The 119,434-nt window shown below is 33.1% G+C and overlaps 7 protein-coding genes across 8 annotated transcripts; 3 read left to right on the top strand and 4 right to left on the bottom strand.

The window, feature by feature from the left end:
* Positions 1 to 22,112: 22,112 nt before the first annotated feature.
* Positions 22,113 to 25,351, bottom strand: LOC135792334 (FAST kinase domain-containing protein 5, mitochondrial-like). The gene is given in 6 exon segments (XM_065302955.1): positions 22,113 to 22,311; positions 22,385 to 22,611; positions 22,679 to 23,392; positions 24,322 to 24,372; positions 24,375 to 25,032; positions 25,144 to 25,351. Coding segments are annotated over 6 exon segments (1,911 nt in total). The 5' UTR covers positions 25,324 to 25,351; the 3' UTR covers positions 22,113 to 22,230.
* A 723-nt stretch (positions 25,352 to 26,074) lies between these two features.
* On the bottom strand, positions 26,075 to 29,969 carry LOC135792316 (nicastrin-like). Of its 2 annotated transcripts, none has more exons than XM_065302933.1 (7): positions 29,798 to 29,969; positions 29,596 to 29,694; positions 28,986 to 29,469; positions 28,646 to 28,926; positions 26,969 to 27,874; positions 26,707 to 26,911; positions 26,075 to 26,175 (listed from the first exon to the last, which is right to left on the bottom strand). In XM_065302933.1, the coding sequence occupies exons 1-7, from the start codon at positions 29,844 to 29,846 to the stop codon at positions 26,169 to 26,171; spliced, it is 2,031 nt and encodes a 676-aa protein (XP_065159005.1). In that variant the 5' UTR covers positions 29,847 to 29,969; the 3' UTR covers positions 26,075 to 26,168. The 2 variants fall into 2 exon arrangements, with proteins under 2 accessions (XP_065159005.1, XP_065159004.1); XM_065302932.1 differs by lacking the exon at positions 26,075 to 26,175 and adding an exon at positions 26,435 to 26,636.
* Positions 29,970 to 30,656: 687 nt separating this feature from the next.
* On the top strand, positions 30,657 to 62,827 carry LOC135792172 (midnolin homolog). The gene is made up of 3 exons (XM_065302786.1): positions 30,657 to 31,427; positions 61,282 to 61,719; positions 62,703 to 62,827. Exons 1-3 carry the CDS (start codon positions 31,376 to 31,378, stop codon positions 62,825 to 62,827), a joined length of 615 nt encoding a protein of 204 aa, XP_065158858.1. The 5' UTR covers positions 30,657 to 31,375.
* A 7,320-nt stretch (positions 62,828 to 70,147) lies between these two features.
* Positions 70,148 to 71,252, bottom strand: LOC135791797 (mitochondrial fission process protein 1-like). The gene is made up of 3 exons (XM_065302340.1): positions 71,031 to 71,252; positions 70,763 to 70,890; positions 70,148 to 70,543 (listed from the first exon to the last, which is right to left on the bottom strand). Exons 1-3 carry the CDS (start codon positions 71,089 to 71,091, stop codon positions 70,250 to 70,252), a joined length of 483 nt encoding a protein of 160 aa, XP_065158412.1. The 5' UTR covers positions 71,092 to 71,252; the 3' UTR covers positions 70,148 to 70,249.
* Positions 71,253 to 72,524: 1,272 nt separating this feature from the next.
* LOC135791821 (uncharacterized) lies at positions 72,525 to 74,651 on the bottom strand. The gene is made up of 3 exons (XM_065302368.1): positions 74,364 to 74,651; positions 74,110 to 74,289; positions 72,525 to 73,175 (listed from the first exon to the last, which is right to left on the bottom strand). Exons 1-3 carry the CDS (start codon positions 74,649 to 74,651, stop codon positions 73,068 to 73,070), a joined length of 576 nt encoding a protein of 191 aa, XP_065158440.1. The 3' UTR covers positions 72,525 to 73,067.
* A 5,963-nt stretch (positions 74,652 to 80,614) lies between these two features.
* Positions 80,615 to 83,235, top strand: angel (protein). Its single transcript, XM_065303894.1, has 8 exons — positions 80,615 to 81,325; positions 81,394 to 81,639; positions 81,688 to 81,905; positions 81,964 to 82,019; positions 82,073 to 82,387; positions 82,446 to 82,606; positions 82,665 to 82,920; positions 82,979 to 83,235. Exons 1-8 carry the CDS (start codon positions 81,196 to 81,198, stop codon positions 83,136 to 83,138), a joined length of 1,542 nt encoding a protein of 513 aa, XP_065159966.1. The 5' UTR covers positions 80,615 to 81,195; the 3' UTR covers positions 83,139 to 83,235.
* Positions 83,236 to 84,183: 948 nt separating this feature from the next.
* LOC135792440 (achaete-scute complex protein T3-like) lies at positions 84,184 to 85,673 on the top strand. The gene is made up of 3 exons (XM_065303072.1): positions 84,184 to 84,657; positions 84,822 to 84,918; positions 85,037 to 85,673. The coding sequence occupies exons 1-3, from the start codon at positions 84,314 to 84,316 to the stop codon at positions 85,118 to 85,120; spliced, it is 525 nt and encodes a 174-aa protein (XP_065159144.1). The 5' UTR covers positions 84,184 to 84,313; the 3' UTR covers positions 85,121 to 85,673.
* The last annotated feature ends 33,761 nt before the right edge of the window (positions 85,674 to 119,434 follow it).

The raw sequence follows: 119,434 nt of genomic DNA, 5'->3' as shown, positions 1-119,434 counted from the left end.
GCGTGTAATTTCCCAAAACGCCGTCGGACATCAGCCGCACAAGCGTACGAGCGCACATAATGCAACACTATGCATACAAATTGAGAACGACCGCGATCGAAATATGAGATAATAAAGATATTAAGGGCGTTTTCAGTGTGGAGGTTTTTTTTTTCTTTGTGTTATAGGGGATGTGTTTTTGGATGGTGGCGTTTTGGAGTAGTGACCGTTGTATGGGATGAGGTAGGTTTTATGCTTTTTATATGATAACTTGAGTTTTCTTGTTAAATTTTAAATATCCTGCAATTCCTTAGAAGTTTCAATGGTGCTTTGAGGTAGCCCTTTGTCAATTTGTAGATGAAGAGTGTTTCTATAAAATAAGTACTTTATCCTATCCATAAACCTTCAGGAAGTGCCCTAAAACTTCTTTCAAAAATTGATATTTTTATCAATTTTCTAAATTTGTCGTGGAAAACATCCTGTATCTGCTGTAAAATTAATGCAATTTATAATTTCTTTTAAACAGAATATGGATAAAGGGTGCCTCTAAGGAATGTGTGCTATATCTACCCTTTGGACCCTTTGAAAGTGCCCTAAAAATCTTTTCAAAAGTGTATATTTTTTAAGATTTCTAAAAGTTGTCGCGGAAAACACCCCGTATTTCCTGTAAAACTAACACAATATAGAGTTTTCCTACGTCAATTTATCGATATAGAGTGCCTTTATAAAATAAGTACCTAATGCACCCTCAAAATCCCTGGGAAGTACCCTAAAAATTCCTTCAAAAGTTGCTATTATTTGAAAATTTCTAAAAGTTGCCGTGGAAAACACACTGTATCTCCTGTAACACTATTACAATTTAGGGGTTTCCAACGTCAATTTATAGCTGAACAGTACCTCTACAAAATGATTATCAAATTCACCCTCTAAACCCTTGGAAAGTGCCCTAAAAATCCCTTCAAAAGTTGCCATTTTTTGAAAATTTCTAAAAGTTGCCGTGGAAAACACCACGTATCTCCTGTAAAACTTATGCAATTTGGGTTTTTTTTTTTTATCAATATAAAGACAAAGAATATCTCTACAGAATTCGTACTATATACACCCTTTAAACCCTTAGTAAATGCCTCAAACTGCCCTCTTAAAGATGCAGTTTTTTCAATATTTTTTTATTGTTTGATCGAAAAACAGGGTTGAATACTTATATTTTTAAATTATTTTTTGTTTAAAAACAGGGCCAAACTCTTTTTTATAAATTATTTTCTGTCAAAAGTCAGGGTTGAATTAATATAATAAAATAATTTTTGCTCGAAGAACAGGGTCGGACTTTTTTGGTTAAAAAACTTTCGGTCGAAGAACAGGGTCGAACTTTTTGGTTAAATTTTTTTGGCTCAAAATCAAAATAAAACTTTAAATACTTATAACTTTTGAACTAAACGGACTAAATAAAAAATGCTTTCATATTCTTTATGCTTGGAAAATTCCTACTATAAAACCATATTTAAAATTTATTAAAATAATAGATTTCCATAAACGTGAATAACTCATTAATTAGAAAAGTTACAAAAAAATTTTATTAGGATAAACAATGCGCAATTTAATCTTCCTTCCTAATCTGCAATCAAATTTTAAAAAATTCAAAATTTTATTATTTACGTACGTGTGAATTTGCATGTGTGTGAGTCTGCACAATTTCGGGTCGAAACCAATGGTAAATTCAAGTTATGTTATCCGGATCCCAGAATGTCGAGAAGGCTGAAAAGATTTGCGCGATTTTTGATAGAATTTAAAAACAATTTCTTTCTCTCTCTCTTCTGTCTCTTTTTATTTTTACATTCTCTTTCTCTCTCTATCTGTCTCTCTCTGTGTGCACGACAATTTCGGGTCGAAAATGAATAATAAAATTGGTGTGTACTATTCGGATCGCAGGAAGTTGAGGAGGCAGAAAACTTTCGCGGGATTTTTGAGCGACTTCGACATAATTTGAAATCGATTTAAAGAATTTCGATGGATTTAAAAATAATTCCACAACAAAATGATTAAAAATGGGCTAAAATGCTTATGTTTAGAAGCAATTTTAGGGAATTTCTAGGTACTTTAGAAGATGGAATTATATTCAAATTTATAAATCAACTTTTCCTTTATTAATTAGCGTAAGTAATAATCCAATTTATGCAGAAACAATAGAGATACAGAGTGTTTTGTAACGCATGTTTTAAGATGTTGAAAAAATGCTGCATTTTGAAGGCACTTTTTAGGCATTTCTAAGTCATTTGGGAAGCTGAAAAGTATACCAAATGATAAAGCAACTCTTCTTCCTTAAATTACTTAAAATAAATCTTAAATTGAGCAAGAAACAGCGGAGATACGGAGTGTTTTCCAATATTCGTTTGGTAACTTTTTAAAAATAGTTGATGTTTAAAGTCATTTTTAGGGCATTTCTAAGCCCTTTAGGAAGCAGGCAAATATACCACACGATTAAGCAACTCTTCTTCTTCAAATAATCTAAAACAGATCCAAAATTGAACTAGAAACAACCGAGATACAGAGTGTATTCCAACCTCTGTTCTGCGAATTCATAAATATAGTAGATATTTATAGACATTTCTAGAGCATTTCTATATCCTTTAGAAAGCAAAAAATAATAGAACCCGTAAAGAAACTCCTTCTCTTTAAAACAATAAAAAATCCAATAAGATAGACATAAGAATCTTTGAGATACAGCGTATTTTGTATTAGGTACTTTGAAATTTCCCAAATAAGGCAACATTTGAAGGTCGCTTTAAAGGCATTTCTATGCACTTAAAAGAACAGAAAATATCTAATTACGATTAAGCATATCCTTATCTATTATTTACCAAAAAGAACAACAAAATCGAGCTATAAATTATTAAGATACAGGGTAATTTCCATACCAGTAAATTGTTAACTTCATAGTTAGAGTTGAAAAACATGAATTTATAACTTCAAACCTAAAAAAACACTATAAAAATGTTAAATCCAAGAATAAAAATCTTCCCTATTCACTACTCCCTATCATTCTTCCCTAAAAAAATCCCAACCCCACCCCCACACTGATCGGATGCATAAATAAAAACGAAATCAATTGAAACACACATAAATTTGTAAAATTGTGCAAATGAGCAGAAGTAATCGTATGCGAACCCTTCACAAACATAGCGGCGGGTTGTTTGTCGCTTTTTTGGCACCATCACCACCACCACCACACCAACCACCCCCGCCCGAATGCAAATTCATTTTGCGCGCCGCTCGTGCCATTATTCCAACACGCCGCAGCAGCGACAAACCTAGCGGCATGTCGTTCCGAATGTCGAATGTCGAAACATCATCACCCAGCAGAGGGAATTCACCCCTTGACGCCGCCATCCAACTTTACAGCGATTTTGCAACTCGGAATGCAAAACGCGAATCAAAATGGGAATACGAATGCAAATTTAATGTCATTACGCGATGGCACACGTGCGACACATCCACCCCGGCCGCCATTTTGTCAGCGCCATCATTGACTCGTAAAATTTCAGCCAAAAAACGCGATTGCAGTGTATAAACAGTTGAAATGTGCGAAAATATGAAGAGGACAGCTTGAATTAATGACGCGCACACGGTAAACAACGATTATTCCGGCGTTAGTGTCGCCTGCACGCGGACACAAAATGGCCGCGCAGTGGAATACTGTATGACTGCAACACGCACTGCAGATATGCATTTGTTTCATTTCATTATGGAGCTGCATGTGTCATGTCACTGTGCACTCAAATAAATAATGCTGAAATAATAACTTTACACAAACATTCGTATCAGGAGAATACAGATGGACGTAAACTAGGTTATGTTGTAATAATGTGTTATTGTTTGGTATGTCAGAGGTGTCGTGTTTGTAATTATTGTAATTGGCTTGATTGTTAATCAAGGCAGGCTTGGGAGAGCGCTGATAATCATGGCACCGGGGGTGGTTATCTAGCGACACAGATTGAGACGTCTAAATTAGACATTAATGGCGATTAATTAGACAACAACACAAAATTATATCGTGAAGTGAAATATTTAGTTTGAAAGCTGATAACTTGGAAAGTATTCAAGATATTTTATTGATTTTTGCTGGGTGTTGTAGAGTAACTATTTGAGTATGATTTATTAATTAATTTAAGGTAATATACAAGGTGGAACATGAATTATTTGAATTTTTATTAAGTAAGACATAAAATATGAAATATGAAGTTTAATAATTAATAACATAAAAACTAACAAAGTTATGACAATTTTCTTGATAATATATTATAAACAAACTAATTGGCTATCTTTTCCCAAAAAATGATAAATTTATACCAAGTGGTTCAAGAATAAATGGCATTTTATTAAAGTAAAACACAAAATTTTTACTAAAACGTATTAACAAAATTTGAATATACTTTAAACATAAATAACAGAGACACTAATTAACATATCTACACAATTTTTACAACATATTATAGAACAACTATATACATAATTATTACCACTAATTTTGTCCATATATACAAGGTGAAACCATAATTATTTGCATTTTTATTAAATAAAACACAAAATATGCAATATTAAGTTTAATAATTAATAACTTAAAAACCAGTAGAGATACAACAATTTTCTTAACAACAAATTATGTACAAATTAATTGACTATATTTGTTTAAAAAATTATAAATTTATACCAAATGGTTCAAGAATAAATCAAATTTTATTAAAATAAAACATAAAAGTTTTACCAAAAACATAACAAAATTTTTATAAACTTTAAACATAAATAACTTAAAAACTAATTAACTTATCAATACAATTTTTTCACCAAAACACTCCAAATTTATTCCTTAATCACTCCTAAAACTTTCATAAACTTCCCCAAACCCAATCATTAATTACAATCAAATTAATCCCAACCCAACTTTTCCTGTATTCCTCTTGTTTTTTTCTACTGAAAAAAAAACGAAGATAATCCACGAAACGTAAAAAAGAGGCGAGTGGCTGAGCGTGCAGACGACAGGCCACTTAATCGGATATCAGGGATAAATACGCAAGGATAAATTCCGGCATTCAGTCCACTCGTCGAGAGTTCCGAGTTCGAAACGCGGGGGCGTACTCAGCGCCGCCGCCACTGACACCCTCGAGTTGCTATTATATTCGCTTATTACGCGCCCAACATTCGCCGCGCTTCGATCGTTCGATTAATGAAAATCTATTTATGATCGTGAGCCGTTCAAATCCATTCAAAGTGACATGCAAATTTATTAACGGGGATTAGATGCGGAAATAAAAAATTAATCAACTTTGAACCGCAATCAATTGATAACGGCAGATGGTATATTCATTCCGGTTGAATTATCGCATGAAGGGTTTAATAATTTCAATGTTTGATAAATTTGAGTTTAATATGTTTATTATTTTGGGATTTATTGATAAATTTGTGAAATAAATCAAAATGGGAGAGGGAAAAGGTAAGGTTAAGTTTAATTATTTATAACTTTTGTTGTAATAGAGATAATTAGGAATTCTTTTCACCAGGTGATAGATTTATTATCTGGGAATAGGCGTATATAAAATTTTGAAAATATACAAAGGGAAACCTAAATAAAATAAAATTTTCTAAAACATTTCAAAAATCAATAATTGATCAATCACAAAATTATTAACAAACTTTAAACAACGATTATTTAAAAACTGTTAGAGATAAATTAATTTTGTTTGGAGGATAACAAAAAACAATTATTTGTTATTATATATTCAAAATTTCGTTTAAAAATATTAATTATTATAAATGTTACAAGCATTTTACTAAAAAATAACCAAATTTGCTGTCAAAATCAAAACATCAACTATAATTGTTAATAACTATGGTTCTATAACACATAAACAAAAAATTCAAAAAAACAAATAGATAGATAATTTAATTCTAAACAATCCCTGAAATTTTCACAAATATCCACCGAGTGATACGCGAATAAACCTCAATTTTCAAACACAACTCTCCCAATTCAATCCCAATCATTTCCACTCGATAAATCCACGTGAAATAAATCAAAATCCACCTCGAAAAACATATCTCCACTCATCCTCTCATATTCCTCTCAGTATATTCTTACACTCTTTGTGTTGCCACATTCGGCAGCTCGTAAATATTCACTCGGCTGGTGTTTCGAGCATCAAAAGGAAAGCCTCGAATCATCTTCATAAAAACTCGAGCGTATACACTAGTCAGGCATTAGCATATGAATGGGGTGGCATCAAATCCGGGAACGCACCGTGCCGAAATCATCCCCCTGGATGACGCCGACGTTCGCCGAGCCTTTTTATTGCTGCTCGACATTGAAAGGGTGTCAAATCCGGTTTGCGCGCCGCACGCACGGATTATTTGTTTAATCCAAAATATCCGCTCGATCAAAGACGGCGGGGTGAGGGGGCTTCAGGCCACCACCACTTAATACCACATGCTAAGGGGTGTGCGGGTTGGGTTTGAGTTATGGGTGACGTGAGTGAAGGTTGGAGAGTTGCATCATGTGAACAAGGGCGGAAATTGTTTATTTTGGGTGTTTGAGTTGTATTTTTGGTTGTAACTTTTGAAATACTCAGTATATTTTAATAAAATTGGTAGGGTGTATTTTTAAAGAGTTGTTCTTTAATATTATTAAAGAAAATTTTGTTTATTGTTATTAGTTTTTGAGTTATACGTGTTTAAACATTTGAGTAAGAAAATTTGTTTTTTTGTGGAAATTGCTTTTTAACTATTGAAACACTCAGTATATCAAAACCAAATCGATAGCATAGATAAATAAATAAAATTTTGCACATGCTACAACAAACAAAACTTATTTATCACCAATAGTTTTTAAGTTATAATTGTTTAAACATTGATTATATTTTTTCATAATGCAATATGCATAATTTTAGAAATTTGTTTATAACTTTTGAATCACTCGGTGTATCTCAATGAAAATAACAACATATATAAACAAATAAATTCCACAAATAATGCTTCAAACAAAAATTAATTATCACTAATAGTTTTCAAGTTATCAGTGTTTAAACATTCTTTCACGTTTTTAATAACAAAAATTGAAATTGTTAACAAATTACCTTATAACTTTTAAACTAATCAATATATCTTCACAAAATTAATACCATAAATAAACAATTAAATTCCCTACATAATACTTTCAAAAAAATATTATTATCCCTAAAACTTTCTGAGATATCAACAATTAAACTCAATATTTTTCTTAAATTAATTTTTGCATAATCCTGCTTTAATTTTTACGCATAAAACTTCCCATATTGACATAAGGCATAAACCAGGGTGCAAAACGTGTTGACCAAAAATTATACCGTAACATGACACCACACTCAAGCCTACTGGATGTGGTTCTACAAGCAGCGGGTCTTTTAGGCCGCTGGGGTGGTTGAAGGTAGCCGAACCGCTTATTACCATCCCTTGTTGGCCTCCAGTCAACCCCTTGTTCGCGCCCCTTCTTTTATTCATGACACCGCACGTCGCACCACACATATTCCATTCAGATAGGTGAATAGTGAATGGAAAAAAGTAGAGCACTAGAATGAGAGAATAGAAAATAGACTTTGGAGATTATGGTGATAACGATCCAGTCGTACAAAATATGATATTTAAAATATTATAATAGGAGTAGTAGTGGAAGGTAGAAGTTAGTAGGTTTGATTTTAAGGGTTGAATGCAGTTAGAATGCAGTTGGGAATAGATTAAAGTGAAGATTAGTTGGCAGGGATTTAAATTGATTTAAATATTTTTATTTTATGCAGAAGAAAACGTGAGGTGAGAATTAAGAAGGTTTAAAGGGGTTGAAATGGAGGAATGACACGTAGTTAACTAGGGTGTTATTGTGAAAAGTTGGAAAGTATATACAAAGTGTTTAAATATTAAATTTTAGTTGTTTTTAAGTTAAAATACATTTTTTCTGTAAAAAAAATTACCTGAGGTTCAAGGGTGAATAATTTAAAATAGGGATGGTTTACAATAACATGCGTTACTGCATTCGATAGCACAACTATTCAGGAATATATTCTGAAAATTTCATTTAATTATACTTAATAATTTATAAGTTATTTAAAAATAGTGAAACAATATTTTCAAGCCAACAAAACTCAATTCACTGAATAATTCATTTAAAAAGTCAAGTTTAAGTGTGAATAACTATGGAACTAGATGGAATTTAGCAGTTTTCTTTTCTGAATTTTATAAAACAATTATTCAACTATTTATTCTGATATTTTTATATAAATATTCAAACCCAATTAAAACTTACAATGAAAATTGTAAAATAATACCCGAATGGCAATTAACTTCTTGTGTACTGACAAGTTTATTAATGAAATATCAATTTTAAACAAGAATATCTATGAAACGAAAAAAAGTAATTGAATTTTGGTTTCGCCACTTTATAGGTCAACTATTTAGGAATAAATTTGAATGTTTTGGTTAAAATATACCAAGTGATTCAATAATTACAACAAAATAACTAAAAGAAAGCAAAATATAACAAAAAATAAATAAAAACTTGTTTTAAAAGCTACAATTTTTTAAAAAATAAAGAAATAAATAATTAAACACTATTCCGTAGTAAAACACCAGCCTGCAACAAACCGGAAGTTAATGTATACATGAAAATACCCCGTTAAAACAATAAAAAAGCAAAAGAAACAGTAAAAAACCAGCGTGGAAAAGATGCAAATTGTGGTAAAATTAAATATTACTGCATTCAAGATTTAAACACGTTCGCAGCGCGCAACTTTCCGGGATTCATCTTCGCAGACTTTCCGGAGTTTAATACGCGTAAGATTTAAAAGCCGGATTTAAAATATTTATGCAATTAGGGTTTACTGGCTTAGTATCTTTTAAGAAGAGATAAAACACTCGTAAAAAATTAATTTCGTTAACACAGAATAGTAATAAACCAAAAACTTAAAATATTTAAAAAAAATAGTTGAATTAATTATTTCTATGCATTATAGTTCAAATTTGACTTGACTAGCACTAATACTTCTTAAGTTATACGCAAATAAATATTTTGTATAATAAACTATGAATTTTTTTACAAATTATCGAATAACTTTTGATACACTCGGTATATATGACTCAAAATCATAATATAAATAAACAAATAAATTCTTCATACACTTCTTCAAACAAAATTTAATTATCGTAATTACTTTTTAAGTTACTGGCAATTAAATAACATTTTAAGTTTTTGATAACTGAAATTGAAATTGTTAACAAATTTCCTCATAACTTTTAAACCAATCAATATATCTTCACCAAATTATCAAAATTTATAGACAAATAAATTCCCTACATAATGCTTTAAAGAAAATGTTGTTATCACGTATACTTCCTGAGTTATCAATGAAAAACTAAAACCAAAATATAAATTATTATTATTTTGTTTTAATTAATTAATATTTCCCTCATATGTACATGAGAACAATTCACTTAACTACACAACTTCCACCCCCTACCCCTAAATATACCCTATACACCAAAAGGGTTGTATAGTTGTATGGTTGTACTCGTATCTTTGTAGTTGGCTTGACGCTGTTGATACTGCCTGCGCCGGCGGCGATAGCGACAAGCTGACACGCATCCGAGGCCCAAAAAGGGCTCGCAGGGGTTAGGAATGGAGAGGCTTGAGGGTTGCGAAGGGTGTGCGTGCCGCGGTCGAGAGCGATTTAATTGATGTTTGTAATTTATGCGACGGCGCCGCAGGGCTATCGATCATCTCAGCCGCCTCCGATGCTTCCGATGCGGCGGGATGCTGCCAGCCGGCGGGTAAATGCGACACTAAATTGATACACAAACAAAGACACATTCACGTAGAAGATATTCAGGATCACATGAACACATCAAAGGGATGCAAATTAAAAGAGAGCTTTTTAGGTTTACTAATGTTATTGTGGAGAAAATTGAAATTTTTTAGTTTTTTTTTATTGTATCTCCGGAAACACTTTGTATATTTTGATGAAAATTTCAAGATATATTCTGGGATTCCTAGGAATACCTAGTGTATTTTCTGTTGAAAAAACTGGTTTAACTTAAGTCTATTATTAATTATAACGAATTTAATTTGCTTCTGTTAGTATTGATAAAAAAAGCATTTTTTTACATTTTGCTTTATATTTTCCGTAATACTCAGTATATCTTGATGAAAATCTCAAAATATATTCTTGAATACCTAGTATATCAGTTTCTCTTATAAAAACTTTTTTTACTTAAGTTAATTATTAATTATAACAAATTTAATTTGCTTTTGTTATTACGGATCAAAAAACGCATTTTTTACATTTTGCTTTATATTTTCGGAACCACTCAGTATATTTTGATGAAAACTTCAAAATATATTCTTAAATACCTTATTTATCAGTTTCCGTTAAAAAACTGGATTAACTTAAGTCATTTTTAAATTATAACAAATTTAAATTACTTCTGTTATTACTCATCCCAAAAGCATTTTTACATTTTGGCTTATAATTTCCGAAACACTCAGTATATTTTACCAAAAATCTCCAAATATATTCTCAAATACCCAATCTACAACTTCCTTTTCCAAAACCCACCCTACCTCTTCCCAATTTTCTATAAATCAATCCCAAAGTTAAACATCCCATACCTAACCTCAATTCATATCCCCATGTATTATACCAGTGGATGCGCCTGGCAAAACCAACACTTTTTACACGTTTCCTTCCCTGACGATACTCTTTGTTATATTTTTTGTAACCCACGCTAATGTCTTAAGGATTTCCAGACTAATACCAAACTCGCAACTCTATTCTCTCCCCGGGCAACAAAAAGAAGAGTAAAGAAGGACATTAGTCCTTTCTTTAACACGCTTAAACGTATTTGTGCACGCTAGTGATACACAGTGTCGATGTATATGTGTCAGTGTTTGTGTGGGTGTTTGCTTGCGCTTCGGCGGATTTAACGTTTAACTCTCGTTCAAACATTGTTCACTTCAGGGTTTCAGTTCGGGTTCGAGATCAAGTTGAGACTGAACACAGAGAGACATTGCAGTGCATTCAGCATTCGGCGGGCAGGATTCAGGACATTGTTTGTGCACAGATCTTCTATTCCTTTGGTTGCTTTTTTTTATTTGCGGATATTTTCTGCTTTTTTAGTATCTTTTTCTGTAAAAATTTAAGATTTTTGTGTTTTTATGTTTTTTGAATTTTGAAAGCGTGTAGAAATTGTTATAGTTGAGATAGAGACAAAATTTAAAGTTTTTTAGATTTATAATATCATCCTCTATCAGAAAATATATATTTATGGTTATATTTGACCTTTATTTGACCTTTAAAATGCGTTAGAAACAAAAAAATCAGAATTTTAAACAAAATTTTTGTTGTTTTCTTCAATTTCACCCTGTATATGTATTTTAAAATTATTTAAATATATCCTTGTCCATTGTACATATTATTATCTATATTCTGTAGTTTAAATAACAAAAATATCTCAATTAGTCTTTGAGTTATCAGAATTTTTGTAAAAATTTCCAAAAAAAATCAATTTTTGACCAAAAAATTTAAACCCAAATAACTCAAAAACTATTAAAGATAATTTAATCATTTAAGCACGTCCCAATTTCCAATTAAATTATCTATCAAACCATGTATCACTTATTATCCTTCCACCTTTACATCCTAAGTTATTATCTTAAAAACTAAAATTTTTAATAAAACCAAGCATTTCTTTATGAATATATTAATTCCTGTAAATATTCCTATGGAAAATCTTGTGACATGACAGTCTAAATGCGCATTACGTGTATTAATTTGTATCCGTCGGGAGGCGGCGTTGTTCCGGTCGCGAATTCGAGATTACATAAATCAATTTCCAGCCGTCGCCGACGCTGCCGCCGCCGTCGCACCGCGACAACAATGCCACGGAACGCAAAGGGATAACGACAAAACAACCAACCAGCCAGGACTAACCAACACTAACCGATTTAGCACAACAGTCGGACACAAAGTCCGCGTCAGTTAAATTCAGCTAATTCCGGGGAATTAATGAATGCAAAATTAGTCAAAATGGTAAATTAAGTGAAATATTTTATGTTTTATGCTGTAACTTCTAAACTATTCGAGATAATTGAACTAAATTAGCAGAATATGTTTATAATTAAGTATATTAAGTATATTTTCATATTTTAAAAGAAAATGTTAAGAATTGTTTATAATTTTTTAGTTAGAAAAGTTTGAAGTTGAAGTTATGTGAAAAATGGTTTATTTTGTGTTTTTGTTTGTAATTCGCGAAACACTCGGTATAATTTACTGGTATTTTGAAAATATATTCTTAGATACATGCTTTATATGAATTTATTATGAAATATTATAAATATTGTTTATTTTTGTGGTTATTTGGCCTTAAACTTGACTTTATCTTCTAAAGTTTTACTAAAAACTTGAAAAAAGTTAAAAATTTATATTTTTATGCATAACTTCTCAAATAATCAAAATATTTAAACCAAATTCTCAGAGTATATTACTAATAAACTAAACTTTCATATTCTGATAGAAAATATCAATTATTGTTATTAACTTTTGAGTTAAATGACTTTGAAATTGATGTTATGTGAAAAATGTTTTATTTTGTATTTTTCTTTGTAATTCGCGAAACACTTGGTATAATTTAGTGAAAATCACAAAATATATTCTTAAATACATGCTTTGTACGAATAAAGCATAAAATATAAATAATACTGTTTATTTTTGTTGTAATCCACCTTGAAACTTGACTTTCTTTGCAAAAACTTTACTAAAAACTTAAAACAAGAAAAATATTATATTTTTATGCGTAACTTCTAAAATACTTAAAATATTTAAACCAATTTCTCAGAATATACTAATAATAAACTAAGCTTTCATATTCTGAAAGAAAATATCAATTATTGTTATTAACTTTTGAGTTATAAAGCCTCAAAGTCAAAGTAACACATAAAAATATATTTTTACATTTTTGGTCATAATTTCTGTATCACTCAGTATATTTTACTGAAAATTCGCGAAATATATTCTTAAATACATACTTTATACAACCCCATCATAAAATATTATTAATATAATTTATTTTTGTTGTTATTCGCATTTAAACCAAAACATGAAATTTTTACCCCTTTCCCCAAATAAATCATTAGAAATTCTGTTTCATCATCATGATCATCATCGCACATACCCTTAGCAGGCCTCAGTATCCCATATCCTAAAACATCCACCCCCTTGGTAATTGTTTTGCGGTCGAAATGTTCCCCGCTAAGCTGTTGTGATGAGATATCGCGGCGCTTATGTTTGCGGTCGAAGCTGTTCCTCTAATAACACACCGCACGCTGTCGGAGCCGCCGAGGACACGCAAACGGGCGAGCTGGCTTTACTCCTGCCGCCGCCACCGCCGCTGCAGCCGCCTCCCAGCTCGGAAAGTATTAAGCGCGAATGTCGGAGCGGAGCGTGTGCGCGGGATTAGGTAAATTAATCCTTTCCGGCGGCCGGCGCGCGTTTAATATACGCCATATTGTACGCGTATATTCGCCCAGAGGGTGAGTGGAAATGCTGAAATGCTGAAATTCGCAAAAGATGAGATGGGGCGCAAAGCGTATTAGGAAATCCCGACGTAGAATTTAAATCATTTGAGTTAAGCTCATAAATTTATCGAAAAATCGAAGGTTTTTATCAAATTTTTGTAATTTTTCGAATTTTAAAGTAGTAGCAATTAAAAATTTAGATTTTTATAAACTGCAGGTGAAAGTATATTAAATTGTCTTTATATATATGGTTAAAATGTTTAAAAATGTTAATTTGTTTTTGAGTTATTAAAGTTTAAAGTTGACGTTATTTTAAAAAAGTAAAAAAATGCTTTTTTTAATGTTTTGCTTTGTAATTTCGACTACACTCGGTATATTAACACAAAATTCTCAGAAAATATACTTAATAAGTTTGTTTATAATATTCTGCAAAGAAAATATAAATATTTAACTTGTATTAAAAGTTATAAACGTTTAAAATTGACTTAACTTAAGATAAAAAAAAAACCGAATGTTTTTTTTTTTGTGTTTTGCTCTATAACTACTGAAACACTTTGTATAATAACCTGGAATTTTCAGAAAATGTACAGTATTAGTCTATCTTTAATATAAAAAAAAGAAAACATAAATATCTTAATTCAAATTTGACTTATAAACAATTAAAATAGTCTTTGTCATAAAATACTTACTAAATTTTTATTTTCTTATATTATCTCTTGTAATTTCTGTAATACCATGTATATTTTTACGAAATTCTCAAAATATATAAACAATAACATTCTTTATCACCTCCAATCAACAGAACTTAATTATCTTAATTACATTCCATTTTATTCAACTTTAAAGTTGTGTTAAATATTTCCCATTTAAATAACATTGATTTCCGGTCGCCATTACTAAATTTTTCCATTTTCAACCCTTTATTCTAAATATTTACGCAATCAAAAGCAGTTATTACACAAATAATATGTTTTTCCTAAAACAAATACCATATTTCCCACACAAAACCCACAAACAAACAAAAACAGCAAAAAAATAAATAAAAACAAAAACTTTCAAAGCTTTGATAAACAGAAAATCGCATAAAAGATTAACGCGTTAAGCCGGCAGGCACGCAGTTGTGCGGTCATGCGATAATCGCAATCATCTCGTGCGCTTGTGAACATTTCCCAAACGACTTCAAAACACAAAACACAAAACGCAAAACGCAAACCAAAACAGAAAAAATAATAATGAATAAAAACTAACATCAAACATGGCGTAAAATCAAAACGCATCGAACGAGAACATGAAATCGATGCGCATGTACGTGTATAACCTCAAAGCAGTGGAAAAAATCGTAAAAAGTTAAAACTGCAAACATGTTGTGTGCGAATTATTGCAGTTTGTTGTTTTGTTGTGTTTTTTTTGCGCGTTGATTTTTTGTTTTTGCTGGTTACGCTTCGGACAAATCGCGTCGTTTGTCTCTCGGGGGTGCGCAGAATGTACGCGTCAATCATACCACTACACATGGATGGGAAAAAATGCAACAGAGGCGGAATTTCCAAAGACAATGCGATATTGATGAATGCAATATTTCATTCGGCTGTAAAACTGTCATTTTGTGTTCAATTTTTTTCGAAAAATAAAAAAAATGAGAAAATAGTCAACTTTGAATGGAAATTTTGAGTACTTCTGGTTTAATTTCTAAAGTTATTAATATCACATCAAAAAGTATGATTATTAAACTACTAAATGGTGAAAAGTAGATAAGTCTATCTTAATTAGTTTTCTTGTAATTTAAAAAAGAAAAATATATATTTTTCTAAAAAAACACAAATTAATGAAAAACAACTTTTTTAAATTCAAATTTTGAGAACTTCTAGTATGATATATGAACTTATTAATATCACAAATAAAAGTATAATAATTGAACTATCAAATAGTGAAAACTGAGCAGGTTTATCATTATTAGTTTTCTTGTAATTTAAAAAAGAAAAATATATGTTTTCACAAAAAAACACAAATTAACGGAAAAACAACTCCTTTTCATGTTAAATTTTGAGAACTTCTGGCATTAATTATGCAGTTACTAATACTACATCTAGAAATATATTTAATAAACTATCAAATAACAAAAACTAGACATATCTATCATAATTAGTTTTCTTGCAATTTAAAAAAGAAAAAAGGTAAATATTTAACTTAAAAAATACAAATTTCAGAAAAACAACTTTTTCAAAGTCAAATTTTAAATACTTCCGGTTTAAAATATAAACTTTTTTATATCACACCTTAAAATATATTTAATAACCTATCAAACAGTGAAAACTAGAGGTCCCTATCATAATTACTTTTCCCACAAATTAAAAACGAAATTTATTTAACAAAAAAATCCAAAAATTTCCAAAAAATCTATAAACAAATCCTTAAATAAAAACAAAAACCAAAATCCAAATTGATTTTATATCAGTGCGTCACAAATAAATCTGCATATAGAGTAGACACAAATCACGTACACACAAGCTTGGAGGGATGTTTCATCCCTATTAATGAAAGCCGTGGATCGCGCGCAATCAAATGAAAAAGCGATCCGCGTTTTTGCATTCGATTAATGAATAAACAACACAACACACAACACACCAACACAAACGCATACATCTCTCGCATGAAAACTCAAAAGCAGCAAAATCAAACGCAAAAAGTGATTTTCCAGGGGATGAGTTTCCACCCACCCTTTCCATTCCATCCCTAACTCCTCAGGCGTAAAACTTTCATGTTCACAAACAAACCACATACAACATTAATAACTGCTAAATCTCAATTTGCTCAATTCAATCAAAACTAAAACCGGAAAACGGAAACCGGAAAAATAATAACTTAATAAACAATTTGCATGAAAATAAAAAATCACAGATAAAATTTGATTTTAAAAATGCATAAATAAAACTACACCGGAAAACCGGAAGTGTATGTATAGTGTGGATGCAAATACGATATTAAAATGGCGCCGGAGCAAATAGAATCGTATTTATTTATTAATTAAATTTCCGCATCGGTTTTATTGGTTTTTCGTGCGTTGGCGTTAAAACTCGCACAAATGGCGTATTTTGTTAGTTTTTCGGCCGCCCCCGACCACCCCCAGTAATCACTGGTGTTTGATTTCAATTAAAATTTAATTAATTCTAACCGGAAAATGATTCGGATTCATCTCTGAAACATATTTATACAAAGTGTTCTCAAAAAGTAAAATTTATGCAAAAAATTGAAAATTTCCAAGAAAAAAATTGAAATACTTCACAAAAACACCCTGTATATTTATATTATTGTTTATATCAATATGTAAGTTATTTATAAATTTATTTATACAAAGTGTTGCTAAGAAAATTATTATTTTACAAAAAAATATAAAAAAATCAAAGAAAAATTGAAATATTTCTCATAAACAACCTGTATAATCATATTATTGTATTTGTCAATATGCAACTCATCTCTAAAACATATTTATACAAAGTGTTTCCACAAAAATATTTTTTTTATAAAAAAAATCAAAAACAAGCCTCAATTATTTCTAAAAAATAATAAAAAATTTGTACAAACACCCTGTATATCTATATCATTGTTTGTGTCAATATGCGTGGGGTAAATAGTAAATACACGACATGTTTTGAATTGCGTGCAGGTTGCGAGGAATATTGGGGGTGGTTTTCGCCGCCGCCGCCGCCGCCGCCGCCGGGGGTGGGAATACGAGATAAATCGTATCGCCGTGAATTGCCATACGCTCGTCGCTCGGGGATTGTGCGGCCGCAAATTGGAATCATAAACGCGCGCGCACAATGGCTGGTCACCGCACCACGAAACCGCCGCCCCCGCCTCCTGCGTGTATATGTATGTGTGGGTGGGTGTGTGCAGGTGACTGCGGCCGAAGCGCTGATTTCCGACGCCATTGATTATTCCGCTGCAGCGGATCGAAATTTATCGCGAATTGTTTGCGTCGCTGAGATTGCGCGTGGATTGTTTGATGTTGAATGGGGAATTATTTCGTTTCGGGGGGTGGTGGAATTATTTGGTTTTGCGGGGATCATAGGGTGGGGATTATAGTTGTATTGTGAGGAAATTGTTTCTGTTTTGGGTAATTAGGTATGGAATTATGTTAATTTTAGTGAGGGGATGAGTTTTTTTCAAAGTGGAAAATTGTTTAAAATCATGAATAATTGGTGTAATAATAATGTTAGAGGGAAAATTTAAAGTGTATTTAAAGAGAATTTAATTATCTATTATAATCTGAATAGATATTTGTTTTATTTTTAATAGTTTTTGTGTAAATTAATAAAAAGTAACAAAATTCATTTTTCAAAATTATTGCCAAATGATTTATTTTTGCAAAAATTTTTCTTTTTAAATTATGAGAAAACTAATTAAGATAGAAATGTCTAGTTTTCACTAAACGATACATAATTAAATATATTTAAAGATTTTATACAGGGTAGGCCTAAAATTATACAGGGTGTACTAAAAATCAATTTAGGTTTTAAACAATTGAAAAACTAAAACAAATTTTAAAATGAAATAAAAAATCAACCAAACATCCTAAAACCCCAAATAAATTCTATACCACTAAATTAATACTCTATCGAACTCCAAAAACAAAACATAATTATCTCTTCTACTTCCGAGATAATTACAAAAAAAACAAACACTAATGAATAAAATTAATTTTAAAAATTCAAAAACTTAGACAAACTTTAAAATTAAATAAAAATCACCCAAACTTCATAAACACCCCAAATAAACTCCATTCTACCCCCAAACTAATACTCTATCAAACCCCGAAAACAAAACATAATTATCTCTTCTACTTCCCGAGATAATTACAAAATACTGACACTGGTGAATAAATTAAGCAAACACTCAACATGAAAGTTATCCAAACAAGTTTTATATTAAAGCGAGCGTGCTTGCCGGAATATCACATAAATCGCATAAATCCCAAACCGCCGGCGGGCATGCGGCGAAAATTCGACAATTTCGCATTACTCCGCCGAGGAAAACCACGCGAGCGCAGAAAGCGCCGCCGGCTATTGCGCACGACTCCGAAAACGATTGAAACTTTCAAATTGTTGCCCACAAACAAATTCAACGAACGTACCGAACGAACGGAAAGTGTATTGGTATGTGGCATTGCGCAGCAATGTAGAACACGAAATCGTCGCGATGTGCCAAAGTCGCCGAGGGGAGACGAGCAAACGCAAATGTGTTTTGTCTCCAGACAGACGGAAAAAGAAAAAAATGATAAAAATCATTGCAAAATAAAAAAAAAATAGAAAATTTGTGATTTTTATGTTGGAAAATTATATAAATGTTTATTTTTAGTGATTTTTTGATGATTTTATGAAGTTTTTCGGGGTTATTTTTGTATTTTTGTTGACTTCCGGTTTGAAAAATATTTTCTTTTGTGAATTGTGGGAAAACTAATGAACATAAAAATGTCTAGTTTTAACTATTTGATAGATTATTAAATAAACTTTCAAATGATGTATAAAACTTCCTAATTTTATAGTCGGGAGCGGCTAGAAACAGCCTCTCAAAATATTCTTGTAAAAAATACGGAAAATGCTGATAAACTTAAAAAATATGATAATTTTGTGTAAAAATAATCTCAAAATATCATAAATATAAATAAAACATAAGAAAAATGCAAGAAAACTCTGTTTTTCTAAAGAAAAAAATTATTTCCGGTTTTCGAAAAATTTCTTTTTCAAATTATGTGAAAACTTATGATGATAAAAATGTCTAGTTTTCACTATTCGATAGATTATTAAATTATCTTTCAAATGATATATAAAACTTCCTATTATAACAGTCGGGGGTGGCTAAAAACCGCCTCTCAAAATATTTTTGTAAATATACGAAAAACAAGTTACTTTTGCGTAAAATATGTCTCAAAATTTTAAAATAAAAGTAAAAAACCTAAAAACTCAATAAATGTTAAAAAAACTTCCTCACAGATAAAAAAATAAAAGTAAAGATAATTAAACGCAGAAAAGTCTTAATAACTCTGCGGTTTAAAAGAAAAAGCGTCCGCTTACATAATTAGTCGACGATCTCGACCATCCGCAAGTTGCCCCCGGGCGGCGCGCGTAATTATACACCTGTAAAACGCCCGCCGCCGCCGTTCGCTCATTTCGCGCCGGCAAAAAGCGCATTCTTAAGCGTTGGCATTAATTTGCGAGCGGCGCCGCGCCACCGAATGTTAATTTTAATAGCGCAGGCCGGTCTTGCGGAGGTTGTGGTGTAGCTGCGGTGCCGGGGGCGGTCGGTGTTGCTTTGATTTGCGCACCGCTTGCCGCCGCCGGCGTAAAAACGCGGATGGAAATTGCGAAATTACGCAAATCGCGCTAATTACCGCCGCGCGGCAATTACTCTAGCGGCGGCTCTGGGGGCGGTGGCGGCGGACAAAGGCCGCTCTAATTAGTAGAACCACCACCGGTGCGTTGGCATAGCGACGGAGTCAATCGGTCAGGTGTAGAAACGAGTTTACAAAAGATCAATTCAAATAAATTTTGTTTTGATCAAAAATGAAATGGTTTGGTTTTTTGAGGATAACTCGAGAAGTATTTGAGATAATTAAATTTTGTTTTTAGAAATGAATAAACAATTAAATTATCTATCCAAAAACAGTTTTGTTGAGATTGTTTTCATATTTAGTTAATAAGTTATTTATGTTTAAAGTGCATATACGTTTTTTTTAAGAAAATTAAGTGCGCCATTTTAGTTTTTATCAATTTATGCAAGAACTAATAACAATAGAACACAAATCTTTTTAGATTATTAGAGATAATTAAATTCTTTATCAAATGAAAGTTAAACCAGATATTTATCACAACTAGTTCAGGTTTTATAAGAGTTTAAAGCTGCATATTATATTTTACAATAAAATTTTCGAAAAACTTTAGATTTTTGTTTATATCTCGAGAATTATTTATGATAAATTAATTTTCTTTCAGAAATAAATAAACAATTAAATTGTCCAGCAAAACTAGTTTAGTTGATATTGTTAACATGTTTAGTTAATATATTATTGATGTCCAAAGACGCGACTACGTTTTTAACAAAAAATGGTTGTTTGTAAAGTAGGTTTATCGAGATGTTTACGTGATAACGTCTTATTGGTGATATAAGTTTTGTTTGTTGCAATTGTTGTAACACTTCACTTGCACTTCACATTTTGTTTTACATTTAGGCTCCCCGCAACTACAAACTTTTACGATAAAACATAATTCAACGAAAAACTTAACCGCACGAGAAAATCTCCATTCGTTTTATGCCGCTAGTAGAGAGAGACGGAAGATCGGTCAAACTACTCGAACGCTATGACTGGCACGGGAATGACTGGCAGCGCTCGAGATGAGACGGGAGATCGGTCCGTCTCTGTTATAACGAGAGGGTATACCTGCGATCGACCTCGCTCGTGACACAGTTTCTGAACAGGTCACCAGTAAAACGATTTTAAAGACGTTATCACGTCAAAAGCATCTTTTTAGTTTTTATCAATTTAGCAACAAACCAATAACAATATAACAATTATTATTCAACAACATGATAGATAATTAAATTCTTTATCAACAAAAGTTTCATAAAAACTTTTTCCACAATTAGTTCTGTTTAATAAGACTTTAAAGTTGAGTATTACATTTCACCAAACAATGTAAGAACTTTCCAAACTTCACCAACTTCAAAGTCTTATAAATAATAAACCAAAAACTTTTAAACTGCACTCTAAACTCCAAATAACCCACAATTTAATCATCTATCCATATTTTCAAACAAAATTATTCTATCATTATTACTCAGCGAGTTATATGATAAAAACTGAGATAAAACAAGTAAACATCAATTATCAACAAAAACATGATTTTCCATGAAAAAGAAACATGTTTAGCAATAATTAACAACTTCCTCTATATATACCAATAGAATATTAAAAAATTATTCAGTTATATCATAAACAGTCAAATGTTGCAAGTAACAGCAACAATATTAACATTAATAATCATAAAATGTGTTTTTTCAACGCATTCCTATAAAACATGTCCAGCAGACTTCATAGACTCCTTCACCAAACACATATTATCAGCCCAAAACGTCCAAGACCTCCTAAAATCATCAGAAAACGCGCAAAACAACATGACAACACTCCTAACAACATGGAATCAAGACGCAAGTGAAGAATTCCAACCAATCTATAAAAACCTCACGAATTTGTACAAAATCTTCACAGAAAAGTACACAAATGAGAATAGTTCATCAATGTGTAAATTAATACATCAAAGAAGGAAGGATTACATCAATGAAGTCATGGATAACATACAGAATCTAATGACACAAGATTATTCGATAGAAATTGGAGAAATGTTCAAGAAAATGAACAAAGAAAACATAGACACAATCAAACAGAGTATAAAAGCATGCAAAGCAAGAGATAACTGCTCGAATGAAGAAGTTATCACACAAGCAAGAGAACCACTGTTGAATACACGAGTTATGTACTGCTCAGAGTTAAGAAACAAACTTTATGAACAATCTAACATCGCAACAGATGCAAATTATATTCAATCAACACTCGAGATAATTATCAGAGAATATAATGAAGGTCTATGTGAAAAGTAACAGAAAATACCTTGTTATCATCATGAATATTGTTGTATTTTGTTTTCTATGTATCTATGCTTGTCTTCTTTTGTCAGAGGTGAGAATTCATTCCATATAACCTAAAAATACATGATTTAAAGTAAAATTCAACAAGAAAATATGATTTTTTTGGATAAATTAATAAAAACTTACAAAGAAAGGTTTGTAGCCTAGTATTTTAAGATGGCGTAGCTTCATGTGTGCTAAACCAACCGGATGTGACGACCCACGAACTGTTGCGTTCCATCCAAGGATAACTATAGCGAAATAATCCTTGTTTTCATCCTTTGGTGCAGGTATAAGCTCACCAAACTCATAATTATCAAAACCCTGAGGTTTTATAAATTTTTTACTAAGTTTATCACGAGAAATAACCACATCTTAAACAAATTTTAATTAAAAAATAACCTATAAATTAAAAAAAATCATTTTTAGGTTAATTTTTACCTGCCCTGAGATATTGTGGTAGTAAATGTTCAATAAACATATTCTCCTGTCCTCCTACAATGTTTTCCAGTACTCCATGCACGTCCAGAATCAATTTATCCATCGCTGTCACCCTTTTAGTCTGTTCTTTGACCGGTGTGAACGTCGTCAGCCATTTTGCGCACTTAATTTGTTTGATTTTACTTAATCTAGGTCCATTATATTCAGGAACTTCAAGGTATGTGTTCATATTGAGCACGAATAACTCCCTGGGGAACATTTTTGCTGATTTACCATAAACTTCTTCGATTAATTCAGGATCTAACACTTGTTTCAATAAGTCAATGGAATACATGTTCTTTATGCTGAGGAAACTCAGCGCTGCACCCAGGCATTTCCTGTATCTGATTATTTCTGTATTGCGGCGTTCTTCGTGCAGTTCAGCCATGCATGCCTTGAATATACAGGGTGTTGTTTGTGGGTCGTAGTCGAGCATTGTTAGTGATAATAGAAGGCGTTCGATGTCTTTGAGTCGGACCATTTCAACGTTGGAGATGTTTGAGGCTATTCTTTGTGCTGCAATGCTTAAAGATGGTTTGTGGAGGATTTGGAGGGTTGTGCCTAGGAGGGCGGCGTGCAGGACGCAGAGGGTTGAGAGGTTGGGGAGTTTAGGGGTGATATGTTCCATGAAGTCCAGCATTTGGTCGGCTAAAGATGGATGGGAAGTGTATCTCACTGTCTGAAATTTTAAAATAAAGAATTTTATTATTTTTATGTTTTTGTTAATAATTAATGAATTAAAATAGGTTGAGATGTGAAATAAGTTGTAGATTATACTGTGGTTAATGTAGTTTAATAATTTGTTTGAAATTTGTTGATATCTTGATTGGTTTTAGAGATATTTATGTTTTTCTGAGAGAAAATAATTTGTTTTTTAACCTCAAAGTAGAATAATTTTTACGTGAACTTTAAACTCTTGCAAAAACTAAATTAATGGAGATATTTTAATGAACTAAACGTATTTCGGTCAATAATTAACTAAAGTATGAGATGCAAGCATCATATTGTTCCTTTTAAATGTTTGTCATTCTTAATTTTCGATATTTTTACAAAATGCACAAAACGTTACTTTTGAGATTTTCTGCAATAATTACTAAATGGTCAAAGTTAATATGATAAATTATATTGAAAACTCTGCGGAATTAATTATACTTTAATAATCTGCAAAGAAATTGTTAATATTTCTATTAGTTCACGAGATATTTAACTTTTTGTAACATGAAAACATGTGTCATGGCCGATACATAAAATAAACGTAATGTAAACTTAAAACTCTTGTAAAACTAAAATAATAGAGATATTTTAATAAACTAATCGTATTTTGATCAATAATTAACTAAACTATACCATACATCAATGATATTTATGACTTTAAACGATTATCAATCTTAAATTGCAAATTATTAACAAAAACGCACAAAAAACGTAATTTTGTACATTTTTCTCAATATCTTTTAAACTATTATACCTAGCATAACAAAATAAAAAGCAGATTATGCGTTAATTAATACTCTTCCATAATCAATTTAAAAATTTCAAATATTTCAAATAATTCGGGAGATATGGCAAATTTTATAAAACTTTCCATAAAACTCAACCAAAACTAACCTTCAAAATCCCACACAAAGTCATCTCGTGTATATCCTCGGCGTTTTCGCCTTCCGCAGCATCTCAGCTAGAATCTGCGGAATTTTCACCTTAGTCTGAGTCTTAAAATACCCCAGAGCAACAATAGCCAACTCATCAACAGTCATCTCCTCCACTTTCAAATATAAAGCATGTTCATACTCAAAATGCATCAATCTCCTCCTGGAAACATTCATCAGAAAGAACACCTGCACCAGTTGATCTTTAGTCAACCTATGCTCAGGTTTCTTGGACATTTTATCAATGGCATTGAAGGTGAAGTCACCAACTCTGCCCAAACCCAACTTGTACCACTTTTCAGCCACTGTTATTAACATGTCAGGCTTCCAAATTCCTATTCTTCTACCGGATATATCATCCAGACAACTCCAAACATCATGATAATTGTGAGCATTTATAGAATCAACTGTTGGATAGTCATTTAATACATCTAGAAGAGTTAGGAGTTCATTATCTGTAAGTTTCTCAGCATGATCCATTAAACCATCAACTAATGCATCGAATCTTGTATCTGATATAGTTATATTGTGTTGTATGCAGAATGGAAGCACTTTTTTGAATGTTGAGACTATTTCAGAGGCTGTAGACTTTCGAAAGTGATGATTTAATGTGTTATTAAACCATTCAGTGGTCATGTCTTCATTTTGTTCATTTTTTTCAGGAAACACCTAAAGCACCACAAAATTAATAAGAGTATAAAGTATATGTGTTTTATGTTATTAAATATGTTTTATTGTTGTTAATGATGTATTTTAATAGTTATTTAGGTTTATTCTTACTTTTTGTGTGTCGAATAATGGTGCAATGATTCCATAGCAGTAAGTATTCTCCCTGTCCACGAATAATTTCGCATTTTGTGTTGGGGATGTTAATAGGGTTCTCTGGAGTGTAATCACACATTTTGAATATGTAAAATTGCAGAGTTTGTTGAGTTTTCTTAAATTTAGCGCTCGCAACATTTCTAACCTCTAAGCATGTGATTGTAGAATGGGGAGATACAAAAACTTTAATTAAAGTTTATTAAATTAATGAAAATTGTAGGTGGATATGTTATTTTCATAGAAGTCTTTAATATTTATTGAGATAATTAATATTTTGTGTAGATAGGACATAGAATTATTGTAGAAAACTATAAAAATCGTTGAAAATGGTAATTATGCATCATATTTTAACTTTTAAACAATATGAACTTAAAACGCGTGTAAAATGCAAAATAATTGCAATAAATGAATGTAATAAACTGTATTAGATAGGAAAATCAACAGAGTATAAGATTGTATACGATTAACAGCTACAATTGGCTTAATTTTTGTTTAATCTTAGAAATAAACCAAAAACATAATTTTTTGTTTGTTTTACTGAATATTTATAAAAGAATCAAGTTTCATACTTAAAGTAAACACGTTCCTGCACAAATTTTAGTGTACTTTCATTATCTGAAAAGAAAAACTTAATATTCATATTAGTTTAGTAGATATTTACAATTTTAAGTCAGAAAATGTATAATTCACATTAATATAAAATATAACCTAAAAAAGTTAAAATTTATCAAAATATCGAAATAAGAAAAACATAAACAAATGCTAATATTTGTATTGAAATTAATTAAAATGAACTAAGAAGTTAATTCTTCACTGAAATCAACAAACAAAATGGCTCTATTATTAATATTTACAACGTTATTTAGTAAAAATTAAAAACAAATAGCTATTGTCGTTTTGTTGGTGTTTTATTGAATATTTACTAAAATAATTAAGCTGGAAACTTAAACTAAACTCTATTCTATACTATAATTAACGTATTTTCATAATCTGGAAAGAAAAATGAAATATTTCAATTAATTTACGAGATATTAACAATTTTATACCAAAAAATGAGTAATTTTCTATCAATACAAGATATAACTTAAAAACAGTTAAAACTAATCAAAAATCTAAATAAAAACTAAACTAATAAAGATAAACTAATCAAATAAATAACTACAAGTAAAATAATCAAATCTCTAACCAAATCTAACCCCAAAATACCCACAACTCAAACCTATACATCGCAATTAAATAAAAACCTCAATTTTAGTTAGAAATAAGTTATGTATTTTAAACTTGGAAATATAAATATGTATACTAATACATGAACAAACGCATTACAAGTCAAACCAATAATAATTAAATGTAAAAGGAATCAATTAAGTCTTTAGTAGAAAATTTGGACACTGTCTGTCAATATCACAAGAGAACCCAAGGTTTTAGCCATTTAGCAGTTTGCTGGTGGTCTACAACATTAAACAACCATCATAATCAAACAACCCAATAACTCTCCCTACAAAACCAATCAAAACTCACGTGGTAGTAGTAATATTCTCAAACAAAACATCCTTCTTCCTATTGATACACAGAGTAATCGCCATCGACGCCAGAAACACAACTAAACCAACGACCAGAGTCATGATTTCATGCGCACGGGCTGGTTTCAGGAATAATCTCACATTGAACTCCCTCCAGACACTTTCAGTCCATGAGGAATATTCACCAGAAGTCCAATCATATCCTAAACAATAAAAACATCAAAAATTAAACAAAAATTTAATAAAAACAAATAAATTACCATCGATTAAAAACGCCGGACTCTCCGCATCAGTCAAATTCATCGAAATCCTATAACACTGTGTCTCATTCCTCTGTAAAACACTCTGCGACATGTTGAAATGATAATAAACATGTGAAGACATGTTCAGAGGACAAGCACCTTTTCCAATCGTATCACCCATGAAGAATGCAAATGTCAATGCTAATAAATTCGTCATAATGTTGGAACTGACAGTGACACCAACATATAAACTCAAAGGTACTGGTTGGAAGCTGCCTTTTCGCAGAGCTCTGTGTATACTGCAGTTTGCCGACTCAAGATAACAATGCAACAATTCATTGATGTAATATTTGTTATAACGTTCCGTCCCCTTATATTCTCTCTTAGTGACTGCTTCGTAGAGTGTTTTAGCTATGCCATCAACCACTCCACCGATAAATACCTGTATACTGTCTTTTGGGAGTGTATCTACATCGTCTCCATTGGTTATGTTTTGATAAACAAATTTTATATTGTTTGAGTTGTCGTAGATGCTGTTGTAGTATGCATTTGTGAAGTTGGTTGCATAGTCTGTAAGCACAAGACTCTTGGGTGCGTTTTTTTCTCTTATGAATGATTGGATGGATGTGGGTGGGATGGTGTCTGTGTGTATTTCAATGTTTAGTAGGTTCTTTTTTAATATGTTGAGGAATTCACTTTGTTCGGGTTCGTTTAGAAGGTGTAGGTGGAGTTTTGGTGTGTTGGTGATTTGGGAGATTTCGAAGACGGTGTCGATGTCTTCGAAGCGGATGGGGTTGGAGTGTTCGGTGGTTGATGTGTATTCAGAACGGGGGAATTCGCCTTTCTTCATGTCGTAGACTATGCGTTGGGAGCCTATGTAGTCGAAGCTTTCGCCGTTGAAGAGGATGAAGACAACGTTTCGATCTAAAATTAAGAAAATTTAAGTTTTTATAAAATGGTTGATATGAGGTGGTTGTAATTGAGATAGAATGTTGATATTTGGTGGGTTTGTGTGTGGATTAATGTAATTTTATATTGTGAAAAGAGTTTGGGTTTATGTTGAATATTTTAGGAGATATTTGAGTTTAAGTGATGAGTTGCGCGGTAAAATGACGAAAATTAGAGAAAAAAAGTTTAAAAGTGTTGTAAAATCTAAAATAATTGAGATATTGATATGAAATAAACGTCATTTTATAGATAATTAACCAAAGTATTGAATGAGTATGAGTCCAAGTCTTGTTTTTGCTCGTATTATTGTTAATTTTAAGTTTTTAACAAAAAAATCAATTTTTTTTTCAAAAATAACTAAATTTTTGATATTTATGTTAATAAATATTAAACTAAATCAATCAACAATATAAAACAAAGTGTTAATAATGTGTTAACTAATGTGCTTTCATATTTCGAAAACAAATTGTCATTATCTTAATTATTTCCTGAGTTATTCAAATTTTTGTAAAGACATGTCATACTTTTACACATAACCAACAAAACCGAACTTTAAACTCTTGTAAAAACTAAACTAATCACTCAAATTCAATAAAATAAAGTGCAAAACATAAATAATTTCATAATCTACCAAAATATCCAAACAAAACAATTCTATCTAATTTTTTCCGTGAATTATCCTCAAAAAACCAACAAAAATCATAAAAACCGCAATAAAACAAATTCTATCAAATATTTTCAACTTACCATAATCTTCATAGGTGGGTAACATCCTCTTGAGCAGTTCAGCAACTCCTAGTAACGTTACCATCCCCGTGACAGCGCTCTGCGCACCAGGTTCCAAATTATAAAACAACGAAGTGGCGTCAATGCGACTAACGACCAAAATCTGCTTGATATTACTCTTCAAAACAACAGCAGGCGATAGAGTTGAATTCCCAATTGGAAACAACGATGCCCACACGTTCTGATCACCCAAAGCATCACAAAACTTCATCGGATTCATGTTTACAACGGATTGCGATCGTCTAAACACAAAAAAAACAAAATTTTACAAAAAAATCAATAAAATTATATTTTTACTCGCCTTAAACATGTAGGTGTGTCATAGGCAGCAAACATGAAGCTCTGAAGTTCAATACTGCATAGAGAACGACTTGTATGCTCATCAAAACTGAAATTATTAAACTTTCCGAAGCAATCGCGGACTTTTTTCACTTCTTTCTCTTTATCCAAGTAAAAAACCGGGAATTTGAAGTCTTCAGCCAGGAGACTGTTACCAAAGAAGTTCCATTTGGTGTCACAAGTGCCTTGGATGTTACTACCTTCATTCGGACACTTTAAATCAGGACTGTAGTGATTTACAGGCAATTTTTGTTCATTTTCAATGTTATACACTAGTAAACCACTGATATGGTCCAGCAGCTGTAGTTTACTATTGAGTTCTCTAGTGAATAACTCAATTGGGATGACTGGGATGTAGTCTAAACCATTTTTGACATCCAAAACAAAGTTTAAATCACTTGGCGAGTCAACAAAGTGGATCACACCAGTTGAACCATCTCGTTTGGCTGAAAAATTCAAATATTTATATTAAATATTGTTTATGGTGATAAATAAATATATTTTCTAGATTTTTGCTGTGGAAATTATCAATTTATGTCTTTTGTTGCTCTGTTATCAGTGATTTAACTTACATGAGCAGCCAATTTGGTGTGTGCCATTCAATCGACGAAAACAAGCGGATATTCCGTCGACTTCATCGTACATCTTGTCTTTGGTACGTTGGGAGTGTACTATCAGTAAAAAATCGTAGATAATATTAGTGAAACATTGTTTTATATCGTTTTTTAGGTGTTTTATCAACTTAACCAACAAATTGTCTAGAAAATTACTCACCAGACGCGCACAAAGCAAAAATCAGGATATATTTAAACATTGGCGACATCGTGAAATGTTTAGGTATTGATTTATGTAGAAACAAAGTTGTTAATTAACGCGGAAACATTGTTTATGGCGAAATTATTTATTATCTGACAACTTCAACAATGCAAGATGAAAGATGACAGATGTGTACGTATGGTTGCCATACATTCACAACTAAAAATTAAAATTAAATTAAAAACAAATTCAAACGTAAAGTAATAAAAATAATTCATAAAAGTGTTTAGAATATTAATTTATATTGTTAGTATTTAGAATTATTTGTTATTTATTATGTAAAACAAAAATAATGTATAAAACAGGTAAATAGTAAATATGCATTCCACTAGAGGGCGCTAGCAGTACTATTTTGATTATTATTTACAAATGTGCCGTACTTTTTCAAAAAATAATTAAACTAAAATATAAACAAATTAAAGCATTAAACAATAAAAATTTAACTTACAAATGTTTAAATTAATAACTAATATTGTTTGTACATTAAATTTCTAATTATTTATTGCAAAAAACAAAAATAAAATTTGAATATTTCATTATTTAAAGCGCATTCCGCTAGGGGGCGCCACAAGTACCACTTTGACATTAATTCGTACCAAGATGATTGACAGTTTTAACAATTCAATTTTTCAACCTTGTTCAACGTTTAATCAACAAAAAACGCAAAATAAGGTAAATATAACCTTATTAACCATAACATAAACAATATATCTAACATATCCAACCAATTTAACCACTTGAAAAGACGTATATACTTCATAATCACGAAATAAACGCAAAAATGCCGGAAAACGAAGGCGTGTGCTCGCATACATCTAAATGGTGTGGGGGGCAAGGTTCGACGCACGGCGCCGGCTCGCGCGCGTCGCGACGTTACGTAATCGCAAAGTAGAAGTCACCGGGGCCGAATGTGTCTCTCGGTCTCAGGCGTCCGTCGAACGCGCAGCGCACACACTTAACCGGTGCATCCACCCGCCGACGCACACGCTACAAGAACATTTCCTCTTCTCTAAACTCAAAAAACAATTGATAACACGCAGTGCGCAGCAAATGAGTTAATCCAGTGAATAAAAAAACATGCGGAAAATGTGCGTGGCTAAAATCAATCGGCGGTGAACACGAATGCTAATTGCTCCGATGTTAAATTTAAATGAATGTGCAAAAGTAATGATTGCGTAATGCGCGCATGAGTAAAATTTGATTTTTGTGGATTTTTTTGGTGGAAATCTGCGGGAGAACTGTAATTTTCGGCCGGTGTGGTGGCAAGTATTGGAAAATCAATTCCGGGCCCTGAAGGCGGGTGGAGGCGGCGCGCCGGCGGTGTGCACGTGTGAGTGGCGAGTGTGTGCGGAAGCTGAGCCGGCGAAAACGCGCAAAACGTCGATAAAATTTAATTTGCGGTGAATTTTTTTGGAGGATTTGGAGTTGATTGTTGTTAGATACATTGATGGTTAAAGGTCGTGTGGTGGTCGTTGCGGGGTGATTTGAGGGTTTTGAGGGTTTTTCCGAAGAGAGGCGTGCGCAGCGGACCGGAAGATGGGCAAGAAGGCCCGCAAGACGAGATGGCGTGCACTGGCTATTGATACCGGTGAGTTTTTTGACGTTTTTATTAATTGTGGAGGATTGGTGAGGTGTAGGATATTTTTTTAAAAGGGAGTTTGAAGATGATGAAATTGTCTATGTTTTGGTGTAAGGATGGTTGGTTTAAGTGTGATGGTTTAGGAGTTATGAAGGATTTTATATGAAGGTTGATAAATTTGTCATTTTTTACTAATTTGTTGATAATTAGTAGGGTAATTAGTTTATGGTGTTGAAATTTTGTGGAAATATTCTTGATTAGTTGGTTTATTGATATCAGTTTAGAAAATTTAATTATTGTTAATAGTTTTTGAGTTATTAATGATTAAAGTTAACATTTAAAAAAAATCGATATAAAAATATAGAAAACTGCAAAAGTGTGACTAAATTTGTTGTAACTTTTAATTGGTTACAGTTTTTAAACTTTTATAAAAACAATTTAATAGTTGCTAATATTATCTATCTTTTCAAGCAAGATTGTTGTTTTATCACTGATAGTTTTTGAGTTATCAGTGATTAAAATTTAAGTTTTAAGAAATTGATATTTTTTACAAATTTGTTGATAAAAACTAAACTAAATTATTTATAACCTCAAAAACTTAAAAATATATTGAGGATTAGTGGTGTTAGAGATATCTGTTTAAAAAATTGAATAATACCTAGTAGTTTTTAAGTTATCAATGTTTAAAGTTGACTTTAAATTAATTTGAATACAAAAAAATAAAAAATGCAAATATTCAATTTTTTTTGCAATAACTTTTGAAACACTCAGTATAATTTAATCAAATTTTCGTAGAACATAACCAAATAGTACTGCTATAATATACCAAAGAAACAATTACAATATATTAATTAGTTTTCTATTTATTTAACCTCAAAATAAATTTTTAAAACTAAAATAATTAATTTTTACAAAAACAATCATAATTAATAAACTTTAAAACATACAATATTTTACTAAATACAATATAAAAGTATAATAAATTCTCTTTCCAATGATGTTTTATTCTATTTTCTACGACTTTCATAACTCAAGTTATACGACTTGATAACAGACACATTTTATCTATTCCCATATTTCTAAAAATATCAAAAATTCATTTGTTTTATACATTTATCCTCTAAACATTGATCCTCTGTTTCGCTGCTCGGCTGTTCGACTGTGGTGCGTTATGTCGTTTACATTACTCGTACGCTTACGTCGTTTACGAATACTGCAATTATGTAATCAAGCAAACCATGCGATCCATGCTCGAACCTCTCGACGAGCGCAAAAAGCACGTGCTTGAACAACTCACGAGTTATTATTAAATATTCTATATAAATTTCGCACTTTACGCTCCGTTCTTCTCACCGTATTATTTTACTAGACTTTTATCTCTAAAGATTTAAAAATAAAAAATTCGTTTGGATAAAAGTAACTTTTTGCATTGAAATGCAATTTTGCATTGAGTTTTATTGTGTTTTATTGTGCAACGAGGATAATTACTTGACGTGTGTCAGGTTAACGAGCGTAGTAAAGGTGGTATTTGTGTGGTTATGCACGTGGTTTGTTGGCTAGCTGAAGTTGAGGTTGTAATTGTAGTTTTAGTGCTTACTACGAGCGAAATAAACTAAAGTGAGGTAAAGTGAAGTGGATTTTGTGACTGTGCATAAATTCGCTAATGTTGGTTTTTAGTATTTTGTTGATAACTTTTGTATAGAAGGAGTTGGGACTTTGAAATTTTGAATATAGGTAGATGGGTATATTGTTTATAGTACTTGAGAATAACAATATTTTATTTTTGTTAGTTTAATAGATATTTGGTATTAAAGATATAAATTTTTGTTTTTTAAAACAGTTTTATTTTTTATATTTTTGTTTATAACTTTTAAATTAACAATAGTTGAATATTAAAAATTAGTACAGGGATAAATAATTAGTTAATAAATAAATTTTGAAAATTGCAATATTTTTGCTTAATTGGTTTAAAAGATATTTGATTTTTAAATTGTTAAAATGAAACAAAAAATAATACATTTTTTGCTATTTTTGTTTATAACTTTGGAAATAAATTATTTAGAATATTAAAATTTAGTACGCAAGTAAACAGATGGTATATAAACAAATCTCTAAAATTTCAACCTAATTGTTTAATTAATTTAATAGTTATTTGATCTCAAATTTGTCAAATAAATTTAAAACTGAAATTATACAATTCTAACAATTTATGTTAATAACTTTTAAATAAAACATTCTAGAACGTTCAAATTTCATACAGTTATAAACAAATAACCTCCCAACATACCCCAAAAATTACAAAACCGTAATCTATTTAGTATAAAAGTTATAGGCTCGTAAAATGACATCGACATGAATAATTACTATCAACACATTTTTATACCTCTATACAATAAAAAAATGATAAATTTCGATAAAAAAAACTTAAATAACGCAATAAATTTCAATAACATCACATTTGACATTATTTGACGCAATTAATTTCCAAATACTTTTATGCCATTTGACACTTTTGACATGACTCCTGACACTTAATATCATGCACATCGCGTGATTTTAATTTTGTTTCATATTTCGTTTTTTATTATTCATGTTTTTCATCGGTAAAACAAAATAAAAACTAATAAAAAATTTACTACTGCACATAAACATTATCATCATGCATACTCGTATAGTACGAGTAACTTTTGACGTTGATAAACTTGGCTTAAGTTAAGACACTTAACATTAAAGTGCTTTAAAAGTGTGACTTCCGTTACGTCTCTACTTTTCGTCTTACGTTATATTTAAATTCATATTCTGACTTCTCTTGACACTTGAAAAATGTTCCGCATCATTTTTTTCTATTCCTGTTTCCCTGTTTGATTTTTTTCTTTCTTATTTCTTGTTTCAAGACGGGTTAAGTGTGGATGAAGAGTTGTGTAAGCTAAGAATAGCGCCGGCTGAGATTTTCAGCAATGCGTGGCTGAAAATAGTCGCGGTGGTAAATTGTTCGTGGATGAGATGTGCTGGCCTGCGGCTCGACGCCTCAACGAGCCGATTATGCCAATTGATTGCGTTTTATGTTTATGCGCGCGGAGATGAAATGCGGTGATTATGAAACGATGCACAACGCAAGCACCAAACAACTAAATCAGTGCGTACAAGTAGTAAAATATCTTGTTGAAACATTTGGTTTTCATTAGGAAATTGTATAAATTTAAGGATTTATTTGTGTTTATTGTTAATTTTGAGTTATTAAGGTAAATAAAAGAGTTGGATTGGTGTTAAATGATGATAAATTTAGTTTAATATTTTTTGGTCATTTTGATGGCTTATAACTTTTTATTTAAACAAATTATAGTTTTGAAACTCTAGGGATTTGTTTATAATGTATTTATTTATAAGGGTACATAATTTGATGGTTCTAGAGTGTTTCATTTAAAAGTTATTAACAAAAATAGAACAAATTGCATTTTTTACTTTTTTAATTTATGATCAACTTCAAGAACAATTTACTTTTAAAATAATAGTGGTACATGTTTGTAATTTTTAGAAAATGTTTATAATGTACATAGTTATTTTCGTACCAAATTTCAATAATTTAACTTTATTTGTCTAAAAGTTATAAACAAAAAAACCGAAAATTTCATTTCTACCACTCTAAAAAAATTTCTCAACTTTAATTGTTAATAACTTTTAATATAAATAATCAACAAAACCACAAATTTGCACAATCATTTATAAAATATTCATCTATACCTATACCAAATTTAAACATTCTAAGTCTATCCATTCAAAAGTTATAAACAAAAAACATAAATTTCTCCATAAAACAATTTTTAACACAACCAATATGAAAAACTCAATAATTTCTAATTTCTTGACAAATATACATCCTTAAAACCACCTAGAAACAAACCAGTACAAGATAAAAGTGTAAAACTAATATATAAATAACCTTAATTCAATTAGCTCGTATTTAACACACGTATAATATAAACCTGCTCTACTCTACTCTTACTCTACTAAAATACTCGTAAGTTACCTTAACTCAACTCAACACAAATAAAATCTAAAATCAGTTCTTGGCATTTCTACACCACGTCCGACATAATTCACAATCAAGTGTCAACTCGTCGCCGGTAGTAAACTCGCTTCTACCCACACACCATACACCATATATTTATTTACTTATTTATCACGGTTTAATATTTAATTATCACTCATACACCCTGAAATACCGAATACTGAAAGTTCAGTATAGTTTGACGACTAATAAAACCCAATGATAATTGACACCTTTATACACGAGTATTTAAATATAACAAACAAACAGGTATAAGTAGTATAAGTAGACTTATTTCACGTGTAAATTTATATTTGAAATTTAAATTTCGAATTTTATTATTTCCGGTTTTGTTTATTTAGTTTTAATTTCTACCTGTCACTAACCTGTGTGCAGGTAGCTAACTTTTTTTAATGCGTGTAGTAAAGTTGTTTTTCTAGAAATGTTTAGAGGGTTTTTAGAATGCTCGTAACAGTTGTAATTAAATGCGAGTTGAGTGCGCGGAGTAAAAATTTATTTTGCTAGGATTATTGAATACTGTTATAGGACTAGTTTTTTTATGATTTTAGTATTGTAGGAGATAGTGCAAGTGGTGCAAGTACAGGTACAAGTAGTCGTTATGATGATATACTTGTACCAGTATGTTTATATTTATTGTGAATTCTAGAAATACTTGTAGTAGAAAATGTTGAATGTTTGAGGAGTGCCAAAAAATTTTTGTTAGTAACATGCTTGTAACTTTTGAAGTAAACATGCTATTGTAATAAATTTCAATAGTTTTATAAATAATTAAATTGTTTATTAGGTGGTGAAAGATTTATGTTGGTGGAGATGATGGTTTAAAATTTATTTATGTTTAAAGAGCAAAGTTTAGAATAAAAGTTTTTTTGAGAAAATTTTTTATTTTTTTAAATTTATTGGGTCATTTGATAAGAGAAGTTGTTCAAATTTGGTGAGTTTATAGCTAGATGAATTGTTTATAAGATGATGAAAGATTGATGTTTGTATCTTTGTTAATTTAAAAGTTATTAACTTTTGAAAAAGTTAGATTTTGACTTGTGTGTGGTTTGAAGACAACATTTGCAAAAATGTAGATAACAAGCAAACTAAACAAAGCAAAATGATAAAATTTGGAATTATAATAAATGAATAAATTATTTATAAAACACAATTTATTTAAAGTCCATATCTTTGTTACTTTAAAAGTTATTAACATTCAAAGTATAATTTTAAAAATTAAAATGTTTTTTTTGAAAAATGTAACAAAATTGTTTATAACAAATAAAATAGATAAGATGTCGCTTGGAAAATTTGTGAACAAATAATATAATAAATTATCTATAGGATGCAGAAAGATTAAAGTATTATTAGTAATAGTTTAAAAGTTATTAACTTTTTAGTTTCAATTTTCATTTCAACTTTTAATTTTCTGAAATTCACGTCTAAAATTCTTAAATTTTCTCTTTAAACCACACTTTATTCCCTTTTTTCTTATTTGTATACTCATCTAAACTCTAAACTAAACTAAAACATCTTAATGTCTTGAAATTTCCAAAAATATCCTAGCTGCTATCCTCTTCACTTCAATTCTTCACTTCTATTTTAGTCTATATGAAGTTTAATGGACACTTTCAAACTTTACTTACTTACAGTTCAGTTAGTTAGTTTAGTATTTAGTCGTGAGTTTATTCAATGAAATCTGAATTTGAACCTGAATGTAGGTGTTGGTGTTTTATTGCGCGTTTTCATTCATGAAATTCATCTGCGGGAACAATGGAGTTATTTTGGTTTCATTTAGTGGGAGGCGTCTCAGGTCCCGCTTGATTTATTATTGTGTGGATTTTTATCGTGGCTTGAGTAAACTTATATAGGTATACGAATAGAGTAGTGTGGTTATTTTTAGGTTAAATGTTGAATTTAAGAATGAAATTGAAGTAATTTAGTATTTCATTCATTTTTTTATATGTTTTTTGTTGGTAAATTAGTGAATATCGTGTTAATTATTATGAGTATAAAATTGAAACTTTGGTTATTTAAAAGTGGATTACATTATCTGTCATTTACTAAAAGAAAAGTTTTATTTTCTTTGATGGTTTAAAAGTTATGGAAGATTTAGATAAAATTTTACTTTTTTAAACTGCAGAAGAAATTTTTACTTTTTAAAACGTGGATAACTTTTGAACTATTATCAATAATAACATCAATCTTTTTGCATCTTATAGAGAATTTAATATATTATTTGTTCACAAATTTTCAAAATGATATCTTATCAATTTTACTAGTTATAAACAATTTATTAATTCCGTTAAGAAATTTGCTGAAAACTAGTAAAATCGTTGAAAGCTGTGTTTAAATTATGTGACTTAAGTCATTTGTGGCTTATTATTAATGATTTTAGTAGTGATTTTAAATTATTTTATGATTTTAAAGATTTTTAGATAATAAAAGTTGGTTTTCTATGAATTAATACAAATTAAACTTGATTCTACTTAAAATATGATTGATTTATGCGTTTAAATTATGACTTAAGTCATTTCTAGTCTTCTAAACCATGAAACCATAAAATTTAATGGTTTTTTAAATTCTAAGAAGCTAAAATTTAATTGTCTAACAAATTTTCAAAAAAATTATCTTAAATTATTAAAATTTCTCTTAAAATCACTGTGTTTAAATTGTGTGACTTAAGTCATTTGTGGCTTATTTGTGACTTACTAGTTTCTATGGTGTGTTTATTTGCGGAGTGAGAAGCACGCTCGAAATGCCCGACAGGACGACAGATGACATCGACAAGACCAGACGATAGACGTTAGACGATAGACGAGTTCTGAGCACTCGTAGACGACTCTGAAGCATCTCTCAAGCATCCCGCGAGCATCTCGAAATGATCTCGATTCTCTAATTTAAACTACCGCCGTGTGTAATTAACGATCGCCGAAATAGTCGATACCAGAGAACGCAAACCACACATACCCGCATTCCGAGACACAGCGCGAGACACAATCATTAGGATCATATACAACCCTACTAATATTATAAATGCTAAAGTCCTGATGTTTGTTATACTTTCACGCAATAACTACTTAACCGATCATCATGAAAATTTGTACACATATTCTAAGTGATCCCCGAATGGTTATAGGCTACTTTTTATTTATTAAAAAAATAATTTTTTAAATAAAATAATGAAATAGTTTAGCCAATAATACCTCTGCATCTGGCTATTTGACTACTTTAACGCCATCTAGCATTCCAGCAATGAAGCTCAAACCTAAGTACTATAGTACTGTGGGGATCTTTACCCAAAGCTTATTTCTGTATTTCAAAACTTTATAACTTTCTTCATCTTTATTGTATACCGTAATTCTTCATCCAAAATTCCCAAATTTCCTAATATCTTTTATTACCTTGAAAAACCTAATCCCCGAGTCGGACGGTTTGGCACGACTCGGATTCCCAGAATCCAATGGTCAGCTTTCCCTCTCTTCAATGTCATACACTTTCTTCTACCAATCCAATCTATTACTTTCTTCCTACTTCCAAATTTCTTGTCACCACCCATCAACCTGAAGGGTTGCTGGTGGGTGACAAGGGTTTAGGAAGGACAGTTCTTGACATTACTTCAAACACTACAGTTCTTAACTATTCTTCTCTACAATACTTCTTAACTATACTTCTTCAAGACTTCTTAATAAACATTGTTCGTGATAATAAACATCGTGTCTTTTAACACACATCAATTATAACATTTGCACACACTCACCGATCCCACAGTACCATCACACTGTATTATCACACTGTATTACCGACAGCTACGTCAACATCAAATCCAATTGACTACACTATGGAGACTGTACACTATACTTCCATAGACTATACTTTCAGCCATTCTACTTCATTGTTACTTCTTCTGTGACTACAGACGCGTACGGAAGCAACTTCATTATTTTAGATATTCGCGTGCGAAGCCAAGGGTTAAAGCTAGTTAGTAATAATAACCTATAGTATAGTATAACATATGCAACCAAATATACACCATATATACCTACCAATAGAACATCAGTGTTTATTCAAGTAATTCTAGTGATTTGTTTAGTAACTGTTACTTGTAGCTACAACTGAAACTAAGTTAAGTGGGTTTACGTTTTAAGGTACCCGTAATAAATAAGTGTCTAGAGATGCTAGGTGCATGTATGCTAATTGATAATGACGAGAAGAGTCAATATTTATGTGGTGGTTAACATCAGAGTGTTTCGTATGCGGAGAATCTAGAAAAGTCGCATGACTTGCAACAACATTACGAGTTTATCTACGTTTACTTTAGGTCTACTCATTTTCATAATTATAATATAAATTAAAATTAATTTTAGTTCAGTTTAATTTTATGAGATTAATTTAATTGAACAAAGAGAGCAAGAGAAGAATAGATGCAGGAAAATTACTTGGGAAATTAAAGTTTAGTTGAGATTATAAACGTGTATAATGAAGTTAAAACTAATTTCACACTTGCAAAACTTTGTATTATGCTAAATCAGCACTGAAATTGGATTAAATTATCATGGAAAAGAGAGAATTAGTCGCAAAATGTAATATTTTACGTCTTTAGGCATAAAAATGTCACTTTACTGCCTAGGAATTTAGGAAAAATGTTAATAATACCAATTTAAGTCTTGATATTTTATATTTTTAAAGATATTTTTGATATTTAGGTCTTTTTTGTGTTTATTTGTGTTTACTTACTCAGTATTAACACTTTACTGCCTAGGCATTCAAGAAAAATGAGTTTAATATCGTAAATATTCAAAGTAACAACATTTTCTTGAATTTATTTTTTAAATTTATGTTTGCTTTGCTTGTTTTTGAAGATTTTATGATGATAACTCAACAGCTTCTCCTTGAATTATACATTTTAGTCATTTACGCCAAAGACTCTTGACGATTTTTCTCAATTCACACTCTCCCTTCGTATGTCAATGTCAAATATCTCTACTTCACTCTGTTTCCCCATCCTCATATCTTTCTATTTCATTTCTATTCCTATTCCCCTCTTTTATTACGATCGTAGATCGTAAGTCGAAAACCTAAAACGCAAACACTCAAATTGCTCCCTCTGGTCCCCTCTTGCTGCTACTACATAGTAACACTCGCACCCTCACCCTATTGCTACCACTACCAATCTTGACAAGTTTGTAAAGAAGGGGAAGGGATCGCGAGCACCGCGAGCTCCGTCAGCATTCAGTGGATTCACATAAAGATAGAAAGAGATAGATATAAAGATGGAAAGTGGAAAATTCCATTCTAGAATGCCACACTGCCTCAGCTCTATAGCTATTGCAAGATAAAAGTTTATCTACCCTAGTTGGATCGATTTCCCCAATTCATTCAATACTCACAGTCACTCACAATACTCACAATTGTAGGGAATACGTAAAGTGTCACTTTTAGACACTCAAAGAAATGAGAAAAAATAACGTTTTATATTTTAAAAAATAACTGATTAAGTGTCCAAAAGTATATTATTTTATAATTTAGTGTGTAAAGAAGATATTTTATACACTTATGCAAAAAAACAACCTTTTTGCATATTTTTAGACACTTTAAATGCTAAAAACTACATTTTTACACACCCAGAACAAAAAGGCAATATTCTGAAGCAATAAAAGTGTATTTTTGATGATAATAATTAAAATTTTAAAGTTCAAGTGTGTACAATTTCATTTTTAAACACTAGTGCACAAAAACACCACTTTATAAACTTATATCCAACTAAAACTTTTCGTTTTATTTCAATAACATAAAAATTAACTTGTACTTTATTTCTAAGCACTCTAAATGCGTAAAACTTCAATTTTACACACTTAATACACAATTTCCACATTATTTCCCTCTAATACAACGCATATCCAACAAAAACAAAATACTTTGAAACACTTGACAACATAAACCTTTTAGATAACATTCCAGCTAACTTTACACCCCTTAAGGGTTAAAATACTAAAATATTCACTGAGGGTGAGCATAAGGAGGGTGAAAAGATCCCTTTGAAGATAACAGAATTAAGTAATGATTTTATGTCACTATGCAAATGCAAATTATGTTAAGCTTCTGTGACATACTGTATACTTACTTACATTATGATAAATATAATGATAAATATATGATAAATATAATGTAACAGTATCACTAAACTGTTTATATATTAAAGTGTGAAGACTTGAAGAGATAAAGATACGAGTAGAGGGACACAAAACGACGTTATCAGTAGTTATCAGACACATTCGTTTGCTTGCCTAAACTAAACAGTTTTTATTCGTATCAGTAACCGTAAACGGTGAGAAGTTTACGAATATGTTGCTAGAGAACTTGATATTGATAGTAATACCTACGCTGTGATTGCTGCCAAGTTGACTTAAGTCTTATCAAGGTAGATAAAATAAAATAAAATAAAATGAAATATATCACGTAGGTATACTACTTTTGCTTCTCAGTTCTCACTTTGTCTTTAGTTTAAGTTATGTTACCTAAGTCACTTTAATATGACTTAAGTAAAGTGACTTAAGTAAAATTAAATTACTTTGATTAATAATCAATATTTATTATATTTAAAAATTGATATTTAATGTTACTTAAGTCATTTTACTTAAGTCACATGACTTAAATTATATTAAAGTGACTTAAGTACAAAAATTAGAATATTTTTAATTTTTACGCACCCAAAACACTAAATTAACATTAAGAACCATTAAAATTATATTTTGAAACAATTATATTCCAAAATTTTAACTTTTAAGTGTGTAAAACTATGCTTTTAAACACTAATGCATAAAATTACAATTTTATAAACTTGTTACCAACTAAAACTTATTTTTTCTTCTAAAAATAACATAAAAATAAACTTTTACTTAAGTCACTTTAATATGACTTAAATCATGTTGCAATAGATGAATGTTTCGTTTACGATGAGATTAATGCCATACTAATAAGTTAAAAATAGTAAGTAATAAATTTGTTTAGAGCTTTTCAAAAGCTGCGAATGTATGATGCTCAACGTAGCAACGCAAGTGTGGAAACAGACAAATGTGATGAGTTAATTTTAATTCCGTAACATGTGGCGAACAAAGCTCGTCGGCAACAAAAGCTAAAAATGACCTAGACACTCACAGTCATAAGGCCATAAGGCATAATCAAGTGCACATTGTCTAAGGTTACACCACATTACACCACATTACACCACAACGACCTACGTGAAGCTATTTCTATTTTTATTGCACAGTATTTAAATTGTAATTAAAAGAAGTAAAATTAGTGAAATTATTAAAAATAAACACAAAATGACTTAAGTAACATGAGATGTATCATTATTTATATGAGTTTCTTCTTTTGCTCCTTCAAACTGTGATTTAATCACAAAAAAACATAAAAAACAATAAAAAGTTGATTATATATATGTGAACAATGTTGGAGTAGCCGTATATGTATCGAACATTGCATTTTTTATGCACCATTTTTATTTTAAATTGTTCAATATCATAAAAACAGTCTTTTGCTTCTTAAAAATGTGATTAAAATTAATTATTTTATTAGAAACAAAGAAAATTGTTACTTAAAGTAAGTCATAAGGTAAACAATGATGGAGTAGGCGTATAAGTACCGTACATTGTTTAAAACCAGCGTTATTATTGTGTTAATTTACTAAATATCATAAAACTCATTTTTGCTTCCTGAATTTCTGTTTAAAATTACTATAAACAAACAAAATTGCAAAACAAACTTAAGTTCTAAATACTTAAGCAGTTACATGACCTATGTTGGACTTCCCATACATGCACCGAACACTATTTCAAAATTTACATTATTTTCTTTCTAAATTCATGATCATTAAAGCAATTACCTCAAATTACCTCATTGATTTTTTTTCTTTGAAAAACCGAAAAATATCATTTTACTTTATTAGTATTAAATGATAAATTACAAATGCATAATGACTAATGATTAATGACTAATGAGTAATGACTAAATGACAATATGACAAACGAACGCAGCATGGGTAGATTTATTCTATACTTTACTCTAAACTACTTACTCTATGAGATTTAAAAATAAAATAAAAGTAGTATGCCACATTTCAGAGCACCATTTATTTTTTACGTTTCACTGCTGACACTGCGACTACTAGCTAACGGCAAAGTATACAAAATTCAGGGGATATCAAGGTTCAAAAACTCAAAAGCTCTATAGTCCCAAAAGCTCACACATTGATTTTCGAAACGTGATATTTTCAATGTTTCTGCCCCTTTTCGTAAATTTCAATTTGCGCATTTGGAAACTTAATATTTTAGAAGTATTTTAATAAATTTTGATAAATGTATTAAATGTATGGAAAAATTTGGATTTAACCAGATTTTGCCGGAACAGCATAAGTTTTATTTGTATGTTTTACGGGTACTCTGTATTTTATGTCAAAAATACAAAATTTTTGAAGCAACTTCATTATTTTAGATATTCGCGAGCGAAGCCAAGGATTAAAGCTAGTTAGTAATAATATCCTATAGTATAATATAACATATGCAACCAAATATACACCAAACATACCTACCAATAGAATATCGGTGTTTATTCAAGTAATTCTAGTGATTTGTTTAATAACTGTTACTAGTAGCTACAACTGAAACTAAGTTAAGTTAAGTGGGTTTACGTTTTAAGGTACTCGTAATAAATAAGTGTCTAGAAATGCTAGGTGCATGTATGCTAATTGATAATGACGAGAAGAGTCAATATTTATGTGGTGGTTAACATCAGCGTGTTTCGTATGCGGAGAATCTAGAAAAGTCGCATGACTTGCAACAACATTACGGGTTTATCTACGTCTAGTTTACTACGAGATACTCATTTTCATAATTCTAATATAAATTGAAATTAATTTTAGTTTAGTTTAATTTTATGAGATTAATTTAATTGAACAAAGAGAGCAAGAGAAGAATAGATGGAGGAAAATTACTTAGGAAATTAAAGTTTAGTTAAGATTACGTTAGTAAGTGTATAATGAAGTTAAAACTAATTTCACACTTGCAAAACTTTGTATTATGCTAAATCAGCACTGAAATTGGATTAAATTGTCATGGAAGAGAGAGAATTAGTCGCAAAATGTAATATTTTGCTTCTTTAGGCTTAAATATGTTACTTTACTGCCTAGGATTTAAAGAAAAACATAAATAGTATCTATTTGAGTCTTGATATTTCAGTTTTTAAAGCTATTTTTGACATTTATGTCTTTTTTATGTTTATTTATGTTTACTTACTCGGTATAAACACTTTACTGCCTTATCATTCAAGAAAAAATAATTTAATATCGTGAATATTAAAGATAACTACATTTTCTTTAATTTACTTTTTAAATTTATGTTTGCTTTGCTTGTTTTTGAAGATTTTATGATGATAACTCAACAGCTTCTCCTTGAATTATACATTTTAGTCATTTACGCCAAAAACTCTTGACGATTTTTCTCAATTCACACTCTCCCTTCGTGTGTCAATGTCAAATATCCCTTACTCTCTTCTCTTCCCTTCCTTATATGTTTCTATTTCATTTCTATTCCTATTCCCCTCTTTTATGACGATCGTAGATCGTAAGCCGAAAACCTAAAACGCAAACACTCAAATTGTTCCCTCTGGTCCCCTCTTGCTACTATGTAGTAGTATAACACTCGCACCCTCACTCTCACCCTCACCCTCACCATCTACAGTTTACCACTACCAATCTTGACAAGTTTGTAAAGAGGGGGAAGGGGACCGCGAGCATCGCGAGCGCAGTCAGCATTCAGTGGATTCACATAAAGATAGAAAGAGATAGATATAAAGATGGAAAGTGGAAAATTCCATTCTAGAATGCCACACTGCCTCAGCTACAGCTATTGCAAGATAAAAGTTTATCTACCCTAGTTGGATCGATTTCCCCAATTCATTCAATGCTCACACTCCGACTCACAATTGTAGGGAATACGTAAAGTGTCACTTTTAGACACTCAAAGAAATGAGAAAAAATAACGTTTTACATTTAAAAAATAACTTATTAAGTGTTAAAAAGTATATTATTTGAAAATATAGTGTGTAAAGAAGATATTTTATGCACTTGTACTAAAAAACAAACTTTTTTTTCTTATTTTTAAGCTTTCAAAATGTTTAAAACTTGGATTTTGAGCCCTCAGAACACAAAATTAATATTCTGAAACACAAAAAGTTGATTTTAAACGATAATGTTTGAAATTTTAACTTTCAAGTGTGTAAAATTGCAGTTTTTAACACTAGTGCGCAAAAATACCATTTTATGAACCTATTACCAACTAAAACTTTCCTTCTTATAACAATAGCATCAAAATGAACTTGCACTTTACTTCTAAACACTCTAAATGGTCAAAACTCTAATTTTACACACTTAAATACACAATTTCAACTACATTTCTTTCTAATACCTTGCATTTCCTACAAAACATCAATTACTTTGAAACACTTCACACCATTTTTAATTTTCCGTGTGTAAAATTACATTTTTAAACACTAGTGCACAAAAATACCACTTTATAAACTTATAAACACCAAAAACTTTCCTTTTAATAACAAAAACATCAAAATTATCTTGTACTTTACTTCTAAACACTCTAAATGCTCAAAACATTACTTTTACACACTTAATACACAATTTCCACATTATTTCCTTATTATACCATACATATCCTACAAAACATTAAATACTTTGAAACACTTGACAACATAAACCTTTTAGACAACATTCCTGCTAACTTTACACCCCTTAAGGGTTAAAATACTAAAATACTCCCCGAGGGTGAGCATAAGGAGGGTGAAAATTAAGTAATGATTTTATGTCACTATGCAAATGCAAATTATGTAAAGCTTCTGTGACATACTGTATACACGTACTTACAATATAATATGATAAATATAAAATATAATGTGTAACAGTATCACTATTCTGTTTATATATATATATTAAAGTGTGAAGACTTGAAGAGATAAATATAGAGCGACACTAAACGACGTTATCAGTAGTTATCAGATACATTCGTTTGCTTGCCTAAACTAAACAGTTTTTATTCGTAATCGTAACCGTAAACGGTGAGAAGTTGAAGTTGAAGTTGCTAGAGAACTTGATATTGATAGTAATACCTACGCTGTGATTGCTGCCAAGTTGACTTAAGTCTTATCAAGGCAGATAAAATGAAATAAAATAAAATGAAATGAAATATATCACGTAGATATACTACTTTTGCTTCTCAATTCTCACTTTGTCTTTAGTTTAAGTTATGTTACTTAAGTCACTTTAATATGACTTAAGTAAAATTAAATCACTTTATTTAAAAATCATTGTTTATTATATTTAAAAATTATTATTTATTGTTACTTAAGTCATTTCACTTAAGTCACATGACTTAAATTATATTAAAGTGACTTAAGTACAAAAATTTAAATTTTTTTCATTTTTACGCACCCAAAATATGAAATTAACAGTAAGAAGTATTAAAATTATATTTTAAACAGTAATATTTCAAAATTTTAAGTTTTAAGTGTGTAAAATTATACTTCTGAACACTGATACCTTAAATTATTATTTTATAAACTTGTATCCTACCAAATCTTATTTTTTCTTCTAAAAATAACTTTAATGAACTTTTACTTAAGTAACTTTAATGTGACTTAAGTCATGATGCCATAGATGAATGTTTTGTTTACGATGAGATTAATACGATACTAATAAGTTAAAAATAGTAAGTAATAAATTTGTTTAGAGCTTTTCAAAAGCTGCGAATGTATGAAGCTCAATGTAGCAACGCAAGTGTGGAAACAGACAAATGTGATGAGTTAATTTTAATTCCGTAACATGTGGCGAACAAAGCTCGTCGGCAACAAAAGCTAAAAATGACCTAGACACTCACAGTCATAGTCGGTAAAATATAACGAGTTAATGCATTCGCGAATTTGTTGTTTATTTTGGTGCGGCGTGACGTCCACGCCGTGTCCACGACACTCCACGCCAACCATTGACACCAATAATTCAGCTTCGCTCCAAAAACGCCCCGGGCCGGATGATTGATAATGTTTGTTAATCGTTTTTCCAACTGTGCGCGCTTACAAAGCCAAAACAAATGAATTTATTGAGTTATACATGTACTTGTTTTATATTTAACGTCTCCAATAAATTACATGTGTTTTAAAGGCTTTACTGGAAAAATATTGAACCAATGTTTATTAAATTAGTGAAATAATTTTTTTTTAAATCTCGAATTGCATCGTTGTTTGCTATTCTAGGGACCAAAGAATGACTTCATTATATCGCAATAAATATTTATTACCTAATTAAACTTGATAAAAACTAACGTGTCAAATAAATTCGTAGTAAGTCGGAAGTGCAGCAATAAATTCCTGCATGCGCGGTTATTTAACCTTTGTTTGATGCCGGAACCACTTGAAAACAACTAAACTTTTTTTAATTTCAAGTTTGATATGTGGTATCCTTGAAAAACGGTTTGATTCTCGCAATTTATGAGTGGAAAACTTTTAAAATGTAGGAAAAATATACAAACAGAGTTATTTCTGTATTTTTGGTGCATTTTCCAACTTTTCCTAAGTTTTTTCTTCCAAATAAAACTTATTTTAAAAAGAAAAACTTGTTCCATAGTAAAGTTATCTAATATGTAATATTACAGCTCTTAAAATTGTATAGAAATGTCCTAAAACAACCCACAAAGTAAAATAAATTGATTTGTTTTCAATGAAAATTTTACTTATTCTATAAAATCAATATATTTAATGGAGTTTTTCATAGATTTCGTAATTTCACGGACTAAACTTAGCACTCTGCACAGACAAGTAAACAAGCAAACGTTTCATACTCGTTTCATATATACATTTGCGCGGTTTTTGTGGCGTTTTTAGCGCTTCATTTACCTACACGTATTGTTGCGAAAGCGGCTCTAGTGCGTACTTAAAATGTGTACGCGAAGAAAATATTATGACAGTCAACATGATCTCATTATTGTTGCCACTAGACACATATAAATGTAACAAAAACAAATAAGTATATAGCACAGAAAAAGAAAACAAAAGATGAGCTTAAACTTAAACTTAACCTCAAAACTATCAACTTAAATATCAAATCTAACTGGATATAATGCGTAGTAAAGTTAATATTAGTTTATCACATGTGCATACTCATACATATGTTGATATGGATTAATATTGACACGTATAGATTGTTTAAGTTAAATAAACATGATATACCTATCTATCTAATAACTAGTTGTAAGGAATACTTTTTTAATCTTTTCTTTGAACTATTGTTTGCTGACTCTATAAATAATATAATAGTCTCAAATTTAATTCAAAGAAATAAAAAGTTCTAACAATGTACTTTACCGCCATCTGGCTTCGAATTACATAATTATAACAATAAATCCCTACTAATATTATAAATGCGAAAGTCCAGATGTTTGTTACACTTTCACGCAAAAACTCCTTAACCGATCATCATGAAAATTTGTACACATATTCTTAGTGGTCCCCAAATAGTTTAGCCAATAATACCTCTGCATCTGGCGATTTGACTACTTTAACGCCATCTAGCATTCTAGCAATGAAGCTCAAACCTAAGTACTATAATACCATCACACTGTATTATCACACTGTATTACCGACAGCTACGTCAACATCAAATCCAATTGACTACACTATGGAGACTGTACGCTATACTTCCATAGACTATACTTTCAGCCATTCTACTTCATTGTTACTTCTTCTGTGACTACAGACGCGTACGGAAGCAACTTCATTATTTTAGATATTCGCGTGCGAAGCCAGGGTTAAACTAGTTAGTAATAATAACCTATAGTATAGTATAACATATGCAACCAAATATACACCATATATACCTACCAATAGAACATCAGTGTTTATTCAAGTAATTCTAGTGATTTGTTTAGTAACTGTTACTTGTAGCTACAACTGAAACTAAGTTAAGTGGGTTTACGTTTTAAGGTACCCGTAATAAATAAGTGTCTAGAGATGCTAGGTGCATGTATGCTAATTGATAATGACGAGAAGAGTCAATATTTATGTGGTGGTTAACATCAGCGTGTTTCGTATGCGGAGAATCTAGAAAAGTCGCATGACTTGCAACAACATTACAGGTTTATCTACGTTTACTTTAGGTCTACTCATTTTCATAATTATAATATAAATTAAAATTAATTTTAGTTCAGTTTAATTTTATGAGATTAATTTAATTGAACAAAGAGAGCAAGAGAAGAATAGATGCAGGAAAATTACTTGGGAAATTAAAGTTTAGTTAAGATTATAAACGTGTATAATGAAGTTAAAACTAATTTCACACTTGCAAAACTTTGTATTATGCTAAATCAGCACTGAAATTGGATTAAATTATCATGGAAAGAGAGAATTAGTCGCAAAATGTAATATTTTTACGTCTTTAGGCATAAAAATGTTACTTTACTGCCTAGGATTTAAGGAAAAATATTAATAATACCAATTTGAGTCTTGATATTTTATATTTTAAAGATATTTTTGATATTTATGTCTTTTGTGTTTTTATTTGTGTTAACTTACTCAGTATTAACACTTTACTGCCTAGGCATTCAAGAAAAATAAGTTTAATATCGTAAATATTCAAAGTAACTACATTTTCTTTAATTTATTTTTAAATTTATGTTTGCTTTGCTTGTTTTTGAAGATTTTATGATGATAACTCAACAGCTTCTCCTTGAATTATACATTTTAGTCATTTACGCCAAAGACTCTTGACGATTTTTCTCAATTCACACTCTCCCTTCGTATGTCAATGTCAAATATCTCTACTTCTCTCTGTTTCCCCTTCCTTATATGTTTCTATTTCATTTCTATTCCTATTCCCTCTTTTATTACGATCGTAGATCGTAAGTCAAAACCTAAAACGCAAACACTCAAATTGCTCCCTCTGGTCCCCTCTTGCTGCTACTACATAGTAACACTCGCACCCTCACCCTCATTGCTACCACTACCAATCTTGACAAGTTTGTAAAGAAGGGAAGGGATCGCGAGCACCGCGAGCTCCGTCAGCATTCAGTGGATTCACATAAAGATAGAAAGAGATAGATATAAAGATGGAAAGTGGAAAATTCCATTCTAGAATGCCACACTGCCTCAGCTCTACAGCTATTGCAAGATAAAAGTTTATCTACCCTAGTTGGATCGATTTCCCCAATTCATTCAATGCTCACAGTCACTCACAATACTCACAATTGTAGGGAATACGTAAAGTGTCACTTTTAGACACTCAAAGAAATGAGAAAAAATAACGTTTTATATTTTAAAAATAACTGATTAAGTGTCCAAAAGTATATTATTTTATAATTTAGTGTGTAAAGAAGATATTTTATACACTTATACAAAAAACAACCTTTTGCATATTTTTTAGACACTTTAAATGCTAAAACTACATTTTTACACCCTCAGAACAAAAAGGCAATATTCTGAAGCAATAAAAGTGTATTTTAAACGATAATAATTAAAATTTTAAAGTTCAAGTGTGTAAAATTTCATTTTAAACACTAGTGCACAAAAATACCACTTTATAAACTTATATCCAACTAAAACTTTTCGTTTTATTTCAATAACATAAAAATTAACTTGTACTTTATTTCTAAGCACTCTAAATGCGTAAAACTTCAATTTTACACACTTAATACACAATTTCCACATTATTTCCCTCTAATACAACGCATATCCAACAAAACAAAATACTTTGAAACACTTGACAACATAAACCTTTTTAGATAACATTCCAGCTAACTTTACACCCCTTAAGGGTTAAAATACTAAAATATTCACTGAGGGTGAGCATAAGGAGGGTGAAAAGATCCTTTGAAGATAACAGAATTAAGTAATGATTTTATGTCACTATGCAAATGCAAATTATGTTAAGCTTCTGTGACATACTGTATACTTACTTACATTATGATAAATATAATGATAAATATATGATAAATATAATGTAACAGTATCACTAAACTGTTTATATATTAAAGTGTGAAGACTTGAAGAGATAAAGATACGAGTAAGGGGACACAAAACGACGTTATCAGTAGTTATCAGACACATTCGTTTGCTTGCCTAAACTAAACAGTTTTTATTCGTAATCAGTAACCGTAAACGGTGAGAAGTTTACGAATAAGTTGCTAGAGAACTTGATATTGATAGTAATACCTACGCTGTGATTGCTGCCAAGTTGACTTAAGTCTTATCAAGGCAGATAAAATGAAATAAAATAAAATGAAATGAAATATATCACGTAGGTATACTACTTTTGCTTCTCAATTCTCACTTTGTCTTTAGTTTAAGTTATGTTACTTAAGTCACTTTAATATGACTTAAGTAAAATTAAATCACTTTTACTTTGATTAAAATCATTGTTTATTATATTTAAAATTATTATTTATTGTTACTTAAGTCATTTTACTTAAGTCACATGACTTAAATTATATTAAAGTGACTTAAGTACAAAAATTTAAATTTTTTTAATTTTTACGCACCCAAAACACTAAATTAACATTAAGAAGTATTAAAATTATATTTTTAAACAGTAATATTTCAAAATTTTAACTTTTAAGTGTGTAAAATTATGCTTTTAAACACTATACCATAAATTATTATTTTATAAACTTGTATCCTAACTAAAACTTATTTTTTCTTCTAAAAATAACATTTAATGAACTTTTACTTAAGTCACTTTAATATGACTTAAATCATGATGCAATAGATGAATGTTTCGTTTACGATGAGATTAATACGATACTAATAAGTTAAAAATAGTAAGTAATAAATTTGTTTAGAGCTTTTCAAAAGCTGCGAATGTATGAAGCTCAATGTAGCAACGCAAGTGTGGAAACAGACAAATGTGATGAGTTAATTTTAATTCCGTAACATGTGGCGAACAAAGCTCGTCGGCAACAAAAGCTAAAAATGACCTAGACACTCACAGTCATAAGGCCATAAGGCATAATCAAGTGCACATTGTCTAAGGTTACACCACATTACACCACATTACACCACAACGACCTACGTGAAGCTATTTCTATTTTTTATTGCAAAGTATTTAAATTGTAATTAGAACTATTGAAATTAGTACAAAAAAAAAAACACAAAATGACTTAAGTAACATGAGATATATCATTATATGTATTAGGTTTGTTTTTTGCTCCATTAAACTGTGATTTATTCATAAAAAACATAAAAAATGAATCATACATATGTGGACAATGTTGGAGTAGGCGTACAAGTACCGAACATTGTTTAAAACCAACGATATTATTGTTTAAATTAACTAAATATCATAAAACTCATTTTTGCTTCCTGAAATTCTGTTTTAAATTACTAAACACAATCAAAATTGCAAAACAAACTTAAGTCTTAAATACTTAAGTAGGTACATGGCTAATGTTGGACTTCACGTACTAGCACCGAACATTATTTCAAAATTTACCTCATTTTCTTTTTAAATTTATGATCATTAAAGCAATTAACTCAAAATCAACTCATAAACTTTTTTTCTTCAAAAAGCGAAAAAGATCATTTTACTTTACTAGTATTAAATGATAAATTACAAATGCATAATGACTAATGATTAATGACTAATGAGTAACGACTAAATGACAATATGACAAACGAACGCAGCATGGGTAGATTTATTCTATGCTTTACTCTAAACCTTACTCTGTGAGATTTTAAAAATAAAATAAAATGTGTATGCCACATTTCCGAGCACCATTTGTTACGTTTCACTGCTGACACTGCTGACTGCTAACTTCTTTCGACATTCCAAAGTATACAAAATTCAGGGGATAACCAAGGTTCAAAAACTCAAAAACTCAAAAGCTCACACGTGATTTTCGAAACGTGATATTTTCAATGTTTCTGCCCCTTTTTTCGTAAATTTCAATTTGCACATTGAAACTTAATATTTTGAAAGTATTTTAATAAATTTTGATAAATGTGATAAATGTATGGGAAAAATTTAGTTTAACCGAATTTTGGAACTTGTAAGTTTTTATTTGTTTGTTTTACGAGTACTCTGTATTTATGTGTCAAAAAGTCTGAATTTTTATCAGTTGTTTACTTTTAGATTTGGATTTAATATTTACTGAGATGATTCTATCTTTTTGGCTTATCTCTTAGTTTAATGCCGTTTAACTGTATCAGTATTAGATTATACTTTATGTAGTTTATTGTGTGGTATAGCAATAAATCACAATATTGAACCGTTGAATTGAATTGCGAGATTTTTCAGGAGTTGAAATTGATAAAAATGGTAAATATACGGTGATTACTTACTTAAATTACATTATTACATAAATTGTTATCAATATGTGTCAAAGTGTCAAAATGTGAATTATCGGTGAATGTATTTTGGCAATTTGTACTTTTTGTACTTTGAGTTGAAATTTTAATCTTATAATCTTGTTATTTATAGAATAAAGTTAATATTTTTTCAGATCAATATTAAATTTATATTATTTTATTTCGTTTTTGTTTAATAAAAGTCGAATTACTCAGATACTATAAAAGATAAAAAATATATAAAAATACCATTAGAAAGTTTAATTAATTGTCTTTTATTTAGTATTCATAAACATTTAATAAATTATTTTTTTCCACCCTTAAAAAAATATTTAAAAAAATAACGAATTGTTTTTCTTAAAATTTTAACAATGAATTTATTTGATTTTTTGCTTGTAAAACAAAAACTATTCACAATACAAAAACAAAAACACCCTCATTAGAAAGCTAATTAATTCCACTTTAATCTCAATTATAATTTACTCAAGGGTTGTTTCCGCTTTCGGCTAAATTTAACCTTGAACACTTAACCACGAATTCTCCTAATTTCATCTAATTATCTACACAAACAAACCACGCTCAATACCTACCCTAAAACGGTCAAAAATGTAAATAAAACATGTGTTTCCTGTACCAAGGGGTGCGTACTGGATGCGTGTGGTATTATTTTACCCTTTCTGTAATTAGGCACGAGTATATCGGTTGGTAACATGCGACGCTTGTTTGTTCCGCCACTTACACTAATATTAAATATTACCATTATTAACTGATTATATAATAAAATAAAAATGTAATAAATGTAAATATATCGTGTTCAAATCTCTAAACTGTTGTTTTTCCACACTGGGAGTATTAATATTATTGAATTACACATGGAGAAAGTATAAATATGGTGTTATTGAGACATTTTAAGCGAACAAAGTCCAAAAATAAAGTTTATTGTAATAAATTTATGTTTTTGACTGAAATATTACATTTCTATGGAGAATGTAAAGTTTTGTTGGTTTTATAATGAGTGGACTATGCGTGCGAATGCAATTGGCGTGTGTGGTGATACCTATTAAAATCAATTACTTCGGTGTTTGTAGGGAAATAAACACGAAAATGTACAAATTGTGATAGGTACATCTACATCATACGTGTTTCACATAAATTCTCGTATGTTTGGCATGCATGACGATAAAGGTATTTTGAGACTTTTTGTTATTTACGGACATACTGTATATAGAAAAATGAGGATAATTTGATTGTATTGAAAGATAATATAATAGGCTGTAAAATGAACCTATTAGGGTTTAATTAGGTTGAGTGGTTATTAGGTTATTAATTAAAAAGTAAACAAAATGAGTTTTTTTGTTGAAAATGGGTAAAATTAGGTAAAATTATTTTTGAAGTTAATTTTAAGCCATTTATATACACTCTGTATAATAGATGAAGATGAATATTGAAAGATAATTTAATTGGCTACAAATTGTGGCTATTTTGATTTAATTTGCATGAGTGGTTATTGAGTTATTAACAAAAACGTAAACAAAATGAAATTTTTATGAAAATGTGCAAAAATCTTTTCAAATCTTTTTTTAGATTAATTTTAAGGCATTTAGATACATCCTGTGTAATAAAACTTTACGAATATTGAAAGATAATTTATTTCGCTACAAAATGACACTATTTTTGTTTAATTAACGTGAGTCCTTATTCAGTTATTAATAAAAATATAAACAAATTCCAATTTTTTGGAAAAAATGTTAAAAATCATTTAAAATCAACTTAGACGTCAATTTTAAGCCATTTGGATACACCCTGTATACTAAAGCTTTATGAATATTGAAAGATAATTTAATAAACTACAAAATGAGCTTATTTACGTTCAATTATCCTAAGTGGTTATTGAGTAATTAATAAAAGTATCATAAAAATGAGTTTTTCTAACAAAATCGCACAAAAACATTTTCAAACTAAATTTTCTAATATAATTATTAACATTTTATTACAACTTTATACATCAATTGAAAGACCATTTAATAAACTATCCAAAAACAGTTTCCTATTTGCCTTAGCTTAATTAGTTTTCACATAATTAACAAAGAATCAACACAAAAATTTAATAAATTCAATAACCACCTTGTAAAATACAAAACAATTCATATTTCCATATTAATTTCTATATATATTTATTTAAAAAGTAAATATATTTAAACACTAAAAAACTTAACGTCTTTCTGGTTTTTGGGGGCAACCTTGGTTCGCCTTGAGTGTTGATTACGCCCGTTCGTCCGCGCCTCAATTACATAAAGTTCGCGCAAATGCGCCGAAGAATCGCTCTTATTTCAGTGTTCAGTGTCGGCGCCAAAAAATTTCACTAAGACCTTGTAATAGTATATTTTTTTTTAACTTTTTTACTTTCGTTATATTAGGAAAGCTGAATTTGATACACATTATACAGAGAGCTATAAAACTGTGTTTTCCAGCACGTCAGACAGTTTGGTCGGTTCTATCATCCTGCCAGACGCATTGAAAGTGTTAAAAGTTGCAAAAGTTAAATTTATTGTATGAAGTTTATTGTAATAAATTTATGTTTTTGACTGAAATATTACATTTCTATGGAGAATGTAAAGTTTTGTTGGTTTTATAATGAGTGGACTATGCGTGCGAATGCAATTGGCGTGTGTGGTGATACCTATTACGTCAATTACTTCCGGTGTTTGTGAAATAAACACGAAAATGTACAAATTGTGATATGAGTACATCTACATCATACGTGTTTCACATAAATTCTCGTATGTTTAGCATGCATGACGATAATTGTTTTGAGACTTTTTTGTTATTTACGGACATACTGTATAGAAAAATGAGGATAATTTGATTAATATTGAAAGATAATATAATAGGCTGTAAAATGAACCTATTAGGGTTTAATTAGGTTGAGTGGTTATTGAGTTATTAATTAAAAAGTAAACAAAATGAGTTTTTTTGTTGAAAATGGGTAAAATTAGGTAAAATTATTTTTGAAGTTAATTTTAAGCCATTTATATACACTCTGTATAATAGATGAAGATGAATATTGAAAGATAATTTAATTGGCTACAAATTGTGGCTATTTTGATTTAATTTGCATGAGTGGTTATTGAGTTATTAACAAAAACGTAAACAAAATGAAATTTTTATGAAAATGTGCAAAAATCTTTTCAAATCTTTTTTTAGATTAATTTTAAGGCATTTAGATACATCCTGTGTAATAAAACTTTACGAATATTGAAAGATAATTTATTTCGCTACAAAATGACACTATTTTTGTTTAATTAACGTGAGTCCTTATTCAGTTATTAATAAAAATATAAACAAATTCAATTTTTGGAAAAATGTTAAAAATCATTTAAAATCAACTTAGACGTCAATTTTAAGCCATTTGGATACACCCTGTATACTAAAGCTTTATGAATATTGAAAGATAATTTAATAAACTACAAAATGAGCTTATTTACGTTCAATTATCCTAAGTGGTTATTGAGTAATTAATAAAAGTATCATAAAATGAGTTTTTCTAACAAAATCGCACAAAAACATTTTCAAACTAAATTTTCTAATATAATTATTAACATTTTATTACAACTTTATACATCAATTGAAAGACCATTTAATAAACTATCCAAAAACAGTTTCCTATTTGCCTTAGCTTAATTAGTTTTCACATAATTAACAAAGAATCAACACAAAAATTTAATAAATTCAATAACCACCTTGTAAAATACAAAACAATTCATATTTCCATATTAATTTCTATATATATTTATTTAAAAGTAAATATATTTAAACACTAAAAACTTAACGTCTTTTGGTTTTGGGGTCAACCTGTCTGCCTTTGGAGCAGTTGATTACGCCTGTTCGTCCGCGCCTCAATTACATAAAGTTCGCGCAAATAAAATAGCGAATCGTTTATTTCAGTGTTCAGTGTCGGCGCCAAAAATTTCACTACACCCTTTGTAATTTTATACGGGGGTATTTTTATGCCGCACGCACTATTCGCAGTTTGTTTTATTCTCTTCGCGCATTTGACGTCACGCGAAATCTCAAGCAAATTATGCAAGCGCGGCCGCGAACTCTAAAGCGCGCGCCCTGCATGATCAATGATCACATGCTAGGCGCACACGAGACGAGACTCATGTGTCTCCCGGAGTGTGGAGAGAATAAATAGAAAATACGTATTGGACGCAAATGACGGCGGCTATTTTTGTGATCAAGTCATGTGCGGAAAATCCACGAGTGAGGGATTGTGAAAAATGGACTTGAAATGTGTTTATTGACGTGATAACGTCTTTAAAATCGTTTTAGTCGGGTGACCGGTTCAGAAACTGTGTCGCGAGGCCTCACGAGGCCGATCGCAGGTATACCCCCCTCTCGTTATAACCTTAGATTACATAAGTTCGCGCAAATAAAACTAGCGAATCGTTTATTTCAGTGTTCCGTGTCGGCGCCAAAAATTTCACTACACCTTGTACTTTATACGCAAAGTATTTTTATGCCGCACGCACTATTCACAGTTTGTTTTATTCTCTTCGCGCATTTGACGTCACGCGAAATCTCATGCGAAATTATGCAAGCGCCGCGCGGCCGCGAAACTCCCGAAAAGCGCGCCCCACATGATCAATGATCACATGCTAGGCGCACACGAGACGAGAGACTCATGTGTCTCCCGGAGTGTGGAGAGAATAAATAGAAAATACGTATTGGACGCAAATGACGGCGGCTATTTTTATGATCAAGTCATGTGCGGAAAATCCACGAGTTTGTGGATTCACGAAAATGGACTTGAAATGTGTTTATTTTAATTATTGTTATTAATATTATTGTTGTTATTGAGTCAGGGGATGTATTTTGGTGGTATTGAGCTTTGGGTATTAATTTTAGTATTTTTTTATTGCTCTTTATAGAATAAACTCAGTAAAAATAAAATTTGTATAATTTTTTTTCGGTTTTGTTTAATAAAAGTCGAATAACTCAAAAACTATAAAAGATACAAAATATATAAAAATATCATTAGAAAGCTTAATTAATTGTCTTTTATATGATATTAATAAATATTTAATTAATTATTTATATCTGGTCTAAAAAAATATTTAAATAAATAATGCACAAAATCCACCATAATTTTTTTTCGCGAAATTGTTTGCTTTTGCGCTTATAAATCAAAAACTATTTACAACACAAAAATACAAATACTATCATTAGAAAGCTAATTAAACATACTTTAATCCCTATTATAATTTACTATAATATTGCTTTTAGTTTTGGCTCAATTTAACTTTGAAAACGAATATAATACATGAATAGTAGAAGATGTACCTACTTGGCAGACACTTTTCATTTTTATTATTATTATTATTACTATTTCATGTGTCTTATTTGATTATTTGGGATTTTCGCAGTATCATGTATGTATGCAATATATTTTATGAAAGTGTCAAGGTTGCGTTTGTTTTATTTTAAGTGTAAACGCGCACCTTGTTGCAATATTTGATTTAAATGTGCACAAGTTACTTGGGACACTATTGCGGGTTTTGCCAAGTTTTACAAATTGTCAGATTAAACACAAAGTAATAATGGTAGAGAAAATTTGAAGGTGTTGTTGGATTGGCAATTAAATTACCTTTTGATTTATGTATAACATGATTATTACATATTGTTAATTATTGTCGAAAATTAAGTTTAAAAATGTTTAAAAACAAAAATTTTAAGAAAAATCATTTTTGTGATATTTTTATTAATTACTCATTAACTACTCATGATAATTAAACAAACATGGTCTTATTTTGTAGCCAATTAAATTCTCTTTCAATATTCATCAATATTTATTATATAGGGTGTATATAAATGGCTTAAAATCAACCTAAAAGTTGATTGTCAATAATTTTTAATCATTTTCCACAAAAATCTGTTTTTGTTTACATTTTTGTTAATAACTCAAGAACCACTTAAGCTAATTAAACAAAAATAGTGTCAATTTGTTTTCATTTCCTATAGATTCCGAATCTTCAATCCGTTCTTATTTATCACTTTTATTTCCCGAGATATTCGCTATCAAAGTATATAAAAAAATCAATGCAATGATTTTTATGATTTTTACTTTACTATCTCATAAAACAAATTTTCCACAATCCCCATTACTACTACTACATACTACAACTACTACTACTACTAATGTACTCCTACTTGTTGAGTTGTTTATTGCATTCGTATTTTTACGACAACATTGACCGCATTTCACAATTTGTAACTGCAGGCCTGCAACGAATCCTAAGGGTCAAACTTACACCACCACGCGAGCGTTATCACAATCTTATCTGCTCGAAAATAAACTCGAAATACTCGACTGCTTGAATTAATAAAACTCGTGCTCCATCATTACATAAATTGAAAAAACGCAGCATGCATGCATTCACAGATTGTTGTTATTTTAGTTTAGTTTGGTTTAATGAATGATCTTTGGATCTTTGGATCTCTTGTGGCTGAGGTCTAGCCGATTGAACTTTTGTATTATGCACTGTTGAACCCGCTCGCTGGGCTTTGATCTCGTTATCACGTTCCGCGTATTATTAATAAATTGTTTTGAAGGGAAAATGTTGAATGTGCAAAATTATATAATGCATTTTATGCTTGAATAGACGCATTTCATGTTATTTTGGGATTAATTATTTGTTTATTAATTATTTCTATGGAAATAAATTGGAATTGGACAAAATTTAAATTTTAAATTAATATAAAATTAACTACTTTTAATTATTGTTTATATAATTTTTTTTGTTATTTTTTTATTCAAAATTAAGAGTTTCAACTTTGAGGTTAATTTTAAGCCATTTATAAACACCCTGTATATTTTTACTTAATGAATATTTGTAGACAATTTAATAGGCTACAAAATGAGACTATTTTTGTTTAATTAGCTTCAGTGGTTATTGAGTTATTAATAAAAATGTAAACAAAAGTAGGTTTTCCAATAACTACTTTAAAATCAATTTTTAGGTTGTTTCTAGTTATTTTAATTAATAACTCAATAACTACTTAAGCTAATTAAACAAAAATAACGCCATTTTGTAGCCTATTAAATTATCTATCCGCATTCATAAAGTTTTTATATACAGGGTGTACCTAAATGACTTAAAATTAACTTCAAAATTGATTTTAAATGATTTTTTAAGATTTTTCCAAAAAATGCACTTTGTTTATATTTTTACTAATAATTCAATAACCACTCACGCGAATTTAACAAAATTAGTCTCATTTTGTAGCCTATTAAATTATCTTTCAACATACATTAAGTTTATTTATACAGGGTGTTTAGAAATGGCTTTAAATTTACTTCAAAATTCATTTTTTTCTTTAAAGTACTGAAAACTAATATATTTTTCAAATTATTTTTAGGTAATCAAAGTGATAGTGAAGAATCACACACTGCCACCCCCGCCGGCGGTAAAAACTACCACTACCAGAGTTCCTACGCGTCGACAACCGCGTACAATAATCATAGCCACGGCCACAACCACCACTACAACGGCTATCAACCCGCATCGCACTATGGCGGCGTCTATCGCTCATACCGCTCTGCAAATGGCGGCAATACAGCTACTACCATCAGTGGCAGTGGTCCTAATACAAAATACGCCTACAGTAGTCAAGGTGGCGCACCGCGTGGACGATTCGGACATCATCCGCATCACTACCACCACAACCATCACTCGCAGGCGGCGGAGTGCAGGAAGGACGACGATACGAAAACGACGCCCCAGTCGACCGGAAGTAATGGGATTGGAAGTGCAACTGGGGGCACGAACTCGGATGGGAAAATTACTTTTAACGAAGGTAATTATGATTATATTTAAAAGTATAGTATACGAGTATACTTCTTGGGTTTTATAAATACAATGAGTGTGGTTTGATGTTGATGGTGATGCTGATGTATGTTATTGTTTGAATGTGTGTTGAGTGAGGTGACGGGTCGTTTGACTCATTTGTTTGCTTGTTTAAGTTTCACACGGTTTTAAACACGGTTATCTAACTTTAGTTTCAGTTGAGGGTATTTTTAGTTTTTTCTTGATTGCTTGCGTATGGCACGTGGTAGAAATGTGGGGAAAGGTTTTTATTGTAGGCGAATAAATTGTTTATTTGATGGTTTTTAAATTATTAGTGAGTTTGGATTAGTTTAAAAGTTATTGAGTTTTAAAATTGCGTTTTGGATTATTTTTTGTTTAAAAGTGAAAATTTGATTTTTTTTACTATTTTGAGTGTAACTTTTAAACTAATAATTATAAATAAATTATTTAAAGTGGAGATTAAGTATAGTTAAATTGTCTTTAATTTGGTTTTTGTTTGATTGAATTATAAAATATGGTTTGTTAGTTATTTGACTTCAAAGTTGATTCTTTGATTTCTGTTAGTCACAAAATTGAAATTTTGATTTTTTGTTGTTTTTTTCAATAACTTTTAAACTAAAAATTTTAATCATTTTATTTAAAAACATTAATATAACTGATTAAATTCTCCATTACATGCTTTTTGTTTGATGTAATTACAAATTGCAGTTTTTGACTTACAAGGCATTAAAATTCCATTTTAATTTTATTATTTTTCTGCCAACATGATTTACTTGCTTATTTTTGTTATAAATAAATAACTAACAATGATAACAACAAATTTTAAACTTCACTATATAAACAATTAAATTCCCAACATGTCTACTTTTATGTAACATAAATATAATTATTAGTTTAAAAGTTATTCGTCTTTAAAGTTAAAAAAGTTTCATCTTTGATAAAAGTTTAATTTTTTATTTTATCAATTTCCAGATGAATATACGCGAATTACGACTCCTCGACAAGACGTACTATTCAAGAAGGGTTACCTGAGCAAGCCGAAAGCCTACCAAACGCAAACATCGACCGGCGCCTCCACCCATTTCCATTGTAAGTAACTCCACCGGCAACGGCAGGCACGCCGGATCACCAGTCAGCTGGTACGCCAACAACAACCACAAATATAACTTAACTTATAAGTCTATTACACTAATTAAATTCTCTACATTTCCAATCCCTTTAAATCATCACTCTAACATTAAAACTAAAAAAGTTATCGCATAAAAATGTAACGGATTTAATTCTTATTATTTTTTAAAATTTTCAGATGGAACGGAAGGCACCGGCCTTGGAATACGAGTCGCAGTTTGTCTCCCAATACTTCTGTCGATCAAAACGGAATCTACTGCTATGTCAACAGTAAGTCATAACCCTCAAATATACCCTCCCAATAATACTAAATACTGACAATATATTGACAGGTTTTGGAACCTTATCCCCTGGTTGTTCAAGCAATCCACCAATGTGTTATCCGGAATACGTGTCATCAACACGATCCAAAACGCCTGGCTACACAGGATCACTCGTAAGTAACCCCAACATAACCTCAAAACAAAACAAAAAAATCAAACGAGAGAAGTGAAACCTTCCAGAATACTACCATACCATGAGAGAATAAGACGAAATAGGCATCAGGAGTGATATAATCATAGGGTTTATTTATTATAATATTGAATCTAGGTGTAAAATTATTTAATACTAGTTTTCTTTAACCTCTTGGTTTCTGCTCTCGCGAATATCTGGGGTACTAATGAAGTTGTTTCCGTACGCGTCTGTAGTCACAGAAGAAGTAAATAATGGTTAGGAATGGCGGGAAGTTTAAATGGCTGAAAGTATACAGTCTATGTAAAGTATAGTGCGGCAGTCTCCACAGTGTAGTCAATTGGATTTGATGTTGACGTAGTTGTTGGTAAGGCTATGTGATAATACAGTGTACGGTACTATAGTACTTAGGTTTGAGCTTACTGCTGGAATTAGATAGCGTTAAAGTAGTCAAAGAGCTGTGATGCAGAGGTATTATTGGCTAAACTATTTCTTTATTTTATTTTAAAAAATAATTTTTTATTAAATAAAAGTAGCCTATAAACTATTCGGGGACTACTAAGAATATGTACAAATTTTCGCGATGATCGATTAAGTAGTTTTTGCGTGAAAGTGTAACAAAACATCAGGACTCTCGCATTTATAATATTAGTAGATTCAGAAAAATATTCCGAATCAAGTGGCTTGTGGCAAGCTACGAAGCATCGTAATAAAGAGGAAAACGAAGAAAATAGGAAACACTCTGTATATTTGGTGTCTTCATTCTCTCGTAGGCTTAACCATTTAAACGAATACGTTTGTCTTTTAGTGTCGTTTTTTCATTTTTAAAGAAGCTACTTAAAACAAAAAATAAAATTTAAGGAAAACATTTGCAGACTGAATCAACTTCTCTCATTAATGAGGAAACCAGCTAGGAGCTAAGCCACTTGGCGGTGAGACTGTCAACTATCCAGAGTTTGGGCCTGGAAAGCAATATGCAACTGAACGGCGGCTACTGGCACGCTGACAAGGCGAGCGCGAACTACGGCTTGCGGCAATTAAAAACAGAAATCTTTGATTTCAAGATGTCAGCGGATATTTTTAGATATTTGCCTGTGTCTAGCTATAAGCCACTGTATTAATGTATCAGGTGATTGGGAATTTAATTATGGATTATTTGGTGGTTAAATTAGTGATTTGTTGTTGATGGTTTAAAAGTTATTAATAATTTAAGTTGGGGTTTTATGAAATTTTGAGGGTTTTTAGTTTTTTTTGAAGAATTTTTTGCGTTTTTCGTAATTTTAGATGGTTTTAAACTAAGTATTGTTATTTAGGGTGATAGTTGGTTAAATTAGGCATAATTTGGCGTTTGTTTCATTTGTTTATCACTTTTAGTTTGCTAGTTATTGTTGTTTAAAAAAGGTGCAACAAAAGTGCATAAAATACCTAACCTAATTTATATTTGAGTTTGCGCGTTATAGAAAAACTAATTGTGGGATGTTATATTATCAATTGATAGGGAATTTTATTGCGGTTAATTCGATATTATTATCAATAATATAACATTAGTAGTTTCAAAGTTATTAACAATTTAAGTTCAAATTTCATCAAAATTTTAACGATTTTCTAGTTTTTCTTCAGAATTTTTTAGGTTTTTAATGATTACTGATAGTTTTAAAGAAAATGTTATTATTTAGGATGATTGCTGGTTAGTTTAGCAACATTTTGGCGTTTGTTTCATTAGTTTATCACTTATAGTTTACCAGTTATTCTTATTTGAAGTTGGAGCAACAAAAGTATATCTGATGCATAACCTTATTTTTATCTAGGATAACCCTAATATAAATTATAGTATATTATCAAAAATCAATCGATAGAGAATTTAATTGTGGTTAATTTGATACTATTACTAATAATATCACACCAACACCTCAAAAGTTATTAACAATTTAAGCAAAAAATCCACCCAAAATTTCCAACTTTTAAACTTTTTTCAAACATTTTCTCAATTTTTAATAATAATAGAAGGCTTAAAACAAAACCCCAATATCCATAGTAACACCCACTTAATTAAGCAACAATTTGACGTTTGTTCCACTTGTTTATCACTAATACTTTCCGAGTAATTATTAATTTAATTTGCATATAAACACAGAAAACATACCTAACCTATATCTGCATTCGGTTTTACAGAAATGGAGATATCTCATGGTGAACCCCGCAAGATCAAAAAGCGCCGCCGCCGAAAACTATCCAAACCAGTCGAGGACAACTGGACCACCTCCTCCTCAGACGATTACGACGAGTCCGAGGAGATGGTCAGCGAGATTGAGAATCGGATTATTCAGGGTACCCACAGGCACAGACCAGTTACAGCTGACTCACCAGCAAGCAACACCACCAACAGTGAAGAGAAAGAAACAAACCACAATACACAAACAACAGAATTAGAGCCAAAAGAAGAAAATAAAGAAAAAGAAGAAGAAAAAGAAGAAAAGAGTAAAGAAATTGAGGTTATGTTGGATGTAGAGGTTAAGGTTGAGGTTGAAGTCAAGAATAACGAAGGCATACCAGAAGCAGTTGAAGGTACACTTGAAGAAACAGAATCAACTAATGGTACACCCGTTACCAATGTGAATGTAAATGTGAAGAAAGTACTTAAAGCAGACGCCAAAGAATTCATCCCACGGTTCTTCCATCAACCTCATCAACCACACCATCAGGCACACCATCAACATCGCCATCCACAGCCACAGTTTATAACCAATTTGATACCACTGCCGCCTTCATTCCTACCAGCACCTCACATGCATCTACTACCCCCACCACTACCACAACAACCACCAGTATCATCATCAACTACAACCAAGATGGTACCATCAAGTCAAGACATAGATATACAAGAAGAATCAAACAAAGAAGTTACTACTTCTGTGATACCTTCAACATCACAACCACAACAAAAACAACCAAAAACCGGAAATACATCCGGAAATGATAATAACACAATTGTGGTACCTTCCCCCACTCCCGAAGTGGTATTACCTTCAACATCACTGGTCAACGAAGTCAAGGTACTTAACAAACCCATTGACATAGCCAAAATTGTTTCCAAGTTAGAAGAAGCAGCCAAGGAGCAAAGACGCAGTGGTACCACCACCAATGGTACCTCCCGAATGGGCACACCTAGATCCCGACGTAATTACCAACGTACCAATACCTCTAAACCCACACAACCCACACAACCCACACAAAGTGAGGTTAAATCAACGAAAGATAATTTTACATCAACTCCTGCATCAAATGTATCTTCTGGTAAGAACTACGCACAGATGCTATCGAAGAAGTCAGCTGGTACCAGCCCAATGAAGAAATATGCTTCTCCTGCTAAAGATAACAATAATATAAGCACTGTGGCGACATCTAGTCAGACTCCTTGCATAACTACATCTTCTCACAAACACACCTCTAAAGTGATGGTACCTGCAACAAATCAAAGTCAAAGTCAATGGATTTCGGTTCAATCACGTAAAAAACGAAAGAATAACAAACAATGTGATTGGGACGATGAAGAAGACTTAAATACTAATAATACTAATAATAAAACTGATTTTGAGGTTAAGATACCCATGAATATTGATGGTGATGGTTTTGAAGCTTATGACGTGTCGAAACTGGAAGATGTCGTTGTGGTACGTCCCGAAACGGACAATAATACATCCGTACCTGATGTTGTTGAAGATATTGTTGAAACTATTGCAGTTATTGAAGAAACACCTAAAGAAATTGATCAATTAGATCACAAAGCCGCTGAGGAGGAAGAGTTTGATAAACTCATACGTACCTTAGAAGAATTGGAAGCGAAAACTCCCCAAAAGAAGAAACCGGTTGTTAATAAGCGTGTGATGATCACAGATGTCGGTGTGGAGGAAGTACTACCTTTAACTATCACCGAAATCAAAGATGATGAGGATACAAAGCCTAATATTAAGAAAACAAAGAAATCCAAATCTAAAACAACACAAAAGGTTGACATATCAAAAGAAACTGAAGTTGTAGAAGTTATTTCAGAGGTTAAACATGAAAAAACACATGAAACGTTGACTGACTGTATGCAACCAGTTATACAGCTGAATGTCACACAGGATGAGTCGCCGGATAAAAATAAGAAGAAGAAAAAGAAGAAAACACCAAAGAAACCAAGTCTAACCTTAGATTCGACATTAACACCACCAATTTCAATGCCGAATACACCTTCAACCTCTGCTTCTGTTGTAGATGAATCATCTTATAACTTTTTACTCACCGATTCCCTATTGGAGGAAGAACGAACTAATCTGGAAGTGTCTGAAGAGCTGGATAAAATAATCCAACGTGGTATGTTCACATCACTCGAAGAAAAGATCAAATCATTGAATATCACAGCGATGAATGATGGCTTCTTTAAATCCATGACATCATTTGTTGATAATACAACCAAAACAGGCAAGGAAGATGATTTGACTACGATTTTGACTAAGACGACGAATATTTTCAAGGCTAAACGACCGGGGAATGGCGCTGAGGTACCCGCAACCACCGGTTCTTTTTTAGACCTTGCCAGCCTCCACGAGGACCCTGGGATTAGCACCCACGGAGGCCGGAAGGACGAGTATCCCATCACCCAGGCGGTGAAGGACTGGATGGTGCGCACCAGGGAGACTACGCCCGAGATTGAACTGCTAAAGAGTCCACGGACCATATTGAAAGAAATAAGTGAGGTTATAACCACTTCCAATGCGAATATAAAAGAATCGTGGAGTTTAACGCCGGAATCAAGCTTTGAGGATGAAGATTTGCTTGAGTGCTGGGATGATTTAGAGGTTACAACTGATATAACCTCAAATAATCATATTGAGGTTATGGGGGACGCCACAACAGAGAAACAGAAACAAATTGAGGCATCTCTGGAGGTTTACGAGAGTATGTATGGAAAGAATGAAGATTTTAAGCTTATAAAAGCGGAAATTGAGGAGAGGAAGCGTAATGGTACTTTACCTAAACATGGCGGACTTCCATACCGCGCTGTATGTTGCAGTGTGATGTAATGTTGGTTTTCTACGTTGAAAAAAACCAGAAAAACCAAAAATAACCTACAAAGTTCAAACGTACATATTGTTAGTTGTTGACAACACGACACACTCATATACACTTACATGAATTGTTGGTTATGTTACTTAAGAAGCATATTTTTAGTGTGAAAAGACATGAAAACACGATGAAGATGATGATGGACTGAACTAGCGCATAAGTTGTTGGAGTTGTTGAGGTTATGCACAGGCACAGCTTATTGTTGATGATGATTGACGTTTAAAATAAAGCGAAAACAAGCAAAGTTAGGTTAGATTTAGGTTTTAGTTTTTAGTTGTGTTTATTGTTTTGATAGCGGTTAAGTTTTAGATTCAACGATGCCATCCGTGGAATGATTTGTGAGGTTATGCACGTTGAAGCCTAATTCATTAGATTAATTACACGTAAAGCAATTTTAGATGATGCATCATGACGCAATAATGTTAATTAATTAATTAGGAAATTATTTTGTAGTTGTTCAAAACCGTGATAGTGAATTGAATTGAAAAATTTGAAAATTTAAGAAAATGAAATGATGATACGCTTGTATTGCGTGTTAGGTGGGTAGCCTACGGTTGTTCGTTCCTTTTCGTTGCGTTTGTTTGTTAGATTTGATGATATACTTAGTGCGCATGCGCAGTTGACGCCGTTTGATGATTTCTTTGTTTTTTTCTGTTTTTGTGTTTTACACTCAACTCGATTATAATATTATGTAATATGTAGTTGTAGAGTGCTCATTTCGTCATCGAGGACGCCATTACGAAACGCGACGCCATCTTGTCGTCGATGTCATCTTTCACTCACACTGACTCACATTAAACACATCGTTGATAAAACTATAAAAGTAAGAACTTTTTGAAATTAAACCAATGTTGATGTATAAATATCGTTGTGAAATGGCAGGTTTATGATTATTGGTATGATTTGACTGCGTTTTCGGTTGTTTTGATGATAAACAATGTAATTATGTAATAACAATATCCGCGTTTGTTCATTTTGAGATTTGTGCCTTTGCAATTTGTAAAAAATAAATACATTTCAACAATGTTTTTGTTTTCGGCGTTGCGTGGCGGCCATTTTGTTATGTGAGGAAATTTTAACTGTCAGTCAGTTAGAACTAAATTCTTCGTACATTTCACGTGCATTTATCATTATTTTAAGAGGAATTTAACAAAATGTCGCCGATTATGTCGTGGATTAACTTGATTTTCTTCTCCAGCGCCATTACGTTGGTGGTTTTAGGTTTTTATCAATTACTAAACTGCAAAATTGGTTTCAGTAGTATTCTGTGTATGATTAAAGCCAAAATAAGAGTAAGTAACCTGTACATAACCTAATTTAACCTATTTTTATCAAAAAAACGTTTTTTATGAGTTTTTATGATAAAATTTTGTGTTTTTAGCAATACAGATTAAGGAAATGCAAGTATGAGATACCCTCCTACCCGGAAAACGATGATTACATTGAAGGAAGCGACGGAAGTGACTGTGAAGCGCCACCTTACGATAAAAACAGAATTGTTAAATATTACGAACATGCTCTCAAGCAATACAATCATCTAAATGATTGTGATAGACTTAGAAGGCGATAAACACTCTAATGATGTTAATATTACTAAAAATAATTTACATATTGTCACATTATCAACCAATGTGTATATTGAAGTAATTTTAACCTCAAATAAATTTCTATTCACATGATGATCATTAACGTTTAAAAGTGTTAAAATCATGTTTTAAGCTTTAAAGTAAGTATAAAAAGCATGATATTTATTGTAATTTATGTTTTTAATGTTTATTTTATACATAAACTATGTTTAACACTAATAACAACTGATTTTGACAGAGTTTTCATTGTGGTCGATAGTGTCTAAGTGTTTTGTCCATTAAAACATCAACAAAATGATCAATAGGATGGATAATGAGTGGAATCACAGCTAGTCCTATACCTGCAACTATCATATTACGTGGTGCTTTGTTTATTTTACTCATTGCTTTGTTTTTTTTCATGAACCACATCGAACCAGCACAGATGCGATTGATGGTGTAGCCTGGTATAGCTACAGATGCCAACATTTGCCAGATGAGTGTATCTGCTGCTGTGAATGATGTTTGGATGATGCGATTAGGTGCGTTGGATTTTTCCTGTAAGTTATTTTATATTAATTTATTATTTATTTGTTTTATTCTATGGACAGTGTGTATATTTTGAATTTGTGGTGTGTGTTGGGTTGCATATAGTGAATGCATGAGTGAGCATAAAATTGACGCGTGAGGAGCAGAGTAGTAACCTTGGTGTTGGAGTGCGCGTCGTTTGAATTTCATCTTTATTTTAATGCAGTTTGAGGGGTGTTATCAGCTTACCTGGTGAGTTTTTATTGTTTTATCTGTTGTATCAGCGCATACGTATAGAACTGCGACGCCGTATGAGGCTAGGACTAATTTACTGCCGATTATTGCACGAAATGCTTCGCCGACTTCGTTCGCATAACCTTAAAAATGAAAATCATTTGTTTTATTTCATATTTGATATTAATAGTAATACTGGTAGTATTAATGTTTGTTTGTTTGTTATGTAATCATAACAAGCAAAGGTTATGCGTTTGTTATCGTGTATGTGCTGATTACTTACCGAGATATCGCACTGGCGTATCGCGGTATAAATCTTTGGGCACAATGTCTTTGGAATCCATCGCGTGATGAGAATTAGTGGAATGAATACGTTAGAAATGTATCACAGCATTTATTTGTAGTGTATTTGGTGTTTTGGCTGAATTTCAAGATGACATTTGGGCTTTTATCATGAACATGAACACATTGAAAGTGTTAGTTGCGGTGTGGTGTGTTAGAAGTTGCATAACACAGGCAGCGCAATCAATATTTTAGTTAAATCGTGATATTTTTGTGGTTTAACTGTTTTTTTTATGCAGAAAATAGTAGATAATTAAATTTTTATTAATAATTATGTCGATAACTTGATTTTGTGGGAGATTAAGTAGGAATAATTTTAATTTAAAGTTCAGTTTATTTCTGGTTGGAAAAAATTGTTTGTGATAGACACGGTTTGCTAAACTCTCTGTAGTTTACAAAATAATTAGCCGATTTTAATTATTATTTCGGTATCTGAAAGTATATTAAATTTACTAGTAGTCTCTATATTATAATTTTTGTATTTATAGTGGAAGTGCTTCAAATCTTCGGTTAAACCTTGGTATTAATAGGAATTTTCAAAATAAAAAATGGATTTGGGAAACACCTTGTAACTTTCTAACAACTGATATTATTTCAATTATTTTTTATGATAATGATAGCTTATTAGCTGTTTTATCTATTATCTTTATTCCAGAATTATATCACATTTAGAACTGTCTCAAAATTGAGGTTAAACTTCACCAAAAATATAACAATTCATCAAAACAAGTTTTACTAAACTCTCTGTATCTTTTAAACAAATTAAGTTAATCCAAATATTTTTACTGATAATGATAGATTATTAGTTACTTTATCTTATTGTCTTTGAATGATAATAATATTCTTGTTAGAAATGCCTCAAAATTGAGGTTAAACATTAACAAAAATTTAAAAGTTTCAAAAACATGTTTTACAAAACGCTCTGTATCTTTGAAACAAATTAAGTTATTTCAAATATTTTGACTGTCAATGATAGATTATTAGTTACTCTATCATATTATTATTGTTAGATATTAATATTCTCTTTAGAAATGCCTCAAATTTGAGGTTAAACTTCACCAAAAATTTAAAAATATCAAAAAACATATTTTACAAAACGCTTTGTATCTTTTAAACAAATTAAGTTATTTCAAATATTTTGGCTGATAATGATAGACTATTAGTTACTTTATCATATTATCATTAATTCATTAAAATATTCTTTTTACAAATGCCTCAAAATTGACATTAAACTTTACCACAGGCTCGAAACGTAAAAAAAAAACATGTTTTACTAAACTCTCTGTATCTTTTAAATAAATTAAGCTATCTTCAATATTACTTCTTCAATCAAAAGATTATTAATTTTACTATCACACAGTTTTTATTTTATAACCCCAACTAACCTAGAAGTTACTTAAAACTAACCTCAAACTCAACCAAAAAACAAAAACAATTATAATCATATTCATTTATTCATCAATTCATATATGTATAAAATATGCAAGCATAAGTACGTATCATAGTAAAAATAACCACGTCGCCTGGGCTTACGCGCCGTGTGATAATATGTGATGGATATGTAGATGTGTGTTGCGTGTAGACGAATGAATGTGTGTTCAATACATACTTGCTAACTTCTTAAATACAACATTAATAAAATTCTATCCGTACGTCTTACATCGTATTTTGTATAAAGCTCTTGTATAAGATTTACTTAATTATATCACCGTTTTTTTCTTTGTTCGTATTAACATTAAGTACGTTTACATATGTTACTTATTTAGGGGCTATATGTGTTCGTTCGAAGAGGCGAAACAAATGAATCATAGCTTAGAGTAAAACACGAGTGTTTAGGTTATAATTAGAACAGAGATTAAACGTAAACAATAATATATAAAATGTGACTGTACAAGTGTCGCCGCCTGTGTGAGAGGGGGCGAGCGTCGAATGGTTGTTGATGTGTGGGCGTGGGCGTGTGATCTGGCGGCGGGGGTGTTTAGTAGCCGCCGCTGGATGGGGCGCCGTATTCGCTGCTTGGGGGCGCTGCCGGCGCGCCGTATTGGCTTTCGGGGACGCCGGATGCTTGGTAACCACCTTCTTGTTTCTGGGGAAGAAAATTGGAAATATTTTAGGGTTAGGTTATGTTTTTTGGGGGTAAATCAATATGGTTTGATAGATAATTTATTTAGGTTTAATTTGAGGGGTTGGTTGGGGTTCTAACCTTAAAATTATAAGAGTTATGGGTGAAAATGTAAAGAAAAACAAAAATAGTTGAAAATTGGTGAAAATAGGTAAAAAAAAATTTTTGATAGAAGATTTTGATAGTTTTATAAAATATTTTAAAAAATGTAGGTTAGGGTTTGATAGATAATTTAATTAGGTTTAATTCGAGGTGTTGGTTAGGTTTCTAACCTTAAAATTATATGAGTTATAGGTTAAAATGTGAAGAAAAACGTGGTTGAAAATTGGGCTGAAAATAGTATAAATTTGATTTTTGATTTAAAATTTTTCTAATTTGTCAAACTATTTCTTAAAATTTTCTTTAGGATATTGATAGATAATTTAATTGGCTGTCAAATGAAGGGTTGTTTATCAGTTTATCTTGAAAATTGCAGAAAATAGAGGTAAAAAAATGATGAATTTCAAATTTTAGCAAAATTTAGGAAAAAAATCAAATTTGACTTTTATGGATGATATTGATTGTTTTTTAAACAATTTTGTTAACCATTTATATGGATATTGATAGATAATTTAAGTAGTTATCAGAAAATGTGCTTATCAATATTCTACCCCTAAAATTATAACTTTTATGTCCCAAAAACTAACAAAAATCATAGTATTTTCTTCTCTTTTTAAATTTTTTTAAATTTTGACTTTGAATCAATTTTAAGGGATGTTTCAAACAAAAACATAAAATTTTTATTATTTAAGAATTAAGATAATTTAGTTAGCTTTGATTTAAGTCTTTGATCAATTTTCTACCCTTAATAGTTTAGATTTTATTACTAAAAAAGCAAAATATTGTTTCTGTGACTTACCTGTGTCTTGTAACGAATGAAGTAAACTTCCGGTTTGCTCGGCTGCGTTGGCGCTGGTGTAGGAATGTTAATCTCTGGCGCTTCCTCCGGTTTCTTCACCAAAACGTAGACCAAAGTCTTCTCTTCGTTCTGTGGTTGCAGAGGGATGACTGGCGCGGTTGGCGCTGGTGGTGCTGGGGCCTAAATAAACAAATAAATTAAATAATCGTAAATTTTTGTTTCAAAAAGAAAACGGGAATAATTTCGGTGTTTACCTTGATGAAGATAATTTTATAGTGTTTCTGAGGGGCGGCTACTTGAATTGGTTTGCGTGGTGCGTGGTACTCTTGCTCTGGGGGCGGCACGTGAACGTAGACGTGTTTGTGCACGGTGGGTTGTTGTGGTGGCGCGCCGTATTGCGGCTGCGGGCCGCCGTAACTACCGCTGGGTGGGGCGTAACTGTTGCTTGGTGCACTCGGTGCATTGTAGCTGTAACCACTGCCGCCGCCGCCGCTGATTGGGGGTTCGGGCCTTCCGCAGGCCACTGCCAATAATGCGGACATAACCTATGAGTAAAAAAGGATAAATTTTAGTTTTGAGTTAAGATTTTTTAAGGTTATTGATAATATTTTGGGGGTTTTGATAGTAGATGAGATGGACAATTTAAACAGCTATACAATGGAGTTCTTAGAACTTTTCTATCTCTAAAATTGTAGTCGTTACAGATCAAAAACTAAAGAGAAATTTTGGCAGAATTGTCGAAAAAGTGAAATTTTGTCTTTGAACGCGATTTTTTGATTATATCGATTATTTTATGATAATATATTGATATCCTGTGATAAATAATTTAATCAGCTATTCAATAAATGGCAAATAACATTATTATTATCTTTAGTGATGTATTTATTACCACTTTTAGAAGAAATTGTGTGCAGAAAAATAAAAATTTTGCTAAAAAACGTAAAACTTTAATTTTAAATTAAATTTATGTACATTTCTCCAATATTTTTTGCAAATATTAACATTGCTACGGATAAATAAGTTAAATAGCTATAAGATGGTATGCTGTTAACATTTCTACACCTAAAATTTCACTTGTAAAAACTGAAAAATTTGTTGTTTTTTTTTTGCAAATTTTTGATTTATTTTATAAAAATTGTTCTATCAGGGGTAATTTTAGGGCTAGAAATGTTAACAGAATATTTTCTTGTAGCTATTTAACTTATTTATCGGTAGTAATATTAATATTATCATAAAATATTTGATAAAAGTGCATAATTTTACTTAAACTTAAAATTATTACGTTTTTTCTCAAAAATTAATCTAAATTTCTCTTAGAAAGCAATTTTTATCCGTGAATAAAAAGATTTCCGAAAATATTAATAATGATTTTATACATTAACTATCTAATAATATAATAATCCTCTTATAAAACTAAACTTCCAACTTTTACAGCCTACAACCATAAACTCACAATAAAAAACTTATAAATAATAAATCACAAAGCATTAAAACCATCAGTTGATTATTATTACTATTAAAACGTAAATGAATGATGAATGAGTCATGAAAGTAATTGAAAGCCTCGCGCACCGCGATGAAAACAAAAGGAAGCGCTAACTTAATGTTTCTGTCGCGCGCGCGCACCGCACAGCACTCGCCAACATGGCAACCGGAAGTCACTTTACTTTACTACTTTACTTCACCACTAACAAAGCGCTCGGCGCGCAGAACTAGAATGCATTAATCGAAATACGCGCACGCGAAGGGTATTTTATGATATTCTTCTATTTTCTCTTTGCGCATAGAAAATCCGCGCGCCATGCGATTGCGTCAAGCACAGCCGACTTCCGCTTCGCCTTTGATTGCCAACCCGCATCATATTATGTCAGAAATTGAAGTTAAAAAATAACAGAAGAAAGGAAGATGGCTAGAAGGAAGATAAACGCACGACTGCCCGACATTCAAATTATAAATTCAAAAAAAACAAAAAGTATTTCTATTATTGCGTAAGCATAATGATTAAATGGATATTTTGCATAATTTCCGGCGGGATCGAGCCGCAAATCAAGTCATCAAAAGGTATAATTAAGTTATGATTGCAAATGTCAAATTGTGTAAAGTCAGATTCATGCGAGGAAGTTGATAACTTGGCTTTAACTTAGACAACTCACATCGATTTATTTGATTGATTACTTTTTGTCTCATTTCTGGTTAGTAACACATGACTTAAGTCGTTTTTGGTGTTTACGCTGGGCAGTGACCTATTAAATTACATTTGGGTTTGCGCGCGCGCGGTGTAGAAAATTGAAGGTACGTAACGAGTCGATTAAATAATCGAAAGCAGGTGGAAGAAAAAAAATATGAGTGGAATTGAGTTTGGGCACCGAATTTCGTCTGTATTTATACTATATGTACGAACTGTGTGTAATTAGTTGCGTAACTAATTGTAGAACTGTAGCGGAGAGATGCGAGTTTATTTGAGTTTATGACGGTGGGTTGATTCAAGTTGAGTAAGTTGAGATGTGAGATAATAACGATGGAAAGATGGAATCGTTGAAAAAAGTGAAAGACAAATGGAGTGACAGGCGTGTATGTGAATTGTTACCACTTTTCACTTTTCATAGCGTGTTTGTCGGGGTATTGCTTGGAAATATTGTTTTTTTGAAAAATTAGTTTTTTTTTTTTGTGGGTAAATTGTTGTAGAGATTGTAATTTTGGGGTTAGATTATTTATAAAAGGTGTTTTAGATAGTTAATTAAATTATCTATCGACTTATGTAGTGATTTTGTTTTTACTTGTTGTTAATACGGCGGTAATTTGTTTATAATGATGGAAATTGTAAGTTTTGTGGTAAAAAACTTATTTTTTGATAATTAAAACGGCCATTGAGGGTGTAATTTTAATGGTAGAATTATTATCGAAGTATTAGTTGGTAGATAATTATTGTATCTAACAATATCTCTAAGATTATAGCAGAAAAATTTATCGTAACGCGTTTAAAATTGATTTTGAAGAAAAAAAGTCGAATTTTTCCGAATTTTTGAATTATTTTACCAAAATAGGCTCTATCAGGGTAATTTTTGGGGTAGAAATGTTAAAAGTATGTATTCCGATAGCTGTTTAACTTATTTATCGGTAGCCATGTTAATATTTTCAAAAATATTTGATAAAAGTGCATAATTTTCATTGAAAGTTAAAATTTTACGTTTTTTTGTGCAATTTTTTTATTTTTCTGCGGACAATTTCTTCTAAAAGTTGCAATAAAAACATTACTAACGCTAATATTATTGTTATCAACAACTAAGTTGAAAACAAAAATTAAAAAATAATTTTTTTTTTGTCAAAATTTTGATTTTTTTTACTTAAAATTTTCTGACAGCTATACTATTAACACTATAAATATTATTAATACTAGCCAACGATTCATCCAACAACTGGAAAATATTTATGTAAATGAAGTATACATATACATAAATTAAATTAATTATTCTTACAGGATCCATAAAGACCCCCATTTAGTGGAATGACTCGTGTTCAGGGCACCGTACAAAGGTAGCGGTAGAAGTTACACCCATGTAGGGCACCGTATGAGGGTAGCGGTAGTAGTGGCTCCTAGAAAAGAGTGTTGCATCAAGTTTCAGTCTGGTAAAATTTAAATAATTTTGCAGTATAAACGAATAGCAGTTTTGTACACAAATGAAATAAATCAAACCTATATTAGTCAAGATGTTACGGTGAAATGCGGGAAGGGGTGTCAATATTAATTTTATTTTAAATCGGGAGTCGACCGACGAAGCAAATCAAATTCGCATTCAAGTTTAGCTCGTGACTCGGCCTTTGGAACTCAAAGGTGATTCCAAAAACAGAGAAGAGAGCAAGAGGTAGAACATTGCGTACAAGTCGAGATAAAATAATGCAGAGACTAAACATGCAATAAAACGTCTCCGCGAAGTGTAAAGTATGATATAAATGCGACTCTAAGACTTGTTTACATACAAACAAATACTGATACTAAAAGAGATAGACAGGAACGGATTGTAGATTGGCAATCTACGACAAATTCTCTATATAATAAGCTAGATAAATTGGAAATTTAAGAGATGAAATTAGCTTCATAATTTATTTCCACGATTCTCGACAGTGAATATCTTCTAAACTGAAAAAGATATCAACTAGATAATTATAGATTATGGAAGATCGAATCCTCTATCTGATGGAAATTTAAAATAATTTAATTTAATAGGGTATAAGGTCTAAAAACGCGACTAAAAGTGGTAAAAATTGCAAATATCTTGTATACCAAAAGAGATATTTTCGAACAGATTTCAAATTCTTAATCTACGAAAAATTTTCTATAAGATAAGCCTATTAAAATGCATACATAAAAGATGAAATACTAATTCATAAGAAAAAATGAGCAAACGTACGGTGCCTTGAACACGAGTCACTTCTACCGCAGCCCTTGTACGGTGCCCTGAATACGAGTCACTTCTAGCGCTGCCCTCTTTTAACCAAAAATCCCAAGCGGCCAACGCAACAAAGAATATTAAAGTTTGAATAATTCTCTACCAGGTAATAATTAAAAATAATTTTATTCCTAGGATATATGCGATCAAAACTAAACCAAACTACTGCGATATGAGCATATTGCAACGCGACACAAAAAACCTTGTTTATACACAAACGTTGATAAATATCCCATCCATCTATGAAATATACAGTAAATAAAATCAAACAAATTTTGAGATTAGCGGGTACGCGTCTATCTTATGTATTTGCAACACGCGGTGGAACGGGATAAATCAAAACAACGTAAATACAAACTAATGGAGGACGCAGAAATTAAAACGAGAAATATAATTGAATTATAAACTTACCAATGCAAAACTCATGGACTCCAGGCACGGCAAATACTATAAATAAAAAGAGAAAACATAAGTTAAAACAAAAGTATTGCATACGGTTTAGTAATATAATAAATTATAGGACAAGACTCTCGTCTCGTGTGAAGCCCTAATTATAATCACACAGCAGAGAAAAACAAACAATCTGTGCTGTTTAGTTAAAAATTACTTACACCAGCACGATGGGTCATCCTAATGATGAATATCAAATCAACATGCGGGCGATACACTTAACCGGAATTTATGGATAATATACGCGCAAACAGTAAATAACATTACTATAGTGGATTGATGATCGAAAATAATGCGAATTTGGAAAGTAGATGTCCGGACCAACAATACGAGTCGCGTAAAATACGCCTGGATCAATCAGAGACCGGCACGAAACTGGCTGCAAACTGTGCAAGCAACAACGCGACAGTATCTGATAAGAAAGCAATAGATGCGCAAAGCCGGCGACGCGTCGATGTCACGCGACCTTGTGCGCGAATTGCCAAAGACACGTATTTATTGCAATAAGAACAAAACTAAAATGTGCTGCATGCGAACGCGCGTCGAGAATCTTACTCGTAGCATCTCGCATGGCGAATGCGATAAGAAAGTTGTTTATACACAAACGCTGATAATAGATTTGTCTTCAAAACGAATACAATTCTATTTTATGATTTTTAGTTCATGCTAGTGCCATCTCTGAATTGAATTTACGATGCGACACTTCACAGTAAGACTCTGCACTTACCGCATGAATCCCCAGGTAAAAGAAATAGATATGTACGCCAAGCCGGCACGCGACCTTATGCGCGAATTGTAATAGCTGGGCAAAGCAGGCGGCGCGTCGATGGCACGCTACCATGTGCGCGAATTGCAATAGGCGCAGTACCTGCGATAGGAATTAAACTAAAATGTGCGACAGCGCGACGATAGACGAGAATATTGCGCGTAGCATCTCGCACGGCAAATGCGATAAGAAAGTTGTTTATACATAAACGCTGATAATAGAATTGTCTTCCAAACTAATACAATTCTCTTTTATGAATTTTAGTTCATGCTAGTGACCTAAAATTTAAATCATGAAATTATGATTTATGATTTGCAAATGTAGACGTCGCAAGGATGTACTTATTCAAAATAAATGAACCAAATTTTGTAATTTTGATGCAAATACAAAGTAACACTTGTAACACCATGTAACACTTTCAAATTTAAGTAAGTATATATAAATTAACAATAAATTACGTGTTCCGCAAACAAATAAAAATTAAATTTGAATGTTATTGTGACGCGATTGAGAGAAAAGAGCAAAAGTACATTTAATAAAAGTTGCGATTGCGATCACTCAACGAGAAATGAACTTTAAAACCGACGAAAGTGGCGCAACACCAACGCATCAAAAAACTACTGACCGAAACTAAATTGCAAACGAAATAAACTTGAACAGGCGTGTAGCGCCATCTATCGGTACAGGAAATAGTGACGAAATGGAAAGTGGTAATGTAAAACTACTCGCGTCATCTAGTGGCGGAGGTCAGAATTATTTTTTGTTGGAAACTGTAATTGCGTACAGTGTTTTTCCCAAACCTGTCATTTTTCTGTGGGGAACCGAATTGACAAGCGCAAAAAATTTAATTTAACAGCAATGAAAACATTGTATGTACAACGAAAAATGAAATTTATAACAAAGAAAACTTAATTACCTTATTTTCAATGTGTGTTGTGACCATTCTAGTACCGGCTCTTGATCTGGCTAAACCCTAAAACAAACAAAAAAAGAAACAAATCAGACAAAACCTGCAAATCATTCAAATTCCTTGTATTAACTTTCAAACAAGGTTCTCTGATATTTAGATCATCCATTAACAACTATGATTAATGAAGCCTTGAAGCGATAAATTTAAGGTGCGAAAATGGCATAAACGTAAAGCACAGTGTTGCCAACTTCGATTTTGAAAGAGACGTACAGACATTTACCTATTAACTTAATTCTCCTGATGAATAATCTAACCTTTTAAACAGTTGCATGATCTTTATTATGCGATCTCAGTTACCATTTATCATTTACGAAGGTGATAACGAAACATTTATTATTTGAGAACATTAAATTAAAGCAGTCTTAAAAATGACAATGCAGTGCAAGACATTTACCTAGATGGACTCCTGAATTATCTTATCAAATAGCGCATTTTCTGTGGAATGTATTTAGATGAATTCACATCTATTCCTCTCTTCCACCAAATGCTGGTCCTGTAGGTCATTATTTCGGACCACAACCAATCTAGTTATGGACATTCAGCAGAACAAAGCTCTGACAAATGAACAAAATGTTACAAATTGTAATCATTATATTTTGCTTAAAACATTTAAAAAATGCTGGTTACTTATATATTTGGTGTGCTTTTAGGTGCTCAATCATCCATACAAAGTGGGTTTACTACTGATTCTAATATCAATAGGATATATCATGTACGACACCAGGAAAGTAGGAGCCATCAATATGCACCACGTATTTTAAATAATTACTCATCATACAGGTATACTTCAACACAACAGAGTATTAGATCTATTTCTACCAGTCAACAGAGAGACAGGGATAGAAATAACAAAATGCCAAGGCTTGATGAATGGAAAGTAGAAAAGCAACAAATTGGTAAGATATTATTAAAACATAATATTTTTATATATAAAATGTTTTTAGAATTAAAACAAGACTTAAGAAAGTGGATTAAATTGGCAGATAACCCAGAGCCACCAAATAGTTTTACATTTAAGTTGATTTGCTACAATGTGCTATCTCAGACAATATTGGATAACCACAAGTATTTATACCCCAAAAATACACACAAGGAAAGATATTTAAAATGGGGCTACAGATGGGAAGCACTGCAGCATGAATTTAGAGAACATAATGCTGATGTTAGTATGAATATTGATGAAATACCTATCCAAGTTCATTTGCATGCTTTATTTACAGATTATTTGTTTGCAAGAAGTGCAGGAATCACATTATGTAGACTACTATCAGTTTTTCATGACTCAGGTAATTTCATATGATGCCTGTTAATGTATATATAATAAATTTAAAAATCAATAGGCTATGAAGGCATTTTTAAACAACGGACCAATAGCATTTATCCCGATGGCTGTGCGATTTTTTACAAAACAAAAGCTCTCAACATGATTGAATTCTATGGTGTGGAATACTTTCAACCAAAAACAAATCTGCTTGATCGACATAATGTGGGCCTCATTGCAAAATTTTCACCAAAGAACTCCAATCGTTCTTTTGTGGTTGCAACAACGCATCTTTTATTTAATCCCAAAAGAGAAGATGTTCGGCTTGCCCAAACGCAAGTTCTATTGACCGAAATAAATCGAATTTCTTATGATTACAAAGAGTAATTATGAGAAAACATACGTTTTTGAAACTGATAATATTTACTCTTATATTTGTAGACAAAGAAATGTTCCCGTTATTTTATGTGGCGATTTTAATTCCTCACCAACGGTAACGAATGGAGTCTACCAGTTCATCACCAAACAATTAATTAACTATCAAAATGTTTACCATCTCAGGCAAGGCAAATCTTGGCTACCGCCTGAACTTGGTGTTACAAGTAAATGAAAAGCTTATTAAAAGTTTCACATCATAAATTTTAATGATACCCTTTTTAGATGATTGCAGACATTTAAATTTGGCTAAGAGTAATCCGAATGTACCTTTATCACGGTCTGAGGAAGAAGAATTAATACAATTACATCATTCAAGCAGAAGACACAATATTAACACTGCGATAAAATCCGCTGATCTCAGACTATTTGAAAGTGGTGAATTAGTTCATCGCTTCAATTTTACCTCTGTGTATCCAACTGTTGAAGGAGTGTCGACTAATCAAGATAACTGGGTACTAGTTGATTATTTGTTTCATACGTAAGTTAACTTCTATTATAAATATTCTTAATCTACTTCTTTAAAAATATAATTATAGAGTGACAAAAGACAAATTGATGGGGGAAATGAAATGTCTTGGTCGCTATGAGTTACCTACTGTAGCTGGCTTAAATTCGAAACACATCAAAGGTATTCCTAATATCAAAGTTGGATCGGATCACTTTCCTTTAGTCGCACAATTTCGCTTTGATTTTTGATTATTTTGATACGCTTGTCGTACATTGTTTTTATTGTTATACAATACTTTTGTCTTGCGCCTTTGGACAAGGAATACAAATAAATATCTTCATAATATTCATTCATATCCCTAGAAAGAATCCTAAAAGACTTACCAAAATGTGATTGGATCTGATACTTCTCTCATTTCTATGGGGGAGTACCTGAAAATAAAGAAATAAATAATTAGTAATACGTTTTGAGTGCTCTAAACCTATATGTTGGTTTGGTTGCCTACCAAAATATATGAAAATAAATAATAAAACACGTAATAATCAATGGTTTATTGTAATAAATAATATCTGAAACAAATAAAATATTACGTAACTCAGATGTGTTTAAAAATAATAATGTTGGTATATTACGCATAAATCGTATATTATTAATAATAAAGTAGTAACTCAATAGGCTAATTAAACGTTGACCAGGTGCGCAACAGTTCCCGAAACCACCTGGGGAATCTTCTTGACTCATGATTCTCGGTCAAGACCACAATAATTTTAAAGTTATGATTGTGGTTCACCGCAGGCATGATGATATCCGCATATTCTAGCTGCCTAAAAAACACATCTGCCTTCATCTTAGACGCGCCCTACGATGAGCAAACTATCAAAGATAACACAACCAAAAATGACTAAACGAATATTATTAATTATTGCCTCCAAAGTTGGGCAGTCTGTCAGTAAACCAGTAAACCAACAGAACAATACTTGATTTAGGCAAACCGGTGGTCGCCGTTCATTTTTCAACGCGCATTTAAAAAGGGATGAAACCAGAGCAGCTGAAATTTAAGCGAAAATAATAATGCGTCGGCGGTGTTAATGCGTGTTCTTCATTGTTTAGGTGTCGATAACTTATTACCAACAGGCGGAGTTGTTCGTATTTACGAGTACTATCAGCAGTCCTTGCACGCGTCCAGGTGTATGCGGGTGTCCCGGGCCATTTAGCCGGCTGAATTTATTGTAAAAAAACTTGATGATATGATACCTTCTTCATGCTATAGTTCAGTCGAAACAAAACGGTGAAGCAAGTCACAAGACACCCAAAGCTCTCCAAAATTTTAAAAACTTCAATATTTAGTGCAATTCAATACTTTACACAATGGTAATTTAAAACTTGCCAAATCGAAATCAGTGCAAATAAATAAAAGATAAAAATGACGTATACGAGTGCGGCGTGGCATGTGCACGAAGACTTCTTTGTCGAGGACGACGATGACACGCGTTATAGAATCGCATCTTTGGTGTCGTCTTCATCTTCATCATGCGCATCGTCAAAAGAACTCGAAGAATGTGCGCAACCATTGCGGGAGACAAACGGTCGCAGTGCTCTTCAGGAGCACGCGAAGAGTGCGAATAGTGCGAGATATGTTCACGTGCCGCACAGAGACAAGCCGCCGCAGGTCGTCGCCAAGAGGAACGCACGCGAGCGGCGGCGGGTGCAGGCCGTCAATGGCGCCTTCGTCCGGCTGCGCAAAGCCGTCCCCTTCGAGAACAACAGGTAAGATGAGAAGCACGAAAGACGTCGTGCAAACCAGTCACGAGGACAAAAGCCTGCATCTTCACAAATCTCTAAAAGGGATCAGAATTCGAGATAAGGCTCGAAATATTCATTGATGTGACAGGTTTTTAGCGATTCATTTCTTAATCATTTTTCTTTTGTAGAGGAAAACGTGTCAGTAAGGTGAAAACTCTTCAATACGCCATTGATTATATTCAAAAACTACAGGATTTACTACGAGATTATAATAATAGCCAAAACGTGAGTGTAAATATAAATTTTTTCTACATCGACAATAAAATAGTATTTTTTGTCTTTGGATTTGGATAATTTTCTAATTTTTGAATATGTTTATTATTTATAAACAATTTATTTGCAGATGCAGTATTATTACAACTATTATCCATCACCAATCGAAGAAGACTTTCCGGAGTTTAGTGATAATTTTGCACTAGGTTACTAATAACATCAGAAATTAATTTAATCTAAATTTAAGAAAAACTAGTCCTTAGTCTGGTCATTAGCTAATTAGATACTTAGAATAGTTGTCTTATGATAGTATATTAAATATTAATATTCTGATCTTTTTGTTTGTCCCACACGATAACCTTCTATGATGAGTAGAAAAACTAATATTGCAATTAGAGTTAAGTTCTGTAATATGTTCATCAGTTCATCCCACATTTGATTACACTTTATGATTGTTTCTAATTACTAATAGGAACATCGAAAGTAGAGCAGTAGGTACTTAAGAATTTCCCAAATGAACTTAACTGTAATTTAAAGTCTTTTTTCTTCGTTTTGCTTCCTTAACGATAAGGCAAAAGAGTGTTGATTCTAGTCATGGCATATTTAATATATTAATAAACTAGTTTTATCTTAATCAATGAAAACCGCGTATGATCAGAAAAAAAAAACTAAAAATGCGCAGGCAACATTCCTTCGCATTAATTTCAATGATGTCTTATAGCTTATATTTTGCTAGTCATGTTTAAATTCTAATAAAGTAGGTATTTTATTATTAAATCGATCAATTTAGCATTTTTTTAATATTTAGTAAATGCATCATTCTTGATAGTATCAAAGATTAAACCAAATTGAAAGTAACAGATGAATATATGAAACAATAAAGAACGTATTTGTACGGAAGCACGTGTCCTCGTTAAAAGTTACACGCTCGCCGAGAAGAAATATTACGTATCGTCGTGCCGTCGATTATTATTATATTATATGAGCCGCTCGCTCGCTACGCTGGACGGCAAATGTTTTATTCATGAGGAGCGCCGCGGCGTGAGGGCACCCACATGCGAGTCATACTCGTATGCATTTACATACGCGCCGCGGACGACAAACAACGGCTTAAGCCACATACCAATAGACCAATAAAGCGAGCGACGCCGACGTCGTATTACATATATTACGATAACTATTTGAGTAGCGTACAGGCGAGAAAGTAATGCGACTATCCCACAATATCCGACACATGCGATGTGATCATTACAATTAGACTTAGAATTAGAACGATTATTTATTCACACACATTCGTCTTGTAGTAATGTATAATAAATTTATCATACGAATTTTATATCATTAATTGAATCATTAATCTTAAATCCTGTACCTAATCTAATTTTTGATAGATATGTTAATATTTATCAATTTTATGTGAAATTAATAAAAAAGAAATTAATATTTTCCCAGATGTTTTTCTTTATTTTTTGAATCGAAATTGAAATTTTTGCTTTCCTGTCATATTCAGCTGTGTAATATTTTATATCATGTAATTTAATCGAAGAATTTTGTTTTCCTACTCTTTATCGAGACAATAATTATTTAAATGTTGTAAAAGTAATTTACTATACTGTATGTTCTGAAGAAAAACTCAGCAGAAAACGTGAATATTTCCTACTTTTACTTTTTTACTCCTGTGTCAAAACGAGCTGATTTTTAATTGCACGCTGACCTTGCAGAAATGCCTGCTGTTTGGTATTTACCGCATTGCTCTTCCGAAAAGCATGAAGTCATAGAAACGGGATTTTTCTACTCGTACATTTTATTTATAAATGCACAACACAACCACTTACCTGCCTACAATGTTACAACGTTTTTAATGTTCGTACGCGCATTAAACGAATCAATCATCGTTTATTTCTAACACGTTCCATTCTGCATCGATTACACTTATTATACAATATGGTTTACAAATAAATTTATTCGCCAAAACCGGATGTCATATTGTTTACTCTATCCAACAAGACAAATTCAAATACCTGTTTTCAATCGTAATCTTTCTATAAATGTAAATATCAACGCCGGCGTCAACATCTTTATTTATTTAATGTCAATAACGCATTATAATCGCTTCCTTACTTCTGCGCAGCACAAACATTCCAGGAAAAAATCATCATCTTATTTATACAGAATTTAAAAGTATAATATGCACAACGGCACCAGATTAAAGCTCAACTGCTGGACAATTTGTCGTGAAATCTCGTGCATTCCTGGCCGCGATTCTCGGAGTTTCGTTTGAAACTGATCGAAATGCAAGCGTCGTCGTTTCCTGTTCCAAGCGCGAGAGACCAAAGCAAAGATGTGTACATATTTCCACATACATATTGCCCATGTGTGGGTTACACAAAGATAACATCGGCGCGCACATAATACATAATGTGATATGCGACGAGGTGAACTTTACGTACACACACGCCCGCACACAGCAGGAGGAAAGCAAACGTCGAGGCATGCCAATGCAAACACACCTTGCTGGAGTGTACTGAAGACGCGTCGCGATGCCACAAAAATATACCAAGTATCTCAATTGGAATAAATGACCAGAATACGATTTTATCATTAAATTTTATGCCACCAATCGTATACATAACAGCGTATTAAGGGTTATTTACTGTTTTCTGTTAATTGAAATATTTCCTGTTTATATTAAAAATGTTGAATTATTTTGATTGATATAATTAAAAAGATCCTGTATGTTGAGTGTTTACGCGGTCGCGTAAAGCCGGCTTCCAGGAACAGGATCTCGACGAATATATTTTTACGGCTTCCTAAGAACGCGGTGGCGGAGGACGAGCAATAAAACGTTTATTGTTGCTACAGGTAACACAAGTAACAAGTAACCAGTGTGCAGTAAGGAAGCTGCAACTGTAGTATAATGCATAATTTTTATTTCTATTTGATACTCATATGAATTTTAGTCATTTCATCTCACAAATAAATATTTATACCGCAATGCGCATTTTGAAGGCTAAACCTTCCTCTTCCGGTGAGGGAATTATAAACTTTTGCTTCACTTAAAGAGGAAGGTAAAATTTATATATTTTATAACCCACAGAGCAATTATTATCGATTTCTAATCAAGTCTGATAAGTATAGTTTGTAAGGTGCGTTATGCTACGTGTGTCATTGAACAATGCAACCGTTTTCGGAAATGCACAATTGCCACAATAAAGTTATTATTGAACGACATAAAATAATTACATTTACGACTACGAAACTTAATAAATATCAAAGCAAATGATGTGTGGATTATGGCATTGCTTGGAATGGCATATTGTTAATACTTTTTATCAATACATAACTGTTAATATGCCGGAAATCATCGGAGAGAGAATTAAGATACAAATTTTAATTGTGTGTAAATTGTCAGGCTACTTTTATGTACTATACCTACTGTGGGAGTAAAATGCTATACTATACGGAAAATGCTCCACCGTGAAGGTTACAAATATGTTATAAACTTCATATCTACTTAAACTTGATTTAAAATTAATTGTTATTACATTTTTATTCTTAGCCATAATAATATATTAAGCATAAAGTGGCAAAACGGTCTAAAGTCGCCTAAAGTACTTTAGTCACGCCTGTATGTAAAGTTCCACTTCTTGTGTCTCAAACCCGTGTAAAAACTGGCAATCTAAAAGTGGAAGGAGGAAAAATATTAAATTCCGACAGGATGAAAATCAAAACTTTCAAATGTGGAGTACAGATGCAAAAGAAAAAAAAAAGTTTTTAAGTAGCGCTAGTATCGCACCCAAATCCTAGTAAAATTTGAAGGTCAAGTGTAAAAATTAAATCTAATCTAAAATAATATGAGTGATAATTTATGACTGTACATTGTATTTGGCGGAGTGTAGTTATAATAATTACGATATGAGCGGTTTTGCACGGATATTGTGGGTCATGTACCGGTTGCGAGAGCGCTCGCGCGCGCACACACGGCCCGGAAGAGTCGCGCCGGCAGGAGTTCCGAATGCGGGACGCGGTCTACTTTCCCTTTCCTTTACGTAATGTTGCATAATGCGGCGGCTCGCCGCTCGCGAGAGCAGCGCATAACGCACATACACACACACATATATAGAAATATAACTCATGTGGGCACGAGGCACACGGCGGCGGATAACTTATCGAGTTTATAGATTGCTCGATTCTTGCGTGCTTGCATCACGCAACCCACGACTGCGACTAGGACGAGTTGATGAACACGTTAGATAACAATTAATCTCGCGATGAACACTCGAAGAAACGTGACTTATTAATACTTCGACTCTTCGATTTGGAAATCGAAAGTTGTATGTGGTGACATCTATCGGGTACTAGTTACTAAACGTAATTGTCGAATGAAAGACGAGCGAAAGACTCGTGAATCGTGACTAAACAATTTTATTATTGTTATTATTATAACTACATGATGATTACAAAATTGAATTTGCAGTTTAATCGAAAGGCGTTTTGTCACGATTTGTTTAATGTGCACATTCTCTTTAATTTTTAAGGGGAATCTAATCAAAATTAAATTTCAACTTAATTTCATATTATTTTAACGTCGCTTGTTAAAGCTGACTTCCTTTATGTAACATTTCATTCAAAGTTAAGTCCTGCTTAAACTCTAAAAATACTCTGCGCAAAAAGTTGTAGGCCTTCAAAATGTTTGAGTTTGACGTCGAGAGGAATTCAATTCAGATTCGCAATCTTGGATGCTGTTTGCGCAAGCATCCGAATCAAGTCATACAAGGAAGTCGAGTGGCGGATTATTTATGCGCGCTAATAAATCACAAACGCTCGTCGATTAAGATGGCGATTGTTTCCTGGATTTGCATGTGCCAGAACCGGCATAGTTATACTACTCGTTCCATATTACAAACTTAATGGGAACATAAAACTAAATTAATAAAGATAGTGCAATTAATTTTGCAGTATGTAATTATTTTACTACTTATCAAAGACGATTTTATAAATAGTTTTAAAATGTGACGCTGAACTTTTTATTTCACTCATAAGTTGTTAAAATCCTTGATAACTGCGAAATTATACCAGTAAAATATAAGAAAGTTGTTTTACAGAAAACTGCAAGTTTAAAATATATGTATGCAAGCCCAAGTACTTAATATTTAAACTTTTAGAAACAAGAAAATAATACATGAAAACAATGAAATTTTCAATTTCGCGCATTTTACATGCTAATAACTATATTCGCATGTACTCGTAACTGATGTAAAATTTCCCTTTACTTGTAAATTAAAGAAAATGATGCACAACAAAATACGAAATTTTCATCTCTAGTCTTTTACGATTTCAGTCGCTGCTTCTTGGAATTTGAGCGGTTATCTCCGCAGTTTGCAGTCGTAAACTCACAGGTAACAACTGCCGCCATTTGTTCAGGTATATCAAGTACTTGTACTTGTACTTAACAAACAGTTTGTAGGTACTTAGAAATAAAATAAGAAAATTTAACCATCTTTCACACTTACGAATAAGTAGCTAATCGAAACTAGACAGAAATAAAAATGTGTAATTTTCACAGCAGCTATTTTTAATTTGATGATTGAGTAAACGTTTTAACTTTTAAATATTCCGGCCCAATGGAGACTCAGACCACATCGAATTTAACTGCAGCGCGGAGGAAATAATTACATGTGTAATGATAAAAACACAAGCAAAAGGCAAGCGGAATACAGTTAGTCGTTTTACATTTGAGTACCTAATCATAAGTGTGTTCATTCAAACATTCAAACAATATAATTACTAATAACTAGTTAATGTATGCCTGTGAGTGTCTTTAAACTTTCAACAACCGCACGATGACCGTATAACAATTACTGCGATTGGAATTTAGTAAAACAAACAATGATCAATTTAGAACTGAATATTCATCAATATAATTAAAATTAAATAAATTTTCTTACGGTCATCAAAGTTTAAACACATATAAATAATTTATTACCTACATATTTTAAGTAAAGAAATCGTTTGAATTTGATTTGCATTAAAATTACAATCAAAAATATTTAAACATGTGTCTATTTCTTTTCTTAATTGGCAATTTTATAATATTTCTAGAAAATAAAATAAAATAATTCATGTTTTACTTAATTTTAAACCAAACTTTGGTAACGATAAAACACGACAACATTTGTACCTCTATTGAAAACCTTTTATAATGTATCAAACTATTTATAAAATTACTTTCGAACACTTTTGTCACTTTTGACAATTTTGAGCCTTCAGAAATTATGCATTTGCCGTTAATTTCATACAAAACGTAGCTAAGAACTTGGCCTGTGCGTGAGACAAAACTAAAAAGTAAAGAGTTTATAGTTTACGAGTATTATACCTGTATGCAAAGCGCGAATGGCGTGCGTGATGCGTAAATGTGTATGTGAATTTTGTTGCGCTTGTTAGCGTCCTTTGCGGGCCAAATTCTGCGCCTGGACGGAGCGGCAAACGTATGGCAAACAATGAGGAAAAACAACTCGCATAAGGTAGATACTGTAGACTATTATACCATACAATGGTAGAGTGTAGAATATGTAGATACTGCCTGAACTAGACACACCAACATGCGTGCACTTCGTGCGTGTGTGTAATGAATGCTTAAAAACCCGACAAACTAACAAGCCACAAGCGCATTATGCGCTCATCATGCATGTGCTATTTCTTAATTACTAAATATGTAATTTTGAGTACAAATACTTGAAGCCTACAAGTGTCTATTTTATTATGTAATAAATTAAGTAAAATAGTTCCAGGCCATAAAAATTCAAGTTATGTTTTTCGGTGAAATATTAGATGATTTTCAATCATTTTAAATAATTTAAAATCGCTTAAATCGTTTAAAAATATCCAGAATTAAATAAATTTAAAATTGGCTGAAGTTTAATTTGCAGATTCGTTTTTTCTCAAACACAAAACATGATTTAACACAACGTGAAAATAAATTTAAACAAATACTTTCTAATTAATGTAATAAAACACACAATAAACACTCACGTTAAATAAATGTGTGCCAAATGTGTACGTACTTTTTCCTGCTGTAGCCCAAAGCCAAACTGAAATTCCGCAGGTCATTAACTGTGCAATAATTACACATTTTCTTATATAATAATTTTACTAAGCGCAAATTCAGCAAAATAATTATTGCGATTATTCATGCTTTTCATATATGAAGTTTCCACATTTTTATTTAGCGATAAAAGGATAAATGGAGCGTTTTAGTTACTAGTTAATTATTATAAAACCACAGTAATTCAGTATACTGAAAAGCGGATACCGAATTGCACTATATATGCAATGGTTAATTGTCAAATGCTTTATGATACCAAAAGTCACAGTTCAATTTGAACGTTTTTCTAAATATTTACAAATATTTACAATTAACTATAAATCGATATCGGTTCCAGTAAAAAACAAAAGTTCAATTTCTTCACATCCTCAGAGAATCGCATCTCAAATCACGTATCTACCGTGTGTATTACTTTAAAAGTATATGACACATACATAATATAATAAATGTGCGTAGTGTTTTATAACTCGATTGCGTCTGCGCGCGCATAATTCACTTGTGTTAAATCATCCGCGCGATTCGCCGAGGGAAAAAGCGCGCATAATGAGTGTAACGTAACCAAACTTTTCGTGTTACACGTTTTACACGCGTACCGAATGCAATGGCAAACGCAATTCAACGTAATATTATAAATGTTGAGTTGGTGTGTGAGTGTGTTCGACTTCCAAGTCTCAACTCGTAATAACGAACGCATCGCCAGCGATTATGCAATTGTCCCGAATTGCCTAAAAGGTCGTAGGTGTTACCGCACGATTATTATCGCCACGAAGACGGCGTTCAACTCGATGCGCTTCATTTCACTAATTAACAAAATTCTGAAACTTACACATACCTAGTTAGCCGTTAGTTAGACTTTTTGTTAATCTTTTTAAATCCTAACTGAAAGTGTTTTGCAAAAAATTAAATTTCCCACAACTCAAAAGTGCATTTCAACAGTTAAATCGACAAAAACTCTTATAACAACCGGAAATTAATTAATCACTCAGATTTTTTCAAGTAAAGAGATAATCTTTTACTGGTTTATTTTTTAGTGGCTTTTTTCCAAGCGCAAGTCAAACATCCTAAACTAAAAACTTAAAATGCAGCGTCTATCATCAAACACGACAAACATGAGTTTTTTTCTAAGAATACTTTCAAGTGTTTTATCGAAAAGCACACTGCCTACGCTAGCGCACACACACGTGATGATATGTGAAACGACGTCTTATGCCAGTTTATGCTCGATGGCATAAACTACCGATGTCGTTGGTGTTTCCAAAGGAAGAAGCCACTTCAGCCACGCCAAACACTTGACTCTCTGGTGGCGGTCGCAGCACTTGTAAGCTTTCAAAATTTCATGAAAATCCGTTGCGAGTTAATTTCGTTTGGAATCTCACCCGGGCGCAACAAATTTTTATTGCTACGAAAAGGGCCGGAAAGTAATCTCGTAAATTTCGTCATTAATCAATATACATACAGACTTCTTCTCCTCTCCGCAATCTCTAATCTAAAAACTCAACATCAACACACCAGCCAAAGCGACATAATTAGTTTTTCTTCCACAGTGTCTTTTTTGATTTTATTTTCCTCGCGCGGCCGTAATTTATTTCGTGTGCTTTCATTCCGAGTCGAGGTTGAAATGTTGAAAATCGAGTTATTCGAGTCGCGAGCCGACGCATTTCCGGTGCACGCACAGCCGCGCTGAGCACTGATCGTAATTTATCCGCCACCAAAAACTACCACATTCTTTTCTTTCGGTGTGCGCTCCGTCCACCGAAGCTTATTTATTGCTGCCGCTTTCCTTCGGTATCATCTTTGCCTTTAGGTGACAAGCGACAAATCTTCGAGTGTGATTCGAAAAGGTGGAGTCTACACATATCTCCACAAGTGATAGAAACGCGAAGACAAATCTATTACACGCGCGTTAAACTCACTCACGGAGTTACGTATGTCGGTATTATTTTTATCAACTTCCACGGGGGAAAATTATGTTAAAAATTGTGTACAGGTTGAATAATCACCTAGAAATTTGTTACAACCAAATATAAATTAGCAGACACCGAAACTATATTTAGTTTTTAATTAATTACTAGAATAATAATTAATTTTTGTTTTTGACAATTTTATTTTATATTAAATTGTCCAAAACAAAATCTAAAACCCTTCTACTCCACTTAACCCAATCATCTTACATCATCAATAATGTTTTCATATCGAAATGATATAATTTTCATAATTCCCTGCTTCCTGCCGATACCGTTGGTGGCTGAAGATGATTACAGTGATTTAGTCGCGGATGCTCTTCGAAGGCAACCGGATGCGAGTAGATATTAAAGATTTTGAGGAATTTCCTCTCAACTCCAATCAAACGCATAAAGTAATAATTTCAATCCTCAGTCAGACACAAAGTGTACCGATATAACATTAACTCCAATCTAACCGTACACATTTTCGTATATTGTGGACTTAACACTTCACCCAGTGTAGTTACTGAAGTTGAAGTTGAAGTTATTTCCGCTCACCTGTTGCGTATCGTGACTTCTCTTGCTTACCGGTGTTGCCTCACCGCTGGCCATTTAATCGTGGCTCTTTAACTCGGCGAGTATTTATTCTCAGATTATGCTCGAGTTAAATCATTACTTCCTTTTGAAATAAATAAATCCGCTATAGACATGAGTGTTTTAATTACCAATATTATAACTTCGGTGAGAGCAATTTTCAATATTTGGAATGATTGGATTTTCATTTAATTAACTCACGTTGTAGGAGGTCAAAAGACCTCAGGATTTAGATTCTGTTTTAGATTAACTCGTAATTTCTATATAATTATTGTGATTGCACTGACTTTCTGTCAGAAATTTATTAAATTTATTAGCAGCGCGCGTCATAATTACAGCCCAAAGCTTTTCTTGAAAGACGAGAAGAATATGTAGGGTTTCAAGGGTTTCAAGTTGAAGGTATTTGGGTCGCTGCCTAGGAGGGGTGTCATGCCCTCAAAAAAAATACCTCCCACGTTTACCTGTTTTTTTTTCTTCCTTAATACCATCTCATCGAGTGCAGTGCGTTCGATTCGCGCCAAATTAAAGTCAGAGACGTTCCAACAGATTCCCACACTCGGGCTCGGAACGGTTTGGTAACACATGCGGACCATATCAAATAGCGCCCTACATTGTTAGCAAATGCAATTGAATTGCACAAAATGCGCACAATTGAGTGAAAGCTTTAGAGACCAGCTGTGCCACCCATGCAATGAAAACATTACGATTTAATAAAATATCAAGTTTTCTTTTTAGAAATTTCAAAGGGTTTAAACCACAAGTGAAGGACAACCGACTAAAACCGTTGTTTTTATCAGTATAAATTAAATTTTCTACTATCATCTTGAAAACACCAATTTTTCCACGGTTTTAAGACACAAAAAGTGGTGTTTTATACATGGCCCAGGTAGTGACTAAAGTACTTTATACACGGGCTTTAGTCACGGGGTGGAGCTTACGTCTGCGCATTTGCATACGGTGCAAATTTCTTCTATTTTATGGACTGTTAACAACAAAATAATTAGTTTTCCATTATTTTGTAATAACTAATGTTAAATTAACTTTTCTTTGTTGTAGACCGTTTGTTCAAAAGTCGTGGAAAATAGTATTTTAAAACTTAAACACACATCCGATAGTAATATCTCTTTGGATGCCCCTTGTGTCAGATCAACCAGAACGTGCATAAATCATTCGAGGCTCATCCGCTCGAAGCGACTCCCTTTGCGCTCCACACTCGCCACAAGAAAGAGTAATAATAGTCCGGTCATCTCGCGGCCACTCCGATGCTATCATTACGATCTCCGGTAACGGCTGCGAGGTCCAAGTGGAGAGTCCGAAAGCTAAAAGCGGCTGCACAGCCGTGCGAGCGAAGCTTTCCGAGTTTCGGTATCATGTCGAGACTCGGAGAGTTGGAGGTGAGATGAGGTGAGATGCCCATGCTGGGCACACACCGCACACTAGTCGATCGGCGATCTGCCGCGCGCCGCTGCCTTAATGGCACTTACGTGCCATCCGCGTCCACCGCGGCCGCGCGGCACTCTTCAAGAAGCGGAAGTCATAACTGGTTCCAGCAATCAGCGTGACTGTTGAAGCCCGAAGGACGAGAAATAATGAGGGCCGCCGCTTGCGACCGGAGGAAGCGTCGACGTTTTGCTTCGTTTTTCGTCTTCGGACGATTTTCCACTATGTGGTAAACCAAATACACGATATGCGTATCGCGTACGGAGATATGCACTCAGAGAACCACATTTGAGGTTGGTGTTGGAAGATGGGAGTGTTGGGACGTTGATGGTGTTTGCTGCTGAAGGAAAGCGAGAAAAAAATTGATGGCATGCTGGCATGTACCATGGATGCACGCGGCGCAGCTAAACACCAAAGAAGAACAGGAAGGCCACAATCATAAAATGGACTCAAAAAAGACCTCGTTCCGATTCATTGCTTTAAATACAGGATGGGTCAAAATATTTTTTTAAATTACTTGTTCTTACTAATTATCCAAAATAAATGAATCCAGAAATTAAAAAAAAATCAATTTTCTTTGGTCAATTGTTATTTTTCACCGGAATTTTATACCTACATGCTGTTAATGTTTAGTTTTTAATTTATAGCGCATGCTTAATTGAAAATCGTAAATTATCAACCGCCTCCGATCCGCGAGACGAGTCATAATCGTAATCAATTCACGCCAAATTAACTGCGCTTTTTATAGCGTGTGTCGTCCATAAAATATAAACCAAACTTTTATTACATCAGCAACGGCTGCAGCTCTAAATTCGTGCGCATCTCGCAAATATTCCCATCAAAATTCAACACGTGGTTAAGATGCCGACAAGTGACTTGTTGCTTCCAAATGTTTAGAAGTGGAATTTTGAGCGCTTGGAATTTTTGTAATTTTAATGGAATGCCGCAAATTATCCAACATAATTAGCGCGTTTCCTGCTCGTCGTGTGCACATGTGGTTCAAAAAATTTAAGCGCAAGTGGAAAAAGATCAACTGTGAGACCTTAGGGCGCTTACCGGTCGCATTCCACACGCTGACGTGCTTCAATTCTCCGCTCATCATCTTCGGGTAGCGAGAAGTAAGATTTTTTTTAATGTTTCGAAAATATTTAATGACGCGAATGACCAGAAACTGCAGCTAGTAGTAAAAAATAAAAAAAATAACTCTCGACTTTCGGATGGAATTCTTCCGAAAAACGTCGATACGCATCCGATACACCTACCACACATGTACCCATACCTAAACCCATACACCAGGGAAGAAGTTTCAGGTAAATAACTTGAAATGTTGGTTCTGACTGCGCGGCACAAAGCATCGCTTTGCAAGTGATGGAAATAAAGCAAAGCAAAGTGCTCCACCCATTGGCATCCGAGTCATCCGACAATGGGGCAAAAGACCCGCGCACCAAAAATGCACCACGCGGCCATCGGTCACGACATCACCATGAACACACCAGTCGGATCCTTTTCTCTTCATTCGAAGCCATCGGACTATTTATATTTCCATTTCTTTTTTTTGTGCGTGTCCCAAACCATTGCAGTGATAAATGATGCAAGAAATGCACGCGTATAATGAAGAACGTCGGCCCGGATTTATACTTCATTGGTCACTGTGCATCTATTCATTGGATATTTCTTCCAGCGTTACGGCAAAAAAACGATGGGACGTGACACAAAGGAAAATACTTTGTTAAGTGTGTTGTGTGCAATAGGATCTTTATACCGAGTTAAAACTAAAATTTTTGACAATTCGAAGAATAATTTAAATTCATGTAGACTTAATGAGTTAAATTAAAAAATAAATTCCTCATGCGTGGGCAGTAGAAACAGTAATAACCATAAGTGTAACAAACAAACTTCTAGCTTGTTGTTCCTCGTCGCTAGCTTGATTGGTGCGCGGAAGGGGAAGCGGAATTCGTTTTGTTACACTTGTTGCTCGTTACCGTTCTTATGGTTAGCACACAACTGCTAATTGACTTTTAACGTTCTCGGGACTGTTTAGCGAACGGCACAATAGATTTTATTAGCAAAAACAACAACGCACACCAGAAGCAATTACCAGGAAATGTCAAATATCGACAACTAATTGATCCACCACCTTAAATACTTAAAATGTAGACACATAGACGAATAGTTTCATAGGGAACGCCAGTCCGTGATGGTTTGGGCACAGTGAGTAATCAAGCCAATTAGCTTCAATAGAGACCAATTGGAAAGGTTCAAAAAGGTTATTGAAGAATAAACCATTGCCCCGTCACAATGGCATGGGGAAGTGCGCTTGTATGCGTGAACAGCCGATCAATTCCGCTGGCGTCTAATAAGCGTGGCGTCTCTGGTCTCTTCAATTCGTTTCTTTAAAACCGAAACAAAGCCATCATCTTAATCTGCATTATTCAAATGTGTCACCAGCATGTCACTACGTCGAGACAATTACTATCCAAGCACATGATTAAATATAATAAGTAACTCGATTGTGGATGTAGGTAGTTGTTGGCAACGTCGCAGGTTGTTGCTGTGGAAGCTGTGGAATGTTGTCTGCTCTTGCGGCGCAAGGAAGGAAGGAAGGGGCGCGCAGAGCGGAGATGCTGAAGTTGAATCTGGTGGAGTGTTGGTGATCAGTCGCTGACCTTGCAAGGAGATGAGGCACGCGAGCCATCGCGAGGTTTCTACCGGATGTGCGCGCGCGCGCACACCGCAAGACCAAAAAGTCACTCGACCACTTTTTTTCCAAAACTACGGTGGCTCAGCAACGCGGTTGCCAACGCTTTTGTGGGCCGTGTTGTTGTTCTCGCGCTCGAGATCGTACATCTACAAGCTTATGGAATTTAAAAAGCTCGCCAACAATAGAAAAATTTATATATCGAATGATTACGAATAATGACTCCATCTTTGACCAACCGGTCGAACATGAACCTATATACACATTTGCATGTATAATTTATAGGCATGATTATTGGTTATCAACAGTACCACACGTCCGACCGCATAATTCGGAACATGTACGCGTTTACTGCGCGCGCTGAGTTAATCAAGAAATTAATTACAGTCTTTAGCGGCGTCATCATAAACGCGATCGATAGCGATAATCACACACACTGTATCGGCGCATCATCACTACTGATTTAAATTTAAAGCGAGAATTTAAAGACTTCTTTATTGGCGGTCGATATTAAAATCTTAAAAATTTATTTATTTTGTTTAGTAAATTGTTATGCAAATGATTTTCCTGTTTCGTGAGTTCTCCAACTTTATTCTGCGTCGTGGTTGCGTGTGTTGGCAAGTTATTAATATCAGAAAATAAAATAAAAGACGCTTGTCCGATGTGTGGTCAAGCAGCACTCGAGAAGCACTTGAAGCTCCCATAGCAGATTCAAGCGAGTGAAGTAAGCGCATGAGTGACAGTTCAGGAATCCGGACGTGGACAATGAAGCTGCCCACACACAAACACAACGCGCACACACATGCACAACGCATTCATACATCTCATTAAAGAGATATAAGAATATCCAGTTTCTGCTCTTGCGCACACGGCGGAAAAAAATCGTAAATTCATCTTCAAAACTTGTTTCGAGCGAAAATTCAAGCGAAAACCGTCATTTTAGCTCCGCCTACATAGAATTACATACGCATACGTTTCCGAGAGTCTCACACGAAGTAAATAAAAGCGGACGATTGCAAATTTTGCAAAAATGTTTATAGTTTTCTACTACAAAGGACAAAACGTAGATTAATGTTAAAAGGTCCCTAACCTCATCTCTGGGTGCGAGTTTTTCATTCTCGTCTCATCTCGTAAACACAACTAAAGTGTTTTGTCGCCGCTCGGACTCCCGTCTGCGTCTAGTTGTTGCCCACGTTTGATGTGCTCATGTGTTTCATTAGAATTGGACGATTACGCCGAATGGATGGATCGTTTGTGCGCGAATAGCAAATTAATATTTACATGCTAATGAAATGACTACAGTAAGCCACGATCAACAAATATCACACAAAGCAAACAACAACTTAAAGGAGACGAAGTTATGTCGTGGATCAATCAACACGCAAGAATGTTACTTTGATATTATTTTTTTACTTAAGTCAAAAAATCCTTTGAAACTTTATGAGTAAAACTAGTAGAGTTGAAAATGTCTTCCGTTTCAAATAAGAAGTGTCAGTTTTTCATTTCCTTTGCACTTATTCGACGATTATTTACGTGTTAAAGTATAATTAAAAAAAACTTGCAATTAATTATTTATTATTAATATTTTTCTTATGTAAGTTAAGAGAATATGGTAAAAGGAAGAGGGAAGTAGCGTCCGGTATAATTAAATTAAAGTTCAAGATCAAACCGTACGCACGTTCTACGTTGTATTACTAATGGCGATTTAACACTTACCCATAAAAAAGCAATTGTTCAACAGCAGCGAATTGCGTTTGAGTAGCGGAACTTCGAAACTTTGAACAAGTCAAAAAAAATTAATTGCGCAAAAATTTAACGTTTCCGATTATGGTCATGTCTATTAAACCACGCACAAAAAATCACGAAAAAAATGAACAAAATGCATGAAATTAAATTTTTGGAATACGCGAAATGCAAAATTAAAGTATAGGTACATAATTTAAGAATAAAAATCATACAAAGTAACGAAAGACAAATTGAATTTTGTTACAATGTATAAAATGACACTTGTGCTGTTTGTTGTTACTTATGCACTTTGTCAATTTGCATCCAAAGCATCTCTGACATTACGTTTGCAGGAAAATATATGGTAGTTGTTGTATGCTTGTAGAAATATTACGAATTTTGCTGCAAATTGCGCGCCGTAAATTCACACCTACGCACGACTTTAGTTGGACGTCATCCGCAGCGGACACAAGTATGACAAGTTACGTTATATGCCGGACAACAAAACCTACAGAAATCAATGACCTTCCGAAGGCGGCTTTACATAATAATCGAACAAGCCACCCGAAGATATCGACACCAGACATAAACTATAACAAAACCCAAATAGTTCCGTTTCGATATCGTTCATATCAGGAATAATTTAAAAAAACACACTGAATCTATCAATTTAAGGTGTCAATGAACTGTCAAAGTGCTCACCAATGCTGGTGCTTATATGCTCCATCTTGTGTATCATGATTGTGTGCAAATAACAATAATCAGTGTCGCAATCAAATTGAAATATTAAAGGCATTAAAGTAGGTTGTCAAAGGCTGCAAGCAGTGCATAGATATTCTCGGCGGGTCTCCTCGCTTCTCCATAACCACGAGAGGACTCGAAGAGTCGTGTGAGACTCTTGGCTGGCAAAGTTTGTGACCTCTTGCTCTATCAAGATATCTTCGCATATAATCGCACGAGCACACCGCAAGCGGCGAATACGTTTATCCATACGTGTGCGGCACACGTTTGTGTGTTTTTCGAGCGAGGCGGTAATAATAATCGTCGATCGTGAGTTCCGGGATATGCGAAATGGACTTGCAGGCTGCGCAACCAACTAACAGCATAGCATATCAAATCATATACGAGTACAAAAGGCTCAACTTTAACCGAACGTCATTGCACCATGATAGGGCAATCAAAATATCAAATTAATTAATGGATTGCACATTAATCAATTTGACATAAACATTTTTAAGTTTTTTACTTTCATCGGACAATTTAACGTAATTCTGCAACATTTTCTGCAACTACCCAACCCAAAACCGTTTAAAACGTATTTTTTACAATGAAATCTAAAAAGATTAGAAGCAGGTAACAGGCAACAGGAAGCAATCGTGTAGCTGCGGGCTGGATTTTCCGTTAACTGACATCCGAGGAGAGCCGCCGCGGACCTCATCGCCACTCATCTCGCGGCCGTGGCGCGCGTGTGTTACATAACATATAAGAAATAATTCGTCGATTGCGTACGACGTACGCCGGCTTCTTCTATCTGTGTACAACGTGTGTATGTATCTTCTATATGGTGTTATGCACAATGAAGGATGTCGACGGCGGAGATTTAACTGTACTGCACACACAGCTTACACAGAGAGTGCGCTCCGAGTCGGAGGTTATTATGTTGAAGAATGAAGAAAAGTCAAGTTGCAGGCCGCGCGCGGAGAGCGAAGAAAAAAATAAGAATACATCCGCATTTGTGTTGTACACAACAAGCGCGCGCTCGCGCCGGCGATTACGGCATTCGACACGACCGGCTATTGGCAATTATCGGCCTGCGAGTTGTGCGCTGCTTTTAGCAAGTACAAGTAGTGGACGGGCGTAAAAAAAATGCTAAAGATTTCCTGTTTTCGGCGCTGCCGGTAGTCGCCGTCAACGAGAAATCAAAACAGGATTCGATACGGCTTCACTGCTACACCGCACACACGGCATCCCATTGTGACGCATGTTAAACGTTTTGATTGCTTCACTTTTGATTGGTGTTTTAAGTTTTTTTTTTGTTTCTTTGAAAAGGGAAGGAAATTTTCTGCCAGAAAAAAATCCATGTCTTTTAAGATATGATCTTGAACCGTAATTTAATGAAAAACATATATAAAATGTGTAAATTCGCGGAAATATCAATTAAATTAAATTTAGCCGCAAGCACTAAAAAGTCGTGATGACATTCATCGTAAATTGGATACTTGCATTCCGATTTATCACGGCGCGAGCAACAAAAACGCGCAAAAACGGGAAATTCCCATTACACGCCACATTGTCAACGCGTACCGATGCAGCGCCGAGTGACTGATTGAAATCGCGGAATCTATTATCCGTTTTATCGATCGCCGAAGGAGATAATGAACGTGCGCACGCTCGCGACGCATCGAAAAACGACTAACGATTTCGAAGACGCCATAGTCGACCATTATAACCGTATATTCGCCCATTTCTTCGTGTATTCCATTACATAACCTTACAAGTCATCCATTGATCTATTCAACCTTTTCATAAATACCTTCAAACAATTTATATTTACTGCTTTTTGAGGGTTTATCATTTTTTTCTTCTCAAATTGAATGCATGTAAACCTATTTTAAAGCCCAGTGTGGGAATGCTAATCGCGCAATCGATCATATTGCTAAATTTGGAATTGATCAACGGTGTGAGCCCCGCTAGATGGCCGCTAGCGACCCGGAGGAGTCGCGGTATGTGACCTTGGAGGTGATTTCCGGATTGGGACGGCGGTCGCACGAACGGATTGCGATCCGCGATTAGAAACGTATACACACCGCGAGAGCACCGAAGCCTGACCTCTCTCTCACCGCGGGATGAGATTCGCACATTCGCACATATTCGCTGTGTCCATCTTTGGGCGGCAATGGCGATGGGCGAGTACCGTACCACGACGAGACGCGAAGATGGATCTTAAAACGCACATAACGACTAATTTGTTCGTATGGGGACTCCAAGTGCATGCTGCTAATTGCTCTTTATGGTTGATGATATGACCAGTGAGACTAATCATCGTAGCACAAGTGAAGAATTTGTTTTATTATCGCTGAAACTTGCCATAAAACAAAATCTAAACTCTACTTGTTAGGTTTTTACTTGTGGTAGGTATATAAGTAGCGATACTTGAAACTATTTTTAAGTGTAACTTCTCGTTATTGTTCGTTTGGGAACACAGCGTTAGCCGGCTGTGGGGCAGGAAGAGGCACCACGCTTAATGAGTGAAACGCAACGGAAGCATTTCCTAAAGTCATCAGATTGAAACGAAGGATGTGTACCGGATTGTGTCCGTTTCGTTTGCTTCCTCCTGCGAGACGCCGCGCGCGCCTACTTGTGTCCGGATGCCCTCGTCGAATCTCCGCTTTCCGTTCCTTTGATTTCACATGCGCGCATTGTTCGCTTTGCTTTACGTTATTATTGTATTAGTTATGCCATCGTGCGAAATTATATCATCGGATACAATAACACCGCGAGGAGCTAACAATGAACCAACAAAGAGTATTACTATGTTCAGAGAAACAGAACCGAACTTGGAAGTACACACAAATATTCAACACATGTACAAATTATTTCTGGCTATATTTTGAAATATTTTAATACTGATCTGCATATTATTAAGTTAAGTCAAAGTGAGTAGTCAGATATTCATGGGAATGAATAGCGTACAATGTAATAATAATAAATTACTCGATTGATTTGATTTATTTTTAATTTTTAATGTGTAATTTTATTTACTGTCAAATAAATTTAATTAAGTATTAACTGAATTTCCCAACTATAATTTTAAGATATTGATTTCATGTTATTTTTGTTGCCAAGCATTATTGCTTTATAGCCTTATTGAAGCGAATCGAAATGAATCGGGTAGCATTGTTGCACTAGTTTCTGAATCACTTGTTAAACGTTGAAGGAGGTAACTACACAAAATTGTCAATTACTTTAACGACATAATCTTATCGGAAAACTTTGTTTTTCTTTTCTGCTTTAAATTAACATGGCAGAAACAAATCGAGGAAATCAGCGAACAGAAAAATCAGTCCAATAATTCTTTCATTATAAATAACGAAACACCGCCAATTTGGCTATTTTTAATTTTATCTGTGTTTTGTCTAAAGAAAACTTCCGATATGTACAAATTTGTGAGAAACCACAATAACTAAACCAATCTTGTATGATTAAACAACGCAAGAAAAAAAATCTTAAAAAAGTGAATCAAATTGAAGTTTTGTATTCTTTCTCAATAGAAATGAAGTGTATACTCTCATGATTCGAGTTCTAATGAGTTGGGAAACAGAACTCCGCGATGACGTGTCGACTTGTTGCACGCTGCAACAATAGCGAACGATAATCGTAATCATAACGCAAGAATTATTGCGTCAGTCGCCCGCTTGCACAAACACCGCAGAAGCGCGCGCGCCGGCTGGGAGTCGATCACGACGCGGAAATGCACAATCGTGCGACTGCCGACTCGCACAAATGCACAAATCTACACTTACTACTATCTCCACACAACTCGCATACACATACTATTAGTGTGCACTAGGCACATCACGCCCGCTGTGCCTTTTGGCTTACCGAGTACAGTAAAGTAGCCGCCGACTTGTTGAAATAGGAACTGGAACTGGCACTCAAAACTGGAATCCGAATCGCAATCGCAATAGGAATAGGAATAGTCTCTCTGCGGAAAAACGAAAAGCACGCGAGAGACATTACCGACCCGCCGGAGTATATTTGTATTAGATTAGCGGCAAAGCGGCAGACCGGCAAGCCGAACGAGCGAGTTCCTGGTTCGCATGACAGACAAATGGTTCTTAAATACAGTTTGCTGCAGACAGCAGGCAGAAATGCATCTGTATAGTGAACAAAACAACTATTTCGCGAATAGCGCTGAAATTAGGATGGTGTTTTGACATCTGTCAAATGTGTTTGGTTAGGTTTTAGCTAAACAAACAACATCTTGACAAATTGAGTTTAATTTTAGCGGAAATTGACAAGTTTCTAAATATTTATTATTACGTTGAACTATTTGTTGATAAAATTAAATCCACTGCAAATGCAAATGAGGTACTTGCAGTACAGTGACACAATGTTTGAGTAAATCTGCGAAAATCGCAAAATATCAAGTTTACCTCACACACTTTCTCATCTAGTTCCTATGTGCATTAATCTTAAATCCTTTCTTTTTATTTTTATTGCACAGCCATATTACTCATGATTTTTCCTGTATTTTATTTATTTCTGTGAGTGTGTTGTTTTTTTTTTAACCTGGTGTTCAGCATCGTTGGCAAACCGTGTCATATTAATAAGGAACGCAAAGCAAAGCACGTGCAGGCGCTTATTCGCCGTGTTGTATTGTTGCGCAATGTTTACTTTGATATTTGTTGGTTTGCTCTCTCGCTTCACTTGTCTGTCCCCTGTTGCCGAGTAACTGAGTAACTTACTAAATAACACAATGCGGCCAATAAGAGCGCACGTTTTTCGTGACTGCAGCCCAATTATTTTCCTCTGGCTATGTGTTTAAGAACAAAATTTTCCTCTGTAAAACCAACAAATGTGTTCAGACATTTTTTTTCAAATATTTCATAACTATGCTTCCTACATAAATTCATTTTTTAAATATAGTGTAGTGGGTAGATATATTTTCGAAGCGTCCATTTGTTGTTTGCCTAGTGTGTTTGTTTTACCTACTTTTCACGTATTTTCCAACGCACTCGGCAACAAAATGCTCAGAATTCAAAATTTAGTTTACCACGTCAATGAGTGATAAAAACATAAACAATTATTTGTCAATGGCAGTCGGCAGGTAAACATTGTAAGCTGACATGAAGTCAAAATGACATTTATTAGTTTGTTATACATGGCGTAATTCCGATGCTAACATATTATTTTCAATAATTCCTCATTTTACACATTTTCCGTCTTTTGATGCAACATTCTAAACCCACAATTAATTAATTTATAATAATTAATCTTCGTCATGTGTGAGAAATAAAACTTCTTTGGCTAGCATCTCGCGTATTTGTCGCCATCATTAATCTTTATTACGGTTTTATATCATCACTTTAAGTCATATTCTTACACTGAGTAAGCAGCATAAACCCAACTATACTTTACTAATTCTTACTAGTCATAAATGACAGCTGCAACTCTGCATACAAAAGCAGTGATGCCTCAAAAATGGCAACAGCGCACAGCCAACTGTCAATTCAACAGCGCTATTGTTACGAATAACTGCTGTTTTTGTAATCTCCCTGTAGATAAAAAACAGTTTAGAGTGTTTAGACTTTACTTTAGAGGAATACGAGTGCGACTTCCACCAGTCAATTGCCCGGCACTATGCAACACCCGGATATTAATCTAGTAAATGAATTACGTCAGCACTTATCTAACCCACTCACTCGATTCCGACTCCGACTCCTAAAACCAACAACGAGTGTGCAAAGTGTGCAAACCCGACGACGTACACACTCCAAAACTCGTCACGACTCAATACTTGACTCATGCCAAACAAATAAAAAACTCACGCACCTTTAGTTTCATCAAAAACCATTGGATTTCAGCAATCATCCAAGTAGAGTTCGTTCTTATCTGCAAAAAAGAAATAATTTTATGAAAATTCAGCATAAAATTTATTTGAATGAATGAATTATCCACAACATGGAAACTATATTATATTTCTTAACTTTTAATCAATAAATTGAGCGTGGGTTGGACATCAATCGAACGATTATTACAGGTAATATAACTTCCGAATCGCACAACAAAGAGAAATCAAGCATTAAAACAATAAATTCTTGAATTAAATCATTTCCATTTTGGATAAAACAAACGCATTGTTTTTACGGCGTAAAATATGCGATTCTCTAACGTTTTGGAATGCCGCTCTTCACACATGATACAGTGAAGTGAACAAAACAGAGTCTTGTCTGTTTATCCGCCCGCCCACGCGCTTGTAACACCAGCATTTGACCAACAAATCATATCAACACAAAGTGAGCAAATCGCAATTCGCAATTTCCAATACTTACAAAATATTGATTAAAATTTTTAAATTGAAATTATTAGATGATCCGTATAGTGGCTGATCCGTAGCATAATTGAGCAAGCCGGCGCGAAATGGTGACTTAATACAATCGTAATTGGTCATTGTTTCCGTCCTGCCACCGTCGACGCAATACCGGTACCCAGACGTGATTATGAATTTATAAACACACACCAAGCAACGACGACACGTAAGTCGTGTCGGATTTCACTGATACGATACCGAAAAGTTTTCGTTAAGTAACACGACGCATACACCAAGTGATTAAAAGCTGCTATAAACCACAAACGACGTCATGCAACTAGTTGCAGTGATTTAAGTCAGTGTTTCGAACATCCTGTCATTCGAGGGCTGATGTCATATTGATGTGCGGAATCATATTGCATTACAAATTCGTATTCGGTATTCGTGATTGTGCTCGTGTTCATTTCGATTCATTTCGCTTTCTTTTACCGTGTGTGCCAAATATAGCCAGCGTTGGGATTTACTTTACGCCATTGTTTTGGTTTTGGATACCTTTGCACAAGTCAAGCCTTGGTTGAAAATATTTAAAGCCTCTCATTTGCTTATAATCAAATCATCATGTGAATGACGTTTTGAGGTTATGTTATAATGCTACTAGTAATTTGCTACCGTTGCAAGAATATGTTATGATTTTATAAATTTAATTATCAGCAGTTTCTCGATTGTTGAAGGTACCGAGAATTTTACAAACGAGTGTTATGTCTAAAGTGACATTTGAGTTGCTGAAGTTTACTTTCTTAAAATCTCGTAGCTTACTCAATATTTCGTTCACTACCTACACGAGACATTAACCTGGCTTAAGAATTGGTCTAGTTGCCTTAACAGATTTGATTCCACTATTCTTTTGATACCTCTGTGGCCTTTGATGGTTGCATCACAATAAATTTCGTAAATCGTGTCCCCGATGGGCGGCTGCAAACACACATAGAGGGTGTCGCTTCGAAAATCCTCAATTTCTTTCTTTTCCGTTTTCAACCACCTTCAACATCAACCTCAACGTCTTACATCTTCTACCTTTTGCCTTGAGGCGTCTTTTGTCGATCGTGAGAACCTCAACGTCTTCGTAACGAAAATAACCGAAAATTTAACGAAAAAAATCAACAACGGACTCACTTCCTTGTCGATCGCGGAAGAATCTAGTCAACCAAACTGATTTTATCAAAAATTTCAAGAAAAACACCTGGCCACCCTTTTATTTTACATCGATTCAAAACTATCTTAAGTCAAACAATTTTTTTTCTTAGAACTTCAGTTCTCTGATTGCTAATTAGACCGTTATCCTGCACTTAATCCTCAGAGATGTATGTACAGTTGATTTTTCTATAAGTATCTATAATGGTTCAAGTTTAAACTACCGGTTGTCATCTTGTACATCATGTCACCATGTCTTACGCTCCCAGGAAGGCCCTGGATTGATCGGCAAATGAACGGTCGGGTGTCCCGCGAGCGACCTCCGAGAAAATTGCAGTACACACGCTAGCGGAACTCTTCATGCCTTTCCATTTACGCTCGTTCGCATTACTTTTTATCGCCCAACGGGTACAGTCAACAATTAATTCATCGGTCAGCACAGTAGCGCCAAGCAAAAAACTAATTTATCCACAAAGACATGTTATTTTAAACACGAATCAAAATTTATTTGTTGTAGTGCCAAAATTAACATCTCCGCACTCATAGCTAAACTTTGAAGTGAAAAAAACTAGTGTTTTTCTAAATTTTATTTATTTCGACAATGTCACCATCATCATAAATCTCATTATACAGCATGGCTATTTCCTGGCTGTGAGCAAAAAATATTCGAAAAAAATGTGCGTCTGGGAGCGTTTAAACCGCTGGTAGATTTCAGAGCGAAAAACAGTGGATTACACATTGCAGACAAGAGTTAATAACACATTGTGGATCTCTCGGGAGTCGAGATAATAAGTAGCAGTGTCCATGCGGACTAGCTAGATGGCAAGAACCGTAGTATTTCCTTGTCACATCAAAGCTTTTTTCGCGATTGCATAACTTCAAACGCTTCAAAGTTCTGCAAACAAAAGCTACGCTAGTAGCCAAGAGGAAGATGAGAGGATCAAGTGTGTTATTAAAATTTTTCGGCCTTAAGCCTACGAAGTAAATTATTCAAACAGTTGCTTTTTTTGATTTTCAGTTTCTTTTCTTTGTGTGACGCGCATTACGACATCACACGAAGAAAGAAAGGAGTCATCAAAACGTACGCGAAACCAAAATAGACACACACCATCATCACCATGTGTCCCATCATCGCGCCAACGTGTTTTTGGGGACATCAATAGACCGACGACCACGACGACGAGATGGTATTTCGAACACGCCGGAAGTGTTGATGCATCAAGACTAGGCCTCCACACATACACACACTCATTAACGACATCTAATGGCGTGATTTGATAAATCATGACGTCAAAACTGAGCAAGTTTCGGATTGTGTAGTCGTCAGTCTAAGATTTTTCGCTTTGTGTGCGTGTACGAGTTTTAGATCTCGGAAATAACGTCGCTAATTATAGGCGGGCTAGAACAACGCGTCGTTGACGTACGAGCCGAGTATACGCACTCACGAGACGCGCTGCGTGGAGAAAAATTTAGAAGCGCCCCGAATGTTGATTGATCTTTAATTAGGATGACGGCACCGGGCGAACGCGGATATATAGCGCACAACACACGCACATACATTGGGCGATAAATAAATACAAATGAAAAATGACTATTTGGACAGATATAACGACACGCCGTGCCGACCAGGAAGAAAACATTAAAGAAGTAAATTTAGAAAATTCATTGCGATGGCGGATGGATATTAGTATCCAGCGCCAGCAGCAGGAGAAGAAGAAGAAGAAAGGAATTATTTTCGGACGGATTGACAACAAATAATCGCTCTGCACGCGCGCACGCACTCTTCATGCGGCATTTAATTAATTACAAACGCAGACCTCCCGTGACATGAGACGCAATAAAACCGTACTTGAAAATGTGGAGCAGTTTCCGGTTTATTACGTTTGGGTTTAACCCAAAACTCTTAAAAATTACAAGTATTGCGAATTAGATGATTATTGATATGATAAATATAGTACTTGACTAGTATTTTTTCGGAATAATTTTTATCCACTCCAACAATAGCATCATATAACGACGAAAATTATATTAGTTCGATATTGTGAAGTTTTTAATTCAAAATGTTTCAGCTAGATGGCGGAGGCGCCTCATCAGCATACAATGCACTGGTTTGCACTCTGGTTATTATTTATTATTATCAGTGTTTGGCTATTTATTTTATTGTTCTTGTCGCAACTTTCGACTATGACGGCGCCGGATAAAAATAATTCGGCGTCAATATCGCTGATAGACAACTTTCCAAGTCTCGATATCCGCATGATTCACACTTCGGCGACGAGTAATAATCGTACTTTCGATTATATTATTTGTTGTCAATTACTTGTTGGCAAGATTATGGGACTCTACTAATTTGATTGGAAAGTGTTTAATTGCTTTTCAGTTTTTATAAAATGATTGCAGATAAGATCGGTTCATATAGATATGAGTTATTTAACCTTGTTTTTATTATATTTGACATAATTTTACTCGTATATCAACCATAAGTATGTGTTATTTTTAAGTTTTAAAAGTATTAACCATTTTACTTCAATTTTATAATTTAATATCAACAAAATTTGCAATAACTAGTATTTTTCCCAACATTTATTTTTAGAATTTGTTTTATTAAAATTTAAACATTAAAATCCCACTTTTTGTGTTTAAAATTGCAATTTACTTCATATTTTGCAAGAGCTTGAAGAAAATTCGATCCGAATATTTAAAAAAAAAAAATCACTGATCCTGTGACTTTGCCCAATATAAAAGGTTCATTAGTAAGAAAAAATATCGGTATCTAAATTACAACCTGATACTATCATTTAATACACCTTGTTCCGAGATCCGAGTTCCATTCTAAAATTCTAAATCTAAAGCTCAATACCACGTGCGACATCAGACATTCGATCGAAATCACTGAATTTACATACAAATCTATATCTATCCGAATTGTAAGCCAGATTGCTCGTTATCTGTGATCGCATTTGGTCGTTTTTTCTCTGTTGATCGGATGTCACCAACGGTGCCATATTGTCGCAGACCGACCATTCCGGATTATGACTCCCTCTTTCGCGTCACATGTGGCAGTGCGTCGCGTGAACAAAAGAAAGAGCAAAACTTGGACAAGCCTCATTGATCACATCCATAAATTCGTACGGGTAGCGTTTTATTTCTATTTTTTTGTAGCATCATCATCAAATCACAAATGTACGCACATGGGCTTGTCATCTGTAAAAATCCAGACGGGACAACCCGTCGTGCGGGCGGATTTTCATATCAAATTAAACCCATCATCATCAGTTGAGGATACGTAATGATCAAAAGCAAGCATTCAATTGATTGGGTTTATCATGGTCCATCAGAGGAAGTAATATTGTTAAAAAATATATTTTATACATAGTGTTCAGAAACACACATCGTAAAATTAAATTTTTTGTGTTTTGTTTTTATTTCCCCTTTGTATATGTCACTTGATCCGAGTTCAACTCCATCAACTCTATAGAATCTCCCTCGTGGTCCCGGACAGATGTGCAACCTGCACACCCGCAACCATGATATGTGCACCAGCATAAACGTAGTACCCCACTGATGTGTCCTCATGTCGCACACGCGTACCCCATGCCGAGATCTATTTCTCGTTTCTTTGGCACGCTGGCTTGATTTGTGTTTTTTTCAACACCGCGCGCTGCTCGGTTAGGGGGAACAGGAAGCCGCATACAGAAAAAACACACACAGCTCCACGTGTTAAACACGATCCTCAAACTCATGTGCATCAATCATATAAGGAAAACAACAATTACCAACGACTTAAAGACGCAATGTTTACGTTGCAGATGATGAAGATGGGACCAACGTAATGTTAATATTTAGTTGATTAGTGATTTTTTGCTGGGTGTCAATCCTCGCGACTGCATCATATCGCATTATGTAAACACAAAGAAGACGACGGCATGTCTGTGAAGAAATCTGTAACGGGAGCTTTGTTGACGCCAGCTGCGTCTGATCTAAGTCTTCCATGAAGGGGTATTAGCGTATCCATCGAGATTTCGAAAGTAATTCAGGAGGATCAAGTTTTTAACAAAACAAAAACAAAAAAGTATAAAATAAGATTTTTAGAATTTTGCTTTGAAGGGCTTTGTGAAGTTTATTTTTGCGATGCACTCAATTGAAATTCCGTTCTTTAAATTTAACTTAAACCAAAAATATTTTTGTTTCTTTGTGCAACTATACCATAGGAATAGTAATGAATAAGCAGAGAAAAGAAACAAGGGTAGATGTGCCTAGTGGTGACACATCCACTTGCATAATCCAGGACTTGCAGCTAGACATCAACTAATGACATACTACTGTTCCGGGTCTTGAGGGACATTCCGTTTGATGCTTTAGTAAAATGAACAATTGAACCCCCAGTGAGATGAAAAAAAAAGACTGCTGACCTCACCACCCATACGAGGTGTTTTGATAGTGCCTCACAAGTATCTCCTAGACTATATTTTGATAGATGATTCGCTGGAATGTCATCACTCCTAATATTTGTCCATATCCTTAAAAGGGTTGCTCATTTGAGAGTGCGTTTTTTGTTCCAACGCCTTCATCTCCATAATTTCCAATTCGTCGCTAATGGCGCGTAAAAAATGAGAAAACCACACGCTGCGGGAGCCAGCTCTCCCCTTTTCGAAATTCTTACGGGCCATTACAAGCATTTCTGGAATCCCAACACTATTCGAATAGAACAAGATGTAGGTGCATCTTTTAAAAACAGACACGAGAGTATGACTAGACGATTGACGAAGATGACGCCGTTAAAGTAACATAATACCTTTAACATCACATCTCCTCGAGCCGAGGCGAGTCGTATGCCTCATCTAGAAAGCTTTTCAATTCCGTCTGCCTGCCATCACATAAGCGAAAGCAATGCATACGAAGATGGTTATTAAAACCACATGTTGTCATTCGTGCGTTCTGATCCCTAAACACTATACAATGTGTTTGCCTGCTACGGGCATGTATGAAAACAAGTAAAGTGTTGTCTGATTGTAGGTGGGACGCTTGGTATCGATGAAGTGCTGTAACGGCCGAAAGAGGTTTTGTTGTAGCAAAGCAAAAAAGCGTGTCTACCTCATTATACGTGCTCATGGCTTGTCTCGGATGTTTTAAAACTTTTTTTCTTACATTACTCAACGAAATAACGCCTTATTTAGATAAAATCACAACAAATTATTTGACAATAACTTTTGGAATATATTAGATCACACTTTAAACTCTCTGATTGTTTTAAAAGATTTTCCAAGACGAATGTATCTTTTTTACCACCGTGGATGCATCTTAAATCCCTTTTTACTTAACATGGCCGCATGGACGCTTTCTCGGCCGAAAATCTAAACACGTCGTAAAAACTAAAAGCGATCTCGAGTCGCGGCGGAAACGCGCCGATTTGTCAACCTGTCACCTGGCATCCTTCACGCACTGCCTGTTTCCGCAATCCTTGGACCCCCAAAAATACACCTTTCCATTCTCACTCTTACACCAACACCTCACACACTCAGAGATATAAAATTTCAACTTCTGCAAACGATCTGTAGAGATTTTTTCTCTCGGCACGTTTCAAATCCCGAAAATCTTTTAATTATAGATTATGTAGACGCACTAAAGCAGCGAAACGACCCGAATGTGTTTTATCTACGAAAGTACGGAATAAATTTCGTGCAAACGAGATATGCGACCAAATAAAAATAACTCACCACTTAGCCATGGTGCCATGCGTCGGATATATAAAAAATCTACTTAGTAAAAATTATGATTATTGCCTATGATCGCTCGCGGTGTAACTCATTTATTTTTGCTGGTCATTGAGAGGAAATTTATTTGTTTTTCTTTCGGATGATCTACAACCTACACGCATCTACAAGCAAGATAAACTGAAATGTCTATTTCTCTAAATCACGAAAATTCTAAATAAAATATAGGTCGACAGTTTGGTTGCACAAGTCGTAGAGGTAGATGATGAGGGTGAATTTTAGCGTTGGCGGGAGCAAAGTATGTTGCACATTTGTAAATCCGGATTTCCTAGTTCCATTGTGTGGACATGCAATTTTTAGGGGGCCGGATCTAACATTAGAGGGTGCCAAATAGACGAAATCGACACGCTGGGGTGGTAGGGCGCCACCCTCCTGTCTATTTCACGCATTGATATATTAACATTCGGGGGCGAGTAAACGCTTTTGTTTGCAAGCCGGAATTGATTTCCGCACTACGCACTACGCACCCCTTACGCAAGGGATGTTAGCGTAAAACAAGTCAAATAATTTTTAAGGTTATACAAAAATTAATTTTGTAAATTTTACTAAACGTTTACAAGACTAACAGAGCATTACCAACAGAAAGCGATAAATTAATTTTCTCCAACGGCGCCAAATATAATTATGCTCCGCATTCATTTTTGGCGATACGTTTTAAAAGCCGCTCGAGTTTTTCTTTGCTTTTTTGATTTACGACGCTGCGGTATGCGTCGTCGTACAAGTCGTACTTAATTTTTGTTTTTGAGGAAATCGTCTGTATCGTAAATATTCGTCTCGCCACCTCAGATTTCAACCTTGTTTCACGTGCACACTTTAACCTTCTACAACAAGTCTTCCAACTTGTTCCTCGTCCGCGTTGTGAGCCGTATCGAGGCGGGTTTCGATGCCGCAAAGATTAATATTAGGGGTGCTGTCATGCACCGCTCCGAAGGGATGATATATGGATCTGTGACGCACATGTGTGCACCACGCGTAAACCAGAGCAGAACAAAGCGGTGCATCGAAATAAAAAATAAAAAAAAAACTTTCTCTGCGTCGCAAGCTCGGGGTCACAGGGTAAAATAAAATAAACACAAGACGTGTATTAACACTAACTAGACGCACCTGTTACAACACATCACTGCTTATTCAAAAGCAAGTAAACATCTAGCATCTAAAAATAACAATGATTTTAAGCTTCTTTAACATCAGTTAGCTCTAGTTTTAAACTATAGTTATTATGACTTGTGTGACAACGTCGATTAATATCTACCAGAAAAAACACGCTTATGATACTTTGATCAGCATGAACTTCGAGCAATCAACATGTTGACTTTTGTGACATGATCTGACGTCTTAGGTCCGGATATCCTAACACAACCACGAGGTTATCACCAACGTCAACTTCTTACGATTTAATTACTGCACACTTTATCACAACAAAATATTTATCGACTTGTTTGCGTGTATTTTTTTTGCACATTGAGAAAGAAAAAAGCAAAAATGCGAAAATAAAACTTTGCTTGAAACGTAGAAGGTAGAACGGAAGCGGAAGTCGGGAATGTGATTTAAAACGCGACGGAAGCGACCGGTAGCACTGCACGCCGACGAGCGCTCGGGAAGAATGGCGGAAATAACAGGAAGAGCCGAAACACGAAGGAAACGCGCGCACGCGGAAACGAACCGACTCCTCTCTCCGTCACGGGGATGAAAAGAGGAAATCGAACAGAAAACTAGAGTCCAAAATGTCATCCATTATTATCGGTATATAGATACTATTTTTTTTAAATATTTTTGTTTAAAAAAGTCTAATCAAATCAAAATTGAGGTTATGTGTTGTGTCATCATTAAAAATAACCAAGCGACACACACCTGGACTCCGAAAAAGTGTGTTTTCGTACGCAATGTGAAGAATTCCCTCTCATGATGAAATTCAGGTCACACGTTCGCAACGTAGATCCGAAAATATCTTCGGTCGCTTCCATTCCGAGAATTAGCATTCTATAGACGCGGCGAGGCAATGAACTTTCTGGAATCTAAAGAGACCAAATCCCGGAAAACTCCAAAGGAAACAATTATGAACCCTGCGCGCGCAAATGCAGAGACTGAAGACATAACAACCGGACAGGATGTGCACTCGGTGCTTTTCCTGGATACAACAAGTCAAGATACTGATCGATTGAGTGTCCTCGACGGCCGGAAGCTACGGAAACGTATAAGACCGTAATTAATTTAATTGAACACAATCTTAGGTCGCTTCTTCCGCACCGGATGCTGTATAATAAAATTTCCGATCGAATCTTTACAGAAGTCCGCGTAGAAAAATGTCTGTCAGCAAAATCGAGTTCATCCTCCTTTTATCGCGCTTCCTGTCGTTGCTATCATTGATTAGCGTGTAATAAAAAATCAAAACAAATGCAAACACTTATACACACTCACTCACACATAGAGCATACAAGATGTGGAAAGGTTAAAGACCCACTTTGCTCTGTTTTGCTCGACGCGATCGCGTAACTTGCTTTTGCTTCCCACTTGCTGTCGTGTCGTTGTCGCGTGGTTTACTTAATGATTAAGTATTAAGTAGCTATGCGCACGCTCTTTTTAAAAATTCATCATCATCTGCTTGTAAATATTTGCCATCTCTAATCGTAGAATCCACGGCGACACGACGCGTGATGACGATTTCTAATCAATCAATATTTGAGTAGTACCATCAGACGGAGAAAAATCAAAGAGAAGCCAATATATTTATTAATACACACTACCAGAAAGGAAGTTGGCACTCAAAATTGGGAACAAGCGTGGTTAACAACCTTTTGGAAGAAAAAATGTATAGAAAATCTTTTCACATTGTCAAGATACTTGAAAAATAGAGGTAAATTTGCAATAAAAAAAAGTTAGAGTACCTGTGAAGGTAGCTGCTTACATGGCAACTTGTCCACTAACAAAAGCTCAAGCTTTTCAGCTGAATTTCCTTTACTTAAATATACAAGACACCCAAAAATATTTTAAACTTTAAAATTTTTTTCTTCCCCAAAGATATAAATTTAATCGATTTGAAACATCCTGTATTTTGAAATAAATACAAGCTGCAAAAGGCGCCAAAATTTTGCCTACGTACAAAAGCCCTTAGAATATCTCCGGTGGATTCTTCCGAAAAGAGATAAACTGCGCATTGTGCACCTCATAATAAAAGGCAAAGAGGAAATGGAACCACTAGACAACAATGCGAAGATCATAGTTAAGTCGAACCTGATGCCTCTCCAAGATCTCGAGTGCAGTTGTGTTTCCTTTTCAAACGCCTTGTTGAATCGAATTCGGCGCGCAGTCGGAATCACTCGAATTTTTTTTGGAAGGCGCACTTTCTAAACCTGACCTGACCACCTACAATCCGCACCACCCGGTGTACATTTTGCATATCATTAGGTAGTACTCGTACATAAATCTCCGACAAACAGAGTTTAGGAGTCGACCAGTCTAGGCGGTCTTAAAATGTAACCACAGTTGCAACTCTTGAATTTTGCTGCTTAAGAGGTTTATCTTTTGCGATAAACTGGGTTGTGACAATAGTCATTATCTATGTGTATCTAAATTCGAAATTCTTGAAATTTTGGCGCTTGAAATAGATGCCGCCCGGATAAATCTCGAACCGTACAAAATCTCAGATTGTTGCATTGTCGACAAATATTTTCGGCAAGTGCAAATGCTCATAACATCATTGAAATCTAAAACGTTTACGTCCGCACCAAAGTTTCTGAATTCTGACGTGTGGGCTATAAATTCGGCGAGTTTATAAACCTACGCGAGCGTTTTTCAGCAAAACACTTATTAGATAACTCGTCGTCGGATTAATTTACGATCGTTTTTCTTACATTGTCACCAGCTTCCTTAGATGACGTCCAAATTTTATTTTTGAATAACCTTTAGTGCTTCAATGTCAATATCAATTTTTATTCGGCTACAAAAATAATGTCTGACACCTTGGTCTTCAAATGCTAATTCTTTGGGGTTTTAAGTAACTCTAGTTGTTCTGCACCTTACAACAGAGTAGGTGTTCTGGGAATCAGAATATGCGATACCGATATCGCCAACACGTCAAAGAGGGTCATTTATAATGCTCAGGGCATTTTATTTAAACACATCCATTAGTATTGAATACGCTACAATGAAAGCACCTACCTAGGAAATGGTCACTTCCATTCGGTATACTAACAAAAAATATTCACAGGTAGAAAAGAAATGTGCAATTGTAATGTTTCTCAAAATAAATTCTACAATAATGTTTAGGCAATAATTTTAAATCAAATAAAATTGATTTATAGTTTAATGTTGATATTTTACTAATATTTTTTTCAGATTGCAAAGGAATTTAACAAGCGGACATAAAATTACAATCAGTAAAATAACCTACGTTTAAATAAACAGCCCAAATTTATTCTTCTAACCTAACTTAACTAAACTCATAAAAATATTAAATATTGCAATTCCCAAATTGTCCCAAATACCAATCTCGTTAGCATTCCAAAATTATTGCCACAAATGTCAGCTGAAACCTATCCATACATCAACACACCAGCACCGATTGAAATAGACCCTGTGATTCTGTGTTTTGATCGTTTATAGTTTCGTCCATTAAAATGTCCAAAGAAAAGCCGGGCGCTTAATTCCTCTCTTCTAATTGCTACGTAAATCTCTCGGCGGTCAGTGCGGTGCAATATTTGACTGGATTTTCGTTATTTCGGCGTCGTCTTTATTTGTCCGCCGGCGTAATGAAGCACCCAAACTTCAGGAAGGCGCGTAAAAGTCGCCGCCGTTGATTTTATTGCATAATAATAGTTTTACGAGTCGTGCACGCTGCTTTTATTCGCTGACGGCTCGTTATTTATTATAAAATTCACATATTTAAGCGCCCACAGCCGCGACCATTAAAACCCTTAAGTTATGTTAATCGGATTTAAATTTATTGCAACAAAACAAATTTTTCGGTACCTAAACTTTAATTGGTTAATGATTCATAACTAGGAAGTTCGTTTGATTATTAATAGA

This window comes from Atheta coriaria, unplaced genomic scaffold (assembly GCF_025399875.1).
Source record: "Atheta coriaria isolate IRGN ID8LTWV9N9 unplaced genomic scaffold, Caltech_Dcor_3.1 hic_scaffold_5_pilon, whole genome shotgun sequence".
Taxonomy (NCBI): domain Eukaryota; kingdom Metazoa; phylum Arthropoda; class Insecta; order Coleoptera; family Staphylinidae; genus Dalotia; species Dalotia coriaria.
This window is presented reverse-complemented; position numbering and strand designations above follow the sequence as displayed.

Excerpts from the sequence above, each read along its gene's own strand:
- LOC135792316 (XM_065302932.1), bottom strand. The coding sequence starts at position 29,846 with ATGTCGCCAATGTTTAAATATATCCTGATTTTTGCTTTGTGCGCGTCT. Across the intron at positions 29,695-29,797 it reads TTTTGCTTTGTGCGCGTCTG|TACACTCCCAACGTACCAAA; the intron begins GTGAGTAATTTT and ends TTTTACTGATAG. Across the intron at positions 29,470-29,595 it reads ACACCAAATTGGCTGCTCAT|CCAAACGAGATGGTTCAACT; the intron begins GTAAGTTAAATC and ends TGAATTTTTCAG.
- LOC135792172 (XM_065302786.1), top strand. The coding sequence starts at position 31,376 with ATGGGCAAGAAGGCCCGCAAGACGAGATGGCGTGCACTGGCTATTGAT. Across the intron at positions 31,428-61,281 it reads TGCACTGGCTATTGATACCG|GTAATCAAAGTGATAGTGAA; the intron begins GTGAGTTTTTTG and ends AATTATTTTTAG. Across the intron at positions 61,720-62,702 it reads GAAAATTACTTTTAACGAAG|ATGAATATACGCGAATTACG; the intron begins GTAATTATGATT and ends ATCAATTTCCAG.
- LOC135791797 (XM_065302340.1), bottom strand. The coding sequence starts at position 71,091 with ATGGATTCCAAAGACATTGTGCCCAAAGATTTATACCGCGATACGCCA. Across the intron at positions 70,891-71,030 it reads TACGCCAGTGCGATATCTCG|GTTATGCGAACGAAGTCGGC; the intron begins GTAAGTAATCAG and ends TTCATTTTTAAG. Across the intron at positions 70,544-70,762 it reads AAACAATAAAAACTCACCAG|GAAAAATCCAACGCACCTAA; the intron begins GTAAGCTGATAA and ends AATAACTTACAG.
- LOC135791821 (XM_065302368.1), bottom strand. The coding sequence starts at position 74,651 with ATGTCCGCATTATTGGCAGTGGCCTGCGGAAGGCCCGAACCCCCAATC. Across the intron at positions 74,290-74,363 it reads ATAAAATTATCTTCATCAAG|GCCCCAGCACCACCAGCGCC; the intron begins GTAAACACCGAA and ends TTGTTTATTTAG. Across the intron at positions 73,176-74,109 it reads TCATTCGTTACAAGACACAG|AAACAAGAAGGTGGTTACCA; the intron begins GTAAGTCACAGA and ends TTTCTTCCCCAG.
- angel (XM_065303894.1), top strand. The coding sequence starts at position 81,196 with ATGAATTCACATCTATTCCTCTCTTCCACCAAATGCTGGTCCTGTAGG. Across the intron at positions 81,906-81,963 it reads TTAGAGAACATAATGCTGAT|ATTATTTGTTTGCAAGAAGT; the intron begins GTTAGTATGAAT and ends CTTTATTTACAG. Across the intron at positions 82,020-82,072 it reads GTAGACTACTATCAGTTTTT|AAAATCAATAGGCTATGAAG; the intron begins CATGACTCAGGT and ends ATAATAAATTTA.
- LOC135792440 (XM_065303072.1), top strand. The coding sequence starts at position 84,314 with ATGACGTATACGAGTGCGGCGTGGCATGTGCACGAAGACTTCTTTGTC. Across the intron at positions 84,658-84,821 it reads GTCCCCTTCGAGAACAACAG|AGGAAAACGTGTCAGTAAGG; the intron begins GTAAGATGAGAA and ends TTTCTTTTGTAG. Across the intron at positions 84,919-85,036 it reads ATTATAATAATAGCCAAAAC|ATGCAGTATTATTACAACTA; the intron begins GTGAGTGTAAAT and ends ATTTATTTGCAG.